At 41.7% G+C, this 143028-nt stretch overlaps 7 protein-coding genes across 14 annotated transcripts in view; 1 reads left to right on the top strand and 6 right to left on the bottom strand.

The window, feature by feature from the left end:
- Positions 1-9368, bottom strand: part of LOC123024502 (complement factor H-related protein 1-like) — a 28829-nt gene extending 19461 nt beyond the window's left edge. The window contains exons 1-5 of the mRNA XM_044432256.1: positions 9272-9368; positions 8994-9176; positions 6634-6807; positions 5205-5381; positions 4016-4192 (exon numbers count right to left, since the gene is read on the bottom strand). Coding sequence (XP_044288191.1) covers positions 4016-4192; positions 5205-5381; positions 6634-6807; positions 8994-9176; positions 9272-9368 — 808 coding nt within the window. The remainder of the gene's footprint in view (positions 1-4015; positions 4193-5204; positions 5382-6633; positions 6808-8993; positions 9177-9271) is intronic.
- Positions 9369-14210: 4842 nt separating this feature from the next.
- Positions 14211-25912, bottom strand: LOC123024588 (complement factor H-related protein 3-like). Of its 3 annotated transcripts, none has more exons than XM_044432506.1 (7): positions 25758-25912; positions 22807-22974; positions 20789-20977; positions 19410-19577; positions 17700-17888; positions 16884-16958; positions 14211-15755 (listed from the first exon to the last, which is right to left on the bottom strand). In XM_044432506.1, exons 1-7 carry the CDS (start codon positions 25819-25821, stop codon positions 15742-15744), a joined length of 867 nt encoding a protein of 288 aa, XP_044288441.1. In that variant the 5' UTR covers positions 25822-25912; the 3' UTR covers positions 14211-15741. The 3 variants fall into 3 exon arrangements, with proteins under 3 accessions (XP_044288441.1, XP_044288440.1, XP_044288442.1); XM_044432505.1 differs by having other exon boundaries at positions 14211-15553; positions 16898-16958; XM_044432507.1 differs by having other exon boundaries at positions 14211-15754; positions 16899-16958.
- Positions 25913-46970: 21058 nt separating this feature from the next.
- LOC123024589 (complement factor H-related protein 2-like) lies at positions 46971-51566 on the bottom strand. Of its 2 annotated transcripts, none has more exons than XM_044432510.1 (5): positions 51477-51566; positions 49749-49811; positions 48949-49131; positions 48384-48584; positions 46971-47669 (listed from the first exon to the last, which is right to left on the bottom strand). In XM_044432510.1, exons 1-4 carry the CDS (start codon positions 51532-51534, stop codon positions 48388-48390), a joined length of 501 nt encoding a protein of 166 aa, XP_044288445.1. In that variant the 5' UTR covers positions 51535-51566; the 3' UTR covers positions 46971-47669; positions 48384-48387. The 2 variants fall into 2 exon arrangements, with proteins under 2 accessions (XP_044288445.1, XP_044288443.1); XM_044432508.1 differs by having other exon boundaries at positions 46971-47538.
- Positions 51567-54787: 3221 nt separating this feature from the next.
- F13B (coagulation factor XIII B chain) lies at positions 54788-67393 on the bottom strand. 2 transcript variants are annotated; one of them, XM_044432503.1, is made up of 11 exons: positions 67305-67393; positions 65704-65904; positions 64433-64618; positions 63111-63287; positions 62791-62967; positions 60563-60742; positions 59781-60032; positions 58093-58296; positions 57647-57829; positions 56586-56796; positions 54788-55631 (listed from the first exon to the last, which is right to left on the bottom strand). In XM_044432503.1, the coding sequence occupies exons 1-11, from the start codon at positions 67366-67368 to the stop codon at positions 55628-55630; spliced, it is 1839 nt and encodes a 612-aa protein (XP_044288438.1). In that variant the 5' UTR covers positions 67369-67393; the 3' UTR covers positions 54788-55627. The 2 variants fall into 2 exon arrangements, with proteins under 2 accessions (XP_044288438.1, XP_044288439.1); XM_044432504.1 differs by lacking the exon at positions 64433-64618.
- Positions 67394-69537: 2144 nt separating this feature from the next.
- ASPM (assembly factor for spindle microtubules) lies at positions 69538-98697 on the bottom strand. Of its 2 annotated transcripts, XM_044432366.1 has the most exons (26): positions 97435-98697; positions 96841-96936; positions 95619-95765; positions 93332-93577; positions 91617-91684; positions 89963-90104; positions 89748-89878; positions 89116-89291; positions 88879-89024; positions 88708-88793; positions 86847-87062; positions 85441-85645; positions 85195-85340; positions 84988-85110; positions 84737-84868; positions 81819-84458; positions 81084-81299; positions 79015-79178; positions 78734-78893; positions 77648-77797; positions 76487-76651; positions 75569-75761; positions 74798-74952; positions 74327-74503; positions 72642-72811; positions 69538-72554 (listed from the first exon to the last, which is right to left on the bottom strand). In XM_044432366.1, exons 1-26 carry the CDS (start codon positions 98621-98623, stop codon positions 72449-72451), a joined length of 7545 nt encoding a protein of 2514 aa, XP_044288301.1. In that variant the 5' UTR covers positions 98624-98697; the 3' UTR covers positions 69538-72448. The 2 variants fall into 2 exon arrangements, with proteins under 2 accessions (XP_044288301.1, XP_044288300.1); XM_044432365.1 differs by lacking the exon at positions 84737-84868 and having other exon boundaries at positions 81084-84458.
- Positions 98698-103569: 4872 nt separating this feature from the next.
- On the bottom strand, positions 103570-125410 carry ZBTB41 (zinc finger and BTB domain containing 41). 3 transcript variants are annotated; one of them, XR_006414941.1, is made up of 12 exons: positions 123515-124972; positions 120104-121320; positions 117278-117485; positions 116412-116481; positions 114330-114477; positions 112884-113013; positions 111452-111547; positions 110831-110937; positions 109870-109975; positions 108223-108311; positions 106576-107396; positions 103570-106404 (listed from the first exon to the last, which is right to left on the bottom strand). XR_006414941.1 is itself a non-coding variant. In XM_044432367.1 (12 exons), the coding sequence occupies exons 3-12, from the start codon at positions 121227-121229 to the stop codon at positions 106741-106743; spliced, it is 2736 nt and encodes a 911-aa protein (XP_044288302.1). In that variant the 5' UTR covers positions 121230-121320; positions 123515-123815; positions 125315-125341; the 3' UTR covers positions 103570-106740. The 3 variants fall into 3 exon arrangements, 2 of the variants coding, with proteins under 2 accessions (XP_044288302.1, XP_044288305.1); XM_044432367.1 differs by adding an exon at positions 125315-125341 and having other exon boundaries at positions 103570-107396; positions 123515-123815; XM_044432370.1 differs by lacking the exon at positions 123515-124972 and adding an exon at positions 125315-125410 and having other exon boundaries at positions 103570-107396.
- A 6671-nt stretch (positions 125411-132081) lies between these two features.
- CRB1 (crumbs cell polarity complex component 1) overlaps positions 132082-143028 on the top strand; it is a 140574-nt gene continuing 129627 nt past the window's right edge. The window contains exon 1 of the mRNA XM_044432255.1: positions 132082-132109. Within this exon, the coding sequence (XP_044288190.1) occupies positions 132082-132109 (28 nt within the window). The remainder of the gene's footprint in view (positions 132110-143028) is intronic.

Raw genomic sequence — 143028 nt, 5'->3', positions numbered from 1 at the left:
GGCTTTGGGCATCGCTTATTGCCTGCTGGCATCTCTTTTGCACATGTTCGTTTGTTTTCCTTGTATCAGCAAGACTTCCCTTTCCTTTTTTCTGACTATAGACCTGGGCACGACTGACAGATTGGCGGTTTCTTGGATTAATGGTTTTTGTTGATTGTGGTTTTGAGCAAGCATTTGGAAGGGAATTCTCTTCTTGACCTTCCCTTGCAACTTCCTTTCTACCAGTTCCTTTATTTTAGAGAGTTCCTTCTTTTTAAGCCAGATGTGCCTGCAGCGGACTTCTTGGAAATTTTCTACTGAAACTTCTATTAAAGTTGCTATTTGTGTGCTGGCTGTTTCCAAATGGTTCAACAGCTCATACTAGACACAGGATGACACCACAGAGGATTAAATCCAGGGCTACCTCTCCTCTGGTCAGTCCATGGCCAATGGTTCAAGGATACAGTCAAGACCACCAAGAAACTTAACCTCTTGAAAAGCATGCATTTCTCCAGTCAATATGGAGACAATTATATTATTATAACACTTCCTTGTGTGGATGCCTCCCTGACTTCATGTTCCATTTGAAGATCACTCTAAAAGTTCTTGTCTGGGTGAAGATGGCACTTTCCTAGAAATAATTTCATTTTGGAGTCTCGTACTGTCCTCCATAGTGCTTCTACAGATGGGAGATAGTCTAGTCTTCTTGAGACTATGCCTGTTTCACCTATTGCAAAGTAAACCTACCTTCTTTAACAGGAAGGAAGAAAAGAAAAGGCCAAAATAAGAAGAGTCTAGTCAAGGTTAGCTCAGTACATTTTACCCAGGTTTATTTTCTGCTTTACACTTTTACTCAGCAACAGGCAAACACATGTTTCACAGCCGACAACAAAAAACATTAGCAACAAATATTCATATGTGTGGATGCACTATACCAAACAAGGAAATCACTTGTATGAGAATATGAAAAAGAAATATTAGCCATTCCATTCTGCATTTGTTAACTTAGAAGCAAGCCTCTCTGTGTTGACTGGGGCTTATCCAGAAGGAAATATGTATGGGTGCAACCTAAGCATTTAAAATATTTTGCAGGTTTTTTAAAAAAATTACTTTCCAATAAAGGAGGATGTAGGGGGGGTCTTCAAATTAAGGGTTATTATAGTTTTAATGAGGATGAACTCTGAATAGGCAAGTAATAATAATAGTGACAATAATAATCCATTTCAATTATATACAATCACTTTCTCATTAAGAGTGCTTTTTCAGAATTCAGAAATACTAAATTTCTAGATTCAGTAATGTATGAGCCAAAGACTTCCATACTTCTTCCCAGAGTATTTCTACAAGGTCACATTTGTAACTTTTAATGTTTTTAACTGAATGATATTAGAAGCGGGCTAGACCTGTGTTTACAATCATGCTACAAGTTTGCCCATGATAAACTTTGCAGGAGTGACTTCCATGAAGTAAGACTTATCACATTAGGTCCATGATCCATTGGCGAATAGTGCACACTAGCGGTGAAAATATATTTTTACAAACTCCAGCTTGATTTGACAATATTAAAAACAGGTGTTCAAGCATTACTGAAGATCATATGTTGCTTAAAAACGTGTGTTTCATGGATCAATCCATGGGTTGCCTGTCAAATGAAAGAGAAGCATGGAAGAAAGAATGTTTGTGTATTCTTGGAACTATCTTTTATGTGACAGATGTATTATATTCCACTGGATCCATACAAAAGTTGTCAGAGAAGACTATTTTGAGAAGGTTCCAATGTCTCCATGTGACAAGCGTAGTTTCTAGAGTAACCTGAAAAGTGCAGATTCTCCTCTTACTGAGGAGCAATCACTACTATTTTGACTTTTCACGGTGTCTTTGTTTCAAGAAAACCTGGGAGAATGAGCATCAAAATAGCAAATGCGGCTCAGTACAAGCAAGCATGAAGCAATGCATGTTGAAGAAAAAATACCAGCATCAAATTTAAGCTGATGGAATCGGAGCTAGTGATGACAGACCAAGGAAAAGATCTAGGGGTTGTGGTGGACAGCTCAGTGAAAATGTGGATCCAATGCATGGCTGCTTTGAAAAAAGTAAACTCTATGTTAGGCATATTTAGTAAAGGGATTGAAAATACAACTACTAAAGAACAAATACAAATGTATGGTCTGACTGCACTTAACATGTTGCATACAGTTCTGAATATTGCACATAAAAAGGATATTATAGAGTCAGAAAAAGTGCAGAAAAGGGAAATTAGAATGATCAAGGGGCTGGAACATCACTCCTGTGAAGAAAGGTTACAATAGCTGTGATTGTTTCACTTAGGAAACAATATAAGTAAAGAGAGATATGGTGTGGCATACAAAATTATGCATTGTGCAGAGAAGGTGGAGGAGGAATCATTTTTCTTCCTGTCCCATAATACTAGGAACTGAGATCATCCTAGGAAGCAAACTGGTGAGTGATTCTGGGCAGATAAAAGCAAGTACTTTTCACGCATCATATATCAGGACAGCTTTAAAAGGGGATTAGATAAATTCATGGGGTGATTGGAAGAATTAACAGGGGCTAACAGTGGTTATTGCTCTTGCTGACTAAGAACTGACTCAGGGATCTGAGACAGCATGCCTTCATGCTCCAGTTGCCAAGACCTTGGGCAGGAGAGTGCTGTGGTACCCGGATCCTGCTTGAGGGAACCTGGGAGCAGCCAGATCGCCGCAGTGAGACCAGAATGTTGCACTGGGTGGATCATTGGTCAGAGCTAGCATGACTTTGCTTATTTTCTTATGTCCTTAGTTAAAAAAGGATGGAGGAAGAGGAAAGCAGAGAGTGCAGGAAGGGGATATGAAGAAAATTGAATGTACATGGAATAAATTTGTCCAGGAGTGCCTTCCTTCAGCTAAGGCAGATTTACCAGCTTTGCCCCTACCTAGACAGAGGGAGGCTGAAAATAGTTACCCAAGCACTGGTAACTTCCAAAATAGATATTGTAATGTGCTCTATGTGGAGCTGCCCTTGAAGACTGTACAGAAATTGCAGCTGGCACAAAATTGGAATGCTCGGTTGGTGACTGGCACTGCTAGAGTGATTCACATAACACCGGTTTTGAAAGAATTGCATTGGTTGGTTGAATTGTGGCCTGGGCCCAATTCAAGGTGTTTGTTTTAACATATAAAGTCCTAAATGGCTTGGGGCCTGGTTATCTGAAGGACCATCTACACCCATATATACCTACCCACCCCTTAAGGTTGGCCCAGGAGTCCCTTCTATAAAAGCCATTCCTCAGAGAAAGAAAGGAGTGGCACATAGGCAAAGGGCCTTTTCTAATGCTGCTCCCCATCTTTGGAACTACCTCCCTAAGGAAATTCGTCTGGTACAAGACCTTGTCATCCTGGTCTTGGCACCAGGTGAAGATGTACCTTTAAAATAACAACAACAACAACTACTACTACTACTACTAATCTGTCTGCACTGGTAAACCTTTTTATATTGATTTGTGTATTGCTTTCTATGCTATTCTTTTAATTGTTTTAATATTTTTAAGATGTGAGCCACCTAGGGAGGCCTTTTTGCCCATTTATTTTGAATACATATGTAAATATATAAATAAATTTGGAAATGGGTCTGAAATAGCAGACTTAGGCTTAAGGGAGATGCCAGGCTGAGAATACTGATGACTGAAACCTATAGCATCACAAAGAGAAACATACCCGTTTTGTGCTCATAAGCTTCTGAAAGTTAATAGAAAAAATCTGCATATTCTTTTCAGGATATGTTTGGCAGCTTGGTGGGGATGCCAGAAAAGGGTTGGGGAGGCAAGCAGGAATCCCAGCACAGATTAAGGGCCCTTTTGATGATGGGGACTTACCGTTTTGGCAGTTCAGTTCATTGGCTGGGGCTTCGATTTGTTTTTAACATTGTTCCCCTGTCTGAATGGTTTTTACAGCTGTGCAAAGGCAACCTCATCTAAGAAAGGGAGCTACATCACAGCATAACCTCCTTTAAGATATTTAAAACTGTGAATGCCAAATACCTCTGCAAATTGGTGCTTCTGTCCATTGCTTGTCCAAACATCTTACTGTAGGATTTCCAGTGAGAAGGTATCCTGGAAAACAAAGATAGTGTACCCATTCCATATGCAGATACTTTTGCTTTCTTTGACCTTTAATCTGCCCATTAGCAATTCCAGGTGGAGGAGGACATGTTGTATCTGAAATAGCAGATAAAACAGAATTTGAAGGACATCCTGAAAATCTGCTCTCCCCACCACCCTGCACAGTATTGGATTGCTCACAGAATTTTTTTTTTTTTCCTTTTTTACCTGCCTCATTGTTATGGATAGCGAGCTTCTCAGGTGAATACATAGCATGCAACTGATTCTTGCTAGTTTTTTAACCTTTATTCAATCCAGTTCAGGACTGCTCCATGCAGGTAGGAAAGGTTTCAACCTTCCCACCCAGCCATCTGAGTTCCTAGGCCAAACTTCAGTGCATCTTTACCAAATCCTCATACTCCCCATTTACTATGGTGGAATTTTTATTTTTAGCAGGCATTTCCAAGTCTATTTCTTCCTTCTAAGAGAATGAAACCTGGTAGTCTGGTGTCCTCTAGATGTGTTGAACTACAATTCCCATCATCCACAGCCTGCTAGCACTGGAGATGATAGGAGTTTTAATACAAGAAATGTGGAGACTATCTGAAGGAAAACACGATTTCATGTTCTGTAATTTCATGGATTTCTTGGGACACCTGCACAATCCATCATCTAGAACTGTGATTCTCAAACAATGTCCTGGGACACATAGGACCCTGCAACAGAAGAGCCATTGCATTGCAGGAAATAAATGCATGTAAGCATTAAAAACTTATGTGTGCCCAAATGCACACACACAGAGAAGAGAGGGATTCTACAGAATGAATTGCTCAGACTTTGCCAGCGACTCAGACAGGAAGGCTGTGGATAGGCCCCTCCCATGGCAGGCAAAGATAGGTAGCAAACACTATTTTAAAAATACAGACTTCTGGATGGAATATCAAAGTGCACCTCCAGTTTTATTTCCAAAATCAAATGTGTGGCTGAGCAATGCTCTGGCCTAGTTGCCTCCCATTCATGCTACTTCTCCCTTTTTCTTTCTTACTTCTCTTCTTTTCTCTCTCCCAGGCTTGCCTTCAGCACTGAGCAAAAGGATCTGGAAGTCAGCTCTGAAATGACAAATCCCTACCTTCACACCTTGGTGGCTCAGACCATGTCTTCCTCTCACATGTTACAGTGGCTGATCCCTTCATTGCAAATCCTTCATAGCACTGATAATGCACTTGGTGCCCAGGTGGATAAGAGTTGGCTGCTCCTTTCACAATATCACCATTGGCAACTGTAGGTGGCTCACGGCAGGTTCTGTCTAGAAGGGGAGAAGACCAAATGAATACTGGCTTTATTCACATTCTGGTTTCCCTACATTTTGCCTGATAAACTATCTCTCAATTGATTTCTTACCTGGGAGAAAGATAACAGTGCCTGAGCTTTTCAGACATTCTGAAGATGACAGAATGATGCCAATGCATGAAAATAACGTAAGTTCTCCACCTGGTTTCCTCAGCTGACCTATGCCCTTCCTCTGATGCATATATTCAAGTCCCCCAGAAGTTCAAAAAAAATACCCCCCATAAAGAATATGGAACAGTCTCAAGGCCAGATGTTAGAGGGTGTCCCTTGCAGCTCCCCCTGAAGGGCTTATCACCATTGGGTTTCATCACCACTGGGGTGTCACCAACCATGCTGGGTGGCTCCAAGTCAGAGTCTTTCACAGTCAGCTGACTCAGGTTGTCAATCAGCCCCGGAAGGTCTGTTTTTCTTTCTTGTGCTGCTCTGCTGCTAATGAACTTTTCCCATAGAAGAAGTAGCTGGAGTGAGCAACATTCCCGGATGGGGCCTCAAGAAGGAAGATAAGGCTCACCCGTTGGTGTACACTAGAGATCTCTTATGCCTTGCATGATAATATACAAATATTCTTCAAGAGGAAAGCAAAATCCCTCACTATGCACTAGAATGTGCCCCATCACTTTGTGCAACAACACAACATTGGAATGGTGGCTTAACTCAACAAAGATTGACTTTCTCAACAAGTATGAATGCAGTACATTATTTCTTTTCACCAAAATGTAAAAGAAATAGGTTATTTGCTTGTCCGCAAATGAAAATAAAGAGGTAAAAAATGTTGATTTCCAATACTTTTTAATGAGTTAAACCTGTGGCATTTTATCACATAGGTTTGAAATTTAACAAAATTATAGGCTTTGACATGTAGATGGTGGATGCTAATTTCAAATGATCAGATCAGTGGGTTTCCCAAAGGAAAAGTTCCCATAGGGCTGAACAGATTCCTTGAAAAGTGTGATGCTGGAGATGGGTGCCAACTGTGTTCCAGGGTGCACTCTTTGCTCACTTGTACCAAACTAGGAGTGGCCAATTCTCTAAACTGAGTAGGTACTATGGGCTATGCCCATTGTAATGGTCTGGGGCAGATGTACTCAGCTTCCTCAGGATTACAATCTGAAAAGTGCTCCCTGAGGCAGGTCCAGGTGATGCAGAATCTCTTTAAATAAGCAAACAAGCATTGGCTTGCCCAACTCTTCCATAATCATGACACTTACTGCCACACTCTGGTGCAGGTGACCATCCATTCCTTGTGCATTCGGCAAAATGCTGCTCTTTGTCTACCCGAGAACTGCTGTCACAGGTGATAAGAATAAAATCCTCATATTGGTACACATTTCTTTGTGGTCTGAAAGTACCAGCAGCCACACTTGGGGAATTACATGTAATTTCTAGAAAGAAAGATGGGTGACAACATCTGCTTAGATTATGGGAAATAATTCAAACATTATTTATGAATAATTTTAGGAAGACTCAGAAAGTATGACACAAATAGAAAAACTGGTGATAAAATCCTCTTGGATGATGGATGTGGCCTTCCTTTTTCATGGAAATTGATTTTAAAAAATGGCACCTATTACACAGCGATGTAAGTGTATGGGGGATTGTATAGCATACCATATACACCAATGCATGCATACACATACAACACACCCTCCAATCTAAATGTCAAATGAAGCAAGAAAGAATGGAAAGGGAAAGGTCACAATGATTCAAGTTGGGAGAAAAATGGGAGAAGAAAAAGCATAACACAGGAAGAAGAAAAGAGAATGCATGCACAGAATCTAGATTGAGCAAGGGGTGTTGATCCATAATGACTCTGACCAAAGCTATGCACATTTAACGAAATGACTAGCTCTACTACACTTTGAGAAGTAAACAAAATTAAGGCTGCATCCTAAGATCTACTTAATATGGAATAAACTGCATTCGACACAATGGAATGGACTCCTGAGTAAACAGGCATAGAATTGTTGTGTAAGAGGACAATTGCAAGGAGATGCCTGCAATTGCAGATATTGGCAAGTAATCAGAAACAGCATGGAGGAGCAACTGCTTTCTTCCCAGGCCAGGCTGAATTGTGAGAATTGGTTGAGAATGGCAACCTTTTTGCAGGGTTGCCCAGTGAAATTGCTCCTAGAAACTAGCTGTAGAAACAGAAGAGGGGCTTTCATATCCTATACCATTAACTAGAGGCACACTTTTGTTCATCCTAGCAACCAGTTTGGTATATGTCTTGGTATCTTTCCAGAGTTTTCAACATTCTAATACAAAATTCAGGACTGGAATGGCATGGTATTCTCCCAGACTAAGGTTCTTAAACATAATGGTGGTATTTTTCTTATACCTCTGCTGTGCCATTGTATTTCCTTTAGATGTATCCCATAGATGTTTTAATAAACATTTAATATACAGGTTTAAGTTCTCACATTATGTTTGTCATGTTTGACATTTCACACTTTCATCTGCCCAGAGAGACTAGTTAGTGTAGTTCTAGTAGTAACACAATTATATATTACCAAAAAAAGAGGTTCCATGCCAAAGGAATGCATCCAAAGACATCTGCATACTAGCAAAACCCACTGCTAACACAGTGGGGAATGAATACTTCTAAAAATAAAACCCAAACAAATAGAAATTCTGCATCTTTGCAGAGTTCCTTTTTGAATAAATTGCGTGGAAGCAAGTGGTATGCTTGGATACTGCTATCCTTTGAGCCACCTTTCTCGACATTGTTGTAATTGCTATTTAACTGCAGAAAAGCATTAGGATGCTCGTGGCATTCCATTGGGAATTCTATTCTGTTAGGACTAGCTCTGTCTCAGATGGTTGGAAATAAAGCGCCATGGCACCTTTGCATTCAGGAAACACAATTGGCTTGCCAACACACTGGATCACAAAGGCAACCTGAGAAGGATTTGTGACAAGGGAGTATCCTGATTTACACGTGAGCTCAACAGAATGACCACGTTGCACATACATATTCTGAAACCCAGTCTCATTTGAATTCAGCTCTATCTTCTGGCCTTCCATTTCAGCCAGTGAGATCCTGCATGGCTCTGTAATGAGAAAATACATAATTGTGTTAGTATCCATAAGTCAGATAGTATCCATGATTAACACTGCTGTATCGGAGAACAGGAAAAAATGTAGTATACAGCAAAATTAGTATTTAGGGTTGTTAGATCCAAAGCTTTAACTTGCTGACAACATAATATTATTTAGCATGTATATAAGAATGTTGAAATAGTGAAAGTATTTCAGTAGATTATGATATCCCATAAATTCTCCAACAGGAAAAGTCAGTATTATTATGCCTTCTGTCTTGCATGGGGGAAAATAGTGGTTAGTTTCATTCCATCAAAAGGTCATGTGTTGGAGGCATATTATGAACTGGAAATTTTCCTTGCCATCTTTCATGTGCTTTTTAATGATGCCAAGAAGAACAGCAAAACAAACTCTGAGACATATCACATAAAGAAGAGAATTGCTGTCAGCAAAATTAACAGTTACAATCAAAGGAAAGCCATTCATTGGTCCAAATCATGTATTCAAATACTGCCATTTTGGGCCTTACCTAAGCAAGCAGGCACTTTGGTCCAGTTCCCATTGTCACAAAAAGACTTGTTATGTCCTTCCATAGCATAATATTTTTGGCATTTGAATTCTACTGAAGAACCAGAGGTGTACTGCTCCTGATACCAAGTAACAATGTCTCCATTTTGAATAGTGGGTGGGTGGCTGCAGTTTTTCCCTCTTTCTGGTACATAAGGAAAGAACAAGGATGACAACTTTGGCCAAATTATTGAACTAAATTTATTTATCAAACGTTGTATATTTGAATGGCATGCTTACCAGAGATACACGATGGCAAATCCATGTGCCCATCAAGACACTTCTGCACTGCAGGGGCTGTAAGCACACGTCCTTCTTCGCACATGAACTGCAGCATTTGATTAGTCTGAACTATTTCAGAATGTCTCTGGCTCCCGGACAAAAACAAGTTTTTTGCCTCTAGCTGTTGTTTTGCAATAGTGCAAGGTGCTAAAATAAATAAGAAAAGCACAAGGCAGGACTCCTCATAGTGACATGTCACATTTCCTACTTTAGGAACATCTTCCATAAATCTGGTTAACTAATTAACAATGACCATAATTAACTCAGCCACCTAGACTATGGGACTTCCATGAATTCAATAGCCCCGTCTGCTTTCTGTATGTGCTTGCTGTAAGTGCTGTTCTGAAAGAAAAGGTTTAGATCAAAGATTTGACAGGCAAAAATCTGTATGAACTATTTCTCCTCTGAAATGCCAATGTTATTTATGAGGGGCAATAAGAAACATTTATTTAATCCTTTATTTATTTAAAGCTTTCTAACAAAATGGGCTTGAAGCAATAAGATATCAAAGTATCAGGTGATAAATTTCCATGAGAATTTTAAAAGGGGCGTATGAAGAGCAGTTCTGGGAAGCCAAAGATGATCCTCCACTTAAGCTTAATCAGAGCCATTGTTTTGCTTTTGAAAAGCAGAAAGTTGCTGCAACATGGGCAAAGTCTATTGTTGACTGGAAGTGACTTCTAAATACTTGGTAAATAAAAACAGCTAACCAGAAAGAACAGGGTAAAAATAGTAGAGATAGAAAGTTAAAAGGTCAGGCTTGTATCTTCTCCTGCAAGGACCACAGGATTGTGGTCTTAGTTTCAAAAGATGTGAATTATTTACTGTATTTTTCGCTCTATAAGATGCACTTTTTTCCCCCTCAAAAGTAAGGGGAAATGTCTGTGCATCTTATAGAGCAAATGTGTGTGTGCCCGATGCCTGGGATGCTGCCGGCCACCTGCACCACGTGGCACCACCTGGTCGGCATGCGCTTGTCGCGCCCTGCTCTGCCCCCCCCCTCCAGCGCAGGTGAGAGCTGTGCCGCTCAGGGGGAGAGGTGCAGAGGAGGAGGAGCCACAGGCTTTAACCCACCAGCCACATGGAGAGACGGACTGCTCACCCCCACCGCCCGGGAACTGCTCACCCCCACCACCTGGGAAGACCTGCCACCGCGCCACCCGGAAGACCACCGCCGGCACGCTGCCGGCTCCACGTGGCACCACCTGGCCAGCATGTGCTCGGCACGCCCTGCTCCACCCCCCTCCTCCGGCACAGGTGAGAGCTGTTAATCACAGGTCGGTGTGTGTTTTCAAATGGCAACCCGTCTTTTAATGAAGCCCTTGGGGAAGTGATGGGGAAAGTGCCTGTGATTATCAGGAAGCTTTCCATGGATCAGTTATCTGTGAGTTGATCAGACACATTTTTTTTAGGATCAGTGGATATTTGAACAGCATTACCTTCGTGTATGAAGTTTATTCTTCAAAGGCTACTTAGTCCACTGTGTGTTTGATTTATCGCACAATATCTCAGTTTTTGTCAGAAGTTTTTTTCTATTATTTACTAGTAGGGCAGCGTGGACATTACTGGCTTTTTTAGATTTGTTATTGAATTGTCTGCAGCAGCTCTTGTATAACTGGTGTAGATTGTGGATTCCTTCAAAAATTCCACTACTGACTAAGAAAGTGATGTCAGTGATTGTGAGCAACAGAGCTTCATAAATTCTGACTCTAGTGATGATGAGTTCTATGGGTTCAACAAAAACTAGAAGAGTACTCGAACTTTAAAGTGTCTCTTTTGTTAATGACAGTGATGATGGTTCTTAAAGCCACTGTTGACTGCTGTTCACTTTACAAGGTTGAAATACGGTATTACTGTATTCTGTTATAGTTTATTAAATAGTTTAGTAAACCATTTGATTCAGAATATTTTTTTTCTTGTTTTCCTCCTCTAAAAACTAGGTGCGTCTTATAGAGCAAAAAATATGGTCGTTTTGCTGTGAGTTCCTCAAGTAATTAAACTAGTAATTCTGCAAATCCATTAATAGCAACACATATAGAGAATAATCTGAGGTCCCATGAGGTCATAGGACACTGCAGACTTCATCTTACAATTTTGGGAGAAGAAAAGTTGAGCAGGAATTCCAACCCCACCCCACAGCTGATCTAGAATCTCCATATAGCTCTCTTCTGAGGTTACACTAGTATTCTAACTGTTTGCAATTGGATACTCGATCAGCAAGGGGTTCTGCACTTGGAGGCCTGCCTCTGCAGAAAGAAGAGCCCACAGGATTGCATTCATTGCAGGTCTGCATGAATGGACCGGTCAACTTCCAATGCAAACAAGGCCATGTTTGTCATTCCACCTTCTGGACAGCATTCAGTGCTATCTCCTGTTAACATTAATGCATTAATAAACTCCATCTGTTAAGTGGCTTGTGGTACATGCAGCTCAAAATTGATCCTCAAAGATTCTGCCACCAACAAATGGGCAGAAAGGAATAATTTGGGGTAATACAGCACTGAACAAATCCCAAATTTCTCATCCTTTTTAATTTATAACAAATACTGCATTTCCTTAGTTCAGCATTCCAGATTCCCTTCATAACTTACCATTTTGGGAAGTGCAACACTGCCACAGCAGAAATGGGATAATCCAGACCAGCCAGCACTTCAGGCAACCGACGGTCATTCTGTGCCACAGACTCTTGTCTTTGACTACCTAAATATTGGTCTCTGGTTCTCTTTCTGATCTGATGTTATTTCCTTATTTTGCTGCGTTCTTAATGTAGGAAAGTGGAAGCAGGAAAAGTTACTGGCATGAAGCACATAAACTTCTCAGCTGAATGGCGAATGTTTGCAAAAGGTTGGCGATTTTTATGTTGCAAACTTGGTGGCAGCAGCTAAAGCAAAAGTTCAGTGTAACATTGACAGCTAGCAACTAGGTGGAAATACCCTGCCTGCTTGGGTTGCTAACTTCCAAGGCAGGCTCTTTAAATGTTTATTTAAGCCAGTATGTTCTGGAGCCATTAGCAGAACTAAATCCAGGGCAGGACTTGTTCCTGAACTGCTCCCCACACAAGTCAACCAGTCTAACCAAGTTACTTTAGCATCTGAGGGGGGAAATAATCCCATAATCACCTTCCCTGCTTCCTGGCAGTAAACATGGCAATTACATGGTTTAAAAATTGTTAATATATGCATGTACATATATTGTACATATGGTCACTGTATTGCATCGTTACGTTTACCATTCTCATCTTCTGCATTCCTGTAAACTGTCTTGGTGGGCTCCAGAAATTTAGGGTAGAAATGCAATCAATCAATCAATGTTGTTTTCACTTTAAAAGACTCAAGAGAGATTCTTATTGAAACAAGCCTGTGAGGCTGACATTCCAGCAGGGGCTTAGGGCTCACAGCCAGCACTGGAAGAACAGTGCCATCTGCCTCTCCATGGCTGGAAACTGACCACAGAGAGGATGCAGAGGGGTGCCTGGGGTCAGGGAGGAGGGAAACAGCCATCCAGGGGACATACAGGGTGCAAGGCACCAGGCAGCAAAGACTAGCCCCACCTTGCCTCCCCCATCTCGCACTTCGCACATCCATGCACACTCAGTCTCTGTGTTCAAAAGTTCTTGAGTATCAAAAGAAAACTGCACCCTAAGTGACTTTGCACCTCAATTAAACTCCTTAAATCTCACAACCATATCCAGGTGCTGAGGACAATCCTCTTCCAACACCAAAACTCTTTTTCTGCTTTTAACTGCTTGCAAAGTGTAGCTGGTTCCAAGACTCTATTCTTTAACTTGCTTCTGGGGAGACCTTTTCACAGGGCAGCCTGATGGACCCCTTCTTCTGATCTTCACCAGCAAAGCATAGTTTCTCATGACACTCAAGCCTCGGCTAGTGATTGTCACACACCTGTCTCCAAGCCAGTTTTTTTTCTGGTAGTCAGGTAACTGCTCCTTTCCTCATGCTGGGCAGAAAACTGAACCCATTAGAATCTGAGATTTCTCAAGGCAGATAAGATGGCTTCACATGGACCAGGACCTATCTATCAATATTAAATACATTTTTTCTCCTTGTAACCTCCTTCCAGAACTTGTCATCAAGCAACTGCCACTAAATAAGCTTCCAACGTATTTGTTTATTTCATTTATATCCCACTATTTTTCCTACTGAGGAACTCAAGGTAGCTTCCATATGTCTCCTCCTCTTCTTAATCTTATCCCCACAACAACAACCCTGTGAGGTATGTTGGGATGAGAGCCTGTGACTGCCCAAAGTCACCCAGTTTGAGCAGGGACTAAAATCCAGATTACCTGAGTCTCACTCCCACACTGTTAACCACAACAGTATAAGAATTATATTTACAAAACAGCAGTTTCAAATGGACCTTTGCCAGCTTCTGCCATGAGATGCATATTTTCATGGGTTAGTCCTATGGACATCTCATGGCACTTCCCTGTGGAATTGGCACTATGCAGCCACTGCATGCTGGCGAAACTGAAATGGCTCTCATGTCACTGCTGCAACGGGCACCAACATGAAACTATGAAGATGGTCTTAGTGGGATCAGGCAAGCTTCTCCATGGTCTCCCAGGAGCATAAGAGACACGATGGAGGTGGCAGCAATTGCACGGCATATCGTTCTGTAAAACAGGGTTCTCGGTCAGTTCTCTCTAAAGGTCTAGTGTGCATTAGAGCACATGAATTTCCATCACAGCTGCATTTCCATTTTCCCCTGAGGAAAAATAGCTCTAATCTTCTTTTCTATATTTGACCGAATGGGGTGGATGCTTCTCACAGTAAGTGGTGCAGTGTTCTAGAGTAAATACTTCCAACATTCAGAACTGTTTCTTCCATTGCATATGTATTCTCAGCAGTAAACTTTGATGAACGACATTACACACATGGAGGACTTGAATGTTTCATTTATTTCAAATGGATGCACTATGCAGATATGAAGATTTTCTTTATAGATATATAAAGGTATCTTATATATGCTATATTATCTCTATCTTCATGTTTTTAGGAAACATTTGTCTGACAGAGAACCACAAAATCCTAGAATTAATGATACTACATTGCTGTTGACCTTAATGTACTTCATGATTTTATTGTGGATAAAAATAGCGAAGATTAAACGAAGGAAAGATATATATTTACATACCCCAATTTAATGTGTTGGCATTGCTTTAATAAAAGCAAATACGTTTTACAAAATTAGAAGCAAATTTCTTCATACTCACTCAGACCATGTTGCAGTATGTTCCCAACTCCTTTTCATCCTCCCCTCTTTCAAAAGCATTTTCATCATATTTCAGGATACTCATGATCAGTATCTTGTGTTCTTTTCTTTCCTTTTTAAAAACCTAATTGAAACAACAGGGCTGAGGGCAAAAACTAAACCAGGACCATGGCCCTGTGGAAGGTGCTTTAGTCCATCCTCACAACCAGTTTTCCTGAAACTCTCTTCCATACTAGTTGGGCTAAGCATAAGATGTATGTGGCCCATTTTTATTCCTCTTCCACCCATGAGCCATACACTCAAGGTGCTGATGGCAGGGGTTTAAAAAAAGGAGTTGGCAGTTTGCTTCCTGAATTCAGTAGCAAACCACGACAGAGGTCAAATGTACCCTGAGCACAAAGCAAATGTATCTGGAGAACATTGGATAGATTTGCTTGGTGGCCTGCACTTCAGTGGTGCAACTGCAAGACAGGTTATTTAGGTGGCAGTGGGGCATACATGTGGCCCACAGGTCACACTCCTTGATCTAGACACTGGCTTCTTCCACAGTAGCAGTCTTCCATTTTGTTTTTCAAATCAGGAAAGTTGCCTCTCAGGAGGAACCAAGAAGGCACTCAGGATCTTTGCCCATGATTCCTGTTCCTCCACCCCAAAGGAAAATCAGTTTACAACTCATTGCCAGCACAAAGCTCTGGCAGCACATCGTAATTCCACTGTAATTATACACAGCCAAAGTTTTATTTCAAGCCTGGATGGGCAAAACACACATCTCCAGAAGTTTCAGATGTCAAATCCCCAGTGTCTGTGCCAGTGCTGTGAGTTGACATCTCGTACATCTAGAGATCTACCTTCTGCCCACCCCTACTTGGGATGCTAGTCCACATTGGTAAGCTCAATGTTTTGAGGCAGAAATGTGAATGCAAAACACTGTTGCACTTTTTCCTTCCTATAACTTTAGGCTTCTAATTGTTTTATATGAATGTTGTTAGAAATTCTCTCTTGCAGCCTTTTGAGAACTTTTCCCATAATGAAGTTTGCAGGTGTGGCTTCGCTAAAGTAGTTTAGGTTGATTATCCATTCCAAACAGCTGCATTCACTGGGGAAAATAGTTGAAGAAGCAGCACCAGCACCAGCTTTTGGCAGTTGTAGGGATGACCGATTAAGGATTTTGCAGACCCTATGTTGTCTAAAAATGCCTGTTAAATATTTCCTGTAAAATAGAAAGTAAACAGTTAGAAGATGAGGTTGAAAACTTGGCCAGTTTGCACAGCATTTTAAATTCCTTGAAATTCTAAGCATGCACTGTGGTTAAAATACTTCTGTGCCTGAACAGATGAATAAGTAAAGCAGAGGTTGTGTGCCTTCTCCTCCCTCATTTCCCCCACAACTCTCCCCCTTGGTCCTCTCAGGGTATACTGGGATACAGCAAGCAGGTTGACTCTGTGTGAGACAGAGAGATCACAAAAGCTGTGATCCAAAGCTATCCCAGTCCTGTTTGGCACATGTGGGAAGTGCTCCTCTAAGGATGCCCGATGGCACCTTGGAAGAGGTTGCCTATGGTTCCTTCCTCCCCTTTGCATGGCACCAACCTGTCCAAGTATGACCAGGGACCATGATACATGGAAAGGGGCAGTTTCCCTTGTATTTCTTGTGCAATCCCCTTTCTTTGGAGAGGTCTGCCACCCCAGGTTTTCCCCAAACAGGTGGGATAGAAACTCCCAACTTTCCCACCAATGTGTTAGCTGGGGCAAAGATTTAACTGGTAGAGTTATCTGGGCAAAAACCCAGGTATTTGGTCCATGTGAAATAAAAACACATTACTCATTATCTCAATGTTATCATTAGTAAATTTAGAATCTGTTCTTTGAAAAAGGAGACTAGTTTTCATTGTTCTTCATTATAATGAAGAAAAGCATTTCCCTGACAGTCATATCAAATGACTAGTGTTTACACTAGTTAAAAGAGTGTAGAAAATTCTCAACTGGATTACTACCACAGAAAGAGAGGCACAATTGATCACAAAATCCTTATCTGTTTCTAAGGGAAAACTGTCTCCCTTTCAAAATCATCTAATGCTACCTTGCAAAAGAAAGAAGCGGGGGGAGGAGTGGGATAACCAGTGGATGCTTTCAGAAATCACAGCCTCTTGCCTTACAATTTCATTTATCATGACAATCCCCAAATTTAAGATTTTGGTACAAGAACAAAGATATTACTACTTGATCTCCACTTGTGGCTCAGTTTGATAAAGCTTATGTGGTTTCAGGTGCTACCTGAATATCAATTTATAAAAATTAGCTTTAAAGACAATACATCCTGCAGACTACATAATATATTTCCACATCCAATTCTATACCTGTTTTCAAATGTTCTGAGATGGAAGTTGGTAAACGGCCAAAGGATTCATAATCTGTTTCTGTAGGGGCAAGAAATCCAGTATGCTTTTATACCAAATCTTAAATAAATTATTAATAACAGCCAAGTGCTTCACATATGCCAAGGCCTTTCTGTTCCTCAATTGCCTGTGCAATGTTTGAGTCACAATTCTAACTTTCTTATCAACTGGCAACAACTTCCAGGACATCTTTTTCCACTAAGCTATAACGGATTTACTTGTAGTGGGATACTGAAAAAGAAGAAGTGCACAGAAGACCAAATATTCATTTTTTATCATTAAGATTCTACCAACCCAGGAAGGTTCTTTTGTGTGACCCCTCAAATACATGTCGAAAAGCACCTAACTGTTATAATGTAACAGTAGAAAACTTATTGTAGCAACCAGGAAGTGCAATTTACCATTCACTATCCTTAGGTTGACGCGAAAACAGAAAATGGTGGATGAAGAATAAGCATGTGTCACCATTTTGGGGCCTTGGAAGAACCCTCAGTTGGTGTTCAACTGGAGAAGGAACATGTGAATTGGGCTATGCTACCGGGTAGCCATCTGCTATAATTTACATATTTTTGGAATTATTCTCTCTGTGTCTTGATACTTCAATTCTACTTTCTTGTATTGTCCCCTACTTTGGGTCTCTTTTTCCAAATAATGAAATGCATATTTTATATTGTTATATTGTCTTTCCAACCTTAGATTGGGATAGTCCCAGGTTCAGAGATTATTTGAAGAGGAATTTGTCAAAATGACAGATTGCTTTACCTTCATAACATTCTGGCAAATCCACATGTCCATCAACACATGTTGCTTTTAAAGGTTTTACTAAACCGTATCCTTGTGCGCACACAAATTCCACTGAAGTGTTGTGCTCAAGCTGTTGTGAATGATCTTGGTGATCAGGAAAAAGTATGTGGTTGGCCTTCAACTGCTCTTGTGTAATGATACAGGGTGCTAAAAAGAGAAAAGCGGGTATTTTATTATACACAATGTGAGCTCTCTTCACCCTGCAAAAGTTGTGGCAGTTGGCCTTTGCTGCACTGGTGGAGGGTGGATGAATAAGACATCAAGGGTCCGAAATCCATTGTATTCATTTGCGGTTCCACCACACAGCTGAGTTCTGAGCCCTGCATGAAGAGTACTTCCTTCCATGCTTTCCACTGTCTTAGAGCCAGTGTGGTACAGAGGTTAAGAGTGATGGGCTTGTAGTGCCCATTAAACTCACCGGCTGACTTTGGGCGAGTCATGGACTCCCAGCCTAAGCTGCATCACAGAGTCGTTTTTGTAGTGAGAAAGAAATGGAGAGAACTTTGTAAGCCACCTTCCTTGCAAGAGGAAGAAAGGTGGCCTATAAATGTAATAATGATGATAGCTTAAATTATTCTGAAAAGTGACTGGAAATAAGGCAAAAGTGGATTGACTCACACCACCTTGCTTCATGGAAAGCGTGGTAAGGGCGGATGGACGGAAGGATGGCTGAAAGGCAGACTACACCAAACTGAGGCTACTGGATGTAACCAGTGCCAGCCACTGACAAAATGTCCAAGTGCGCACATTTTTAAAAGACCAGGCAATTACAGGCAGCTCCTCCGGGGGGGGGGGTCATATTTTCTAAAATATAGCAATGTTTAAAGCGGGGAGCCACAGAGAGGACAAAATGGCTTGCAAAAGGGATGAGGGAAGGATCCATTCCTCATGCAGTGTCCCTGGAATACCCGCCAGAGAAGCAAGGGTCCAGAGGGTGTTGAAAGAAGGCTAATTCTGTGAAGGGTTACGAAGATGAAGCCCTCTCTGAACACAGAGGCACGTAAGTAAGTACTCATCTACCCATTTATTGGTTTCTTTGCATTTTGTTTTCACCTTTTTCTGGAACATTCTAACAATGCTTCCCTTTTTTAAAAAAGGGGTAAATTAAACATGTACCTTTAGCTCCAGACTAAGGCAAGCTCATGTTGATTCAAGCTTCTTAAAACTAGAATATTTGAAATGAGGATAGTGCTTTAGCAGTGCACCCCATGATGGGAGCAGATGTGGGAAATGTCTACAATCATGCTTGTATCACTAAGCATGATTGTACAATCACTAAGCATCCATGTAGCAGCACTTCTCCCCTGTGTCTGGACTTGATTAAGGAAAAGGATGGAAAGCCTGGGACAAGCATTACCCATGAGTCAAGAGAATATGTCCTCTTTTCTTTATGAAGCATCTCCACCTGGCTAGAAGAACCCTCCCATTACATGCACAGCCTTACAAAACCAGGTGCCCTCCAGATGTCTTGGACCACAGCACAGAAAGACCCAGATGCAACACAGAGCAAAAGCTGGCAGACATGAGTTCCAGCTTGAGGAACCTGGTCCCTGGAACCTTTGCATCTCACCAGGTGTTCTCAGATGTGCAGGGAGAAGCAACCTTTTGTGTTACACATCCCCAACATTGTTTAACCTTGTGGCAAGCAAAGAAACTATGCCAACTCACCCAAACACTTTGGTAGAGGCTCCCACTGTTCTGCAGAGCATGTTACTGATTCAGATCCTTCCATGACATATCCAGGGCTGCACTGAAAATGTACAGTTTTACGTCCTGGGACTGCCTCGATTCCTACAATGCTTCCGAAATCAACTTCAGGCATTTCATGGTCACATACTAGAATGTTATTTAGCATCCATATTATGAACAATCCAAAACTACAACTGTTTCAACTTTAATTCAATTTTCAAGTTTACTTTGTTGTTATTTGATAAATTAATTGACATTTACACAGGTTTTGTCCATGGATTGCAGTGACATTTGTGGCTACTTACTCATGTTCTTTATATGGATACTCTTGAAGTTTATTATTATTATTATTATTATTATTATTATTATTATTATTATTATAACATTTCTATGCAAGTTCTGCATTGCTACTTCTGTATGAGGGTCCTCCTCTCTATTTGCAAATTTATTCAGGGTGCAATCCTTTAACCTCCCAACATTGTCTGCAGGACCATAGGTGTATTTGGAATCCCAGTGATGAGCTCCCTCAACTGAGACTCCAAATGTAGGACCATCCCCTGCAGCTGGCATGAAAAGAACCACACTGGCTGCATCTGGGGTTGGACATCAACCTCAGAGAGGACTGGAGGTACACAGTGAGGATGGGAATGCACAGGACAGCTGGGTCTGGCAGCTCATGCCTTAACAAAATGGTACCTGGGCCTCATCCTTTCCCCTCTGCATCACTTCATCTAGACAGTCAGGAATGTTTGTCTAGAAGGAATACGAAGTGCACCAAGTATCACTGCCAAAGCATCTCACCTTCTGCATTAGACTCATGTAAGGCTCCATGTTGGAAGGATTAAATGTACTGAGGATGATGGCACAAGATCGTGCCCTTTACTTGTCAAAAATCTGATCAACTGTTGCACCAGAGGTCACATTAAGTGAATCATCAATTACATTTCCAATAGCCTTTGGCTCAATGGCCAGAATATAGCAGCTAACTAGGACAACTGAGTTATTCAACAAGCAGCAGCAATCATGTGAGTCTCTCCAAATGGAAGCATTCTTCATGCGTTGCATCAAATTGTCATTAAATTTTCATCAAGAACAGGTACTGTTTTATCAATGGGAGAGAAGCTGGCAAAGAACAAGAGGGAACAGTTAATCCATTCCATATGAGGAGGTCTTGCAAGTAGATATGACTTGTTCTTGCTTCAAGAGACTGTTCTGACTCAGATTATATATTTAATGAACAGCTATGTCAGAGAAGTCATCATGAACCAGCTTTAGCAACCCAAAAAGGGACAGACACCATTTCATGGAGTATATAGTTGACCAGAGAAGGTGTTCCCTAGAATGCAACACAGACTAACCTTCAGTACATGATGGCAGTTCTATGTGCCCATCAATACAGGTCCTGGACCAAGGTGACATCCTCTTATTTCTTTCCTTGCATGTAAATTGCACTGTGGTGTTATGTTCAAACACCCGAGAGTGCTCTCCATAGGGATGGAAATTCAGGTGTTTGACTTCAAGCTGTTCTTTTGTGACCGTGCAAGGTGCTAAAGAGGGATAAAAGAGTTTTATTATATGCACATTATACATATATGCATCATACATACACATGTTATATTCTAGTAACCCTGAAATGTGACTAGAGAGTTCTTGTAGTCAATCCTTCAGCAGACCAGCTGGAGAGGAAAAGTCAGATGTTAAGGGGCTTATTGTGGCTGAAGCATCCTTAGAAAAACATGTCCTCTTTATTATCTTCTCCTGAACAGAGTTACTGGGACAATCTTGGCTGCCATATCCCTTAGCAATTTCATCTCAGCCAAGAAATGCATAGATTCCAGGTGCATCCATGGAAAGTCTCAGTTTTATTTGCAAACACATCAGGCAACCTCTCTTTAGTATAGTCGGATGTTCACCATATTGTATAAACCCAATTCTGATGTGCAACCATTGTGGTTGATTGTGGTGGTCAACCATGATAAGACACAATGGTGTGCCGTAGGATTTGTTCCCACCATGATTGACTGTTGTGTCATCCAAAGCAGGGAGAACTGTTTTAGCATTGGTGGGGAAAGTGGGGAAACAAATAGCCACTCAGGTCTGTCACTGATGTCTTCCTAGCCATATACAGTATATGTCACTGCTTGCTTTCACAGGGTCTCTCTTCTTACAAGGCATAATCATCACCTTTATGGTAGACCATGTAGAATCCCAGGGAGTAGGGGAGAAGGGAGAACATAAACAGCATTTGTGATGAGCGATTAGGTTGGCATTGGCTGGGTGAAGAGGAAGTCATGCCACAGTTTTTCCTGGAGGGACCAGGAATGGACATGTGATGGTGGATGCAGAGAACACTTCTCCGTGGTGAAAGTGTCAGTGAGAAAAGTTGCAGGCAGGGAAGTGTGTGGCCACCATACACTGGAAGCAAAGGTATTTTCAACTGGGAACAATGAAAGGGATTTTGGTAGGTTACCAAAAATGAAAACAAGTGTTCAAGATTCTTGCAGGAGGCCAGAGAGGACCCAATCTTGAGCAGGCTACCTACACAGAGAGGGAGGGACTGCACCTGGAATGAATGGCCAGAAGGGGAAGTAGTATTGGGTGAGAACCAAACCAACATAATCACTGGTAACCAGGATCATCTCTTGGGATCCATCACTGTAACTCACCAACAATCATGGTAACTTAACACTGTTGGTTGTGGTGATGGGTGAACATACCCTTTATCTAGCATAAAGCCTTGCAAACATCTCTCTTCTTGTCTTTCTTCTTGAAAGTAGCCTCTTCAGCCTTGCCCAATCCCTTTCCCAGCTAGGGCAGACAGCAGCAAGCTGCCTAACAATGGACGGAGAGAAGAATATCTGTCCTCTGCACATTTGTGTTGTTCCCAGTATAGACACTGATGCAGCACAGATAATGACAAATCTTTCAGACTGATTCAGATCCCTATTTACACAGGAAACTACCACTGGCTATGGAGCAAGGTCAGCAGAAGGCGGGAAACCCATTCTTTTCCAATGATTCAGCACATCAAAGCACTAACCCTGAACTTACATTTTCTATAGTTTGAGTGCCCTACACAGAGAAGCCTGATAGTGATGCATATGTGAGAATTCTCTCCTGCCCTGCATTTTTCAGTAGGTGTAATCTCTACTCCAAGATGTTTGGTTCTGGACTTTTCACATAGGAAAGAGAGCCAAATTGGCTATGGAGGATGGTACATAAAAGGATGGATGGATGGATGGATGGATGGATGGATGGATGGATGGATCCAAACACACTCACATTCTGCAGGGTGAACCAACCTTGTTAAGTCATCCTGCATATTTTCCATTATTGCTTTAAACTTGCAACAAACAAAAAAAATATGTCATCTTACCCAAACACTTTGGTAGAGCTCCCCACACTCCTCCAGTACACGTTACAGAGCTAGATCCTTCCATGATATATCCATGGTTGCACTCAAACGTGGCTTCGCTACGTCCTATTACTCCTGCCATAGATACGGGCTTTCCAAAATTAATTCCTGGTGGTAGCCTGTTACATGCTAGAATATCATTTAGAAATAACATTATGAAAAATTCAGAACTAAAGTAACACTTCTCTCAAATTTAGTTCCATTCTCAAGATTACTTTGCTGTCAGTATTTAATAAATAATGCTTACAGTTTTTGCCCATAAGTAGCATTGACATTTCTGATGAAAAATGTCCCTTTTATTCTTCTTTCTTTGGCTAATTAAGAATCTAAGCTGTGCTGTGCTGGACTGGACCAAGGGTTCATCCAGTCCAGTACTCTCCTCATTCATCTTCCAACCAGACACTGGTGGGAAGTCACCAAGGAGGACAAAAGTTCAAATCCACCTTCTTGTTCCTGTTTTCAAGCAACTGGTATGCAGAGCTACACCATCACTGGTACTGGAGGTAGCAAGCAGCCATCAGGACTAGTGCCTTTTGATAACCTTCTCCTCCATGGATTTGTCTAATCCACTTTAAAGTCATCCAACTGAGAGACCATCAAAACACCCTGTTCAGCAAATGCCACAGTTCAGTTCTTCACACTGTGGGGAAGTCCATCCTTTCTCTATCCTGAAATGCTCTATCCTGAAAGTATAATGTATGGGATAGTCTTGTACCCCAGCTGGCTATCTACCTTCACAACTATTGTTCTTGTTGTTGTTGTTGTTGTTGTTATTATTATTATTATTATTATTATTATTATTATTATTATTATTATTATTATTACATTTTTATACTGCCCATAGCCAAAGCTCTCTAGGCAGTTGACAGCAATAATCATAGAATCATACACTCAAGTCACCCATCCCACTTCTGCCCAGGCCTGACCCTGCTTAGCTTCCAAGATTAGGCAGGATCAGGCACTTCAGGCTACATGGATTTGGGTTACTACAATTGACTTATGAGGAGAAGACCTTCTTGCCCTGTTGCCAAATTTGCACAGGTCCCTAACCTGTGTCAGCTGAATGTCATGGGGCTCCTGACACTCCATGAGCTGGGATCCCTAGCAAGGTTGCTTGCTTTAGAACGACATGTGCCTAGCTTGCTTTAAGTAGCACTTCAGCGAATCATATTGAAGGTTTTATTTAAAAGCAACACAGGAATGCACAGCTCAACTTCTGGTCTGCACCAGCTTCTATTGAGTAGAAATCTGGGTCAGTCGTGTAAGAGATCCCTTGACGTTCCTTTCTGGAATTTCCAAAATACAGAGTGCAAGGTCCTCTGATGCTTTGGTGTCTTCTGGTTCCGATATTTATCTAGCATGAGACTTATGGCTAAGAACAAAGCTGGGGTGCTCTTGAGAACTGAATGTGAAACATGAGTCTCTCCTATGGGATGTGGTCACTCCTCCTCCTCTCATCTCTCTAAATATTTTGCACAGCCTCACATTATGTCCCCAGCCTACCAGCAACATTTTGCCTGAGGCCAAATTGCCCTGTGTGCATGCGGCCCCTGCAAACCCACCAATCTGCTGTTTGGTGGCAGCCCAATTCTGCTAGGAAATGGGTGCGTCCTCACATGCCCATTTCCCTTCAGAATAAGACCCCAGCAGTCCACAAACAGTGGTTTGGGCAGCTGTTTGGAGCAGATTTTGCTTGGAAATAGGGGTGCATTTCCAAGTGGAAAGTGACCAGCACTGTTGCACTGCTTCCATGATCATCCCAAGTTCTCACTCTGGCAAGATTTTTTTCTTTTCTTTTCTTTTCTTTTCTTTTCTTTTCTTTTCTTTTCTTTTTTCTTTTTTCTTTTTGGTCCCCAGTGGCTGGCCTGTTGAGTATGGGACATAACCAGATATAAAGCAAGAACAGTAGTTTTGCTTTTGCTTTTAAATCATATTCTTCAAATTTAACATCAAAGAATCCTTCTCAGTTGTGAGGCGGTTCTGTTTTAAATAGGGATGGGAAACTTCGGGAGCTCCAAGGCCAGTCTGTTCACCCTACGACCATGCTGGGACTGCATACGCCCCCACAGTTGCTGTGCATGGAGCATGCATGCAGACATACTTCCTGCCCCTGTTTGCATGCATGCACGCACGCGCACATCCCAGCAACTTGGAGCATGACCACCAAAAAGACAGCAAGGTTGAAGCCTCTTCTTCCTCCCCGCAATCATGACCCAAGCCACTGAGGCCCCTGGGGGTTCAGTTTAGCCTCCCGCATCCCAGTTACCTGACTGTCAAGCAGAATCCTAGGAAACAGGCTTGCAGGGAGGGTAATCTCCTTTGCATGCAAAATCTCCTCTCGGGTGGTTTGGTGAACTGCTGGGGTCTGAATCTGCACGGAACTGGGCAACAGTGTCCTCCTTGGCCTCCCATTTCCCAGCAGAATCAGGCTCCTGACAACACACCAAATGGCGGATCGGTGGGTTTGCAGTAATTCCATGCTGTTGTCACGCAGAGGATGCCAAGGCTTCCCAGGGGAAAGGTTTGATTGGTGGCCCACTCAGATGCCCTCCGTGGCCTGCATAAAGTCTACAAACTTGTTTCCTTTTCCATTTGCCACAGATTCACATCCCAAGTGGCAAATTTCTGTGTGGCAAGTGGAAGGAGAAACAGTAGCAGGGGAACCTTTTTTTTCTCAATGCAAACTTAGGAGGTCGAGTGTTGCAATGTTTGGAGCCAAAGGGGGACCACCAAGAAAAAGGGGGAGGTGCCCACATACTTAGGTGGACTTCATATGATGCAGAATTACCATGTGGAAGGGAGAATCCCAAATATCCCAATGAGGGATGGACATAGGTGGAAAACAACCAGTCTCAGCAACTAAGAACCATTTCCCCCATTTTAAAAAGAAACAACTTATTTTCATTACTTACCATCATCAGCAGCAGTACAACATGTCCATAGAAGCAAGGGAACCAGGTATTTCAGCCAGATCATCCTGAATTTCAGCTGCTGTGCTGGATGCAGACTTCACTTTCAGCTGCTAACTGCTTTCAGGACACCAAGACCACTAATGCCTTCCTTATCCTCTAGTATCACCCCTAATACTATGCCCTAGTTAATTATTAGCTACTATGTTTGAGGAGCACAATCTTTGATTGGTGTAAAACTCAGTGGGTAGAGAAAATGATTGATAAAATGATAGGGAAAAGGAGCCTTTTCTGTTGCAACCTTCTGTTGGTTTTGTGGCACAATCTTGGCAGCAAAATTTGGTCAGATCAGCAAAATCTTTCATTAAAAATTCTTTTCAACCACTCTGAGCAAAGTTTACCTGATGCCATGGCCACCTTCCCTCCCACTCTCTGATACCTTCCACATAAGTGAGGCAAGAAAGTAGCCTTGCGATTCTATATATGTCAACTTAGAAGCAAGGCACAGTGAGTTGAGTACGACAAACAGCAAGGTAACTATGTTTAGGAATGGAACCTAAACAGAAAAAGAGGGGGGAAAGCATGGCCTGAAATCTCAGAAATAGTAGTGACTCCGTAGACCAAAAGCAACTACCAAAAAAACCCAAACAAACCCAGAAAGCGAAGAAAATTCATAGGCTCATAGAAGAATAGAGTCAGAAGGGACCTCAAGTCCAACACCCTCATCAATGCAGGGTTACTCTTAAAGTAACACTGACAGATGACCATCCAACTACTTCTTGGACGCCATCTGTGCGGGAGAGGCCACAACCTTCCCTGGTCATTGCTTGCATTACCATCCTGCTCTAACTCTGAGGAAACTTTCTGTGATGTCCAGTCAAAATCTGGCTTCCTGTAACTTGAGCCCTTTATTATTCAGTGTGACAGCCTTTCAGGTATTTGAACAGTGCGCTCATAGATCCCATACGTCTCAAGGCTTAATTTCCCCAATTATTTCAGGCTCTCCTCAGAGGGCTTTTTTCCCAGTCCTTGGACCAGCTTGGTTGCCCTCCTCTGAACCATTTCCAGTCTCGCTGCATCTTACTTAATTGTGGAGCCCAGAACTGAGGGGCGAGAGGTGTTATCCCCTCTCTCTGACAAGGAGAGTGATCCCATGGCCCATTGAACTGGCTGCATTCCCAGAACACAATGGCACCAGCCCCCAAAATCCATTAGTGGGTTGTCATGTTGTGTAGACCCAAGATTGGTTTGTTGTGGTGACTTAATTGGGGCTTTTAAGTCACCATGGCTTGTTGCTGAGGTTGTCTGACCTACACGATAGTTACTGTGTCTTCCATTTCTGGATGATAGGACTCATAGGGGGGGAAATCCATCTCCAGATGATCTTCTTGGCAAGAGAAGCAAACCACCCTTGCTACTCCTGTAGGTGGCTGCCATTCTCAGCCATCCCAAAACTGTCCACATGGCACTTGAGGCAGCTGGCAAAGCATGCCCCCTACTCTCAGCTGCAAGTCATTTGGGCTTTCTGTGGCTTTCCTTTTGCCCTTTAAATATTGGCACTTTAAATATTTAAACACTTGAAACAGCTGCACTGTTGCTTTTGGCATGTATACCTGTTGGAAGATGAACTCTGAACAGCACTGTAGCATGTTGCAAAAACCAGTCTGAAGCATGCAAGGAAGAAAGAGAGTCAGTCACTCAGACAGACAGACAGACAGACAGACCACTTGGTGGGGAGCCTAGGAAAGACACTTTGCAGCTTAAGCCTTGGGGAATTCTGGGGGTACACCTGTGTCCCTAGGGTGCCTTCACTTTTCCAGGTGCCAGTAACCCAGGAGCACACGTGCCCTCCCCAAAATCCTGATATCCTGGTTGCTGTTCTGCTCCTCTTTGTCACAACTGCTCCTAAGTAGGTTGCACTGGACTGTCAACAAATCCGAAGTGATACCATGTTTTCCCTGGCTGGGGCAGATAGGGAGCTGTGTCATGAATTGTCACATGCAAAACTAACTTTATGGGAAGATCTGGGTTTAAGAATTGGCAAGAAAATGTCGATTTTACCTTTAAATCAGTTTGCCTGTCATGGTGATAATTTTCTTGCCCCTTTCTGTTCTGTGTACTACATATAAATTGCCAGACTGCATGGAAATGCATGCAATTGTTAGAAGGCAGGCTTGGTTCTGCTGCTTCTACAGCTTTAAAGCTGCCTTTGTAATTGAAAGTACCGACGGAGGCCAAAAGCTATGTCAGCCTACAATTCCTCTCTCTCTCTCACTCTGTCTTTCTCTCTCTCTCAGTCTTTCTCTCTGTGTGTGTGCATGTGCATGTGCATGCATGTGTCCATGAACTGGATGAACAAGGTCCCAACCAAGAGTGAACTACTGAATGGATGCACCCCATTTTTCCTAGGCTTCGTCTGTCTCTCCTCTGTGCTCATATTACACACCAGGATCAACGCTGATGGAAACCTTCCAGTGGTATAATAACCCATATAGCCATTATGCCATGTAAGCATTCCTCAGTTATCTCAGTGACAGCGGTCTGGGAATGTTCATTTGCAATGCCAAAACTTTGATGAGATGGCTCAAAGTCCTCCTTCTTATTGCTTTATGATTTACTAGAAAGGAGAAAAATTATAGCCATCCAACTACTATTCTGAATGGAGCCATCACTAGTTTATCTGAGAAGCAGTTTACATCTGGCATCTGGATAGAATTCAAATGCCAGAGATCCTATGCCATGGAAGGACAGAACAGATCTTTTTGTGGAGAACGGGGACTGGACAAAAGTGCCCATTTGCCTGGGTATGAACCAAGGTAGTAGTTGCACAGTTTGTAGCAGTGTCAAAGTGTTATTTGGGGGCGCGTGCACACACGCATGCACACAAACACACTTGTATTCTTTGAATTATCCTGTAGGGACCCTGAGTCCACACTTTGCAGGCTTTAACTCCCCCCACCCCGCAAAAAGGCCTCCTCTTCCAAATTTCCCAGTGCAATTCCTTCTACTGGCAATCACAAGAGGAAGGGCTGCTGCATTGGCTCTCCGTCGTGTCACCCACACATGATTATGTGAAGGACTTTGGCAGTGTTGCGCCTCTGGCAAGCCAATATTTAAAATGTCAAGGTCAATGCATTCCAAATATGAGGAAATGTCTGTGTACTGGTCTGATATTCTCTGAACCCTGAATTAGCATCTGAAAGGGTGTGCACTCCTGGCATGGATCACATGGGCCACTTTGGACAACTCTTTGTGCAGCTTCTAGAGTTGCCAAAGATACTTGGAGTTGCAATCCTGTGACTGCCTGAAAGGCTGTCAGAAGAGCTGCCTCAGTAATGAAGCTCAAAAATCGGAAATGATCTCGTTTGCTCTATTAAAAGCGGATGCCGCTTTTTAACACATGTCCTATTTTCACTTGATTTCTGTGAATTCTGCCATATAGATTATCTTTAATAGACTGAATCGATAGGCAATATTTTGTATCATTTATGTGGGAAAATATAGGGGCACTGAAGGATATTTAAAGAGGTAAATATTTATGTAAGATAATCCTCCATAGAGATACCAATATTTGGATATATTGTTAATGTTATTGTCAGTAACCATTCTTAAGTTAATTCTTACTTTTAATGTAATTGGTATTTTCAATTTAATTGCACAGGTTTGGTATTAGGCAGAACAGAAAAGTATGAATTTGAAATGCATCCATCCATCCATCCATCCGCTGTTTCCCCTTCTGGTGTATCCTCCAACTCTGGCAACCCAGCGACTTAATTGTGCCTCCTTTCATGCTTTTGGTGTTTTCAATGAATATCAGGACAACCAAGAGGGAGATGTTTGCTATCACTGATCTCCAGAAGTTTTGTACTTTGGTCCCTTAAGCCTTTCACATGGGCCATGCTGTCTAAGACTAGTGGGAGCCACGGTCAAAACATCTGGAGGGCACCAGGTAATCTCCTCTTGCTCTAAGCACTGCTGCAAAAAGTCAGCTAGGCATTTCATTGTGTGCACTGATTCTGACCTGGATGCTGCCATCAATGGATTTCCAGAGCATGGCTGGTCTGTCTCGTGGGATAAATGATGAAGGCTACAGTTTCAAGGTGCAAACAAAGTGTTGGAGAGATCTAACCAACCACTGCTGTTCTTGGGCCTTTTAGCTTCCGACATCAAGCTGCAGTGGACAGAATGGGCAAATCCAAGAGTTTATTATTGATCTCTCATTGAGAGCGACAGCAGTTGGCTTAGTGGTTTAAACTGCTGTGCTGCTGGGCCGGTTGATCAAAAGGTCGCCAGTTCGAATCTGCACAACGGAGTGAGTTCCCGTTGCTCCATCCCAGCTCCTGCCAACCTTGCAGTTCGAAAGCATGCAAATGCAAGTAGATAAACAGGTACCACTTCGGTGGGCAGGTAACAGCATTCCGTGCACTTCGGTGTTTAGTCATACAGGCCACATGACCCCGGAGACCATCTGCGGACAAACGCTGGCTCCCTCAGCTAGGAAGCGGAGATGAGCACCGCCCCCTAGAGTCAGGCATGACTGGACCTAACGTCAAGGGGAAATCTTTACCTTTATTGAGAGAGAAGTCTCACTTCTTTCATAACAGACATTTGTGAAATAATGTCTTAAGAAAGCTGGATACTGTTGAATAAATGGTTGCAGCAGCCAGATTAATCACTGGGACCAGGAGGTCGAAAAATGTAAAACGAGTTCTGGCCTGCCGGTACTGGCTGTCTGTATGCTTCCAGTCCCAATCCAAGGTACTGATCTTAACCTATAAAGCCCTACATGACTTGGAACTAAGACACCTGTTGGAGTGCCTCTCCCCTTCCCAATCTACCCAGGCATTACACTCAACCTCCAGGGCCTTCCTCCGGGTGCCAGGTGTTAACTGCTTGAGAGGCTCGGAGGGTAGCAACTATGGGGAGGGCCTTTTCCTTGGTGGCTCCCCATCTTTAGATTAGTCTCCCTGCTGTGGCCCACCTGGCACCAAATTGGTCATCTTTTTGGTGCCAGGTTAAGCTTTCCTTGCAGAGATCTTTATAGACTTCCCCAGTCATTCAGGAGGCTGAATTAGCTAGGTGCCTTTCTTTTATTCTTGGCCAGATCTTTTTATTGTTTTTATGCTATTTTAAATTAATTTTAATTCTTGTTAATGTTTTTAACTATTATATTTTATCATTTTTATACTTTGTTGTAAACCATCCAGACAGCTTTGGCTACAGGTGGTACAGAAATTAGTAGTAGTAGTAGTAGTAACCTTATTCTTCCAATTAACTTGTACGTATTGCTTTAAAGGTTTTTTTTTTTTACTCAGCTAATAACAGCATACAAATGCCCACCCCACCCCAAATAAACTCCAATCTGAATTAAACATACATTGTTTTTCCTTTCACTGTATCTTTATTCAGAATGGACAGTGTTTTGTCAATGGAAAATAAAGCTAACAAACAATAAGGTAGAAAAGTAATCTGTCCCACTTGAGGTGGTGGCCATGAAAGCAAGGATCTTAGGCAAAGGCATGAGCTTTTATGTGTATTGAGGAACCACTTCTAAAAGGGTACATCTTTATGAGTCACTTAGGCAGGGAAGTAATAGAAGAATGGGCTGTCAAAACTGAGACTTGGATAGTCCATATCCAGTCAGGATTTTGATCACTCAAGAAGAATCTGTCAAGATAAAAATCAGATTAAAACTCAGATTACCCCCAAATATGAGTAGATTGTGACTCAACTGTACTTCCAGGAAGTATGCCTTAGAAGAGGCATGTCAAGGTTTTAGCAAACTGCACAAAAGCCAAGAAACCACCCAAACAACAGTGCTTGGGGGGAAGGATTGTGGTCATGGGAATGGGGCGTGGCAGCAGTGCGGCCCTAGGAGAGCCACATTTCCCGTGGGCCTGAGTTACTGTAATTTATAATTGTACAGTACTGAAAACTGTTGCCATGTGGAGTTGGATGAAGGGAATGGAATAAAAACATCCCCTGAAGACTCCTGATTTTGATCATATATGATCTGTTGTCTCGGGAGGGCAAGTCTGTTGTTGACTTGGCCACTATCTGTTAAAACTTTTGTGCCACCCTCACCGTTGTCTCAAGAGACGAATCAGTGGATATTTTACATGCCGCTAGAATAGTCACAGCTTTCCTCATAGCTACTATATTAGCTAAAATTTCTGCTGGGGGAGCAATTGATCCTTAGCTGTAAATTTGATAAGAGGGGTTTATGAACAATTTGATTCACAGTGTGAATCCACCGAACCACCAGCTTTTCTGAGTGAAATGTTACCAAACTAGGAACAAGGATGAAATATATTACCATGTCTATACAGCAAATTCTCCTCTAAATTCCATCCCATTTGTCTGATAGTGAAATATGTGCTTTCTTTAACAGCAGTATGCTTAACTTCAGAGAGACCTAACACTCTGTGGACACAATTCTACGGTCTCCCAACATCTTCATGGAGGCCTATCAAGTCTGAGGTGGCGGTCCTGCAACCTTGGAGCTTGGATTCTGAAGGCTAATACCCTACCCCACCACCCTCACTGATGGCATGGAAAGACCCCCTCCAAGGTTGCAACAGGGTCTCGGAGAGAGAAAAGGGGTGTGTGGTGGGAGCAGGGAGGGGAGGCGTCTAGGCCTGCAGCATTGCACTGGTTCCAGTCTGCAGTTCAGCTTCCTTCCTTCCCACTAACTGGCCATGAATCTAGATTACTTTCTGAAGAACAAGCTGTGGTACAGCAGAGGCCATCACCATGGCTCATTCTGGGCATCAGATGCAAGTAAGCCTCTGAAACTTACATGTATCTGCCATGGGGTTCCTAGAATTGCACCCTCAGATCACAGCATTACTACCTGCAGACTTCTTTTTTCCTGTCCAAACATACATTGGACCTTAAACAGCACCTTAAGCCTGCTAGACACTGATCAATTATCACATAAGATGATTCAATCCATCTCGAAGGAATGATGTCAGACCACAATTTGAATAAAGCAAAAGGCTATGCACATGCACAAGAGCTCCAGAAGACAAGAGATTGGCTCTTCCCTTGGACTTTTCCTTTACAAAGTGTTGTTTGCACACTGTAAATTAAAGTATCTCTAAAGTATTAATTGCTCTGACCTTACAGTACAGGAGCATTCACTGCCCATCTACCGGCCATGCATCTCCCTCTGATTTCTCTCTAACTGTCCTAACTCCCTGCTCACAAAGAAACACTGGTGCGATAGTATGACATCAGTGGAGATAGTATGAAGTTAAGTCTAAGGGAAGCAACAGATATGTAACATATCTTCCTTAAGGCAGAATGAGATAGATGATTTTTCTCCCCATATAATAGGCTATAAAAACTTACCTGTAGGGAAACACTTCAGCATGGGTGACCAGTCATTTTTTGTGCACATGGCTTTTGGTGGCTGATGTTCAGAATGATATCTCTCATCACAATTAAATGAAATGTTATCACCCTCAATGAAGTTTTCCCTGTGGTTATGAATTACATGACCGTGTGGCAGGAATTTTGGAGGAAAGCATTGTTCTAAAAGCAAGATGTAAAGATGTATAAGGAGAACGAGGGGTTGACATGAAAAAGGAAATGCTCAGAAAATAAACTTGCCTTAGAAAGCCACATGGAGAATATGTTTTGATAAGAACAATGGAGACATGCATTGGATCTCAATCATTGAACATAAAGGAGGGATAGAAGTCAAAGAATATCCGCATTCAGTACACAGAAGTGAACTTCTAAACAAATAGCTGGTGATGGCAGCTTTGCCCATGATGGACACCTGTTTGGAGTGCTAAGGGACCTGAATCCTGGCACCCCTCCATCAACAAGTCATCACTTCTTTCATGGAATGAATGGCAGCTTCTATGCCAGCTCTGTTCCTCATTCATTGTAGCTTTCAGAACATTATAGGGGCTAACCATGGTGCTCCATGATGGTGAACCTGTCTTGGTTGGATTTCAGCACCATGGATAACACCTATGAAGCTACACTTGGTGAGGAACTGAGCTGACTTAAAAGCCACCATCCTCCTCTGCCTATTTGTAAAAGAAGAGGAGAGCATTTGATTTCATGAAAAGAACAATTCCAGGAGTTGAAGAACAAAAAGTCAGCAGATCCAGGAGATTCAGAGGCTACAACAATAATCAGGACCACTGCGCCTTCATTTCAGCAAGTGCTTGTGATAGCAGAGTGGTGGGACAGATGGGTCCTAGAGGTCCCTAGGGGTTTGGGGCTCTAGATGAAAGATTCAGGGGTCTAGCTCTAGTGGGCCCCTCCTTAACACCTCTGCAAAGAAACAGGGCGATTCTGACTGGAGACTCCCACAGAAACTGTGGGAGGCCTGCTTACAGTGGGACACATCCCCATTTCCTGTCCTCTACAGCAAGGAGGAACAGTGTGTCAACCAGTGAGCCCCTGACACTCTACTGGGCACCCAGCAAAGTACCCTACCCATGTCACGTTCTTGAAAAATCAGCATTGTCTCTTACCAGCAACTGTGCAACAGGTTACTGTTGGTGGTAAATGTTATGATTCCAAAGTGTGTGGGGTTGCTGAGCTGAGATCCCACCTCTGCCTGATATTCAGTCTTTGGAGCAGGTTACTTGTCCTTTGCCATGCCTCTCATGGCAGCCATTTTGTGGTGGGCCCTAGGACAGTTTTTTCAAATTGCCATATGTGCCCAGAAATCCAAACAGGATGATAACCTCTGCTCTACAGACAAACGGAAGTATTGACAGTGACCTGGCATCTAGTGCGCTTAAGCCTAATATCCTGTGTAGCTGGATTGCTTGCCAGCCTACATTCCTGTTTGGAATCCTTAATGTTACTGATATTTCTGTGTTTCTTTCAGGGTCTAGGCTGGGGGCTGAACATGCCTGAATGCCAGTGCATAAGAATTTGTCAGATGTGCACAGCTGGTAGAAATCTGTACAGTGGGAGGCTGTTGGGTTTAATGTGTCAAACCAAAACTTTTCCTGCAGTTCTATGCCTGGGCTGAAGATATTGCCATGTAAAACTAGAGAGTGATGGCTCCCACATCAATGGAACCATGTATCCACTCCAGACTGCAGTCTGAACTCCTAAGAAGTATTAATGGGGCTTATGCAATTTGGGGGATGGGGTACAGCTGGTTTAAAGTTCAGACTGACAGCCAGAGTAGATGCACTATAAGGAGCTACGGTTCCTCCCTGTGTACATTCAAAGCTTCAGTCCTTTCTTGCAAAACATTCTTTATTGACCAAAGCATTTTCCAGAAGCTCCCAAATGAATCTCTGAGCATTCACAGGGTGGTTTGCTGAACCCAATCTAGTATTCATCTCCAAGAACTTTCCTTGTGAGCATGCCTGGGCCCCCTCCTTTCAAGAGGCTCTTCTGGAAATAAGCATGCCTCCTCCCTGTATAATGGTCCTTTAACTGGGACACCCTTCCCTGCTGGTGTTGCATTATAGGGTCAAGAGCCATATCCATCTTGTTTGTCTCTGAGAAACTCCCCTGTTCCAAGCCCCCTGCTGCTAACTGCACACCTTGGTTATTCTCAGAGGCTTCCTGCCCAACTGGGGAGCCTGGCCTTGAGATACACACCTCCACTTCTCTCCTCTCAACGACTGGAGTTGGCCTGAGGTCCTCTCCTGCTCTTCCTCCTCCTCCCCTGAAGTCCAACCAGATGATCTAAGAATGTGTGCCAAAAGCAACCGTCTTTCTCACTCCTAACATACACTTCCCAACTGATATGAGAGCTCCTGGACTCCTCTAGCTAGCCAATGCTTGACAGCCTTCTTTAAGATTTTGAAAGGGCTCTCAGCAGCCTTTGTTAAACTTCTGAATCCTCCCTAACACAATAAAAATGGAATTTGTGGGATAATTGGGGAAACATTCACTTACTAAAGCATTCTGGTTCTGGATCCCAGCCAATGCTGGTACATCTAATTTTATCCCAGTGCTGTTTATTTCCTGCCAGAAAGCCATGGTTGCATCTGTAATTAATGGCATCCCCCATTTTTTTGGGAAAATTTACATCACTGTAGTATATATTGGACCAAGAAAGTACTCCATTCTGCACATGGGGATAGTCACATCGCTTTGCTTTGGAAGAAATGCAAAAGTAACAGTTAAACCACAGAGTATTTCAACTTGGTTGTTTTCCTTAACATTAGTGAATCTGTTCGCATGTGTATTTTGCGATGTTAACCTAACCCCCCAGGCCTAACCTCCGTACACCGAAAATATATTCCCCTGCTTTCAACAGAACAAATGTGCTAGTAAATGGCTTTGGAATGTTGACCTCGGGGTTGGATCCAGACTTGCTCCCACTGGTGGAGGCATCCCATGAGTGCAGTTCGGTTTGGCAGAGGAAAAGGAATGCCATCTTTTGCCAATTCCTCCTTTCCCTTCACCTTCTTGCACCCTTGGAAAATGGGCTGCAGGGGAAAGGGAATTCAGCAAAATTCAACTTTTCACTACGCCCTGCCAGCAAAATCACTCTGCTGGATCAAGATTATTCTCCAGATGGAAGGGCCAGGCTGAATCCAAGCCTGCAGCCCCATCACTGAGGTCACCACAATCACTCTTGAATACTGGCACTTGACTTGTTACTCTAGGAAGTTCTTCACCATTTGGGGCCACAATATCTGAGGGATTGCCTCTTCCCATATATTCCTGCTTTGCCCTTAGATTATCATTTAGTGCCTGCACATGCTGATTTTCAAGTGAGTGAGAAAGAAAGACAGGGCCTTTTCCATAGCAGCCTCCTAGAACTGTGGAATGCCTTCTCTAGAATGCCCTTGGTTTGGTACCTATTTGTTAGTGCCCACTGAAGACCTCTTTATTTTCCATGGAATTAAAAAGAAGTAACTGCTGCTGATATGTTCAAAGATGAATTTTCAAATTGCAATACAGAATTGACACTAGTAGATTTTAAGATGTGTGCGCGCACTTAAGTACGTTTTAGGAAAACATCACTTCTGACACAGAGGAGGCAAATCCAGAATATTGCATTTGGAGATCGATCGACCTCATCCTTGGCTTCAACCACAGGTAGTTTCACCCCCTAAAAACACCCCCATGTGGATAATCAGGAGCCCTCTTACATTCTATCTTTTGGTGTCCAGCTCAGTCACCCACCCACGTGACCCGCATTTTATTAATGCAGTGATGGGGCCACTCCTAGTGCTGGACTAGCATCCCACAGCCAGAAGAAGAAATGAAATTGCTTATTTATGAAGTACCCTATGCCAAGATTCTGACAAGAGCAAAACTAAATTTCTGTGAAGGTACCATAGATGTTGGGACACAGCCAGAAGCACCTGCAAATGCTCCTACAGTTGCCAGGCAACTTCTGTTATAGGTAAAAATGGTCTGAGAGGCCCAGGAGGCAGCTGTAAAAGATGGTTTACTCTTATTCTGCCCCCTGTAGAATAGTTTCCAACAAAGGGGAAACTATTTATTTTATTTATTTATTATTTGCATTTATATACCACCCTGGTAGCCCAGAGGTCTGTGAGTAGAGGATGAGAAAGCCATCTGGGGAAGCACGTGACTGTTTCTGGCCTGATCGAGAAAGGCAGGCAGAGACTAAGCCCCAGAGAGCCCCTTGTGGGGGTCTGCCTCTCACTGGAGACCTGATCTAAGGTGCTCTGAGCATTGCCACACCTGCAAATAGGCTCCAATAAACCCAAATCTTGCCCATTGCCATCAGGTCACAAATGGACCTCCTTCCCTGCTCTGACATGATCTCCATCATCAGTTATTTAGACTTTTGACATCGAGTGAAAAAATGCCAGGACATATAAACTACTTACAGATACATTTTGGGTAAGGTAACCAGCCATATTTTGTGCATTTGAAAGTGTTATCGCGGCCCTCAAGCATGTATCCCGGATGGCAAACGACCCGGATGGTCTCATCAAATTCGTACTTGCTCTTATTAGGAAGGAAGTCACCCTTGTCTATTTCGGGGGGAGTACATACAACTTTCACAGACAAAGAGAAAAGGGAAAAGTTACTGCAGTTCATGTCTTCATCAGTCTATCTGCACAGGAACAATATCATCACTTCTGAGGTTTGCAAAACAAAGTGGGTTTTTAAAACTCCAGAATACACGTTAGAGTTCAGCCACTCTTTGCTGGTTTGCACTCTGCACACATTTAAGCCAAAATTTCATAACAGTGGAGATCTGTCACTGGATTATTTTCTGATGTTTTGTTTTTCTTTTATAATAGAATGCAATTGCATGGCAGCAAGATGTGGGGCACTGCTAATTTCACTGAAGCAGCCACTCTGTGGCAGGGAATGCTTAATCCTTTCTCCATTACAGCTTTCCTGAAGCTGACTGGGCTTCTTTTTGTCCAATGGATAAAGAAATACTTTTCCATCCAAAGAACAGATCAGAGCACTACGACACAACCTGCTAGTGCATTGCTGCTCCAGTCAAAGGTGTATCAAACATAACTTTTCAGAGCAGCCAGATGCAAAGGTGGGGATGACTCCTTCACCTGTAACCCTTGTGTGGAAGAGGGAATGTCAGTAGGTATAGCTTGCCCACCCCTGCTGTGGCCAAACCCTAGCAAGAAAGTGCTCAAGTTCTTCACTCAAACTAGCTTGCTGGATTAAAAATAGCATGCAGGATGGATTTCAGTGATGCTTTAACAAGGTTTGATCAGTCAATAACCTAGAAGGATTTTTTATTGTTGTTTCATTAGTGGTTTTTGGTGGTTTTGTTGAGAGCTAAACTTGACCAAAGCGTAACCACTCCTAGTGTACCTACTCATCCTGCTATGTCCAACACTCCTGCAGAGGTGTGGAATCTGCACACCTCTTGGGCCAGTTGACCAGAGGACAAAAGAAATCCGCGTGTCTACAACAGCCACCTTTTTGCCCTTGGCATCACCTCCAACTCCCTTAAGGACACCCTCAAAACTGGTTTGGGTGGCCCTCTGCCCTGGTGTGTAGCACTGACAATCACATCATTCTGGTACCTGGTGTAGAGAAATTCCATGCTAGTGGCAGCAGCCTCCTGGAAATGGTAGCCTGGGTGATGGAAGGTTCTCTGCCAGGCACTGAAATGACACACATTAGATCAGTGTGGCAGGAGAACGTCTAATGCAAAGGCCCTTTCATCACGCAATGTCCATCAGTATCCAATGATACTGGTAGCATCTCAGGTACCTCACATAAAATGCTGAGAGTTTAAATTTTCGGCTCTCTTGGGTCTCTCTAAATATCTGACTCTCATTGTTTGATCGTCAGGAAAAAATTATATTCTGCACTGCTAAAGAGTTAGAGCAGAGTTCTGTTACACCAAATGAGGTGATAAAGCTCATGGGTTGCATTGCTTCTCACTACAGGTGTGGATTTGTACCTTTGACTTCTCCCCAAAGTTTCTTAAATTCAGAAATCAGAATTGGCTTAGATATGCCTTTTGAAGTGCTCATTTATGACACATAGGAAGGTTCTACATGCAGAAGCACTCCAAAAGGTGAATGCTACCTCCAAACTCACCTGCATCCTGAAATGCTACAGTGCAGAATTCTAATCTTTCAGTCCACTCCCTCATCCTATGTAGTATTAGTTTGGTCAGATAAGGTTTGAAAAGTTCACCCACCTTAGATAAATCGTATAGAGCAGCAGTCCTCAAACTTTTTCAATAGGGGGCCAGTGGAAAAGCTGCGGTGACCATCGCAGGCCAGTGAGGTGGGAGCACCGTCGGGCATGCGCAAGGCGGCATTGGGCATGTGCGGCGGCAGTGGCTCACTCGGAGATCTCCCAGCAAATCCAAAATCATCTCTGAGCAAGCGAGCCACCACCTCCCCACCCACGCAGCAAGCATTCATGTGTGTGCGCTGAACAGTGGTGCGGGCCAGATGGATGGCCATGGCGGGCCGGATCCGTCCCACGGGCCGTAGTTTGAGGACCCATGCTATAGAGAATAGCTACTACATAGCTAAAGCAAAATATTGAAAGAATCCTCTGTGACACTTAAATGATTCTTACAATTGACATTATTGGTCTTACCTTTGCAAGATGATGCTTTTGTCCTATTCCTGTTGTCACATCTGTTACATCTTCCTATTGCATAATATTGCTGGCAATTGGATTCAACCCAAGAGTGATATTAAAGTAGAAACGTCTCCACTCCCAACAGATAGCTACAGTTTATTCCTCTTTCTAATACTGAGTATTATACTGCTAATAATGAGTATTAATGTACATCAGCTAACTGAAATGAATTAATAAGACAGCATATTTACCAGAAGGTTGGCAGGTTGGCAGCTCTAAATTCCCATCCACACACGTCCTGACTGAAGGAGATACGATGGTATATCCTTGCCAGCAGACAAATTCCATTTTACCGCCATGTTTGATTATTTCAGAATGCCTTTGCCTCCCATGCAAGAGCAGGTTCTTGGCATCCAGTTGCTCTTTTGTAACACTGCAGGGTGCTGAAAGAAAAGTGGGATGGGGGGAAGACAGGAGTTCACTTTGGGATTATTATTTTTATTCAAGTCATTTACCCTGCTAGCTCTGACTTAACAGTTGTTTATCTTCCACTATTGCCTACAAATAATCATCCCTGATCTTTTCCAATAGTACACAATTTCACCACGCTTTCAGATCCATAGTTATATTACTTTACAAATATAGTCCACTTACCTAAACACTTTGGTGGAGGTATCCAACCATCTTCTTTGCATGTTGTCCAATCAGACCCTTCCATGTCATATCCCGGGTGGCACATGTATTGTATTCTCTCACTTACCAGATAATCGCTTTTTTTATTCTTCACAATCTCTCCAAAATCTATTTCAGGTAGTTTACACACTGAAATTATATTAAACAACACAATGATCCACATTTATATATTGTTTTCTTTTTCAGAGCAGCAGAACAAGCGAGTAAAACTATATTTTCCTTTGTAACAAAACACAACAGCCACAACAGGCATCACTGTCTGCAGGAAATGTGCCATTGAGGGTGCATCTGCCCATAATTCTCCAAGCTTAAGAATTACACACATTATATCAAGCACAGGAGCAGCACAGAGGCGAGGATTACTACAGCACTTCCCCTGCCTTCCAAAATGTTTAGACAGTAGTTTTGGCGAGGAAGGGAGGATGAGGCACCACCAGAATTCCCTTGAGGATAGTGGTGCTTTGGTCTTCCCTCACCCGCACACAGCAGCTCATAGCAGTCTTCAGTCTTTGAAGCCCAGCCAGGATTACACTCATACACTTTTAGTTAAAGGCTTCCTGTTCACAAGCTCAGTTATATTATTGCTTCCTGATGAGGGTGAACAGGGAATCCTCATATTTACTAATAGCTACCTCATTGACAGAATGCCTGTACATTCAGAAGAGGGAAATGCCAGTAGGCCTAGGGAAAATCCAAGCTTTGCAGAATTACTGCACAAATGCATGTGTAGTAATTAGCTCGTGTTAGTACATCCCATCACTTTGGCGCATGAAATGGGAATAAGATTCTCAAGTTATATGCATCTTAACTAGCTGAAGTGGGAAACCTCAACTGTTATGGCTTGAGATATGCTAATGAGGATGGGAAACTTCATAGGCTATGGAATCCAAAGATAGAAAACTGCTTCATTTTGGTTTGCTAATGAAGTAAACAAGTAGTTTCACACTTGCCTAGTCATTGCACCAGTGTAACGGCTAGCCCCTTTCCCACAAGTGGTCTATATAAGCTGGTCATTCTGGTTTACATTTTGCCTGTGCAACCACATCCTTGAGGGGACTTAGCTGACTGTCCCTTCAAAGCCTGCCTGGGGCTGAATGGTTTGATGTAAAGTTGCCAATTCTCTCTTGAATTGAAATTATTAATATGGAAATGAGTACTCACTATGCAGGGAGTAAATCATTTCTGTCATCAGAATCAATTCATTTGTATATTGCCTTTTCTTTTTTAAAAAATGCTCAAGGGCCCTTACAATAGCAATAAGAACAACGAATCACGAAATCAAGATCTATGCGAACAGATTCATAGCAACAAAAAGCAGCAAGATATAGGAAATGCAATATCAGTAAAGTGTCTTTTTTTTTTTTTTACCAGTGGTGATATTCAAAAATGACATAACAAAGCATTTCAGGACTATAAATGAAACATTTTACAAAGAAGAGCCTAAAAAGCCAGCCAGTTCTGCAGTGTAACCTATTGATAAGCCCAATGTCCATCGTTAAGCAACATAATAAAAGTTCATACAAAGCAACCATATCATTATTGGAATAATTCATTTTCTTCAGAACTTTACAGCTTCTATACCAAATGAAGCATCTATTGTGCAGTATCAAGTGCTTGTCTATCATCTTTATAACTTACTATTTTGGGAAGCACAGCTCATCCACAGAAGAAATTGAGTAATACAGACTAGCCACTTCTTCATTCCGCTTAACAAATTATTTGCACAGAGCAGTGTCTCCACTTTCAGTTCCTAATTTTTTCCAAAAAACTGACATGGCAAAGATCTTTCTCTTCCTTTTTTTTTTTTTTGGCACGAATTATTTCTGATGACCCTAACTCTATGTTTGGAAGTGCATCTAAAAAGAGAAAGCATTACTGGATTTAGACACCTGAACCATTAATCTCAACTGCTATGGATTGGGTATTATAAATCTGGAAGTAAGGATTAAAAGCACAGTTTAGTACTTCAAGCAGAATCCTGAAAAATTAGGTTCTATGTGGAACATTTGTCAAAGTATAATGTATTTTAAATGTCTGATGTTAGTTGCCTAGAGATGCCATGGGTGAAATATAGGCAGCATATAAACATTTTAAATAAATTAAATAAAAAAATAAAGTAGTTTGAGGAAAAGGGTCAGTTCAAGATGGCAGGAAAAGAGGCTCTGCATGATCAGGGTCCATCCTTCTAGGATGAAGGGCTATTGCTCGGCAGTAAAGACCATGCTTTGTAAAAGGCCGCCAGATTTAGTTACTGGCACATTCCATGGAGGTTAAACCCTGGGGATCTGCTGACCATCTGTGTAGACCAGACTTTCCCATCATGGCAGTCTCTTTCTTTCCTTTTTTTTTTTACTTCAGCTCCCATCAGCCACAAGCAATGTGGCCAATGGTCAGGAATGGTGTGACTTGTTGTCCAAAACATCTGGAGATCATTAGATTGGGGAAGGCTAGTGCAGACAATACTGACCTAGCTGGACCAGTGGTAGACCTCAGTAGAAGACCATCCATAAATTTGTATCTCAAATGCATCAGACAGGATCAAGGGGTGGTACAGATCACAATTAGTTCTCCAGTTTTAACACAGACCTACCAAAGAGTAAATGCTGCCTGAACACACACACACACACACACACACCAGCTTAGTGTGTGTGTTCAAAATATCCAGGTTAGTTATGAAATACCTGGATATATATGATGTATCCAGGAATTGATGTGGCCAAAGAAGCATTTTGTAGTTTGAGATCTTGACTTCCTGAGACTGATTAGGCCATATTTGCTCTAATATGAACCAAATAAAGCAGAAGAGAAGGCTCACAGATCTTAAACTATCATGGGGGTTGAGGTGTGGTGTCAAGGGCGGACATGATTGGACATCTGCCAAAGTCCACATGCCAGCAGGGGCCACTGACAAGGGCACCTGGACTTGCTGCTCTTCACTGCAATCTGCTTCTCCACCTGCCTCTCTCCTGGCCCTGACAATGGTGGAGCTCAGGAGGAGAACCAGGAGATGCTCTGCCAACTTGCTCCCTGCCTGCCAAGCAAGCAAGTGGTAGAATGATGAGAAAGAGGATGAGGAACAATGGCTTCCTGTGACAATGGTGGTCATAAGGAAGGCTCAGGGAGGAAGGGTACCCTCTGAGTATCTCTTACTCAAGAGCTTCCAGACACCTGGATCTAGCACTGTCAGTGACACTTTCTCAAGGCTGTTTGGCCACGTAATCTCTTTATGACCTCCATTGTGAAGAGAGCTTACATGTTTGTATGCTGAACTATGAAAGAGAAAAGCTAAGCAAAGCCAATGTCAAGGTGGAGAATTTTGAGAGCAACCCACCAATGAAGAGTTTCAAGTGATGTCCCAAAGATGAATAAGCTGAGAACTTTCAGGGGGCGAAATGCAAGACAGAGATGGCCCAAGAGTCATAGGAATGCATCTATGGAAGAGGACAGAACACTCTTTGGTCACGTCATTATGGTGGCTCAGTCTGAGAGCTTTCCATCAGCACAGACACAGCACCAACCTCTGGTGCCTCTGCTGCATTGCAGAAAATGGCCCAGGGCATGATTTCCTCTTAACTGCAAACAAACAAGCAAAATGAGCACCGATTGCACATCCAATGTAGGAGTTTCATACTGACTTAAAATTCTAAAATTAAACATGACTAAAAGAAATTAAAATTATTTTGAAATATCATAAAATTTATACACAGAGAGAAATTTTTAAATGTGGGATGTTTGATATTTTTAATGTGTTTGGGCATTTCTAAATATTTGAATGGGAAACCTTTTGATATTTTCAAAAATATAGAAATAAAGTGCAAAATTTAAAATATATAAAATGGATGAACTGGGTGCAGTGTTGAGGGTCATTTTGCTTGTTTGCTTAGAGCACTCCACTATGCGCAACTCATCACCTGCATAGCCATCGATGCTTACTGGGTCAGTGGTCCTTTGCTTCTATGCTCCGACTTGGTGAATTAGACAGAAGCAGGGAGAACTACAGGGCTGCTTCCAGGCAGAGAGCAATTCATGTAGAAGTGACTCGAGTGAGTTCTGTGGCCACAGACTCAGCAAGATAACAAGAGTTCACTCATAGACTCCCTTCAATAAGTTTTTGCTAACAGTAGCCAACATACAGTTGCCTTCTTCCTATATATCAAAAGACATGGGGAAGCTATTCCATTGTTCCCTCCTTATCAGATGTCCAGCAGTAAACAGATGGAAGAAGTGGAGGGGAAGCACAAGAGGGATACATTGGAGGACAATGATCTCTGGACTGTCCATGGAATTCAAAGAATGTGGCAGGGCAATAAAAGCCTCTTCTGGAGGTTTTGTTGATCTCTTGATGTTCCTACATGACCTACACCTACCTCACTATCTTTGGCTAAGCAAACACAATGATGAGGAAAGAAGATAGTCAAACAGGCCGTGTTTTCCTCCTGGTTGCTAAGTAACCTGGAGGAAGGGAGGGTGGAATCTTCTGGAGGAATCTTCTGCTAAGCAATAGCTTGAGGAAGTAACTGTCAATGATAGCTTAATGAAACAAACCAGAGACTGAGAAAGGGTGTAGCATTGATTGGGTTAGGCAACATGATAATCCATACTCAAGGGTTAAGTATGGCTTCTGTGTGGGTTGTCACTGAACCATAAGTTGTTCTTAAATGTGGCTTGTCATATCATCTGAACACAGATGTGCTAGCAAGTCATAGCACAAACAACCCATTAAGAGAACCCATGATTTGTTCTTGGGTTGTGATCCATGGATCGTTCACCATGGTTATTGGTCTTTTTTGCTTTTCTTTTAAAATCTCAGCTGACAACACAATAACACATGCTTCAATGACAACTCTAATTTAGGAACAATCCTTGAATGAGGGTTATTTTCCTGACCCAGCCAGAGTGTTCCAGGGAGAGGGAAGGGGATGTATAGGATACTGAAGTATAATGTTTTGTCAGCTAGTTGACCAAATGACCCTGGACTCCTAATTTCAGACAGTGTGAGGACAGTCTGAATGGGAGAGGCACTGAAAGACAAATCTGCCAGCTCCAGGATGTAGAATGGAACCAGGGATCAGGAGAGGAATTACTAGAAGTTTCTGAAAATGGCAGCCTTTATATTGGGTCTTGGGAGACTATTGAAATGTTAACATAATGTTGACAAGATTGTTCTGTTTGGAGAATCACTTGAAATAATTGAGATGCTTGATTCACTGTCTTGCTCAATTCATTATCTCTGTTACAAATAAACAATCTGTAATTTTGAGATCATCAACTGTGTGCTCTTCTAAAGAAGCAAAGAAATCTCTACAAAGTTTTAAGCCTTAAAGTTTCTGAGAAAGGCAGGGAAATGTGTCAACTGGAATTTGGATAGTTTAGCAGGTAATGCTGTCACAGTGAGGTTTCTGATACAATGCATTCATGCATACATTTCTATAATTTTGCATTTAATGGATCTACCTGGTTTAGTACTAAATGAAAATTATTCACCTGTACAAGATATATGAGATGGATGCAAATGGGAGGTGCCATTTTGTCATCTCAGGATATACAAAGAAAGCATTTACTTCCATTTCCAATGGCAATATAGCCAGCACGCAACCTGAACAGGTAGTTAAGTGCACAAGCTGAGCACGGCCTCTGTTGCCACATGCTACTGATCAGACCTCTGCACGTTGAGCAGCAAGCTGATTTCTCAGTTTGATCAAGAATCCTGATACTAAAGGATCAGGGACCTCTTGTGCCCCAATTTCTCCAGCCACAGAGTCCTGCTCCTCAACATTCACAACCACTTGGAAGGGCAGGAAAGGGCTTGGGGCCTGAAAGCTGTCCCTTTGTGGAGGTACTTGCTCCTTGGCCATGAGGAGTGAAGGCTGTTAGTATGGTCCTGGATGGAAATCAGGCAGGTGTCTACCATCCCTTGGCCTTGAAGATCCTAAGTAATATCTATTCAGGGCTGGAAGCTGCACGTGAATGTGAACATGAATTTACAAGCATGCACACACATTCTCTCTTTCTCTCCACACACACACACACACACACACACACACACACTTTCCCTCAAAACTCAGAAGTGTGACCTGCAAGTGTCAGTTTCTGCAATGTCCTTGTGGAAGTAGGTTCTCTCCACATTGGATACTGTAGCATCCTTAAAGAAGCAGACCTTGACTGCAGATTCCTAGAGCTGTGGTGACAGAAAATTAGATGGGAATCATTGGAGCTACAATTAACATATGGAGTCATGGATGTGTTCTTGCACTCCTGGTATAAGACTCCAGTTAAAGTTGAGAATTGGTTAGAACAAATAGTTTGCTCTTGGTGATCTGTCCATGGTCCTGTAAGCCATGTCTGTAACCATTCTTTGTGTTTCTCCAAAACTCAGATCTGTATTGTCTTCATGCCTTTGCTCAACATGTGAATGTCTCTAGGTGCACAGGGAACATGGGGACCTTACCCTCCATGTTTTAGGGCTGATGTTAAGATACATGGCTACCACACATTTTTAGATAGATGGAAACATACAGGAAATTTCCTTTATTATTTTTTATTTCTGTGTTCATATTAATACATGTGCCATTTTATCACACGAACAATGAGATGGAATAGAAACAGGAAGAAGAGGGAAGGATAGATGGGCAATGCAAATAAATACCTGAGAGGCATGTGAAGGGGAATTAGAACAGCAAGAGAATTGCAGTAAGCGTGCCTATTTAAAAAGCTGAGGCGAAACTTCCCTCAATATTCTAAGAAATGCTGAGTGCTGGAGCGACGGGTGGAAGTGCAGAAAGACTGGGTGGAAAGTGCTCAAAATCCAGGTGACAGAACAAGGCAATGAACTGCACCAGAAAGAACAGGTGGTTGGTTCCAAAGACAGTGAGAATGAAGCACCAAGCATAAACAGTGTCTCAGGAAAAACTTTATGCACACTACAGAAAGAGGCAAGTGCTGCTTGAAGTTGGAAATAGTTATACAGGAAGCAAATATATGAAAATGGCATCGACAAAAGCTAAGTTTTATCCATTAATTTGGACAAGACCAATTGTCTTCAGTAAGTAAATTTCAGTTGCTTTGTTCTTCAAGTGTTGGTTAAGCAAATCTGTTAAAAAGCAAATTTCATTCAAGTTTCAGCTGCTGGAAAAAACACCAAAAGTTTGAAAGGACCTTTCATCTAACATGCTTTGTAAATGCAAATTCCATCAGCTGACAGGGGATGACAATTAATGGAATCTGAGCAGAAAAAGAGGGAGAAGGAACTAATTGCTCCCTATATGTTCTATTCCTGAGGAAAATCACTGTTCTTCAGCTGCTATTTGCTTTACAAGTACATCCTTCTTCGAATGAGACTTGAAGTATCTTAATCCATAAGGAATACAAAGTTCTGTGTGGAACAGGCTCAAGAAGACCTATCTCCCTGTGGAATTGTGATTTCAAGATCTTTTCAGTTATCTTCAGTAACAGGATTGAAAATATTGTAACTAAAACAGTACATATTGAATGAATATACTTTAGGAATGGACAGAAATTGTCAGATAATGTTCTAAAAAGATATCATTCAATACATATTTCTAACAAATCATCACTGTTTTAAAATTAAAAAGGCATTGACTAGAGAAAAATCACTTTTTAACCATCTAAATATACTTAGAAATACTGTAGATTATGGGAATCCTTTATGACCCTTTTGTGCTAAACCCAATTGATTAATCAAGCAATCTGTTTCCCTGTTCTCTCAGTTCTTCAGGCAGAAGTATTTAAAATATTTTAAAGTAAAGAAGTATTTTCTGAGAGCTATGTGCTAATGAATGGAATGTAAAAGCCTAAATACAAACATGCACTATAAACAAGCTTGAGATATCAGATCTTCACTTGAACTAATATTAATTCTAATGGAGGTGGTGGTTATGATATGCAACCTTTGTGGCTGAACTAGGAATTACTTACTTCTTTAAACACATCTTGGATATATCCATATCCCCCTTACACATTGCTTTCTGAAAGGTGCTGATAATGGGTCTTTGCGAAATCCGGGTTTACAGTCAAACTCCATCCAGTAATCTGATGCTCTCATGGATGTTGACTTAGTTATCCACCTCAGTTGTATATTATTCTGCTCCATTTCAAGTTCATTTGCTCTGCAGGTTTCTGAAGTAAAGAACAAATGATTAACCAGTTATACACAAACCTGATGGTGGAGGATTCTTGCTAAATGTATATGGGCCTGGTAGCAAGAAAGAAAAGTGATGTCTGGCACAGGTGCGATTGTCAACAGCTGCAACTGCACAGAGCAAAGAGCAGGGTTTCCTCTCATGGCCTTCATCCTGCTGGGCCGGTGCATTGACTTTCTCTTGCATAAAAGTAAACAATTGCCATTCACTACAGAAAAGAAAATCCATGTTTTGAAGGACATGGGACAGTAAGGGCAAATCCTGGCTGGGATTCCACAGAAAAAAGCCATCATTGGGGAGCCAAGTACAAGACTGTCCAGAGTCAGAGACTGTGCACTTACGGACACATCTGGGCACACCTCTCCATTGACCGTTGAAACACCTTGCGAGTGGAGTGCCTTCCATTTCAAACAGTCTGTAGCACTGATAGATCACAGATGATCCTGATGAGAATTCTTGCCGTGAGGAGGTGAGGAGCATTGCATTAGCAATGGCAGGTGGAGGACCACACGTTCTTGGGACCTCTACAGTGAAAACACGGAGTAGGATGACATATTAAGGAATGCCCATTAGCTGCCAGTGCCAGGTTGAAGGTACCACAGAACTTATGCCAGGAAAATGAAAGACCTGCAATGGGAAAATCCTCTTGGTTCTGAACATGAATCTACATGGGGGGCAGCTTTTTTCCTATCAAGTTTTGAAAGGTGTAGTATAGTACATACACTACACCACACTGGCTCTCATTAGGAGTAACTCAGTTAGTAGAATCTCATGCAGCAAGTTTAGCAAAGCCCTCTGCTTATGCATGCAAGTAGACATGACGCGGTGAAGTCACCAATATGTTTCCCATCGATATATTTTATTTTACTTTTGCATGGCCAAAAATGGAATACCAGCTTGGGGAAGGGGGAGAATTCAGATTGTGATTTTGGAGGGTTTTCTAGGAAATAGAAAAATTGAGGAGAGCAGCTAATCTGACAATCTGCATTTATGACAGTAGAAAACGCCATCGGAGTTCATATTCCTTTCTTATGCACCTGGACTGACAGCCCAAATGTAGCTAAAGGATCAAGATCAGTGCCCCCTATAGGAGTTTGTGCTGGATGCTTGTGCTTCAGGATGGTGCCATCCTGCATCCTACCTGGCTCAGTCAGAAGGTTCCCCAGGTCCTCATAAGGAACTTGAGCCTGCTGGCTTACTTTGACTGAAAGAGAAAACCAAGGAATGAAAAAGAGAGTAATAAGCCACCCCATCATTTAACTTTCTAGGTGGGGTGAACAGAATGATTTCATAACAATATCAGTAGTCACCTATTCATTTCTGCACTGGCAATCTCTAGTCTTCTTTTTGTCCTATGAAAAGCAAACAGAAATTGTAGCAGGGGCTTCTGAAGGCAGGTAAGGGTTAATGGAGGAATCCATTGGTCCAGGAGTAGTTGATGCACCAGAGCTTATCACAGAGGAAGAGTTCCTGCCGAGGACATTGGGCTGGTATTATTGCTCTGAGTTTTAAAGGGTAAGTTTCTGGCAACCAGGGAGCAGGAGGGAGAGGAGCATCCTGGGATTGGCTGCTAGGCACTGCCCTATCACCAGGGCTAGGGGACTAAAAACCCCAAACCTCAGAGGCCTTTTGTATCCCATGACCCTAATTCTTCCAGAGAAGTCTGTTCCTGGCTAGCTACTGAGACGATCACTTTGAAAACACCCTTGTTAGGTAGAATAGGATCTGCTTTCTTGTTCTATTCAGCTGGTGCACCCAGGTACCTGGGATTGGGAAACCTGAGAGCTTTGGCACTAATGTATTGCTGCTGTTATCCCTTTCCCTCTTCTTTTCAGCATCTGTTCCCCCTCTCCCTTTCCTCCTTGTTTAAAGGAATGTTTAACTTTGATTTGTTGTTCAAGTGAGTTATGGTGCTAAATTTGGTGTCCAGACTACAGAGCTGAGTCTACTAGCAACAGAAGGTCCAAGAGAGATTCTTCTGGGTTTCCATTACAGAAACGATCTTACCTCATGATCCACTGAGATCCACACTTTTCCAAGACAATTGTCCTGCTTTTTCTGATGTGGGTGGGGAATAGGCCACCATCAGTATCTGATTGCAAGTACCCAAGAGGAACAAATTTAACACCAAACTCACTGATGTGACAGTGGTTACTTTCCATTCTCTCGAATTATAAACCTCTTTCAGTTTAGCCCTGCCTTATGAATTCCTAAGACTTTGAAAGTAGATTGACCAGCCTATCATTTACCTATTTACTTTTAATAAATATTTAAATATATCACAGATTGGTATATTTATTTAATATAAACATTTGTAAATACATCCTTTATTTTTAAAGGAAATATGCCAGTTAATGTCTTTACCAATTAAAAAATGCTGGATGTTTTAGACTGGGTTGCTGAGCTCACAACCTTTTGGTGGTGAGCACTGAAAACTGAGGACAAACCATCAGGTCCCACATTCAGACTTGTTCGCATTGTGAAAAAGGAATCTGTCCCATTCCATTAAAACTCCAAACTGGATAGCAACATTCACAATGAGATGCACATCAGCTAAGACTCTTTCTGCATGTCCCAAGGTCCAGGAAGCCAAGAGGTAGCAGCAATATGCCCACAGACCTGCCAAGGGTGGGAACCCCTACCCTTAAGAAACTATCCCAGAAAATATGTTAGACTGCAATAAGGAAAATCCTTCTGCTTTCCAGTGACATGTTTGGTTTTTACAGTACTCCTCCTGAAAGAACAGCTTTGTATCATTTATTTCCAAAAACTTTCCCCTGCCTTTCTGAAATTATACTTTTTAAAAACAGCCCTAAAAATCACATTTTCCTCAACAGAGAGTTGTTTTACTCACACCAGAATAACTTACCATCTTGGAAGGAGCATGTCCATAGAAGGGACAGAAGGATATAACTGAAGCAGTTCATGACTGCAATCTAAGCAGTTGACAATGTTTCTGCGTTGCAACATTTGGTTGTTTAATAAATGCCTTCAAGGGCTGTCCTTGCAAAGGTCTTTCACCTTCTCTAGTTCCACCAAAGTAATTATTTACTCCTGGTCATATGGCAAAGTCCACCATGATCCTTTCATTGCTGCAAACAATATGGATGATAAAGTAGTTTTTGAAGAAAGAACATAGACATTTCAATTCAAGAAGGATGATGCAGACATTCATGTGAAACAGGTGGGAGAACACTTCTGGACACAACAGCAATAGAACTCAATCTGTATAGGAATTTTAGCATCCTGAAATGACACAATATACGTAGGTGCCCAGTGATCCACCTCTTTGGTGTAATGCTGTTAGCAGAGGGGGCATTTGGAGTAAACAACCAGCAGAGAAGAGAATGTTTCTGAATGTTGGACTTCACTCCAAATCCCATCCCTTTTGGAAGGGTAAACAGATGTTCATGACTCATTGTAGGAATAGTACTTGGGGGTTATTTGATTGATACTGAGAGCAGCTATACGTGGGGAAAAGATCAAACAGTTCCAGCTTCTCACCACCATGCTTTCTCCAAACTGCCTTTTCCCCACACTACTTCCTAGCAAGGATGCAAGTTGCTGGATGTTTATTAATACACCTACAATTTTGCCTGTAATATTTATTTAACAGTGCAGTTCTAAGATGATGGGTGTTAATCTCACTAAAACATGAGATTGGAAACACAAAGAGATCACCTATACTCTCCCACCAAAACAAATATCTTGCATCATCCATTAAAAGATGATGGGCCAGAGGTGCCATACACACACAGAGACACAAAAAGTTGTCAAATGCTTCCCTGCAGCATATTCAGTGTAAAAAGGCATGCAACACACATGTGCAACTAACATTCATGTTACACTAGAATTCGACACCTTGGCTTGTATTCTATTATCCTGGTTTGTGTGCTGTTTCTATGTAGCAGATGGCTGATTTCCAAAACTACATTATTACTTGCAATTTAAATGCTGGCCTTCCAACTGTTTACCAATTTCCTGCTCAGCCATTCAAGGGCAGCCCTCCATTTTGACCCTTCACCGTGGCTTTTCCAGCATCCAGTTTTGCAACCAGCAACCACTTATTTTATATTCATTCACAAGGATATTCTGTTATTTTTGCATCAATTGAAAAATTATGTTTCTCAGCAACTGGTCAGGAATAAAATTACCATCTCCAACCACAGAAATGAGAGAATCTCTAGTAGTACCTTTCATCTGTTCCAAGTACCTGTTAAAGAAGTCTTTATACCAGGGGTGCAGAACCTCACACCTGGGGATGACCTCTGTCCATCTCAGACTCCCCAGATGGACGCGTCTATCTTTCCTACCCCCATCATCTTTGCTTGACCACCAGCCATTGGTGGGTCCCTGGCTTTTGTGCAGTTGTTCCCCTTCCAAGGTTGAACTGGCTCCCCTGAGCCTTAGTTACTTGCAGTAAGAGCTGGTACATTCAGAGGTGGTACATCCCCTTTACTCCCCCCACCCCACCTCTAGCATGTAGCCCCCAAGAGCTTCTCCAAAAAGAAATTCAACGCTCCATCTGAAAGAGGCTCAATGCCTCCCCTGCTTTCTCCATATTAACACATGTAAAGAAACACACTTGTGAATTTGCTCCATTGCTAAGAAATTCTGCTCACTCCTTTCAGCCTTGCACATTAAGATATATGACAATGTAACTAAACCAGGGGTTTCAGTCCTTTTTCTGTTTCTCCAGCTGTCCTCTTCTGATGTTTGGTTCTTTGAAGTTGCTTCTGTGCTGGCTGTTACCAAGATAAACACATTTTGCTATTCTTCTAGACTCTTATCTGGTATGAAGGTTTAACTTGGGTAAGATATTGGTGTTGTTCACACTAATCTTCTCACACAGACACAGAAATGTTCCAGACCCACACCACACAGATCTCCTTCAATCAACAGCTGTGAATAATACTTCATAAGCGAAAGATCTATTTGTATAATCCCATTCCCAAGGATTTTCTTTGGATGAAAATTTTCCTTGATATCATGTTGAAGAGGAATATAGCACAAGATGGCTTGCTAAGTGATGTGTGGCTTTTGCATCACAGTCATTCTTTTCAGGCTGCCCCACCCACACTCGTTCCCTTTGTTCCAAGTATTTGCACTAGCATTGCCTATGCGGTCCATGCAGCCACGCTTCTTTGCCTTCTCTTAGCTACCGTTGCAAATCATTCTACAAACACCAAACCTTTCCTAATGCACCATTTCTTTTCTTTTCAGCCACATAATGAAATCTAAATAGTAGAGCAGGAAAATGCCATGAGTCTACTCTATTTGATGGATGCTGCAACGTTGATCTATAGAGTGGAGCCCCAGCTGGGCACTCCTCAATATATCGATTTATTCAGGACAGACAACAGAAACGGTGACTGTGCAAATATTAACTGCATGACAAACACAACAAACTCTAACCTTGTTTGTCTGCATGTGAGTTCATATCGTGTCTAGGTTGAGAGCATAAGCTGGAAGCAAGGAAGCTGCATCAGAATTTATTGTAAGCAAATGATCTCTCTCCTCTCCATCTGTGATATGGAGATAATGGAATCATACCGAGGTGCTGCACAGATTCATGAGAATGTATGTGAACTGTTTTGAAAAACAAATGTTAGATACTGGTGCTGAAATGACTGATGCAGTACAGTACAACTGTTGATTCATGAGTTAGTCTCAATCAAGCACAATAGCCGTCCCAGATTTATCACATCTGCAATTATTCTTTGACCTTGTCTGTTTGTACCATTTTATTCCAATAACTTGCATGAGCAACCGGACTAAACTCCAGTTCACACAAGCAAGTTCATTATTAAGTAAAGACAATATCAAGCAGCAGACAGAATGTATGAATGAATGGTCACACATCAAAAAAGTATGGCTTATTTGTGCCATATGAAACCTCCCAGTGACTCCAATCGACACAGTAAGCAGTTTAAGCTCACTGTATGTTTCTTTAGAAGTGATATGCGTGATATGAAGAGAGGTGTTTAACCCTTCCCACCATCCAGAACATCTCCCCACTGTGGCCCTCTCTTAGATGCTTCTTTCCCAGCCAGGGAAAACTGCCATCTGGGAATGTTTGGTATTTATTCGCTATAAGCTGCAGTGTGTAGTCCAAAATCACTAGAAGTACAGAGTATGTCTTTTTTAAACTAGCTGAGGAGAAGCCTGAGGAGAAATTTTAAGCATCCATTTTAAGATCAAATTTTCAGATCTCCACCTAACCTCATTGAGCGAAGAACTTGTTGCAGTATTGCAACATCCACATCTCACACTCCTGACTCCTAATAGACATGGCAAGACTTGTGTGATAGCCACAATTTTTACGTCCTTTTCCCACATCACACATATATTCCTGAGTGCTATTGCTGGGTGTTGCTAGCTTGAGGATGTGGCAGAGTTATAAATGAAGAGGAGATGTGCTCCGAGAGACAGACCTTTAAAGTTTGCTTGTTTTGTGTCTGCTTTTAGCAGAATTGGCTATGTGCACGTACAAAGGTGAAGACTGAAAAAAAGAACAATGACAGTTCTCCCTGCCCTTTTCCCAGGATATTATAGGGAAGAATGATGTATGCTCCAGTCCTTCAAGCCAGTGAGACCAACACCCCCTTTTCTCCACCCAAATTAAACAAGTTCAGCTCCTTTCTGTGGGGACTTTCCCATCAGTCAGCTCCATGAAAGTCACTGTAATTTACTTGTGAGTAAGGCCATTGAAATATTGTGTTTACTGCTGAGTAAGCATGCATTACAACTAGCTGTTTCTTAAGCAAGAGGACACCACAAACATGATCATGGAGGGGGATTTGCAAGTCTGAGATTAGTCCTGGGTGGTGTGAGGGTGGTAGGAGAGCAACTGAAGGATCTTTGAGTGGTTGCACCAGTTTGACCATCATCGTTATCCCAGGAGACTTGAGTGCCTTGGCTAAAGTGGCTTGAGGCAGTAAATGACTGAGCCAAGCGTCATGTTGGAAACCATCTTGCAATGTAGAAAGAATTCAAGCATCATTTTCCCCTTGTTCCCTTTTACCTAAAAACAAAATAGATGGATTGTTAAAGCTTAGACGAACCGGTCAAGTATAACCAAAACCCCAAGGCATGCTGTTGGGTACAGAAATCAATACAAAGTAGCAGCACTGCTCATATGCCTAAAAGAGAAGGGTTTGTAAACACCAATTCCAATCTTAAGCTGGACACATTCTGGCCCCGCACAAATACTGTTCCAGTTAAGTGCTTGGGAGATCACATGTCTTGAATTCGCTTCCAAATTCAAATGTTCCTACAAAATGAAGAACTAGCAATTTAGTTCCTAGGGTGGCTTAGTTCCTCCCACTATATTATATTTTAAAGATTTAAATATTGTATTTTAGCCTCCTTGAGACTATGGTAGTAGGAGGCACATAAATGAAAGTATAAATAAATAAAGTATAAAATGTCCACATCTCAAATTCTCTTCACATGTGAAAACACAAGAGTCCCTAGATGTGTGTGTGTAGTACAGAGTCAATGGTGAAGGATGGTGCACTTTGTAGGCAAAAACATTTGAAGAGCTTACATGGCCTTTTCCTGGCATAGACCATGCTATGCCACATTATGTCCATGTTGCAGACCTGGGACAGGTCTCAGGTCACACACAGGCTCATTCACATTATTTTTATTATTATTATTATTATTATTATTATTATTATTATTATTATTATTATTACATTTCTATGCCGCCCTTGCCGAAACCTCGGGGCGGCTTACAACATGATAAAATACATTGAAATACAATAGTACATAATAAATTACCATTAAATATAAAAATACAAAAAATACATTGATTTACAAAAATAAAATTAAAATTATCAGTATAAAATAAAAATATAGGAGGAGAAAGAGAAGGAAGAAGGCACCACATGAAACTGGTGGTGCCTCACTAGTACTGCAGTTTGACGTATGCAAGAAGAAAACCTCCCCATTTTGTGATGATAGAGTAGCTTACCCTTGCATATCAATGCAACGTGGATACAACACTGTCCCATTCCGACACTGTACCCTAAAATCAGACTCTGAAGTTGAATATTGTCTGACATGGTATGGTTTGCAGATAAACTCAACAAATTCTCCATGTAGAAAATAAGGACGGTTGTCAAAACTCCATCTCATATCCAAATTATTCTTTGCCATCTCTTCATGGGATAAGATGCATGGCTCTTTAGAAAGCAAAAGCAATATTAATATTTTCTAACGATACCCTGTAGATCAGTTGCATTATGATTTTTACAGAGAATTCTGCCATACCCTATCTGTTTAAAAGCAAAAATTAATAATCAACTACAACAATAGCAAGCTTCCAAGTTGTCAGTCATTTCCATTTTGAAACTCAGTTAGATGATTAACCAGAAAACAACTGGTCATGTATGTGGCAAAAATCTTTATCATGTGGAACACCATTTTACAATAATAGGGTAGTATTTGAAATCCTTTATTAAGCTCTGAAAATTGCATATTCTTGGGGAAAGGATGGGTGTTCCTAAATAATATAATGCATATTTTCAGTGCCAAGTGCCATAATTAAGCAAACTTGCATGTAATTAATTACCTTGTGGCTGCTCATTGGCTTCTCTTTAAAATGGTATAAAAACATGAACAGTTTTCTAGAATGGACTCAGAATTATTTGGATCATGGGAGGCTGTAAGCCAGAGTACTGGCCCATCTGACTTGGAATTGTCTATCCTGCTGGCAACAGCTTCCCAGAGCTTCAGACAGGAGCCGTACCGAGAAATACCAGGTATTGAACCCGGAAGCTTCTGCATGCAAGGTATATGTTTTCCCACTATTTGAAGCTACAGTGGGAGAATGATAGCTGTCCTTGGTGCCATTTTTTAGCAGAAAGGCGATAAATAGATGATACGAGTCCACTTTTTATACTCGAAAAATGTCAAATGCTGTCCTAGATCTTACTGAGCAACACAAGGCTTAGTGAACTGACAATGAATCAAGTAAACTTGGAAAATATCATATTTTTATGATGCTCGAAAATGAGCAAGAATGTGCAATACCTATGCAAATTGGTGGGGTGGTCCATTGACCTCTTGAGCAAGACACTGTTCTGGACCCTTGCAAAAAGTGATATTCATGACAGCTGTACTCTGCGGATGAACCAGGGGCATAGTCTGTTCCCACCAATCTGGTAAGAATTCCATTTCTGATGGAAGGTGGAGGGCCACAGTTTTCACTTGGATCTGCAAAATGAGAAATGCATGCACTGAAAAGAAGTGAGAGAAAGCAATCCTAGATAGGTGTTTGTGACTAACACTGAACAACAATGGGGATGGGTGCATGATGCAAGAAATCCTACATCTTGTTATTTATGTTATTGGGTTTGGCTGACTGTTTCCAAATGATAATTTCAAGAAGTTTTGGATGCCAGTCTATCTACCCACAGTCGATCAATGTACTTCAAACTGAACATGCAGAAACTTCTGCAAGGAGGATCATATTTTACCTCTTAAAATACACTTTGGATATCTCAATTCTCCATTAACACATTGTACTAGCAGCTGAGATTCACTGATAGATGGTGGCAAAACATATCCTGGTTTACACACAAATTCAATAACTTCACCATGTAAAAAATTTAATTCTTCCAGAGTCCATTTCAGTTCTATGTTGTAAATGCCAACAGTTTCTTCATCAATCAAACATGGTTCTGCAAGACAAATATCAGTACTGAAGAGTGCAATCCTATGCATGTTTAGAGGGAAGAATTTCATGGAATTCCCAGGGCCTGGAAAATTAGGTACCCAATAATTTCCCAACCTAGCTGGCTCCAAATGCTTATACTGATTGGCATTTGTGGGGAGGTTATCCTAAGATTTCTGGTTGATTGTGCTTTCTTCTTCTCTCAGAATCCCCTTGTAGGTACACTGAGGCATCCAAGCCTAATGGTGATCAACAGTGTCATGTCCATCAGACTGAAGAACATGGCCTGCAAGGCCAGCACCACAGACATATCTTCAAAATAACTAGTCCATACTTTTGATGGATTGTTCCTATTTCGGCAACTCCATTCATAAAGCAAAAGTTCATTGAGCTTGACTGCTTGCTTATTTCTCGTAAAGCGGTTCTGAAGCTCACACTTGGTATCTAAACACCTTCAATTGTGCATTCAGTTTCAAAATTGTAGGGAAAAGAAAATTCCTGGCAATCAACAGTAGCTATGCTTTCAAAAGGTGTTCATGGCAAGCCATTTTTATAGGATCATAATGCATGGCCTCATTTGAAAACTAAACTTGCTATGTAAGGCACAATGATGGCACATAAGTCCATTTATGAATGGATGCTCAAGTTACCCAACTGAAAAGCATTCAGGGCAAAAACACAAGGTTCTCTGTCTATGCCCCTAGGAATGAATCCCTTCTAAGTGAGACATCTCACCAATTCTTATAGATCCAAGGCTGACACCATCTCGTGCATCTTTCCAGAGTGGCAAATGCAAAGAACTGCATCAACAACATTGAAGACCATGCAGCCAATGGCAAGAACAGCAAAATTATGCTGATTTATTCAGTTACTTGTTTTTCACAATAGAAAACCCACCATTTGCTGCAAACCACCCAGAGAGATTTGGCTACTCGGTGGCATAAAACAGTAATAAATGAATAAAATGAATGGGACCAGAAACCCAAGAATGCACCATGTTTGCAATCCTTGGTGAAAATGGCACTGCTGTAGACTTCAGTCTTTGCAAAGGTGTTTTGATTAAGAGGCACTGACAGAGACTCAAGTCTATTATTATTCCAGATCCCATTGCCCATTCCCTGAATTTCCATGACGAACTGTCACCAAGGTTCCAACAAAGCATTGTTCTGTGGAATGTTAGGACCTAGGTATGATCACCCCTAATTAAATCCAGAATTTCACAAGATACCCAGTACAAGGTGGTAAACATCTAGAGCAAAAGTGTACAACTTGTAACCCTCCAGATGTGCTCAGCTGTACCTCCCATCAGCCTTAGCCAACATAAGTTGAAGGGGGATGTGGGCTATAGGCCTAAATGCCCAGATAGCCACTAGCTGTTCACCTCCAGCCTAGGGGTTCAGGATTTGTGTTCTGGTTCCATCCTCACCAGCTCTATTCTGCCACTTCCATGTTATAATTTGTGCAATTGCTTTGTTCTTCTACAAAACTTACCTGAACAAACGGGTGGCTCTGTCCAACTTCCATGGACACAGGTCACTGCTTTTGGTCCTTTCATAACATGAAAGCTGACACATCTGTATTCCACTAAAGAACCAGTTTTGTAGCTTGTCATCCATGGATTAACTGCACTAGTAATCAAACCATGTTTAACTACAGGAGGAGAACTGCAGTTTCTTTCCATTTCTGGAAGGAGTGGAACTTCCATATTTTTTGACCTGCCGGTGTCTGGGATCAGAGGAAGAACTGACAGAAAGAAAATCTTATTACCAGTGATGATTATGCAATTTGCTAAATAATCATATAATTAACACCTATAATCTCAAGCTTTTATTTTATTTTTTTTCATCTTTACAAGCCACCTTTTCATCTTGCTGAATGAAAGGCTCTATGAGATTCTGGGAGATGGCTTGGAAAATCCAGATTTCACTACAATGAAGGTCTTGGCTGCACATCGTACAAATCTACCTCCTGCTGCTTCCTTAACTGGAAAAAGGATACTTTCTATATTAAGACCATGGAGGGATTTTTGCAAATTTTTACATGAAAGCAGCCAATCCACAACTCTTGAAGTGACATGCAGATCAAAACTTAGGTAACCTCTACGTTTCCTGTTTCCCTGATACAATTCTTGCAGTTTACATGTATCCAAACAGGCATTTGAGCATGTGGTTTGGGAGAAAATGTATTGATATCAAACAGTTCTGATCAAGGATGATCCAACATTTAAAGCTCTTTTAACTTCAGTTTCAAGAGGGGCTTTTGATGCAACTAACCAGTGCATTTGGGAGGCGAAGTCCACTTGCCATTCTCACAGCGGATTTCATCCGATCCTCTGATCTGAAAGGGGGGCTCACACTGCAAATGTAGTGTATCTCCATGATGGAATGTTCTTAAAGGGCTTGGCAATTTGGCATTAGGAGGCTGAGGTGGAGAAGGACACTTATTTCTTCTTTCTGACAAAAAGAGAGGAGAAAGACAGTTGATTTTGGCTGGGGTATTGGTACTGATAGCCAGAAGCCACTGTGATTAGGAGCTAGGCATGAACTATTGCCAGCAACCTACAAGGGCATTAAATATGGCCGCAGATCCTTGATAAGCTTCTGTAAGACACCTGGAGGGCTCAGTGAAGGTATAAGATCACTGCAAATTCTTCACCTCATTCATTACTATTATGATCAGCACATGTCATGCATGAAGCTCTGACAGAAACAGTGACTCACAAGGAGACCTTGCACTTGGCACCCAGTGCCCAAGAGTAGACCCCACAACCCAATGCAGGGACGACTGAGCCAGCTACTGCGTCTGGCCCTGAGCACCAGCCCGTTGAGCAAACACCTGGACCTTTATCAGAGACAGAGAGTCATGAGAAAGAGGGAATTGCAAGTTCTACTCAGAAAGAAGCAGAGCAAACTGTCTCCTCCCCGCCGACGCTGATCTCACTGAGCCAGAAACAGAAGACACAATAGGTGTCATAGATCTCTCAAAAGATGAGAACAGATGTCTTTTACGCAGATTTGAACAACTACAAAGTAGACAGCGTAAGAGGGAAGAAAGGCATGACTTGGGAGAATGATCCCACGTGGGCTCAGAAAGAGACGCCATTATAGGGCTGACATCTGCTTAGCAGGGACCGCTATTAGGGAACTTATCTATAGTATTGTAAATCTTGTAGACAATTAACATTAAATGACTTTAGTTTTATTGCTCTATGGAGAGTGGAATGTTTATATAACGGGTCCTCGACAGCACATAACATTTCTATACAGCCCATAGATGAAGCTCTTTGGGTGGTACACCACATTTAAATCACCCATCCCGATTTCGACCCAGCCCGACCATGCTTAGCTTCCAAGAGTGGGCAGGATCAGGCACTTCAGGCTTATATTTCAAGCTCATTCTTGAAATTAGGATGTTTACATGCCCTCTTGCTAATGTGAATTGGGACACTTCCAATTCACTCCCAATACTGACAGCCTCTGAAACAGAAGGAGAAAACTGTGTAAAATCCATGGCAAGGAGCATTGTTCTTTGGCTTTCTACTTGGAACCAGGAATCTGCAAAGTGTCTGAGCACCTAATGCCCCAGCAGCAATGTCTGCACTTCAGGAAGCCCTGCGACGAAAGCGATATCTGTAAGCATTTCTTTTGTTTCTTTGAGTATTCACATCCATATTCATCATTATGTGTATTCAGTAAGCTGTGCATCACTATCAGTAAACGTTGTCAAAGGTGCTTTCATTTCTTTTAAATTATCTTCAAATCAGAAGAAAGCTTCCTGGATTTTTTAAAAAAAGTTGGATTACACTCATCTTCAGAATAAATTCATTTAGAAAGGTCCACACAACAGTAAATCTGAGCTGTGGACAATGGCTCAGATCCAGAGATACAAGTGGAAAAGTACTTCTGCTTGCAGAAGCCATCCTTGACAAATTCCTCTGATTTTTCCCTTTGTCCTGTCCCATACTATTTCTGAAGGTTTTTCAGGCTCTTAGCAGATGATATTGTAAAAACAATCCTCATCCATAGAAAAAGGTATGTTTGTCATGGAAAAGCTCTCCTCATTCAGGGTAGAACAGTTTATTCATGATTACATTTCATAATAGCTGATTTAATTTGTGCTCATTCCTTTTGCCCTCAAAAAGTCAGACACAGACCTACCTTCCACCCTGTTCTCTGTTGGGGAACAAAATACCGCTCACATAATCCAACAAGCAGAATGTTTAAAACCACTAGCTTTCAGAAGGGAAAAAATAAGCTAAAGAAGAAACTGACATGCTCCCTACAAAAAGTAAGCATCTGATCTCTCTCCAGATGATGTTTTGTTGTCATGTATGCTTCCCATGTTGTTTTAAAACATACACAAAAAAAGGAGACAGCCTACTGCAGTTATGTGGGAACAGACAGCCAACAGAGGAGAGAAATTGATGGGATTTTTGTGGAATTGCTGGAGAGGACAGAGAAATCCCCTAGACCAAATTTCATAAAAACTGTAAAAGAATTACCTTCACATACTGGAGGTTTTGGGTACCAGCCAAAGTTGTAGCACTGAATTAGCTCTGGTCCTTCTAAGGAATAACCTTCCAAACAGAAAAACTGGACCACATCTCCTTCATCATAGCTCCCCTTGCTGGGATAGACTCCTCCATGTTCTATGGGACTGAGTAATGAACATTGCAGCTCTAAGAAGGAAGGCAGTACAAGGATAAAGACAAGCAACTGTCCTATTTTCCAGTTTTGAGAAATGTCAGTGCTATAATCAATGCAAAAGTTGGTCAAAGCAAGACAGAGCAGTTGAAAAGGAAGAGTCTATGACTCAACATACTAGTACACTTTGGAAAAAGGGACCAGCCTTGAGGATGGCATAACGCTTCCTCCATTGTGTTGCCTCCTGCTGTAAGATATCCATCATCACATTCATATTTGAGTTTTTCATTTAGGTTGAACACTCTTTGGACTGTGTGGTAGTGACCATGGGATAGGTCTGGTGCCGAACATGTGTCTTCAAGTGGTGTTCAGAAGAAGGGAGGAAGGGAAGAAAAAGAGCAACAATGGTGAATGCATTTAAAAAGTGATATTTTTGCTTCTTTCCCACCCCATGTCAGCACTCATTGGGCTCATGAATTATCTGGAGGCTAAGCAAAGCAAACCATAGGCCCCTGAGCATGAAGACAAACAAGAGCACCAATATTATGCATTGGATCCATTTGGATGCCACCCAAGCAAAAGCTGCTCTCAGACCAAACAGCCTGCCTTCATTCTGAGGCTTTATAAGGCCACATGAAGCCCTACTGGTTTCTTCTTGTTACCTCAGAGCTGCTGAACAAGAGCACCAGTCTAGAGTTGGCAGAATCCTCTGTCCTATATTCACACTTTCTCAAAGAATGATATGTTCCAGGGAGTGACTATCTCAAAGTTTCATGGGGTGGGGGGACTTATATAGCTGTGACTTAAATGTTGTCAACTGCCCAGAGAACTTGGGATATGGAAGGTATAGACGTTTAATGTCTGTGTGTTGGTGTTTCACCAAGTGGTGGCATAGAAGATTGGCACCTTCTTTGAAAATGAAGCCATGAAGGCCCCACAGAAATGGAAAGTGATGGGGGAGAATCTTATTTGTCAGCCTTTCTAATGGAGTGGACTGAACCCTGAACCCTTTCCTTCCATGAATTTTGCAATTCTACTCTCAGTTCAGAAACTGATTAAAAAACAAGTGCAAATGTGCATGCTTTTAAAAATGCAGGCTAATATAGAAACTGGGCAGAAGAAACTTGTGACTGAACATATGTGAAATACAACACAAACCAAACATAGAGTGATTTGTGCATCGGTGAGCTCAGGCTATGTGTCTGTTTAACATTCTTACCAATGACTTACTTAGGACCAAAGAAGATTGCCTTATGGGCCACTCTTATCTTAGACATACATTTCCTCATGAAAAATACAAGGGTTATGACTCTTCTTGGAAAATGCTGCTTTCAAGTCTTATTTCTAGAATGTCTCTCTCTACCCACCACATGCATGAGTCATAAAAATCATCCCGGTCAAATAATCACCAGATACATCCAAAGCACCCCAGCATAAGTGAGAACATTGCCTTGAACCATTTGAGTAACCTGTTGGGGACAGGTTTGCTCAAAGCCATACCAGATGTCTCCATGCACTGGGCCACAGAAGACCATCCATCTTGAAGACACTGTATTGTTTTGCCGCTGCTGCCCTCGGGTGTCCGATAGCCCGAATCACAACTGTACTGCAAGCTCTCCCATATTTTGAAGGACAGTTTTGTATCAGAGAAAACACCATGATGCAAGGGAGGTCTGGCACATTTTTCTAAACAATGTGGTGCGGGTTGAATAAAAAGATGGGGAAAACATCACATTATGCACATTATGCCTTTGTTAACACAACCACATGCTTACATGACAGTGAATCATATTGATAGAAAGCACACAGAAGAGATGCGGCCCAGGTCTGTGTCTGCACATTCTCATACATATAGCCAATGAACCTGCAGAATCTGGAACAATTTCATGCCACAAAGTTCGTGGATTTGCAAGAAGTACCATGTGGAACAGATGAAGGTAAGAGGCAGTTTAGTAGGATGGATGATTAAGTGTAATGAAACTGTATAGAACAAATACGATCCTTTTTTAATCTTTGCACATAGCTTTTCTTAGACTTCATATTTCACTATTTCTGATATGATTGTCTTATCTTAAAATTTCTGGGTGTCCTTTTTTGTAGTAATTTGTCCTACGATCAGCCTTTCTAATCAAGAGATCTTTTGCAGATGTGGGAGCTCCAGATTTGTCAGGAGTCTTCCCAGCAAAGGTTTCCCTGTTGATTTCGGTGGAAGGAAATCCACTTGTGCTGGAGCAACATCAAATCACAGGCAAAACTCTGCGTATGAGGTTGTGTATACTGGTTGCAGGTGCATGCGGATACAATATTCAGTTTGGAAGTTCACTGAGTTTTGTATTTGTGGCTGATCAATGTAACCTTTCCAGTAGACCATGAATCTGACTTAGGAAATAATAGCATATTTTTGTTTTATAGGTTGCTGGGAAGCTATTTAAAAAAATTGCCAGACCCACCCTGAAATTGACTGCTGATCTGACTAGATCAGTTCTTTCCCTCTTGTTTCAGCTGAAGGTGGCTTGTAAGATGCAAAAGAGTCCGGCTGCTCTTCCCTCTCCTCCATCCTGCTGGAATCACACCAACAGGGCTTTTGGATTTGTCAGAGGCTCTGACATCAGGGCTTTTTGCAAGCCATTAAATTGTTCCGCCCATGTACCCTTCCGGCACACCAAATGGAGAATCCATATGGACAGGTACCCTTTTGCACATCAAATGGAGAACCCATAGTGTTACTATCCGGATTGGCACCTTGAAATGTGCCAGTGGCGTTTACTTACTGTAACATCTGGGGGCTGGGGCCCAGCCTCTTGTTGTGCAGTTTATTCTCGCTCCTTGACTCCCACTTTCTGTTGTGTAACCAGCCAAACAGGAATATGAAAGCTTTGCATTTCTCTTCATTGGAAAATAATAATCTTGAAAACTATAGTAATATGGAGCAATCCTTCCATTTTCTATGTTGGGCAAGCTACAAGTCTTGTCTAGAAGAAATGGATTCATGTTCAGTGGGAAGCATTTATCCAGCATTCAGGCACACTTCAACTTACTCAATAAATTTTCTGCTATGACTTCTCCATAATTTAAGTCCTTGAATCCTTTCCCCTGAGCATTTAAGTAGAATTTTTCCTCATATTTCATCCAATTCCAGGGTGTTGCACTTAAAAGCAGGTGCTGAGATCTGTCTTGACTTTTCTATCAGCACACAAATCATTACATCTTTTAAATGCCAAAAATATCTCCATTTCCTTCAGTTGATCATATCTTAACTGTACATACCAGCACCACATGCAGAAAACATATGCTGCTTATGTGTGAAAAAATACATAGAAGTGTGCACACATGGACACAATTTGTACTTGTTTGATATATTTTAAATAATGAAATGCCACATACCACTACAGTATCTATTTTTAGCATGCACAGTAATTTACCTGCAATAGTATATTTCAGAAAATTTTGTTCAGAGGTAAGTAACCCAGTGCCTTCAAGGTGTTTTGGACTACAGTGTCCATAATCCCTGATCATTGGCCATAGTAGTTGAGGCTGACAGGTGTTGTACTTTAAAACTTCTGAAAGGCACAGTATTGCCCACCCTGTCTGAACACTGGCTTATTTAGTTTGCAGACTGGCTGTTCTTTATGTCTTGTAAATTTACCCTTCACCTACTTCCATGCATGATTTAAAAATAGATCCTCTTAATTTGGAGTTGCATGTGGATTTACAAAAGCTTAAAACCTTTCAAGCTTTCATAAATAAGCTTGCTTTAACAAATGTAGAAACACACATTTTGCTAACTCTTTTTAGTCCTAGAGAAATGTTTATAAAAGATCTCTCTCTCTCTCATCATTTTTCCAGATGTCACTGTCAGCATCTTCTACTAAAGAGATTAACGAGAATAAAAATTACTAATGCACATTTGCAATTTGCAGTCAATCAGTAAGTAGCCTGAACCTCACACCTCCACACACACACCCCCATTAGCAAATATGCCTGCCTGATTACCCAGAAGTGATTTTGTAGGAATTCTAAGTTATAGAATATTTACAAGTCTATATACAGCTCTGCAATGCATTGAACTATGAGACACAGTGAATTGTGCATTTATTAGATATGCTCAAGAAGAGAAAGGATCCAGGGTCTTCCATTTATAAAAGCTACAAATATTAACACCTTGAGGGTCCAGATTGCTTAAGAGTCTTCACAGTACGTGAGGGCACCGGTGTCGGTGCATTGTCTTGTGCATGCTAAGTAATATTAAGGACACGTTAATAATAACATTCATACTTTAGCCAACCTTCACTATATCTGAACTGAAAGCACATTTTATAGAATATACCATTTTTTAAAAGGTAAAAGAACAAAGACAGTTAAATACTTCTACCTTCTGCAAGAAGTTTTTGTGATGCAGCTAATAAAAATGAAAAAATCCATCTTTTATATCCCATCCTGAGTTCTCCCTGGTATATTTGTAGTTTCTCAGTTCTGCTGATTTACTGAAATTCTGAAGGAAATTGAGTTAATCATTTATCTGGCAAGCCCCATATTTGTTTCCACAGTGTTAAAGTTTATTCCTTAAATAGAACCGGGTGCAATTGCATATTTTATTGTAACTAATGAGATTTGAGAATAAGATTCCTGAATATTATTCCTAATTCCTCAAACACAATCAGAATAGTTTTTAACATCAGTCCTCTTTTAGAAATGCCCTAAATGCCTATATATATATATATATATATAAATAAAATCTATGTGAAACCCACCACTGAAGAGGTCAGCAAATCAGTTCAAGTGTATCAATAGAGACTCTGCAATGTTTGACTGATTCATTCATTACAAACGTTGATTTTAATAAGGAACCTTTTAGTATCCATTATCTTTAAGACCAGCGCAAAAATCACAGATGGCAGAAACTATTGCTCCTTAATAACTGCTTACTTTAGTGAACAACTGTCTGTGCAACATTTAATGCTATGCTTTTTGCTTCCTGTTATTTCTTTTGTGAGAGCATCTTTCTCATAAAGTGACAAATATCTTCTGAAGCTTCTCTATATGGAACCATGATAACTACATATGCTCAAGATGCATTTATCAGGCACACATCTGTACTTGAGTCCATACCTTGATGGTCCTTCTGTTACACCAGGGGTAGACAAGCTTTTTGTGCACATACATGCACACAGAACTGCCCCCTGCCTTATTCACAGACCCTCTCTCACTCGTTATGTGCTGTCAAGTTATGGAAAGCCTGTGAATGAAAGCACCTCCCACCACCGACAATGCGCCATCCTTGACTGCCCTACTCAACTCCTGTAAACTCAAGACTGAGGCTTTCTTTATCATGCATCTATCTCAAATTTGGTCTACCCTTTCATTTTCTGCCTTTGACTTTCCCTAGCATATCTTCTCCAAGACTTCTCCAAGTCTTGCCTTCTCTTGATGTGTCATCAGTACAACAGTTTTAGGTTCATCATTTTTGCTTCCAGAGCAAGTTTTGGCTTGATTTGATGTAGACTTTTGTTGGTCCAGAGTTGGTCTTCAGTTGATTATCTTTACTAGTTTTGTTATTGCTGCACTTCCAAGTCTCAGCATTCTCCTAATTTCTTGGCTGATGTCTTCTCTTGAATGGATGTATGCAAATACATATAAGCCAACCTTTGCAAAACCTTTCCTAATTTTGATTTCATCATTGTTGATATTTAAGTTGTATAATTCTTCTGTAGTCACGATTTTTGTTTTCTTAACGTTCAGCCGAAGTCCTGATTTAGACTCCTCCTTTCTCTTATCCAAATCCAGTTTTCCATTCTGTCCTCTCTCACTTCCACCCCAGGATCAGAAGATACCAAAGCATACTGCTATTAAGGTTTTCCGTAAGGAAGGGGAGGGAAATCTTCACATGAATTTTATATGCTGTCTTTTCTAAGACAAGGAATACTTTTATTTCCCTGATCACAGAAGGAACTGATTTAGTTCATCTTACACTATGGTTTCTCTTTCAAGAACAAGATCCTTGAGACATAAGCTCCAGAGCAAACAGCTAGAGCATCTTTCGCTACTTTAAGATAATATGTACATTCATGCTTCATTGTAACATCTTACTCTTGACAATGAAACAGTGGATAATGGAGGGCTAGGTTCACAAAAGATACAGAATCCAGAAAAATGGGACTTTAAAGAGACTGGAAGGCAGAGCTTTTCCTCCTAATGGACACTACTTTTGTTACGTTTATATTCCATCTCTTTTCCTGCAAGAAACCAAGGCACCTTTTATAATCTTCCTCTTCATCTTATCCTCACAACAGCTCTGAGTGGACTGGAACCTCCAAGTCTCAGTCTAACACTAACCATTACAACACACGTCTTGTGATTCTGCAGCAAAAGAATTTCTGGTAGGCTGCCACTAGTCAGGATGCATCTTCTGTTGCAGGATGCTTGGAGACTTTCCAGAATCCTATTGCCAAGGACCTTTGGCTCATTCTCAAGGAGGGGAAAAAGATATTTTGTACATTCCTTCCTAAAGCCCAGAAACACTTAAAAAAGCAGTAGTTTTGTAACTATGCTGTCTTCCATGTGGAAGAGTTCAGTGAAAAACCCCTTTTGAAAACAACAGTCTAATGTCCAAATATAGAAAGGCATTTATTTAACAAAAAGCAAAAAGAAAAGAAACAAGGGCAGACACAAAACCAATCAAGAAATGAGACAATTATACACATACACACAATTCAAAAGGTCAGTGTAACTTATCTAGTGCATTGCCTAGTTGAATACAGTCTTGGGTCCTGGAGAGTATGTCAAGTTCGTTGTAGATAGGATGGTCTGATAGACAAACACATCTGGCTTCCAGTTAGGGTATATACGCAGCTCTAGAATGCAAGTGATCTTTTTAATGGGGAGCTCTGCTCAGTAAAAGCTGCCTCCCCATAGCAAAGGCTGATAGTTGGCCTGTCAAGTAACACAATAGCCTCCATTTCTGATGTCAGTGGTCTAAGCAGCAAGGCAAGAAAATCACTCAGTGTCCAAACCTGCCTTCTTAATGACTATAGCTTGCAATTCAAAAGCCCAAAGTGGCTGAAACCTACTCAAGAATGGGAATTAAGGTTATAGTTGCGTGTTGGAAAGAAAAGAGACAAGGCTAGATAAAACTATTTAAGTTTCCCAGTAGGTTGCCAAGTTTCCAAATGCTCTAAGGCATACTATGAATCTATATCAGAAGTAGAGATTTGTTACAGGGCCAGAAGTGGCTAGGGTACTGCTGGATCTCAGGGATTCCCCCAAAGGCTGTAAGGCAGCTCACAGGTAGTCAAAAACCATAAAGGCCACATAGAAGATAGGGAAGAATTAGTTTGGTGATGGTAGTTCTCTGTATTCCCAGGCTACTCATCTGTCTAGCTTTTTTTTTTTTAGTACAGCTGGCTCAGGAAATAGTACCTTAGCCAATTTAACAGAAGCTCCAAGGTGTAGGGTGGGGGAGAGAAAAAAGTGAAGACTAAGCAGGGCTTAAGCCCAGAAAGGGATTAGTAGAGCAAATGTGTTTATACTTTGTCAAACAAGAACGTGAAGGTTATTCCAAAGAGAGAGGGTTGCAATCTGAAAATACAAGAAAAAGAGCAAAAGAAAGTGGATTTATTACTGAGACACTGAATAAGGGCAAATTCTTGGCAGGATATTACACCTAGGGAGACCCTATGTTCCTATGCTGCAATAAGGCATCCACAGAACAAAAATATAGGGAAAAGGCAGAAAAGCAAATTAACTGGAATTTCAGGAGGGTTAGGCAAAGTCTGCTAATAAGAATGCACCAAAAAGGATATATATTTTAAGAAACAAAAACCAGGCATTTTTCAAGAACCATACCTCAGCACTTTTGTCTAGAACTGATCAAAAGAAATATCTGAACTTGCATGTATACAACAGAAGCTCAAGCAGAATTGTTCAGAAATAGCCTGTGATCTATATACTTGTTATCAATTTAAAGCCATTTGACACAATTCATGAACAGGGGGTCACTTAATAAGGAAAAAATTATGAACCACCTTCGAAAAAGATAATTTAAGATGTAGCGAGACTAACCTCATTTGTAGCTTAAGAGAGCTAAGAAGTTGCAAATCCACATGCTCTAATAGTTCAACTAGTATGCAGCATGTACGGTTTAGGAGTTCAGAGTTCAGAGTCCTGAGCAGCAAGAGGGATTAGGAGAGTCCTGCCTGCTACTGATCTCTGTGCGCTTTGAGTCTACAGAATTTGGATTTTACATATAGGATATTTTTCCACCCCCATTCTTCACACTTGTGTGGCTGCCAAGAGAATGATTGTGTTTTGGATTATCTGGCTACATGGATAAGCTCTGCAGTCAACACAGCTCTGAAGAACAATGAAAAAGACTTTCAGAGATGCAAAAACTTGAGGGGTGGAGCAAAGGTCAGTACTGAGCAATCTCTTCTGAGACTTTTTGCCATAAAACTGCTTCAGTTGAATTTGAATAAGTTGCTTAAGAACAAAGTTGTCCTTTCAATGCGTATGCGAGTTAAAATTACCCGGGGTCCCTTCACCAAAAGAGAGAAGGATGCTGAAGTAGAATAACCAGGATAGGGACTTAGGATGCTATAATAAATCATGGAAACCAACTTCAAAATATAGTTTCAGATTATGCTCTGTTGGCTGAGAACTAAGGTACACCATGATAAAAATGTGGAATAATTTATGGATTATGGAAATCTATAACCAGATAATGAAGGTGCCAGAGTTCTTATCTTCTTATGTTGTTGTTGAACTTTCCTAAGTGCAAACTGAGTAGCTGAAAATACTCCAAGATTTTGGGGGGGAAATCTAAGTGATAAAAAAACAGCAACTTACTTTTCTGTATTACTGCTCATTATTCATAATTTGAAAGGTGGCATGTGTGTCTACACTTGTTAAATGTAACAGCTATTCTAAATTCCCAAATAAACCAAAACAGAATATATAAGACACAATAGCCAACTATTAATTAAGCCTTATTTTTCTGCTTTGTTGTATAAAATGGCAGTCTTACAAAAAACAAAGCTTCTGTACACAATATAGAGCTTGCTAGTTACAAATCACATCCAAGTAATACTGGAGTCTTTATTAATACAAAATATAAACATATTCATCAGCTGAGATTAAAAATTACAATATAGCCTAAATATCACAGCTCAAAGATACTGATAAAATGTTAATAAAGTCAGTCTACATAATGGCCCAGTTTGTATGTCCCAACAACTTTTTTTATCATACATTATTGTTACTGAGCAAGAACGCTGAAAGCAGGAGTGACTAAATATAGGGATATTCCTTCCCTGGATTGTTTGTCATGATATGAAACCAGGAATTATGCCTTGCTTCTGTCCTGACAAGCCAAAGAAATAACCAAGTGATAAAGTAGTATGCACCACTGTTCACACTTTTTGTGATGGGCAAACTGGGCCCAGTATGGAAATTAACATGGAAGTTGCCGTCCCTTTTTTTAAATGGCGTAATTGCAGATAATTTCAGGAATGCTGTTATTCTTCAGTTGCATGAAATTCCAAGTGTATCCAGTACCATTTGAATGGCCTGCAGTGGATCAACGATCTCCTGCATATTATCTTTCCTTAAAACCCATTCTGGTCTTTGCCTGTGGGATGAAAAAAAACCTTTAAAAAGAGAAAGCATGATTTGTGAACATTTTAAAGCCAGAAGTTAACAATTTAGGATTTCTTACGTTGAAACTAGTCTTGTTCTTCGAGGAGTCGAGACACAACTATGCCCATTTTTGTATGCGCCAGACTTTTGTTTTGCAATCATTCTTTGGGCATCCATTTGGTGTTTACGAGCTGTGAGTTTAAACAGGCTTTGAAGACGAGTGACCACTCGAGGATCGCTTCGGATCTCCTAAAATGGGAATCACCATTTCAGTGTTAAAGGTAGCCTAATACTTTGTTGAATGATGCCTGAAAGCATTTCAGTTTTAGAAAATTCGTTGGACTTATTCTTGCTGGACTATATTTATTCACACATTGCTAACAGACCTGGTCTCTACCCATCACAGCACTTCTGTAACCTGTGAATTCTTATTATGAGAAAAGACACACTGAAGATTAAGCTCAAAGGGGTGATGGACATATCCCTCACACACACTCAGCATTTACCCAAGGATCAAACCTAGCTTTTAATTTTAACAAAGACCACTTGTTTTATTGCATCTTTGTTATAAAGAGATAGTACACATGGTTAATACTCCTCACTATCCAATCCATGAAGTGGGGCCATTGCAAAGTATCAGTGATGCCTCCTAGTGACAGCTTCCAGGCCAGCACCCCACCACAATCCCAAACTCCATACCAGCAACATCCACGTCTACTTGGAAGCACAGCATTCTTTTCCACTGGCACCTTTGTTTCCAGAAGCATACAGAACCAGCTAAATCAACACTCAAGTAGTGTCCTTCACAAGGTAAGGCATGATCAATAAGATTCAAGTTTGAAGATCTTTGCGTTACTGATACATTTATTTTGTAGAAAAGTAGGCTGAAAGATCTTTTGCAGCATAATAAACTACCACTATATTGTTTTTTTAATGCACAAAATAGCATCTTTGACAAAGAGATGGTTCACATATAATAACGAACCTTAACTATGACCTGGTCTGGACACACAAGAGTTGGAGGCAGATGGAGATTTGCTGCAGTCAACGCATTGTTGCCCGGCTAACCACTGGGTTACTTTGTCATTAAACAGCTCAGCAGTCCAGGTTCAGACAAGCCATAACCTACAAAACAGTCCTCTGCTGTTCATGCACAAACACCCATTGGTTTAAAAACGAGTGGGCACATAGAACCTATGGGCTGCTGAATCATAGGTCACCATTACAAGTGAATCCAAAACTATGGGGCAACTATGGACTGTTAAACACGAAGAATCCACAAAAAGACTCTGATTTGTTGTTCTGTTCTGAATCCGGAGTTGTTTAAAACATGGGATGTTGTTACATGTTAATTTGTGAGATGTTTATTGGTTTATTTCACCAGACTACAAAGGCAGCAGGCAAGAACAGAGTAACAACAACAAAAACACAAGCGCTCTGTAAGCCATGACTAAAATGCTGCAAAGGATTTGGAGGAAGCAGGCAAACAGGGCGAGAGGCAATCTCAGGAACTGAGCAACAAACAGCAGTTTTGCTTGATCTTGCTTTTCTAGCCAAATCATGAATTAACTCTGGGTAAGGCAATGACCCTGAGGTTAATTAAACTACAGCTGTCATTATAAGTGAACCAGCCCACACTGTCAGCCAGGTTTATATACTAGCAGTTTCTTTTTTAAATCTCTCCTGTTGTTCCTCACAACACTGATAACCTGAAACAGAAAGATGTAGGTCTGGGGAATGCGGGGAGAGAGGATTAAAGCTTACATAAGCTCTGTTTAAATCCTGCGCAAGAAGAGCAAACAGGCAGCATGTCTTGGTAAAAATGCTTCCGCCTTTCTCTGAAGTTTTGTCACCAGCTCTCTCTCTGTACATTTGAAGTAGATCCAATAAAGTTTCTATGGAATTTCCCACTTCATAAACAGCTTGAGTAGTCCTGTCATACTTGAAGAAAACACAATAGTTCATATTAAGCACACCCCAAAGAATCACGTATTTGAGTAAGCCTGTTCCACCGCACTTCAAATAGTTAGAGTGGGCAGATAGACTTGGTTCAGACAAAGGCCTGTCATGAGCACACATGACCTGCTGACCCGTTTTCACTAGACCCAACATTTCAATATATGTCATTTAGCTGAAAGACAAAAATGATGACCTCTTCAGAGAAGCAGAGACATTATCATTAAAATGCAAACCTATAAATGTAGGTTGCTTACAGCAAAACTTAAAAGTAAATACCTTTGACAAATTTAGTAGGACTTGGACTGAATATCTGATAACATCCATGCAAGGGACACTACGGTTGCAACTCCGTATCAAGGTAAAAATAGTGAATACTGCTTCACTCTGGGCCATATTTTCACAACAAACAGGTGATAGTCTAGTTACAACCTCTGGTGGAAAGAAAGAGAAAGAGCGAGACTGAGAATCATACTTCAGAATTGCAATAGCTGGCACAAGTAGACTATGGGAAGGAAAAATAGTTTTAGTAACCAGTTGTACAATCCCTATTCACTTGATTTATTCCAGGATTTCTCAATTTTAGACCATATAGTAATGTGGAGCCACAGTTCTAAATCAGGCCAGGAGGCTCTCTGCTACAGAGCTGCAGTCCCAGTGCATGTAGAGGATTGGGGTCACTGTGAAGTGGGCAAGATCAGTCAGTGCTTCTCCCACTTACCTGATTTTACTCAAATGACCAATAAACTAAGTGAACTAGCCTATGAATGGGGATAAAAAAGTCCACCAAGATATCTGGCTTTGTGTTCCTCGGTCCTTGAACTAAAATGGGATGAGATAGGATGCCATCCTACCTCCTTTGAAATAAATGAAGCAGAATCCAGCCAATCCATCCCGCCCATTTTTCCTCATTTTGAACACTACTGCTCCTAAGATGAAATTAAAACCCTTCACTCATGGCCCTTTTATTTTGACACCTTTGTACATGTAACAAAGTAGTCATTTGTATATTGCTGTATCAAGAAATATTTTATACAAGTAATTACTAACCCAGGTCTTTTAAAGCTGCCAAAATGTAAGAATAGTGTTTATATTTGAGAAGATGATCAATGGCAAGTGAAGTTCTGTTACATAGCTTCTTCTCTTCTTTGCTTTCTTTAGTGGCGATCAACAAGCTATCTCGGAGAGCTTTCGTTTTTGCAGTATCTGTCTTCTTCCTCCATGAATATCCTCGCCACAGTGCCTTATGAGAGAATGAGGGGAGACAAAAGATTTCATATACTGAAGAGCAAAAGCGGAGAAAGAATCTTACCAGAATGCAGGGAAGTACATAACTTTGAACCTCTAGTTTTGCAACTAATTCCAATCTAATTCCTCTAGTTTTGCAACTAATTCCAATCTAATTATCACCAGCACTACCTGGAGATGCTGGGGACTGAACCGATATAGATCCCTTACATTTAAATCGTTACTACTACTGTGCTACAACCGTCATGCACCATGCTCCATTAACATAAGCAGGAAACAAACACAAAACATTATCATTTACAACTCAAAAGAACAGAATGCGTCCATATATGCCCTCCCGCCCCTTGACATCAGCAACAGATGCCCTTCTCCGGAAACCCTCTGTGAATGATATTAGGAGACAGAGTACCCGGAGGAGGGCCTTCTCTGCGGTGGTGCCCCACCTGTGGAATGCGCTCCCCAGAGAGGTCCACCTGGCACCATCGTTATTTGTTTTTCGGCGCCAGGGTAAGACCTTTTTATTTAAAACTTATTTTAAGTGTTAATTTATTATGTAGGATTTAAAAAATTTTTAAGCTGAGATGCACTGGGTTTTAATATTTTTAGTGTATAATTTTTGTATAATTTTGTATGTTTTTGTTGTGAGCCGCCCTGAGGCTTTGTTGCGATGGGGGTGGCATAGAAATGTTTTAAATAAATAAACAAAGGATGTTTCTTTACCTGAAATTTAATTATTCCATTGCTTGGGGTCTTTTGTCCCTGGTGTTCCTGAATGACAGCTGCACTTCTGCAATGCATCCACCTCCTCACCAGTCTTTGCAATTTAATAATTTTTTCACGATACAGCAGGTAATGCCTCCTCTGCAGTTTTGCTCGATACCACCGCTATTTAAACAGATGGGGCAGGGGAGAAAGTCTTTCATTTTGATAAAGACACCTCAAATCTTTTCTAAAGAATTGAACTTATGGTCTAGATCAGGGTACACAGACTGTAGCCATCCTGGAAATTCTATGTTTTTTATTAGAAGCCTGAAATCCACCAAGTGGGGTCTAAAATATACTGTATCTACCTATCTATCTATCTATCTATCTATCATTCTCACACACACACACACACACACACACACACTTAAAATTCAGTAATTATGCAGCCAGGGATTTGTGCTGAGTTCCAGAACTGGATGGGACTCATAACCCTTTCCATTCAAAATTCATCCATGGTTACATTAAGTTTCTTTATTTCAGCAGAACAGTGTGGGGCATGGGGAGGGGGCCACAGGGCCTTAGAAACATTTTAAGCCTATCTACAACAAATAGCCCATAGATCTACCAGTGTATTCACATCTACACATATGCCCGCCCGCCCCTTGAGATCAGCAGAAGAGGGCCTTCTCCGGGAACCCTCCGTGAAGGATATTAGGAGGGTAAGTACTCGGACAAGGGCTTTCTCTGCGGTGGCGCCCAATCTATGGAATGCGCTCCCCAGAGAGGTCCACCTGGCGCCGTCATTATTTGTTTCTCGGCGCCAGGCGAAGACCTTTTTATTTAAGCGTTATTTTAATTGTTAATATTATTTATTTTATTCTTTGGTCAGGTCGACTCAAATTATATTGTTTTTATATTGTGATTACTTATTTATTGTTGTGAGCCGCCCTGAGGCTTCGGCGAATGGGGCGGCATAGAAGCTTCCTAAATATATAAATAAATCTACTTTCTGCCCACCCTGGTCTAGATAAATGTTCTGAACTTCAAGGCTAACTTAAGGAACAAGAACTACCACAAAGACTCAATACTTTTATGAACAAGACTGAAGACACTGAGTACAATGAGACTGAAGACAAGGAACACATAAAATTTGCATCTTTGATCAAAAAATCTAACCTGAATGTATAGAACTGAAGCCAGTTGCAAATCTGCACGTTTCAAGTGAAGATGACTTCTGTAAGCCCTCTGAATTTTAGTAGCGGCAATATGATGATATACAGCAGCTGCTAAAGAAAGCAGACGAGTCTGCTGCCTCTCTTCCAAAACCTAAAGAAAGTGAAAATTAACTGAATTAGTAGTCAAAGCAGAAAGCAGCCAACTTTGGGGTGTCCATTGTTCTGATTCTAATGTACAAAAATCAGCAAGATGTTGATGTACACTGATTTATCTGTTTGCTTTTCTATCAGAAATACCTTCCCGATCTCTACCTTTCAGCTTCACTTAAAGTGCTTGCTATCCGTCTACTCAGAATGATGGAGAGCACCCTGAGCTTTGTGCAAGCTCTTTGCACCAAGGGTACAGAATATGGATGGTGAATGTGTGTGCCTCCAGATGTTGTTGGATTACATCTCTCATCTTTCCACAGTCGTTGGCTACATGCAGTAAGACTGGTGGAAGTCCATGCAATATCTAGAGGACCACGTGTTTCCCACCAATGGTATAGACCATGAACTCTCATTCCATAGAAGCAGAGTCTGAGGAAGGAGGTGTGAAATGAAGCTTAACTGGTTCAGAATTCAACCAGTTAACTCCTAGGATTCTTACTAGTTTACCTGGATGGAGCTATGCTACGCCAATTCTAAAGTTACTTTTATGTCCCAAATTTTTACAATTGTATTCGCTTGGTTTTGCAGCTTTATGTACATTGCCGTAAGATTCTATTTAGCAAGGAGTGGTATTTAATTAAGCCAATACAAATAAAATATCAGAATCTAATCTACAGATCATTATTAAATAAAAAATGGTAACAGTCCACACTTAGTAGGCTACCTGGTGTCACAATTTCCATGTTTTATCCTTCCCAGGGGAATAACAAACATTCCAGTCCTATAAACTACCCTGAAAAGAGCTATACTGAAAGCTGACACATGTATTTAGAAAAAAAGACTAATGTACATCTCAAGTCACATATCTGCTTAGCTGAATTTACGTGTTTGATACCCTTAAATTTTCCCAATAAAAGTCAGTTTTATCACTAGTTACCTTTTTAAACTGTTTTCTAGCACTGTGTCTTCTATATGCAGATTGAATTACTACTACAGCTGCTCTGGTCACCAGGAAATTCTGCAAAGCTATTTTTGCTGCCACTGTTGCTCTCCATTTCCTCTGAATTAGAATTGTAGAAGCTTTCATCTTCAAAAACCTATAGTAAAAACACATTTAAAGATTTAATTCCTACAATCTAAGTTTTTTTATTTATATAATTCCAAAATGTAATGAGAATGATTAGCATTTAAAATTGTTCATGCAGCATATTTTATTACCATATCCTCTGTTTCTTAGCTCTTTGGTAGCTCTGAATTACGCGTGTAGCTTTCTCAATGGCTCTGTATTCTTTCATTGTTCTGCATCTGATGAACCACGCTTCTGGAAACATACTTGGATTCTGTGCTGCTAATTGCCTTACTTTATAGCCCCTAAAAAAAGCCTAATGGAGACATGTATGCATAACATTACTATTGCTTTAAAATTGTACTTACATCTATGCTCTGTTCAACACAAAGAACTCCAGTTATTACAAGGTATCAATAGAGACTCACTTCATAATAAGGGAAGCAAACTGAGGATCGATTTATCCAGAATTTGTGCATCAGGCACTTTCTACAGACTTTTGATTATTCAGCCTTAATCAAGCATTACTACATGACATTCAAATGCTGACACTACAGGTTAATTTGTGGGTTAATCAAGCCACAGATAACATAGGTTATCTGGCTGTTTAACTCACAACTAACCTATAGCTAGAACATCAAGTAGCAACTCGCAACCACAGGCTAAATATATTAAAAGATAAAGAATGAATCTGTTATGCATTGTGGAAATGACATGCCATCATTACTCATGAACAACATTAGTCATAAAAGAAAGGAATCAGTCTTCTCTGTTAGAATGAAATACCCCAACATACACAAACTCTGAAATAAGTCCAGTAGCATGACTGACTGTATATACATCAAGAATGAATGTAGATATCTACCATCAACTCATATAGTTTTAAACCCTAATGCCAACTGTTGTAACATTTAATAAATGATAATTCAAGGTCATGTGATCTGCAATCCTCTGAATCAAAGCTCCTTGAAATTATACTGCAGAAAACAGTAAATCCATACAGAGAGGAAAAGTCAGCACTAGTCTCCTTGTATGCACTTCCCTGAAGTACTGGTCTGTTCAAAATATGTTGTTAATGGCACCATGGCAAAGACTGCTAATCGTAATACATAAGGACAAGTTTTTATTTTTTATTCCATTCACCATATGCCAGTGTAGAGTTTTTCTAGTGCAAACAAAACCAGCCAAACAAACTTGAAAGCCAACATAAAGGGGAAGAAAAATCAGGTTCTACTTAGCCAAAATTCAATAGTTTTGCACCGTTCATCCCATTTTTCAAACAAAGAGCTCTGAGCTCTCATCCAATTGAGCAAGTTGGTGGAAAGATCAATTTAGAAGAAATATGACAAAATAGGAAAGATCAATGAAAGGACTGCTACTTATATTTAATTGTGGAACAGTGATCTAAAGAAAGCACCATAGCACTCCCAACCACTGCTGAAGAACAAATAAAATCACATGATCCTTCCTATATCACCACTGCACCTGATTGTAGGAGTCTTGCTGGGAATCATATTTAGGAATACTGTTTCTTCCTCCAACAGGCCCAGCTTTTGTTGATATATAGAGATGGAACTATGTTTTGTGGCTCAGCGAAAAGGACCTAGATACCAGTAATGGACAGACATCTCACACAATAAGGAATATGATGCATAAAACCCTGATTCATACTTGCCCCACTAAAAGGCTAAAAATGCTGTTTATTTCACCATGACCTTTGGCATTCACTTCCACTTATGAATCAGTAAAAAATGTGCACAAGATCCAGTCAAACCTATTTTTTAAAAAAATGTAATGGATCTTAATGGGAAAGATGTATGTCCTTTGTTTTAGAATACAAAATAGCTTAACCAATCTATCCTTTGTTTCCAATATAGTAAAGAAAACTAGTAATAACCAATATGGCAGCCCACAAAACACTTCCGAAAGGTAGAATTTAAGAGGGAACCATCGCCTAGGCATTCCTCAGTTGGGTGCTCTCCAGATGTGTTGGACTTCGTCTCACACCGGCCCCATTCAACATGGCCAAGGGACTCAGTGGGAGTTATAGTCCAATATAGCTGGCGGTCACCAGGCTGAGAAAGAATGCATTCACATCTTAATTATAGTAGGTGTCTAGTATCATACCCCCAATCACACTTTTAACTCAAGGGTTGTTCTTGGAGATAAATATTTAACAGTAACCTTTAACAATTAATTCTAGGAAAAGTATTTCTAATACCTGAATTTTGATTGCACTTCTTTTCATTTTGCATAGCCTTCGACGTACCATGAAACCTCTCACTAAAGCCTGTATGATGATGATACTCTTTAGAATTTGTAAATAAGCCAGGCTCTGAAGTTTTACAGTCAAATGAGATGGATAACACTTTTGTATTAAAAGTGCAGTTTCCCAGCACTTCCGGGACTGTTCTCTAGTTTCACTTCCATATTGACTCTGTAACACAAGAGTTTCAGTTCTGAGTGGACTAAACATCCTATGATCTGCAGCCACACAAAAAGAGGATTGAATTTTTCTTGCTGCACGTGCTTCCTTCCCTTTTCTGTGTGCTACTGCTCTACGATAGGCAGACTGAATGATCAGCACAGAACAGTGCAACAACTTGTAATGTTTGCGCTGCACATGCATCCGATAAAGAGACTGGATGGCAGTTGCTGAGGCATGCATGGAATTCAGTTCTTGCCTTGTTCTCATGCCCCTGTAAGTTGCCTGAATCAATATAGCAGATCTCCGAAGAGTTAGATAGGCAGTTCGCTGCTGTTTCGCTTTCAGGTAAGATCGGTAGCAATTCTGAATGGTGAGAGCAGCATATCTCAGCCTCTGGTAAGAAAGCCTAGCCCTGTGCATTCTAAATAATGCTTGAATTGCCCTTGCTGCTAAATGCATGCACTCGACTTCCTTCCTTATTTTGAAACCTCTGTAAAAAGACTGGACACTAACAATGGCTGCACGAACCAAAATGTATTCCTGACGCAGCCTTCTTGCCAGAATCAATGCTCTGTACCGTCTCTGAAGGACTACAGCAGCCGCTTTCAAAGCGAGGTAACTTCTGCGTTGTTTCTTCATTTTAAAATTTCGCTGGAGCACAACAGCAGCTTGGTGCCTTTTTAGACAGCGTCTTGCCTTCATCCTGCGAAAAGCCTTCTGAATGCAAACTGCAGCTGTCTTAACAGACGAATACTGCTGGACTGCAATTCTACTTAGCTTATTGGCTCTGACTCTTATCTGGATAACTTGGGCTGCCCACCGCGTCTTTCTGTAGTGACACTGCTGCCTGTGTTTTCGATAGTGGCTTTGTATGATCGTTGCAGCATCGTGGTGCTTCTTCAAAGTATGCCGCGTTTTCATTCCTCTGTAGGCAGCCTGAAGAACCAAAGCAGCACGGTGGTGTTTTAAGTACAGCTCTCGCACACGTTTTGCCTCCCTGTATGCTCTGTAACGCTGCTGGATTGCAACACAAGCAAACTTCATCGCTCGGAACTGAGTGTAAGCGATATGCATTCTGAAGGAGGATTGGATAACTGTACTAGCCCTGTGCATTTGTTTCAGAGATTTTCTGACTCGCTGACCTCTGAAGGTGGACTGCAGCACGACAGCAGCTTTATGGAGGCAGAGATACATTCCCCGCTGCTGTTTCGCAAGCACTGTAGCTCGGTACTTCTGTTGAATTGTCACAGCAGCAGCTCTGAGAGTAAGGAAATGTCGCCTCTGAAGAAAAGTTTTAAAGCTCCTTTGAATGATGGTGGCCGCTGCATGCATCTTTCTCAAATGAAGCCTCGCCCTCATGCCTCGGAATGCAGACTGGATTCGGAGGGCGGAACTCTTCATCTGCCTGTATTTATGCAGCTGAATATTTCTATTTTTGCAACCACAATACCACTGCTGGATCAGTTTTGCTGCTCCAACTAACTTTAAGAAAGATTTGCGTCGCCTGTACATTCGATAAAATGACTGAATAGTAGTTGCAGACTGGCGCAAAGTCTTGAGCTCCTGTCTAACTCTCATGCCTCTGTAAGCAGCCTGAAGGATGAGAGAAGAATTCCTTAGCTCCAGATAATGTTTCCGTTCATTTCTTCCTCTGCAGAGAGCTCGGTATCTTCTCTGAATTAAAATAGCTGCCAATTTCATTGTCTGATATCTAGCGTGCTGCTGTTTTGAGAGTATGGCAGCTCTGTACTTCCACTGGACAGTCACAGCAGCAGCTCTGAGAGTAAGGAAATGTCGCCTCTGAAGAAAAGTTTTAAAGCTCCTTTGAATGATGGTGGCCGCTGCATGCATCTTTCTCAAATGAAGCCTTGCCCTCATGCCTCGGAACGCAGACTGGATTCGGAGGGCGGAACTCTTCATCTGCCTGTATTTATGCAGCTGAATATTTCTATTTTTGCAACCACGATACCACTGCTGGATCAGTTTTGCTGCTCCAACTAATTTTAGGAAAGATTTGCGTTGCCTGTACATTCGATAAAATGATTGAATAGTAGTCGCAGACTGGCGCAAAGTCTTGAGCTCCTGTCTAACTCTCATGCCTCTGTAAGCAGCCTGAAGGATGAGAGAAGAATTCTTCATCTCCAAATAAGATTTCCGTTCCTTTCTTCCTCTGCAAAGAGCTCGGTATCTTCTCTGAATTACACCAGCTGACAGTTTGATCACTGTAAATCTAACTTTATCCTGATGCATCCTAAACATAGCTTGGATACGAATAGCTGCCCAGTGCATATGTTCAAGTTTTTGCCGTGTTTTCACACCTCTGTATATTGCCTGTATTCTAACAGCTGCTTGCTTCAAAGCGAGGTATTCCTGCCTTTTGCTGCTGGCTAGAATAGCAGCACGATACCATCGTTGAATTGTGATAGCAGCTTGCCTGAAACATTTAAGTTCTGCTTGATTGACATGCATCCTGTAATAGGACTGTATGACCACAGCAGCTCTGTGCTGTCTTTGGATTTGCCTCCTTACAACATTCCCTCTCCAAGCTGCTTGGAGTTTTACGATTTGTTTGTAAAGCACAACATACTCCTGCCGTTGTTTTGCACCTGAAACTTTGGCTCTATAATGCTGCTGAAGTGTTAGAGCAGCATTTCTCACCATCCTAAATCTTTGCAGAGCTTTGTACTTCCTAAAGGCAGACTGTATAGTAATTGCAGCAGCATGCTGTTCCTGAGTCCATTTCCGGACTTGCCAGCCACGCCAAGCTGCCTGCAACAAAATCACGGCTGCTTTTGTCTTCAAAAAACTTGCTCTAATTTTGGAACTGGCTTTGGAAGCCCTGTACCATTTCTGAATCACACGAGAAGCTTGAATCAATGCTTGGTATCTCACTCGAACAGTATAAGCCCTAAATACCGCCTGGATCTTAACAGCAGCCATATTTTGACGCTTCAGTGTTTTACGGAGTTTATAGCCCCTGAAGGTGGCTTGTAAACACACAGCTGCCTTTTTTGTTTGCAAGAACTTCTGCCTCTGAGAGGTCTGCTCTCTGTATGCACGATAGAGTATCTGAATAGTAGTAGCAGCTCCACGCATCATTAGAAAATGCCGCCTCTCTCTCTTCATCCTGTACCATGCCTGGAATACAACTGCAGCCTCTTGCCATTTCTAAAATACAAGAAAAAACATGGTTGTCACAGTTATTTCACTTGATGTTTATGTTTCTACAAAGCAATCATTATGTGCCATGTAAATTTATATACGCACAGGCACTCACACTTAAACTTTATAAAAACAGATTCTTTTTTACAGAAGTGTGTGCTAAAAGGCATCCTAACAGTAACATTTATGTTACTTATCCTGAAATATTACAGTGCTGGTCACACCACCTAGCAATTTCAGCTGGCTGGATTTGATGGAGATTTCATATGAAAAATCCATCATACCTGGTTGACTAAGGAAGACATTCTATCTTCCTCATCCTTTGCCCTTTTTAATTTCTTAAGTTCCATCTGAGCCAAATATCTTCTCCAATACTTTTGTATTACAACTGTTGCATTCAATTCTTGCTTTTTAGTCTGATAAAAGAAAAAAAATAAAACAGCAGACTATGTGAATATTAAAAAATGTGTCGTATTTCTGTAAAGTCAATTCTGCTGACAATTTAGAGCAAAATGAAAAGCAATGGGGAAAATACCTGAGCAAGTTTTACTTTAAATCTGTAATTCCTCCAAGTAGATTGAATCAGCCGAGCTGCTCGAATTTCTTTAGAAAGATCAAGAAGTCGTGAACACAGAAATGATACATAAGTGATAACTACCTAAAAAAATAGAACAGAGAACACTGAGCAGCTTAATAAATTCTGATTGGACAAGGCAACTGTGAATCTTAAGGTCATGATTACCTTCTCATCAGGTATCGTATTAGACATGTCTGAATGGTGAATCATAGCTGGAACACCACCAAGATCAGAAACTGCAGCATTAATCAGCTGGAAATTTTTCTTTTCATTGTCAAGGAGCTCTTTATAAAGCACTGAAGTAGTTATAGCTTTAAATAAAGAAGACAAAAAGTGATTGAATTCATTAAATCATATACAATGATAGAAGGCACCTTCCACCTGCCTTCAAGCACCACTTAATGAACTCACTTTGGTCGAAACTTCCATTGAGAATATTTAGAGAAGAATCAGACTCCGAAGATGAATTTAGGGCAATGGAACCACTTTTGGTGCATTCGACTGTTTGAGTAGTGCGTTGGCATACAGCTTCCAAAGGAATATAACAAGGATGATAATGATGGATCAGGAAACATAATACTCTTCCATCTGAAAAGGATACTGTGAAATTTTCCGCCTAGTTAAAGAAAAAAAGAACTGTACAATTATTTGCTGCCAGTGACATCTCATATTAGTGCTTATACCAGCATACCATGTACTAAAAAGGGCAATTCTAAGCTTTTATTCCAAGTAAAATAATTCCGCGAAGTAATTCTGACCTTGGGCTTACTCTTCAATGTATTATCTTACATTAGCATTCCTTGGCCACTGGAATGCTCTAGATGCTTTTGACTTCACTTTCATCTGCCCCAGCCAGCTTGGCCAGTAGCCAGAGATCCAATAGTCAGAGAGTTGTAGTCCAAAGCATCAGGTTGGGGATGGTTTTCCCCCAGTTCATACTTCTACTTCAAGGCCTGGTATGCTACTAGGCCATTATACTTGTTATATTCTGCCACATCTTACCTTAAAACATGTGATTTTAAAACAAAAACAAAACAAAACCTCAAGCTCAAAAGAGGTAGTAATCAGCCACTTAATTCCCAGACACCCTCTCCTATATAAGGAGGCAAACCTAGTTCAATGAAACCTGCTAAGAAAACTGGTAGGACTGTGAAAAACAGCTGATGATGCACCATGACCTCATCATACTGGTTTCATCTCCTAGAACAGTAACACAGCAGAATCAAAACAAATGTGGATGCCTTGGAGCTTCAGGTAATGATTATGACTGGCACTTCCACTGATTAGTGAATGAAACTTTGGTCTTCCAAAAGGATAAGCAATATGCAGCCCATTAATGGCATATGATCCTGCCCCACAAAATTAAAAAAAAAACCTAGAACGGCATTCGTAGGAGTTACGGCCCAAATTGTCAAATGTAGATTCTTTGCAGAGTGAAATATGCCCTTTTGGCACACTGCAGTAGCTCTAGAGTGCCAAGAGGGTTAAATTTAGCATGCCAACATGCTAAATTTACCTATTTGTAGAACTCTGTGGCAATATAGAGCACTTTGCTGCAAAACTTTAGAGCCCAACTGGCAATTTCCGGTCTCTCCCCCCCCCCCCCCACTTTTTGGGGCATGGCAGGGGGAGTATACCACAAAATGTGGCAAGGGAGAGCAATGGCCCTTGGCCCTCTGGTCATTTATCCCTCCCTGGTTGCCCCCCTTTCCCCAAGAAAGACCAAAGAAAGGTCATCATTCAGTCCTAATTAGCTTTTCGGAAAAAAACAAAACATATCCACTTTAGAAGTTGTTGCAGGTGAAAGATTTATGTACCTTGACATTGTAAGATCTACAGACAGCATTCACCCAATCCATCAGCAGCTTTACTTTTTCACTGTAGTTTTCAGATGAATAAAAGCTATTGCTGTCCTTTCTCACTTTGCTAGCAGCAGAAGATGCCAAAGCAGTAGCCTTTGCTTTTTTTTCATACATGTTGTTTAAGAAACCAATTTCTTCTTTTAACTGATCCATATCTAATGACACATTCACCTAAGCAAGAACGCACACAAAACAGTGTTCTTTTTTCTTAGCCTTTATTTCATGCAGTTAAATTGATAACACTGAGAAATTATTTTCAGAAAACATCTAAACTTTGATATTTACAGTTGTTTGAATCAGATTTTTTCTCAAGAACTTGCTAAGAAACTGGCAAAGGGCAAATTCACACAACATAATAAGCCACACTATTCAAAATGTGCTCAACAAATGACTGGGCAGCTCGTGGGTTGGATGTACTTTCCCCCTTCCTCAGTCATCCCATAGGTAGCCCAGAGGAGGACACTACGGAAGATCAAACCATCTACCTGCACCATTACACTCACTGCAGCCTGACTTTCCCTTCAAAGGTTTGCTGGGGCAGATCACAAAACCTGACCATCAAGCCAGCTTTCACGATTCCCATTTCTCTCCAATAAGCCTCAGTGAAACCATGGAGATGTAGCCTATGGTTGCCCCTCAATAATTTGTGCAAATAAGAGGGTTTGATTTTTTTTTAACCAGCCTTGCCAGATGAGAGCATGTCCAGGGATGGAATGTACCCTGGAGGGGTACTGGCGAGGGAAGGTCACCAAATCTGACAGGTATCCACTCTGTACAGTGCCTAGTCCAGACAGCAGGTAAATATTTTTTTTTCCCTTTGCAAGCATCTAACAAGTGTCGGATGCCAAAACTTCAGACGCTTGCACCAGTCTGAGAAATATTTATTTGCAAAAGGGGCACATTTCCCCTTTTTGCAGACAGTTCCTCAGGTTTCTTCTGAAGTGATGAGGTACCCCTACAATCCCCTCAGTTTGGGAGAACGTTAAAACCAGAAGGGGATTGCCACAGACAGGTTTGATCTGTGTAAAGCTCCTTAAGTAAAATGAATTGCAAAACAAAGCATGGCTTGTTCAGGGTAGCTCATAAGAAAAACTTAGACCATTCAGACAAACTCATCCCTTGTTTGGACAACATATTAAACCATTCAGCTTATTATGTCATGCAAATCCTGTAGGTTTTCAGAATAACACTTAAAAGGCACCAGAAAAATGATGTGAAATATCTTTGAAAGCTTTAGTTTTGTTGCTTAGGCCAAGGGGTTACATGGCCGAAAGCAATGCTAAGAGTGTAATCTTAGACATACACGTATCTGCTAAAAAATAAATCGCATTAACTCAATAAGGCTTACTTGCAAGCATGTATAGCGGGGACAGCCAGACACGCTCAACAGAAAAGCCACATAACAGTACATGTCAGATGCATGAGAGCCACAAGTGGGTGCCCGCAGGGCAGCAAGGGGCAAACAGGTGCCCACAGGTGGCAGTGAGCTGCAAAATAAACTCAAAGAGCCACATTACAGCCTCAGGTTGCAATCCTTCACAGCCGTAACTAAATTAAGATTTACTTTTGAGCAGACATGGGTAGGACTGCCATAAACAAAACTATGCTTTCTTTTATGGGAACTACAAGACATAATTGCCAGATTTAACTGCAACGATCACGGTTCAGCAGAAGGGTAATAACTGGATCTACCTAATTTTTCTTTCTGGCAACCTGAAAACATGCTAAGGGTCTGAAGATACAATATTACATATCCTAGAATGTAATACATCCTCAATGTATGTTGTAAGGATTATCCTATTTTTATTATGCATACCTGAAAAGCAAACACTGTTTTCCACAGCAATGCAAATGTTTTCTCTCTGTGCCGATCCACAATATCCTTTGCCTCAATTGCTGCACCTATAAATCAAACTTGTCAAAGATTAACAGAATCCACACACTTGTTTTATAAGGCTTTGTCCTGGCAATGCTTCTGAAAACCTACCATGATCATCTTTTAACTGAATCCCATGGTCTTTCAATACCTGAAGGGCAATTTTGACATTATGCATCTTTTGAAGTCTGCTTATTGCAGGAACTCGTAAGTTTTTGGAAAGACTCCAGTCTGATGACAGAAGCTCTAATGCTCTCCTGAAAATAGAAACATTCCATGTTAAAAGTAAACCACTACTTCACAAGTAAAATCTTTCTGTAGCTTCAAAAACAAAAATTAAAAACTTACACCAGGCGAATACCACATTGCAAATCTACAGCTAGATTTGTTACAGCAAAGTCGAATTCATCAAGTGGCGTCTGCACGTGATTAACTGGAAAGCCTAGGAAGCCAAGGTGGCGAGACAAATCACCTTCTCCACTTAGAAAATCTCGAGAAAATGCTAGTAACAGCTCTTTACTAGACTAGAAAGAAAGAAAGAAAGAAAGAAAGAAAGAAAGAAAGAAAGAAAGAAAGAAATCAATACACACTTACATATAAGCAGGCTACAATTCTGTGCAATTAGTGATACTAATTTTCAAGAAGAGATGTATTTGACTCTGCTATAAGGTAAGCAAAAAAAGTATCTATAACCTCCCCTTCTTTGCCTTAACCCAATCGTGGGCATTAGGCCTGCTAGTTGCCATCAGTGTCTAAAACTTCAATAAAAGCAGACTGATGACTGCCTATTTCTCAACATACAAAGAAAATCAATTTGCATTTCATGCCAAGCACTTGATTTTCTTTTGTGAGTAATAAATAATATTCACAGGAAATGCACAGATCATTTAAAATTCATATGGCAGTTCTTTTTTGTGGCTTTCAGAGAAATCTGCTAATAAGGCACAGAGCTAATGTAACAGAGGCTAAAATGAGAGTACCTTGAACTTGGCATCTTTACAAAAGAGGCACGGGTCATGATCGATAATTCTAGACAATTTGGCACGATCAAGGAAACAAACCAGTAGCAGAAGCTTTTTCAGTGTGAATTTGGATAATGCTTCTTCGTGACCTATAAAAACAACATCAGATTTTATAAAGAGATACATGTTACAGCTATGAATCAAATCATACAAGAGTAAAGAAACACCATTACCATCTCGATAAAGGTGAGGCACAGTTGCATGTCTGTATTCAGCTGCAATATCTGGATTCCACAACAACCGATTGAGTATAAACATTGCCAAGCCCATCACATCACTGTTGCTTTCCAAGGCAATCAGTTCACCATAGACTGCCTGTTAGATAATGACATACAAGTTTAAAAACCCCAACAGCAATACAGTTCAGATCTTCAGAATTTAGCCGTGATACAGAAATATAGCAGTAACAATACAATATTTACAGTTTTTTCTCTGACAAAGCCAATGAAAATGATTCAGGCTCAGGTCGCCAAATAAAACATCAATGGTTAAGCAGCTAGTAAATAATTCAGTCCAATCTCCAAATACAGTAAAGGAGTTTGCCTTTATTGAAAAGCAGCACAAAATTGTTGTAGGGAAGATACTGCTATGTTCTGCTCTATCATTTTGTTTATATTTTTCATAGAGATAAGAGGCCCTTTGAACTACAATTTCTATTCTTCATGGCCTAAGAAAGGCTACAAAGTTCACAAGTTTTAAGATGATTTGCAATCCATACCTAACAAAATTATGTTATGCAATTTATGAAAAAATTCTTGAAAAAAGTTTAAACCAACTGTTAAACCAACCTACAGCATCCTCGCATTTCTCAGAGGATGGGCAGCCAATAGATGGTGGGAGGGCTGTGGAAGTGAGGATTGCCTGAGCACTCTCCTCCCTGCCCCCACCAAAAAGAAAAAAGAAAAAAAAACATTTAAGACAGCCAATTTCTAAATATTTATACCAGCTCGCAAAGAGATGAGCTAGAGGCACCACCAAGATTTCTTGTACGATGGTGATGCCTCACTCCTCCCCTCCTCCCAGAATGTCCACCCAACATTGGCTCTGAGGTTGGTCTTGTGACCTCAGAATGGAAACAGTGACTTTGGCTGTGAGGTTAGAGTTGGGGCTTCAAATTATCCTACTGTCATTTGGAGAGCACCTAACTGCCCCAGGACTGCATCTAAATGGTGTTAATCTAACCTTTGAAAGAAACTTTGAAACTAAACAATTAGTTTAGGCTTGACTGAGCAAATTGGAAATAAGATGAGACAGATAGCAAAACCTGAATAAGCTAAATGAATTTGTTTCTTACTGCTAATTCCACATTAATTTCATTAACTCAATGTCAGGTCCATATCATGCATATCAAGTTTTAACTTGTTTTATTTAAGATTATTTTTACTTGATATTTAAGGGCAACAACTGAGACAATAATGTGGGAGAAAGTGAAGGAATGATGACTGATGTCAAAAGAAGGCGCCAATTCATGTTGCAAGAAACAGATTGCTAAATATTGATTTATAAACAGATTCCTATCTAATATTTCAATTGCCTATGCAACTATTCAGAGTAGCTTGCAAGCGTTTAACACTGCAGTCATAAAAGAAAAGCAGTAGTAATTAAAAAGCTTCTGTCCTCAGGCATAACACTAGGTATATTATGGGATGCATAATGTGAGATTTGACTACTGACAATCACCGTTACCAAGCTTTATGTTCTGCACCAACCAGACTTAGGATCGAAGAAGTCAATGGTCAAGCCAACTTCAAGCCAACTGCACAGGAGAAATGTATTGCTTCAAGTATACTATTGTCAAACACTTTAACCATTTAAACAAACACTTACTTCCAGACCTATGCGCAGCCATAGTGGGTTATAGCATAAAAGCCAGTTGAGGATTTTCTGCCTCTCTCCTGCAATGAAGACATGAGTAAGCGCATAACAAAAGGGAAATATGGCTGGAAAGAATATTACATATCCTTATGTATCCAATATGAAGTTGAAACTGTGTATTGTGGATGATAGAACTAATGGGTATGCAGAGGCTGACCCATTTCACTGTATATACACAATTTGAGACCACACTTCAATTTTCCCGTTTTTGGGCAAGGTGTTGGAATGTGTGGTGGCGGGACAACTCCAGGTACTCTTGGATGAAACTGATTATCTGGACGCATTTCAGTCCAGCTTCAGACCCGGGTACGGTATTGAATCTGCCTTGGTCGCCCTGTATGATGACCTGTGCAGGGAGAGAGACAGGGGGAGTGCATCCCTGTTGATACTCCTGGACTTCTCAGCGGCTTTTGATACCATTGACCATGCTATCCTTCTGGATAGGCTAGCGGGATTGGGAGTTGGGGGCACTGCTTTGCAGTGGTTCCGCTCCTATCTCAATGGCCGATTCCAGAAGGTGGTGCTGGGGGACTATGGCTCTGCGCCATGGCAACTATGCCATGGAGTACCACAGGGTTCCATTTTGTCCGCCTTGCTATTTAATATCTACATGAAACCGTTAAGAGAGGTCATAAGGAGGTTTGGGCTGTGGAATCATCAGTATGCTGATGATACCCAGCTCTACCTCTCTTTTTCAACCGATCCAGGTGAGGCAGCAGCTGTGCTGAACCGGTGCCTGGCCGAGGTAATGGGCTGGATGAGGGCCAATAAACTGAAGCTCAATCCAGATAAGACGGAGGTTCTGTTGGTTGGTGATTCGAGCTCCTGGGTGGGTGACTTGGGTCTTGCCCTGGACGGGGTTGCACTCCCTCTAAAGGACAGGGTCCGCAGCTTGGGAGTGCTCCTCGACCTGAAGCTGTCCTTGGAAGCTCAAGTGACAGCGGTGGCGAGGAGCACTTTCCTTCAGCTTCGGCTAATCTATCGGCTGCGTCCCTACCTGGAGGAGAATTGCTTAGCAACAGTAACACACACAATGGTTACTTTCCAGTTGGACTTCTGTAACGTGCTTTACGTGGGGCTGCCCTTGAAGACAGTCCGGATACTTCAGATGGTTCAAAATAGAGCTGCCAGGATGCTGTCAGGGACTGGGCGTTATTCTCATATAACCCCAGTCCTCTATCAGCTTCATTGGCTTCCCATCGAAGTCCGGGCTCAATTCAGAGTGCTGGTTATTACCTATAAAGCCCTAAATGGCTTGGGACCAGGATACCTTAAGGAATGCCTTTTTCCCTATTTGCCCTCCCAGCCCCTGAGATGGGCAACAGAAGCCTCCTCCGGGAACCATCTGTGAAAGAAGTTAGGAGACAGAGTACCAGGAGAAGGACCTTCTCTGTGGTGGCGCCCCAACTGTGGAGTGCGCTCCCCAGAGAGGTCCGCCTGGCGCCGTCAATATATGTTTTTCGGCACTAGGTTAAGACTTTTTTATTTAATCAATATTTTAATATGTTTTAATATTGAATTTTAATATTGTACTTGCAGCCAGAGTGGGTCATTAATTTATTTATGTTGTTTGCCATCTAGAGATGCTGGTAATTGGATGGCATATAAGTTTCATAAATAAATAAATAAATAAATTTTCTCTACATAAACAAAAATTACATTCTTACCAATGTCCTTCCACAGATGTCTGTCCTTTCGAACTAGCAAGCGTTTTGCTTCAATCTCAACCTCGAGCCTTTTTATTGCTTTAACCATTTCATCAGAGGTAAACAGACGGCAAGCTGAGCGGCGAAGCTTATTTAACTTGCACCGAGCTGTATATGCTCTTAAAGACGCTTCTTCTTTGGTTGGTGCTTTAGGAACACTGCATTTATGGTAAGACTCTGTTCCCAAGATAAGGGATGCAGCATTGACTGAAAAAACAATTGCACATATTGATATATCTTCTCCCACTAGAAAATCTGGTTCAGTCAACTGGAGCAACTTGTTTTGCTAGTATGTTTCTGTGACAGAACTGTAGAAGCCGTATTTTGACTGGGCGAGAAAGCCAAACAATTGGATTCTTGTGCTCTGTAACACAAATTTGGACTAAAAGGTCTAATAACCAATTTCTATCTCTGATTCTGGAATATTAGCAATGTTAATATTGCAACAGTTTAAGGGGTACTTCATGCCGCAAGTTCAAGTAATCAGGATTTATAAAAGCTCCACACAAAAAGGGATAGAACAGGGGTACAACATTTAGGAGTCCAATTATAACAGTTTTAAGTAGACAGTGAACAATTTTTAAAATAAATGAGAACTACAGTACTAATAAGAAGCAATCTAATTACCATGAGAAAATACTGTTTCCCAAAGGTGAAAACAAATACAATATGGACAGCCTTGAATTAAGGCTTTCAAGGAAGCAATGTCCTGAAATACAGACCCACATTTGTTACAATGAAACAATGTTTCTTAATCAAACTTGCCAAATTAAAGCAGCTGTGCACATATGAATCCAAGAGATGATTCAAATCAATAAATATGCCAAAATGCATTATTGTTTATATTATTTTGTGGTTCTATGTTATTTAGCTATGACGGCTCAAGACCCAGTTACCTTGACGAGCACCCACACCTATATATGCCTACCCGGCCTTTGAGATCTATCCTCCTGTGTGAGCCATCCCCTAGGAAAATGAAAGGGGTGGATGCTAGGAAGAGGGCCTTTTCTGCAGCTGCTCCCCATATATGGAATGCTCTCAAGATTTGCCTGGCGCCTTCTTTATACACTTTTTGGCGCCAAACAGAGACCTAACTTTTTTTTTAAAGCATTTTAATAGTTGATGCCACTAAACCTGTTTAGGCATACAAATGCTATGAATGAATGAATGAATGAATGAATGAATAAATACATGTAATTATTTTATTGTTTTTACTAAGTATACAATGATTTTACTGCCTCTGAATTCTGTAAGCTACCTTGTAAGGAATTATTTTAAAAGGCATGGTAACTAATGATGATAATTTATATCCTTCCATTTCAAAAAATAGTCTTTGTTTTGCATTACTCTCTCCTTTCCTATGTTCACACTGTAAATTAAATACTGAACTCAGACAAAATGGGTTTTTAAAGGAAAAAATCCATCATAAAGAGTGCCCCTTTGTTTTGGGTTTAATTCTTTTCTATTATTGAATTAGTAACTCTCTTACAAAGTCTTATAGATCCTTAATCCACCAAAGGAGTTTTTTTCCAACCATTCAAATGCTCAATGGAAAACCAATCCAATCAACCTAGCAGGTTAGGAAAGCATTTGTTTTCCGTTAAACATTTGAATGGTGGAGGAAAACCACCTACAAGTCATGACAGAAGTTCCTACATGTCATCAAACTAGCCAGTAATAATAAATGTTTCTCTTCCCATCTAGCTGCTACTTGCAAAAGAAATTATTCTGGAATTGTTACCTTTGCTGATAACAAACTTTTTGTTTGATACTTTATAACTTAAAATATATAAGATCCCCATTGTGAAATTGTTATTCTTTAAAAGATATTGAAACATTTAAAATATTTTTAAAAATAACAAATAGCTAGAAATCAAACTAAACAAGCATCCCATAAAACAAGTCCCAGATTGCCAACCAGGAGAAATAATGCTCCATCACTTATCAGAAAGTCAATTGCCTGTAAGCTTAGACAGGTGTTCAGATGTCTTCCAGATATCATAAATGGGGAGGCCAGCCGGATCTTCCTGAGCAGACAGTTCCAAACCCTAGGTAAGGCTAGAGGAAAGGCCCTCTCAAGTGTGCTTGCCAACAGCAGGACACACAAAATCATCCCAAATCATAATTGGCAGGGACAGTCATTTAATGGAAAGTTTATAAAAATGCACACTGGACTACTGAAATCAAGAGCAAGTTTGGTTTAAGTGCACCCTTTCTGAAATATTACAGACTATGTAGATAAGTTTACCTTGGGAAGTATCCATTTTCACTGTAAAGTCATCAGGAGTAAGTACAAAATTCAACCACCAAGTAAACCCTCGTTGCTGTTTCTCTATCCAGCGCTCGTCATAAAACATGTTCTTGGCCGCAAAAGGCATTGGATGTCTAGGAACATCTTTTAAAAGAATTAAGTTGTGTTAATTTTCTACATGAAGATCCCAGTCCAGTGACATATACAGCACTGTTCTATTATAGAGAGCAGAAGCTAAGAAACGATGACACAGACATCCCCTAGTACATATATTATCCGAGGGTGCATACTATGGGATAGATTCAGAGCAATGCCTAATGGAGTTTCACTTGTGTTGAAGGCCATCTTTGTTATTCTTCCTTTCCACTGCTACTCCTGAAAAACTGCTCTGGAGGGTTGGAGCAGTTTGAGAAATGACACAAGTGTCTGTAGGTGGAAGATAAAAGATGCTAATTTCAAGCAGCAGGGAACCTCTGCTGGTTCCCGTTGCCTTCTATGCACAGAAGGAACAGCAAACTTGAATCCAACCCAATTTAACTGCACTTACACCTAGCTTTTCTATACATTTTACTATTCAGTATAGCCAAAAAGATGTCCAAGGTGGCTAAAATAAATTCATATTAGAAAGCAAAGTACATCGTAATCTTTTAAAGGAGCATGTTTATATTGAGCTGGGTTTTATTGTGCTTTTTCAGAGATGTAGTAACAATGTATTTACATAACATCAGAATGTGGAACTTGAGATTGCTATAAAATACTTGTGGAGATCAAATTTTCACCTAGCACAATATTTATTTTATCAGATTTATATCCCTCTATTTTCCAACAAACTCAAAGCGGCTTACTTCATTCTCCGGCTGCTGCTCTCAATCTTATCCCCAGAACAACCCTGTGAGGTAGGTTGGGCTGAGTCTCTGTGACTGGCCCAAAGTCACCCAGTTGGCTCCATGGCTGAGCAGGGACTAGGACCCAGATCACCTGAGTTCCAGTCCTGCACTCTTAGCCATTATACCATACTGGTTCTTCACATGTACCTCATAAAAGAGAAAGAAGTGTTCTATATTTATATTAATCTGCAGATATTTTACCATACTTCTTCAAAGATTTGTCACTGTAAATCCATAATCCAGCTAAACCCTATCAAGTGCACAAATAAACTGATAAAAAGGGATTTTTCCCTTTTTCCTGGAAAATACAAAGAATCAAAATTTACTCTCACCTGTTTTCAAAGGCTTCACAAATGTCAGATGAGACTGTGCAACAGGAACAGTATTTTTACTTCTTCTAACAGTCTTTGATTTTTGTGATAAGGTACCTGAAATTTTTTTAAAAACAGGAATATTGTCCAGACCACACTAGACTAGAAAAGGCGAAAAACAAAGAAGCCATGCAAGTGAGCCATAATTTTGTGGCGATCTTTCTCAGCTGAAAAGGTTTATTATTTCAAGATTATATAAACCTCTTCAAGGTATACAAGAAAAATCAGATAGTTACTGCTAGCAGCAACAAGGAAAGAAAAATTTACATGAAATCAGTGTGTGCAGATGAATAGAGCATCAGTGATGGGGGGAATTGCATGTAAGACCTGAGGATCTGGCACAGGCTGGGCACTTCTGCAGTACATGTCATACGAAAGCTATATACTTTGGGGGTACTAAACATCAGTGCCATTTGCACACACAAACACTCACACAGAGACTTCCACTGTGCTGCATTCAGTATGATTTACTGTAGATATAACAAGACAATTCCTACCAACGTGCAATAGCAAATATTTTCTTTAATATAACCATTTTTTAAAAGCATACATTACCCATTCTTTTTTTTGGACTTTGCTTCCCTTTGTTCACAGTTTTTGGAATGGTTCTTTTGAAAGCACTCTGATTTTCATTTTCTACACAAGATACCAGGATTTTTTTTGTTTCAAAATTCTCTATGTATTCTTTACATCCACTAATAGTATCTTCTAAATATCCTCCACACTTTCTTTTACGTTGATATGAAGATGACACCAAACAAGCAGAACCTGTTTTGACTTGGAAACATTTAGCTTCACCTGAGACAGGTTCTATAACTGGAAGTCTTGGCAACAGTTCCGATTTTTCAGTTTCAGGAATATCCACACATTGCTGTATAGCATTAGAAAGACATTTTCTGGAATGTGGTTTCAGCATCTCTAGTCCTTTTCGATCAGAAGAATCTGGCTTACTTTTAGTAACAGTATTGGAAAGAACAGGCCTTTTTTTAAGCTGTTCTTTCTGGAAACAGCACACCTGGTTTTTGTCAGTTTTTCTGTAGCTGCTAATTTTTTGTTCAACTGTCACATATGAAGGTGTTGCCATTTTTCTATCGTGTACATTGTTACGAGATTTCTTTGCAATCTGAGGTTCCACAGAAAAAGTTACAACTTGCATCTTTTCTTTCTGTTTTGGAAAAATTGTCCTTGGCATGCAAGATTCCTCACTTGGAGAAACAGACATAGATTTAGGAACCTGTGAGGTTGGCTGAACAAGTTGATTTTCTTTTAAAAACTGATCAGGTGAAAGAATTGGCACTGCTCTAACAGGTTGTTCAGTAAGTTCATAGGTATTATTTACAAAGGAATCAGGGCTTAAAAGCTTCCTATGGTTCACAGCAACCTGCCATCTTTTTGATTGTTCTGGAGTGCAAGCTGAATTTGTATCAGAACTTTGTAGAGTTCCCAATTTGGTTTCCACAGAGTAGTCACACAGTGGCATAATAGAACTGGTTTCTTTTACATCCTTCAGTAATTCATCATATACTGCTGTGCCAGAAACAGGATATGTAGTTGATCTCCTCATTGAAAGAGGGGTATAAGTGGCATGCTGGTTTTCTTGAAGGATGGGACTAATAGGAGAGAGAGAGCGCTTATTTTCCAGAAGGATTAAAGAATCCTCATTAGGTGAAGGGTGATCTATGTTCACTTCCCAGTTCTCACAGGCCCGAAGAGGGCTTCTACCTCTATCAATTTTTTCAGGCATCTGAAAAGCTGCATCAGCATTTTTAATAGATCGTCTTTTCTTACATCGTGATTGTAGTGCAGGAGTTCTCTTTTTAATAGTATCCCAAAGACACTTCTGAAAATGACACCAATACAGATAAGCACCTATTAATGTGCATATATTAAAATCCCCAAATGCATATATAATCCCTTTATTTCTCCCTGTATACATAATATAGGAGCAACATACATTTGTTGTAATATTTTTGCTACTAATACAGCAAGCTTCAGTATTAATCCAATCTTGCAAAGTAAAAAGCAGTAAAGATAGCAAGTTGTCAATATAACCTGACACATCCAGTATGCTGAACTCAGTGGCTGTTTTCAATTTTGTGGAATTCAAAGCATTTCATGCATCCCAAGGTTGTTAAAAGCAAGTGAACTACCCAAAGATTTTGGCAGGAATGGGGAAGGAGGAGAGCTGTGGAGATTTTTAGGAAGTGGAGACTTTTAGGAAACTTTCATCTATGGAACGTTTGATTAAACCACCCCAGTCTGCTTCCTGCTACTTCAAATACTGGCTGGACACCCTACCTACAGCTACCCAGAAGAAATTTTTGATCTGCTGAAGAAACGATAAACAACTGCATGCAGAAGTTGCAAGCCAAAGCAAAAACCTAGACAGTGCCTAGAATAAGCAAAACAATAGAAACTAGAACAATTGTTTACCTTTTTCTTTAAGGATTGCTCTGCAACACCCAGCAAAACTGCTTGATATTTAACCACATCATTTGCAATAAAGGCAACGAGTTCCCGAACTTTGCCACCTTCCAGTGGTGTCCACGTTATTGAAATGAATATTCTCTCTCCAGGCTGCAAAAGAACAGCACGAAATATCAGAGGGAGCATATTTGAACATATGCAAAAAAAAAAATCTCCATTTTCAAAGACAACAGCCACATAGATCCAGATGCATCTCTTTACATGCTGCAAGCAACATCTAGGCTGCACAGCTCCATCTAAGCATATTTTAGCCATGTCCGTGCTTCATGGAGACAATGCTCCCAAATACAAGTGGGGCATCAAATCAAGCCAGAACTTTCCCAGGAAGCGAAAAACGGCTCAACTGAAGCTGTCATCGTTTGGGCAGATCAGGAGAAATCACGACTCACTGCAGAAGACAATCATGCTAGGGAAAGGCAAAGACAGAAGAGGAGATCGGCTTTGAACGGGATCAGTAAAGGCAGCCACAGCCTTGAGTTTACAAGAACAGAGAGGGCTGGTGAAGGTACGCATTTGGATCGCTACAAGTCGGACGTGACTTGGCAGCGCGTAACCACAGCAGCGCCACGATCAACCACACACTCCGCCCTGAACGTGCCCGGCTCCTGTACGGATCCTCCCCATCCTCACGGAGGCGGCCCTGCCAAAGCACCTGAAGATGGAAGGGGCCCTGCTCCACCGTGAAGCCCTTCGAGGCGGGCGGGGGGCGGCAGACGGCCAGGCACACGGGCTCGGCGTTGGCGTTCTCCACGGCCAGGCGACAGGCGCGCGAGGTGCCCACGCGGACGGCGCCGAAGCTGAGGAAGGGCGGCCGGGCGAAGTGGCTGAGCCTCAGCACGGCGGGGCTGCCGCCCGCCCCGGCGTCGTCGCCATCGCGGCCCTGGCCGGTCGTCCAGCAGCGCCGCCCCCGCGCGAGCGAGCCCAGCGGCCTCCCCGCAGCCATGGCCCCGGGGGCGGAGGGGATCCGCCGCGTCGCCTCTCCCCGAAGCGGCCCAGCGCGTCTGCCCGCGGCGCCGGAGACGCTCCTCGCAGACCCGGACCCCACAACCGCCGCTCCGGGATTCAAACTCCGCGGCGGCTCCAATCAGCGGCGCCGGACGCCTGACCAATCCCCGCGCCGCAGTCTCCTTCCAATCGCCGATAGGGAAAGGCTCAGCCAATCGTTCGAGCCGCCCCTTGCCCCGCCTCCTTTCAGCCGTTTCAAAGTACTCCGGTTGTCAAGTTCCTGCCGCCCACCAATGACGCGAGAGGGTTTATTTGAAAGGGGTGCGTGGGTCACGCGTGTTTGGACGCCGCGGCGGGGCGTGTTTGGGAGGCTGCGTGGCCCAGCTGGTTGCATTCGCGGGGTCTCTTTAAGGGGCGGCCTGATGTCATGATGGCCGACGAATATAGGAAGCTGTGAGGCTTCTCATCTCTGAAGATGCATAGGATCTTACGCAGCAGTAGAGGCGGAATGAGACCCGCGGATTACTGCATAGCCTTACTGGGAGCTGGGTATTTCCCACGGCCAGGGGTCGGCAACCTTTGACACTCAAAGAGGCATTTGGACCCATTTCCCACACACAAGAAAACACTGGGAGCCGCAAAACCCTTTTGACATCTGAAATGAAGATAACACTGCATATATCGTTTTTTACCTTCATGCTGTGCATATCTCATTATGATTTAGCTGCAGCTCTTGTTCAGTCACTAAAAACTGTTATTTTTCATCTTACATCATAAACTAGTAGGACTCCTTTCATATATTTTGAATTCATATATTTTGAACAGCTTCCTGAAGAGTCAAAGTCAGTGCTAAAGGGCTGCATGCATTAAACAGCAAACCCCGTAAGTTCGTCAGCAGTAAAAGCAAATGAATCTACTCACGTATCATTAAACGTTTGGTTTTCTTCAGAAACTTCCTTTCTTCAATTTATCCATGGTTGGCCTACAGCAGGGGGCGGGGGAGAGCTCAGTAAGGAGATATAGGTGTGTTTAGTGACTGATTAGCAGATAAACAGTCAAGTGCTGTGAATTGTGACAGGTCCCAAGCACAGCTTTTAACATTCAGATAAAGGAGATTACATTGGGACAGAGAGAATCTTTTCAGCAGCTTTTCGTGTAACATGAGAGCCTGCAAGAAGCTTGTTTAGCAGAGGAATGTAGCGATTGACTTAACTAGCTAGCACTGCCTTCCTGAGTGGAGCTTCCAGCAGATCAGCGGCTGTGCCGGCGTGTGTTTTGAGCAATGGAGCCGCAGCAGAGGGGTTCAAGAGCCACGTGTGGCTCCGGAGCCACGGGTTGCCGACCCCTGCCCACAGCAAAGGGTCAGATGGTTTAATGTAATATGTGCTTAGGTCCCATGTTCAGTCCTGAATATCTACTGTAAAGCTAGAAAAAACGAAACCCTGGCGAGCCAATGCTGGTCAGCGAATGCAATACAATACAATCTTCTGACCTATCTCTAGAACTAAAGATGACGAACTTTATAAATCGTGCAGCCTAGCTGCTCTCTAAATATTCTTTCACCAATTCCCCTTCCTTGCAGCTGCACTGGTGGATTACAGAAATGATATGCAGCAGCTCAAGTTTTGTTACTTGAAATGTCCCAGAGTTGAATCATGGATCACTGGCAGATAAAGGTTTTCTTATGCAATGGCCCTGCACCAACCAAGGGAATTTTAGGGACTGTCCAGATAATATATTCTAAAAGGATGAAATACCTTTGCTGGGACTTAATTATTTGTTCAAAGGCTTTAGACAAAACCATGATACCATTTTTAGTCCAATTCTTGACTATGGTTGTACCCCCTAGTAGAACTTAGCTTCCTAGAGATTCTCTGAAATAGAATTTGGACAATGAAGTGAAAAAGTTCTGCACCTCTGATTTAAGGAATCTGGTTAGGGAAAAAACAGAAGCTAGAGCAAATGAAAAGACCTCCGCTTATCAGTTTAGGAAACAAATCAGAACTATATGAGTAGCAAGAAGCAACAGTGTCATCCTAGAAGCAGAAGCAATGAAAGAGAAACCTCTTTAGAAACCAGAAACCCATCACTTAATGGGTACAAAATGTCTGGATGTGTTTATCTACGCAATTAATTTATTTGGCATCTTTATGGTTTTTTGAGGGTGCAAAATGCTTCACCTACATCTCCAGTACCATGCAAAGCTCAGGTAAATTCTATACTTTTGCAAAAAGCATCAGTACTCACAAGACTAGGTTCAAAGTTTGGATGTTTCTGAAATATAAGTTTATAAAGTACTTAAAAGTAAGAAAGAAACAAGGAGTTGTACAAATATCTTGCTTGATTTGAAACTCAAATATACAGACAATTATTAGACAAATCCATTGCAGAGTCCAACCTGTTCAAACTCTTCTACAGCAATAATGGCTACAGAAAAAAAAACCCTTTATACTTTCTGTACATATTCAACAAAGTCACACACAAAAACATCTTGAGGGAGGGGGAAGTAACAGGTGCATGTGGCACAGCAAGGAGTAGTGGTATGGAAAAAAGGACAGCAAGTGCTTTGGGGGAGAGAAAAGGGGGTTCTGAGAAAGTTCGGTATGTTGGATAGACATGCAAAGAAAGCGGGAAAGGAGCAGCAGAGGTGAGCAAGTCTTAGGTCAGTACTAACCAGAGTGGCAACCATTTGAAATATGGTCATGAGGTGTTTTCTCTGTGGCAAGCATCTTTTGTCAATTAGACTAGCATCTCACCCCGCTTCTCATTTCTATACTGCTCAGTCAGATCTCGTACTAACAGTATTCCACATTTTAAATGGCTTTATACTTAAAATTTATTTAAAGCTTTTATATGCCATCTGGTACTAGTCCCTGGACAGCTTACTGAAGTATAGTGCCGCTCCTCTTCAGAATATGTTGTTTCGCTCTGTTCTGCTAGCACACATCATGGGTTACTAACCATAAATGCAATTTTTGCTGTCCTCTGGCCTGAGTCTTCAGTTACATGAAAAGTTTACCATGCATTTGCATTTTAAACAAACATCACACCACTATCTGGAGGTATAAGAAGAGATTGCCATGTAAAAAGCAGCTGCTTTGCGGACAAGCAACATTCTTCAATAGCATTTGATCTTCAGGTTAAGGGAGAGATCGGTAAATCATGCTCTGTGAGCTAATTTGGAAACCTTTCATTACACTGGAATGTGAGAAAGATTATGAAAATGTACTGGGAAAGCATTATAGATAGTCAGATAAGTCAACATTAATCGTTTTAATTCCATGATCTCCATATCAAAATATATTTTAAAGGGCAGGGCCAAGCCATTTTTTCACATTTAAAACACACTCTGAATAAATATCAAAAGTGTCAAGTTCATATACACATGTTGTTATGCACAAGTAATTAAAAATAAGCAGCCTCCAGTACATGCAGACCCCTCTACTGAACACAACAACCCTGGAAGAAATAGGGCTATAGAGCTTATTTTCCAGAGTATCAGAATGCCAAAACAGATATAGTACCAGGTTGGATCCAAATTTACTTATACTAAGAGTAGATCTGTTGAAATGAATGGGATTGAGATAGTCACAATTAATTTAATTGAAATCAAGGAGACTACTCTATTTTTTAACCTTGCTACTACTAATACACCTCCAACACACACCCATCCCTTTTAAGAATTAAACCTGAAACTGTCATAAAGCCAGGACTTATTTGCTATCTCTTTGGACCAATCTTTCAATAGATATGTTCAATTTGACATATTCTAATATTTAGTCATAACTGAACAAGCAACTTTGGTGTACTTAGGGAACAATTAAGTTTTTGAAACCACCTTCAGCATTTTTGGATTCTGTCCTAAGTTTGGCTAATGCTAAGAAACCACGTAACAACCACCTGTTTCAAGATAATCTGAACTTAATGCACGGGAGTGTCTAACATCAAGCTAGCTTTTGGTTCCATCATTGTTCAGATTTCAGAATATCACATTTATAAAATAAAATACCAGAATGGGTATCAACTACTATATTTGTAGGTGCTACAACCCATTTGTATCTTTCTGAAATCTCAAATATACTTTAGGCCATTCCCACAGCTATCTAAAGAACATAGTTTTTTCTGCATCTCCAGAGAACACTAGAGAACTAATTATCAACATTTAGGAAATTATCAGACATTTAAAATGCCAATCATCGTCAAGATTTACAACTGAGTGCTCAAATCCAGAACTACAATCACAATCAACTACTCAGAAATCACACTGATTTCAATAGAATTTTAATTCTAAGTAAATTTACCTAGAATTACTCAGTTAAATGTTTCACTTGTATCTTGGATCTACTAGTTGCTGTCTAAGGCATTGTGATAAACTATTTTGTATTATAAGGGAAAGATATTTAGGGAATCTTAACAAGGTGAAAGGGCAGGTTATTACTTTTAGTTTTGCAGTCAATATGACTGGGTGAAGGGGGATGATTTAGTGCTTAATTCATAACTTTGCCTTTGAGTATCAGCCACCTTTCTCCGTCAGCACATATATGAGAACAAGGCAAGGCAAGGCTCTTATTTATGTTTATTCGTTACCAGTTCTTATTAAAAGGTTATTTCTCAAGAAAGGATTTTGTATGGTTATTTCTCAAGAAAGGATTTTGCTCATTAACTGTTTGGCTCATCAGTAATTAACCAAAATTAAACCATTTTCATTCCATCTTGGGCTAAAGGGCTCCTCACCCAGGGGGCTTTCAAAGAAAGCATTTATTGCACCAGTTCCCTGCTTCATTCACAGGATTTATTTAAAACCTTTGATGGGAGGAGAAATCCAGATGATGAGAGCCTCCCTCTATAACGCTACTTACTGTGCTATCCTGTAACTTATTTGGCCTTCCTTCTTATGCAGAAAATCTGTTAAGGAGAGAGAGAACAGTATGCCAGTGCTTTAGGACTGACAGTCTGGCAACAGCAGTCCTCCTAGAAGTGCTCACATACTTACTCCCCTAGGGCAAGAACACCAGTGGGCACCAGGGTCACATGCTGCCTTGTTTTTCTCACCACGCATAGGAATCAGTGTCCATACTAAGGGACCCTACATTCAAGAAAACACTGGAGTTTCTGGCCTGGTGTGAACTTCTCCAGTTCCCTCAGGATATACAGAAGCTTTATGGGAGCCATAAAGCTGTTCTCAATTTTATCATGGAGGTAGGTAAGGGCAGGATTCAAACAAACGCAAGGGTGGGTTGTCATCATGGGTGAGTTATTGTGCCATGCAAACTGGGTCCACTTCACTGATGGGGCTTGTTTTCTTCAAATTGCAGCAAAGGACCCTTCCTGGCAAAAGCTCCCTCATTGCTTTCAATAGGCGCTCAGGCTACTTGGAGGAGCGGCAGTGCCCAGAGGGGCTGCCCACCATCCCTTTGTGAAAGGTAGCCTTTTGTGCACTGCCTAAGCCAAAGGTGGGAGTCCCTTCCCCTGCCACTACCCATGGAAAGCAAGCTCTTGTGCCAGGAAGGAGCTGTTTTTCCACAAACTGAAACCTCTTTTAGGCAAGGTTCTGCTCTTCCACTGTTTTTCCCGTTTTCCATGAGAAAGCAACTCCCGACCTGGGGGCTCAGGAAGGTGCACCCTACCCTCCTGCTTTAAAGGTTCTCAGAGTTTACTGGAAAATGGGGCTGTGCTGAAATTCCAGAGCAAGCTGGAATTGGCTCACAATTACAGCTGTCAGAAAGAGAAGGCTCCTGCAACCCTAGAGAGCCCTCTGAAATGCCACCTGGAAGAACAAGGGGCAGGGTGGGAGCAAAGTATCCACAATGAGCTCAATCATCTTGTCAGGCTCATTGTGGGTACGTCACAAAAACAACCAACCCACAACAAATGATTCCCATGGGGATGATGTTGTGATGTCCAAACAAAGCCACTGTTAAAACATCAATTTTAATCTACATAGATTGATATGCTACCATTGCTAACATTCTAACTAAAGCTAATTTTGTCAAAGACAAAATGTACCCTTTGTCTCCAGTAGTGGAAAGACTTGAATTGGTGGATGGGTAGAAGCATACCTGCAGCATAAAGAGGGGCCCACATGTTTTTCACCTAAAACATATGAAAGGAGAAGTGCATGCATGGAAAATTAGAAACACAAAAAGTAAAGAGTCATCTGCAATTGCTCAGGCATGCCATTAAGATTTCTTGACTTTAGTACCTTTTGAAAGTGTCTAAAAATATCTACACAATTCATTTTTCAAAATCACATGATGAATGTACCTCAAGTGCTAAACCACTGCATTAAAAAACCAACGTGTGTCTTCCTCGTGCTCAACAGCTTTCAAAAGACCGAGGAAGCTGAAGACAGTCGAAGAGGCGGATCAGCCTGCAGCCAGCTACATGAATTAGTAAGATTCATGGAATAGAACGTCCCATTAGATGTGTTCATGGCTGTTCATTACTTGAGATATTCTGTACAGAAGAAGCCGTATCCAAACCAAGCAACGTGCCAAGATAAGACTGTTCTCTAGGATCCAGTATTTGCTCAGGCCTGACGGGGTGTACTATGTTCGCAGGCTGGGGAGTAAGAGTATATTTTTCTAGAAATGCCAAATCTGCTGCTTGTTGATAATCTGTTGGAGGGGCCTGTGGAGGAAGAATGTTATGCGGGGAGGCTGTAACAGGAGGTGAATGCTGTACCAGATCAGACTGCGCTTCACGCGTTCGAACAGGTATCAGCGTTACCGGCACACACGTGTCCGGGGATACATTCTGCAGCATCGGTTTGCTCTCGGCTTGGTAAGGCTTGGTCTGTTCCATGAATGGCTTGGAGTCACTTTGAAAAGCCTTGTCGTCAGGCGTATACTGGGCTGGCAAAGAAATGCTTTTCTCCTCCGACACCGGGCTTAGTGATTCTTCCGTCGACTTTCCTCCATGCACATGGTCAGTGTGATATTTCAGCTTGTCCTTTCGTTTAAATGTTGCATTGCAGTATTGACAGTTAAAAGGGCGAGCGTCTGAATGAATAACCATGTGTTTAGTTAACGTCTTCTTAATTCGGAAGGACTGGTTACAAATTTGACATTTGTATGGCTTCTCACCTGCATTGGAAAGTCAGTATCAAGTAAGTAAACATGTCACAGATTCCCAATAATACAGATTGTTTCATTGTTACATGTAAAATTACTTTGCCAAATAATTTGTATAGAACACAGAGTGTCTGGCAAATATTTGAGCAAGACACACACACACACACACACACACACACACACTTTAACATTTATAATCATTCTTTAAAAAAACATTGTAATATATGTGTAATGCCAGCACTAAGGAAACTCATTTTTGAAGTAAAACAAAAAGCAGAAAAACCCATAGGCAAGCTACCTGCATCATTAGTTTCCCCAAAACTCCAACAAATTGACTTTGAAAATCAATGTTGTTGATAACCCACTTTTTTACATAAACACACAGAGCAACCTTTAAATACATAAACTTTTCTGGTGAAGAATAAAATGTGGAGACATTTCTAATGGCATGGTTCCGTTCTGCAGGACCTGTGCCACTGCAGACCACAGATAAGAGGGATGCATGGCCTGAAGACCATGCATTTTAAAACTACCCTCTCAGAATTAATTTTCTAGAACACACAGTTTTCCTAAGTGCTAGCTTTCCACATGACATATGGAGAAATACCTAAATGTGCGAATACTCCTCTGCAGTCTAAACTACCTTTCCACATGCTACAGTACGGTACGTGACACAAGAATGTGACACTGCACTGATACTGTAGGAAAGTTATAGAGAAACTAGGAAGCAAGTAAAATTTGATCATCTGAAATAGATCTGGGCTCTTTCCTACTACTATTATGGATCAGAATATCAAACACTACAAAGCTGCTTATCTAGTAATTTAAGACTCTTTACCTGAATGTGTCCTAAAATGCATTTCCAAACTTGATTTTCCCTTAAAAACTTTCTTGCAGACTTCACATTGATGAAACGTTGCTTTGTATCTTCAAAGGAAAACAAGAGAACAGACTTGTTTTAGAAAATCCCAACCAAGAATATGTCCAACATTTACATGAACAATGTTTACATGAAATCACAGGTTAAACCATTCAATTCTTCCAGTTTTTATGCTCTGTGGAAATGAACTAGTTCATTGATCAAGTTCATGTAAATAAACTAGATCAAAGTTTATGAACCTTTTCAGTCCCTTCTTCACAAAAGCAGACAAATTTATAGACAGTCAAAAGGTTCAGTTATATTTCCTGTGCAAAAGTATTTTTGTTAAATTACTCAACATGTATTCAGTAGTGTGCCAATGCTAGGATGTCTTCACCCAGCTGCTTTGGGAATGTTCACTGTCACTAAGATGATTATCACCAAACTTACTTATTTTCTGCATTTCATTTCCCTCTTACATCAATGTTTAAAATTCCCTCTCTTCAGCACAAAGTCCAGCTACATGTGTATTTACACCTGCCAATCTAACACTTTCATGCATCTGATTAAGTAGATTCTAATTCACAAAAAATGAATCCATAATATGTCATGTTATGTTAGTCATGAAGTCGTGCCTAACCCATCACGACCCCAAGGACAACATTCTTCCTGGCTCTCGTGTCCTCTACCATCCCCCGGAGTCCACCTAAGCTCACACCGATTGCTTCAGTGACTCCATCTAGCCACCTCATCCTCTGCCGTCCCCTTCTTCTTTTGCCGTCAATTGTTTCCAGCATTAATCCATAATAAAGATTCCACAAAACCTTAGCTTTTCTGATCTAGTGCAATAGCTAACATGGATAGTCAAACCATACAGAAAGGACTTTTGAAAATATCTTTAAAGCATGTTCCCACAGAAGCTTTTAAAGAAATATGCACACAACTCCAGTCCAAATCGCTTTGGAGACATTGGTTCAAATTACCCTGGGATTAGCACAATCAAAAAAGCAGAAGTTAAAGCAACTTTACCCTGTGCACTTGCCTCTGACATCTTGGGGTAAAGCCAATTACTGCTGATTTTTCTTTTTATGTTTTATTGCAAAAGAGTGTGTTACTGTATGCTGTTTCAGGGGCAGCTTTTGGCAAAGAAGTAGCATATACATTTCAGCATAAAACACACAGAGACACAGACAGACAGACAGACAAAATCCAAGATCAGGATCTAGGATGTGTGTGTGTGTGTGTTTTGTTGTAGTTGTTTTCCTTTGTTTTTGTTTTTAAACTAATTTGCAGTCTTTGTGGCTGCTTTGAAGATCAGGAAACTATGCTAAGAGACATTGGCCTTTTCTCCCACATAGTTTGCTGATCTGAAATGCCCCCAACTTAAAGGCCTGAAGGAGGATTCAATTCAGACACATGTGATACTGTGGCTGAGTATCTTTCTCAAAATCTGGTGCGTAAGCGGAGGGGGAAGAAGTATGCTGGCACAGGGCTCCTTTGCAGTCTGATGTCATTTTCTGAATCAGACCAAGGTCGTTTTACTTGAACCAGCCCATATTGTAGGACTAGCATATGCAATCTTTGCTTTCAGTTAAGAGTACATTTTAGAATTAAAACAAAACTTACTTTTGCCACACCTTTTCTCCCAGATGAACACTTTTGTAATGAACAGTGAGGTGGTCCCGTCGGCCAAAACATTTTCCACACTCCTCGCACTGATGGGCCTTTTCACCTAAAGAGAACCAGCACCACAATCTGAATTAGTCCTAATTTAAAACAAAAACAAACAGGAAAACTAAAAGCACCCAAACAAGGAAAATCAAAGGTCTGTCAAAAAATTACAAATAGTCATAGCTACAATTATAGCTAGTTTAAAACCTAGTTTCTGCGCTCCTGCCCAGCCATCCCCAGCATGTGAAAGAGAAGCAGGAACAGAATGAACCCAATGCTCAGTGCAGCTCATGCAACACTACACCTTGGTTCTATATTATGTCTGAATGAGTGTTTATAGCAAGACACATTTAAATATGTTCTGCATTTTTCAAATCACTTATTTTGTAGAAAAGGAGCTGTTCTGTTTTGATCCAAGAGGAAGATTAATTTTCAAGACACCTCTTTTCCTGTTACACTTTTTCTCTTTTGTTGGTACCACTTTTGGTGGTATAGGTCTTTATATCTGTACAATACTATCGCTTAATTTTATGGTTAGAGGTGAAAACAGATTGGAGCATTCTCCTTTCTTTAAGCAGGCCACTATGTTATGTGCTATACATGTTAGGTACATAAAGAAAAACAGCATAACAATGGTTAGAGAAGCGGACAGGATATCTGGGTTCTAGTGCTTACTCAGCTCCCTGGGTGAAACTCCCTGGGTGACTTTGGGACAGTCACTCATTCACAGGCTAACCTACATCACGTGGTTGTTGTGAGGATAAAATGGGGAGGAAGATAATGTAGACCACCTTGAGGAAAAATTATGGCGTATAAATGCAAAACTAAATGACAAACACATATTTGCCTTAACGATGCACAAAATGGCTGTGTTCCTGAACTCTTTGAGAAAGCAACATCAAACACCATTGCCTACCTGAGTGTATCTTTTTGTGCTTTGTCAGATGGTCATGACGAATAAACGTCTTTCCACACTCTTCACATTCATACCTCTTATCATCATGGTGGACTCGCAGGTGAAGCCTGTAATCAATAAGCGCCCAACATTAGTTCTGGGAAAAGTCTGTTAACCTGAAGCCTGAACTCAGTCTGCCATCAGATAGCACGCTCTGTGATTTATCAATAGTTCAGCATGCCATGGGATAAGATGCTAAACTGCTCCCTCACACAAAGACTAAGAATCATTGGGGTCCTACTGATTTGCATATTGTTTTTTAACAGCAGAGCTTAGCTTAATGTTTTCAGTCAGAATACTTTGGAATTTGGGGTGGAGAGAGGAGTAGATCATATGATACAGTTCCAGGCTGCAATCTTACACCCATGGAACTCAGCAATTCATTTCTTGGTAGACATGAATAGTATTGTGTAATTAGTAGCTCATTTTTACTAGCAACTGACAGTAAGGAAGTTCTTAATTTCTTTTAGCAGCATTTTTGATCATTGCTATTAGCTGCCCTGAGCCTTTTTAAATAAAAAGTGTGATATAGATATATGCATAAAATTGGCAACGGCAGCATAACAATGTAGGTCCTGTTACCTGTATGAACTCCCATGACGAAAACTCTGGCCACAAATACTACACAGATGAGGCTTCTCTCCACTATGGATTCGCAAGTGCTCTTTCAAAGTTGTTCTGGAGGACAAAAGTTGAATTATACAGTGACAATGCTTTCTAGTCTTTTTACTGTTCCAGGTTGATTCATACAGCTGAAGTCCCACAAAGACAGGGAATAAAACAGAGGCTGCTCATCAAAAAGATCACTGGAAAGGCAAGTCTCCAGCTGGAATACCACAAGGCTGGAACCTGGCAAGCATAGCCTGTCTTCCTGGGTATCTGAAGAGGTAACGCCTGCATGGCTTCAGTTACAGGGCAGTATAGAAATGAAACATTGTTGTTGTTGTTGTTGTTGTTAATAACAGACTGCTGTGCTCTCCAGCAAACTCAGTCTACCATGCCAGAGTTTTTAAAATGACAACCACCAGAATGCAGTAGCTGCCTTGAGCAATATTTAGTGAAAAGCAGCAAAACAAATTTAACTCCCCCATTACATAATAAAAGTCATTACTTAATTTAATACCACTATCTCAACCCAGTTCAGTCCCCTAGCAATCACTAAGCACTGATTTGGTTCTCTCCACAAATTAGGCTAAGCAGTGTCCTTCACTTAAAGGATGCCCCAGGAGCAGTGCCTTCTCCATAAAACCAATGTAGAGCAACTTGCAACAAAACGCTGCAGCGAGAACTGCCTCTGGTCTTGTGCCTTTTTGGCTATTCAGCACACCTTGGGGTTCTCCTGGTCTTGCTGATATAGCCTCGTTTGTGCATGGATGGTGCCACTTCGGCTACATAAAAGGGGCTCAAAGAATGAGTTCACCGTTAGGATATATAGGACCTCTGCCATTCCGTTATTCAAAGGAGGGCAGCTCAAGGATACCCCTGGGCAAAGGCTGCCTGTTCCCTTCCCTGGTTACAGCTACCGTCCTTTGGGCCTCTCCTCATCTATACAGCCTTATCCTGGGCTTCTTGATTAAAACCTCAGTGTTCTTTCCTTATGCAGACAAAAGAGCACAAGAAGATGGTATCATTAGGTTTGTGGGAGTCCCAAGGATTGCAAGCATACCCCCCGCCCCCCCAAAAAAAGCCTTGTAAGGCAATAAACACAAAAGCAACCCACTTGGGCAAAGAAGGCTGACTGGCTATGCATCCGTGTGCATGCTTACAGGTAGGGAGTTGGGATGGAGTGGAGTATCCTGGAAGAGGGCATGGCTGCCCATCTGGCACCCCCAACAGGACTGTTCCACATTTGTTGCAAGCCCTGTTCATACTAAAATGAGATGGAATTCTGGAAATACCAGACCAACCGTCTTGCATTTATTATATAAGTATTCTTAAGCTATTGCACATACATACAATTAGTCATTTACAGAAAATCCTGCATGTATTCGGTCACATACGTTTTATCACCGACCTTTCTCTAACTGATTTTCCACAAATAAAGCAAGTCCATTTTCTTTTCCCTCCATGAGTGCATTCAATATGGCGCTTCAGATTCCCAGTGTCATTAAACTGACGACCACAAATGTCACATGGAAAAGGTCCTGAGAAGAGTCAGGAATACACATTACAATTTTTTTCTAACTTGAACTGGGTTTGGTCATAACCAAGCACATTATTTTAGAGCACAAGAGTACAAAGCTAAAAACATTCACTTGTTTTAAAGTCTTTTGAAACAGATAGTGCAATTTCTGTATTTGGGTTGGCAAGCACTGCCCTCTGCTGGTCATTGTTTTTCACTTGCTAAATTCCTAGCGGATGAGGCAAAATCTGTTTCCCTGCACAGCACGTGACACAGATGATCCACTATGAGATCTCTTGCTGTTATCTGATGTTTGTAAGACCAACTGCAATGCATGTGTGCATGAGTGAGCACTAATGTGGATGCAGTCCAGTAAGTCCCCAACTTACGGCAACCCTATGAATGAAAGGCCCCCAAAATGCCCCATCCCTGACATTCCTGTTTAGCCATTATAAATTCAAAGTGTCTTCCTTTATGGAATCAATCCATCTCTTATTGATCTTCCTTTTCTTCTTCTGCCCTCAACTTTCCCTAGCATGATTGTCTGCTCCATGATATGCCCAAAGTATGACAGCTTTGGTGTTGTTCTTTCTCTTCCGGGGAAAGTTCTAGCTTTCTGTTCGCACTTTCTTCAGAAGTCATTTCCACTCATTGCGTCCTTCTGCCAGTAATACAGTATCATCTGCATCTCTCAAATTATTGATGTACCTTCTACCAATTTTCACTCCTTCCTTTGATCCTAATCCAGCTTTCCTTATGTTCTTTGTACAGATTGAACAGATGGGGAGATAACATTCAACCTTGTCTGATGCCTTTGCCTTTGGGAAACCATTCCATTTCTCCCCATTCTGTCCCAAGAATAGCTATCCACGTACTATGCTGGGTACTCTATCTGCTCTGGGTGCTTTGCTCCTTCCAAGTGCTTTCAGAGCAGCTTTCAATTTTCAGAAAAAAACACACACACCCAGTAAGCTGTGAGATATAGAAAGCCTAGACTATAACCAGATCAGCTGACGTCTCCAACCACCTGTTTCTCTTACAGCATGTATATAAGTTAGGGGTGTGCATGGCCCTCCAGATGTTTTGGCTTACAACTCCCATCATCCATCACCATAGGCTTTTTGGGACAGAAGTGATGGGGGCCAGAACATCTGGAGGGCCCCAACTTTCCCACACCTGTACTAAAACATTATTGACATTATTAAAATGTCATATTTTCTTGTTCTGAGCCATTTCTTAAACACAATCCTGAAGATGACTTACATGTTGGCAACTCACTGTAGCCAATTTAACAAATATATATAGAAGAAAACAGGTTTACATTTAATATCAACATACCTAGATGGAACTTTTCTTGATGCTTCAGTCTCGCAAAGCGGGATTTAAAGTACTCTTCACAATAGGTACACTTGAAAGGCTTATCCTGGGTGTGAAGGATCATGTGTTCTTCCAGATGAGGCCTCCGTGTGAAAGATTTATTGCAAATCTGAAGTGACAAAACAGCCAGCCAACCATTACCTATAAATTCCCACTGGAATCTGCCAATTGCAGCCTTCAGCTTCTTGGAGGCAGGCAGGATATCAAGAAATAGAGAGTGATTTGGCAATATTAGTACTCAGGTAAGCAGCTTTACAGGTAAGCATGCTCAACCATTAAGATACTACCTTTTAGGGATGTTTGGTCATTTTGCTATAAGAAGCAGAGGTGGCTGCATGGAAGGAAAAGCAGACTGAATGGGGGAGACACTTGACCTCATCTCTGAGAGATGCAAGTAGGCTTCTTGGGTGATTGATATGCAAACAGAAATGGATCTGGCTAAACGGGAGGCCAACAGAGGCACAGAATGAATGGCCCTCTTAAAACAAACATACATACAACATACATTCCACGTAGAGGGAGCTCAAATGGCAACATGCTTTTTAGTAGATGAAAACTGCCTTGTGAAAGTCTCCACATGCCACGAAAAACATTAGATCACCATCCATTCAAGTGCTACAGCATGCACAGAGGAGTTGTAGTGGCAGTAAGGATGAACAACATAACCAAATCTCCAGCCTTTTCCCAATCACACAGTGAATGCCACTCCTGGACTCCATTTCTACTGGAAAAGTGAAATAGGAAAGCCAAGCTACAGGTTCAGTGCAAGAAAGAACAGTTATTAGGACAGGAAATGAAGCAGGAAAAGGAAAACATTAAAGAGACTGTAAGATGGGCCTCTGCCCAGCCAGAACTGAACAGCAGATCAAGGACTCCTGAATAAGGATACTGAAATTTCTTTGTTAAGTCCCATCAATCATGTCCTTCTGCACATGCCATGGATTTCGGTCAGCTACCCTGTGCAGGAAGTCCACACTGTGACTCTGTCCAGCTGGAGTCAGAAATTATTATAATGAATTTGCAGACTGCTAACACACAAGAATGGATAAAAAACCAAATGAAACCTTTTCCATCCTGGGAAAAGTTTGCCAGATCTGTGATTTGTAGAAAATCTAAATCCTTTGGAAACCCCTGAAGCATATTTCATCAGGAAAACAATATGGGGTATCTTGTCCGATACTGTTACTTAAGAGAACAATCAAGTTTAACAACCAGATGGACTAAGTGGGTTATGGGATATTGATCTTCACAACTGGACAGAGTTTTTTGACAAATTTGACAAACTTTTCTCCCACAACACCTCCCCTTTCCTCATTATCTGCCACAGACAGACATGATTAACTATGTGCCTAGCCTCAGTGTTGACTTTAAATGCTTGTTATCTTTAGCCATGTATATACAGTTGTAATTCCCCTGATGTGTGATTTTAATTCATTTCAACTATAATATGGCAAATAGTTGCTTTCAAGGGTCTTACTGTTGGTTCTTTTTCTCACCTTTTGGTTTTCCAAAGCATTCAGAATTCAATGTTCTGCACATGTAAAATATGCATCCTTGGACATTAAAGCATACGTTGTAGGACACGGTATATCCACGAGTACATATAACAGAACACAGGACTACCCTTTTGAGATTCGGTGATACGGTTTGTGTACTTCAGGATCACTTACCCAAAAGGCTGATCAAATTTTCTGAAGACACAATCCAATTTATGCTAAGAACAAGCTTCACATTTGGTTTACACTGCCTTTCAAAGCTGAGAAGGAACCAAGGGCAAAAAGCAAAAGGCTTTCAGCCATGCTCTGAGATTTCCGAAGTTCCTCTCCCATTGCAGCTCCGTGTGCCTCATTATTATGCATTCCAGAAAGTCATGGAACCTTTTGGAGCTGTTTCCAATGTAATATGAGAAGCTGCATTTCAAAAGAAAAATCCAGGCAGCCCCACTGTTTGCAACTCGGTTCCCTCAATCTGAGGCACAGTATTCAAAACATCAAAGAACCAAACTGTTAATATTTTTCCCAGTGAAATCAAAACCATGCTTACATCACATTTCCAGCCTTCACTCTTTTTCTTCTTGATGGAGAGAAATTCCTGCCCATTTTCAGGATGGAATCTAGGAGTGGAGAAGGAGTTTCAGTAAGAAACTATTTATTCAGGAAATAGAAAGTATATAATCAGTTTGAGCTGATTATATAAACACTTCTTGGTTTATATTTTGGTTTCTGTCATTCTTCACATAACATATATTGAAACTGCAGTACACGTGTGTCTTCCAAATTCACAGCAACAATGCAGCTGTCAAATATTGAATACAATTTCCTTCCTTTCCTTAAACCTGGGATGAAGAACATTTGGTTCTCCAAATTTTCCTGAATAACAACTTCCATCAACCTTACCCAGCATAGTCAATGGTGAAGGCTGATGGGAGTTGCAGCCCAAAACACTGGAAGGTCCACCTGGTTCCACACACACCCTTTTTTGAAGTTTTTTTAAAAGCACCTTGTATGTGTGACTTCTTCATGTGTTACCATGTACAAGTGGTGTGAAAGAAGGCACACAACAAGTGAGTGCATCAACTGGCTTGCGGGGTGTTAGCACTCTCAATCCCATGGAAGCACAACAAGTTTTTCACAAGTGGGGGTCCTTCCAGATAGTTATTTATTTATACACATATTTATAGGCTTCCTATAACTTCCGAGGCTTTCCTAGGTGGCTTACAGTACATAAACATATTAAAACAAAATAAAAAGTTGGACCACAGATATGTTGGACCATAACTCCTATCATGCCCAGTGAAGCATTTTATGAATAATCTTCCATCTCAATGCATTCTGTATTGCTTCACACTGAAAAGCAATCACATTTTCACACTTGGTAATCACCGTGGGTCAAGTTCTATTGATACTTGCCTCTTTACATGCTTTATCAAGGTTTTTTTGGCAGCATGCAGCTTGTTACAGAATGGACATTTGTGTTCCTTTTTATGGAATTCAATCTCATTGTTGTGATTCTTTCTATGTACAGTTAAGTTAGATTTGGTCGAATAGTGCTGATGACAGATATCACATTCAAAAGGCTTTTCACCAGTGTGCACACGAGCGTGGCTCTCAAATTTCCCTACAAAAGAAACCGGTTGCATTAAATTCTTCAATAACCAGCTGGCAGACAGTATTGCTAACATCCACTATAACAGTGATGGTAAACCTTTTAGAGACCGAGTGCCCAAAATGCAACCAAAAACCCTCTTATTTAACGCAAAGTGCCAACACTGTAATAAAACCTGAAAACTGAGGTTTTAGTTTAGAACAAACAACTTACAGCCAGGCCAAGCAAAAAATATATATCCTTGGCAGTGCACTGACCAGCCATGTGAAAGCTCGGAGAAGTCACAGCTAAGGAGTCGTGGCTCGTGACATCACCTGGCACCACTACACCTTTCCAAGCATGCACACGACCGCTATGTGAGCTGTTATCCGATGCTTGGCTGCTGGGGTGATGCTGGGGCAACTTGGCTTGCGTGCTGACAGAGAGGGCTCTGTGTGCCCCTGTGGCACGCTTGCCATAGGTTCGCCATCACTGCACTATAAGTTACAATCCTGAGGGCACTCTCAGACATTGAGTTTGTAGCATTTATGCAATGAATTGGAAGCTAGTGGTTATCCTTCAAGGAAAACTTTCCATTTTAAGAGGATTCCTTTCTGCAGCTGGGAAACTGGACTCTCGCTTCCCGCCTGACACCTTCCAGTTCTGTTGGACCACAGCTCCCAACATGGCCAGGCATGATAGATGTAGTCCAACATATGGGAGTAGGTCAGGGAAGAGTGTACAGGTATCCAAGTGATGTTTGCAACTTCACTGCCCTCCCCACTGGATCAGCCTTCCCAGAGGGGACATGCCATGTAAAACATGTAGTAACACACAAATCTTCACCTCTAGCAGCCAATCTTCAATCCTTGCCTTCGAACCAGTTGGACTGGCTGCTGGGGGTGGAATTAGTGAGATGCTTCTCCAGACTGCATACTCATATTACAATCAGTTTCAGCTCCTTGGCTGAGCTTGTCTCAACAGGCTGCTCATTCACACTCTCATGCCCTGGAACATCCTGCATTCAACAGGTAAACTCAGACAGGCTATCTCCGCTACACCATCTAACACAATGCTCTTAAATCCATCCCGACTGTGGCACCCACGTTTTATTTTGTTTTAACCCTTAGTAAAGGCCTGGTTCAGCTGGTTGACATGCAGAGCCACTGATGCAGTCCCATCCTGGGTGGGCCATGGAAAGGACAGGTATTGTGTATTGGAAATGAAGATGTGAACATGAAGCCTTCACAGCGTCAGTGACTGCAGCAGCCCTTTTGGGAGTTGCCGTAATTACATTCAGCATCTAAGTGACTGGCATGCCGCCACATTGCAGTTCATGCAACTGGTACTTTCATGTGATTCCAGCTGAATGGCAGGTTGTCTCCACAGGCAAGCATCTGAATCAGGCCTCAGTCTGACACCCTCTTTCTCACTCTGAAAGATGGTGGTTAATGCCACTAGGAAAGTCAACCTACCAGCATCAGGACTAAAGATTTAGAGAATGCTCAAATACTAACCTATCTGCATTCAAACTTCTAACAGAAACATTCCCATTTTTTCCAAAGATGACATAAGCTCTTCAGAGCCACAACAGCAAGTCCCGGGAAGGCAGCCATGCTTTGGATAATGCAAGCATGCAGACTTGGTCAAATATTATCTTCACATGCCTTTCAAAATGAAGGTCTTCAAGAGACAATATGGTTTAACCCCAAGTTACTGCAAAATACTGCTACTGAAAATTAGGCAACTGTATCAGAACTTCTGTACAACATCTTTTTAGTATACAAGAGCTTGTAAGGTTTTAATTTTAATATGTCTCTGGATGTGACATGCTGCAAGTTGCAGAAGTTTTCTCTGGGTAAGCACAGAAGGGGATTATATCTTACAAGTGTCAGTTACATACTTTGCTTAATACCACTAATAAACCTGTATGTTGAAATATTCATCTCCACACAGGACATGGACATTCTCAAGAAGAGTACAAATGTTTTGTTGAGCCCCCGAAAACAGCCAAGAGGCAAAGTATAACTTTGAGTTTGATTTCCATCTAAACATTTAGATTATGTATTAGCATGTTGTATTTTATGGTTTTAATTGTTGCAAAATTATCATTATGATTATTATTATTTCAACTTATATTCTGCTATACTAATCTGAAGACTCTCTAAGTAGATTACAATATTACATAATAACAATATTACATAACAACAATAATAAAAATACAATAAAACAGAGAACTACGCAGCCAAGGTGAGATATCGATAAGTTAAAACAGATTAAAGCTAAAAACAGTATAAATAACATCCAAATATAAAATCAATTGTTAAAATGTCTGGAGGACTGTTTTTGCTTGACACCGAAAAAATTGTAAAGATGGTGCCAGGCCAACTGCTTCCGGAAGGCCATTCCATAAATGGGGTGCAGCCACTGACAAGGCCCCTCCTCTATTTCCTATTCCCTTTACCTCCTTAAGGAATTGCTTTCTCAGAAGGGCCTCCTCACCAGATCTTAGGGATTGGGTAGGTATAGATGGGAGCAGGAGGTCCCGAGGGAACTTCAGCAATTGAGCATTATAGTCTAAGAAATATAGAAGTCAAATAAGTAAAGACGCGAAGAAACAATGAAGCGAAGAAAAAATTGTTCCCTCTTACCTGCTCGATCAAAGGTTTTATCACATTTAGGACACTGCAAACATTTTTTGTTACTGTTCTGAATAATGACTGGAATATACGTGGAAAGACTGCCTTCGGATATATTTTCTGTCAGGTCACTAGGCTCCTGGCTGTCTTTATCATGCTCTTTTTCACTTTGCTCTTCAGACTCTGTATCTTCGTCCGTGTCCTCCTCCTGCCTCTCTTCATCAGTGTTATAGTCACTCCTGCTGTCTTCAGACTCATTGTTAAACTCACTGTTCTCCTTACTGGGACTGACTTTATCTAAATTGCTATCAGACACATCTCCACTTTCATTGTCACTCTGATCAAACTTAGCTGGGCACCTGCGATTTCGCATTGATCTTCTGGTAGAGATCTCTGGCCTCTCAACCATTTTTAGCCCATGCTCTTTTTCCCAAGAGGATTTGTGTGCTTTGGATAAGTGATTTTCTAAGGATTTCTTGTAACAGAAGTTGCGACTGCACAAAGTGCACTGGTGATTGCTTGCTACTTTAGGAGTTAGTTCACTGCAGGTTTCTACCTGTGATAGGTTCCCAGTTCTGTCTTCTGATTGCAAACTGGAAACATTTTCACTATTTAGCAGTTTAACAGCATCAATAATATCTAAAAACTTGGCTGCCTCTAAGATTAAAGGGATTTCATTTTTATACACAAACAGCTCTGAAGTGTACAGAAACTCAAGCAGATGACAGAAAACTGAATGAGTTACATGATCCAAGGTAACAACATTAGTATTTGGATTTTTGCTCAGGTAAGCATGGAAGTAACTACTCCCAACAGCAACTACGACTTTGTGGGCACTGAATTCTTTTCCATCAACAATTATGAGCAGATCGCAAAACGACGATCGCTTCTGTCGGTCATCATTTAAGTATTTGAGCAGATTTCTGTGGTACTGAAGAGAACTTAAAAGCTTTCTTTGATCTGGTGATGGAGGAAGTTCTTTGAAACAAACAACCTTGTCTGTTGTTGCTGCTCCTACAGAATCAACACTAGTTTTCTGCACAGAGCCCGCTACAGGAAGTTCATCTGGAGATTCCCTTTGATGACCACAATGTGTTTTGTCATTTAGATTTGCAGTCAGCTTTCTCCTTTTCTTCATTGCAATTGCGCCACTTTAAAATCAGGAACTTCATATGTAAGCCAAGGTCTTTCAAATGGACAACTGTTTCAGTAAAACGTGAAGGTAAGACCTGCAAAAACAGTAAATGTTTGTTGTTGTTTTGCTCGAAACCTAATTGCTTGTAATTTATTAACAAGACATGACCTACTTGCCAACAGTGAATGTGGTTTGCACATATTCATATTTATTAACTTACTCAAAACAGGTATTCCTCTATTCTGGAGACTATAGTGTAATGTTGGACTAGGATCCAGGAAATGTGGGTTCTAGTCCCCACTCAGCCACAAAGCTCACTAGGTGACTGGGCCAGTCAGAGACTGTCAGGCTGGCCTACCTCTCAGGACTTGTAAGGATAAAACAGAGGAATAAGAGGATCCTGTAAGTTGCCTTGAGTTCTTTGAAGAAAAAAAGGTGGAATATAAATACAATAAATACATCTAAAAATAGTTATGCATGCAGCATTCACAAAGTTGTTTTTAAGCAATTATTTTTTAACATGAAAGTGTTAGAGTAGAAGAATGTTGTGCAAGTGTATAAATATTTTATATAAAATATTTTATATTTTTAAATACAGTATATTTCAGATACGAACTACAAAGTATGGAAAAATCTGTATGTGCATACAGAGGAAAGCATGTGGAAAGATATAGTTAGAATTGTTATTTAGCAAATAGGACTGAGTTTTCTATATGTGTCGGAGGTTTGGCATCCTTTGCTAGCTCAAATGTAAAAGTAATTTTCATTTTTCTGCCACATACTGAAGCATAACTAGGCAAACACACATATACAGAGTAAAATCCACCTCCATGGTAGCAGAGGTCCTTTCGCATGCTGATACTTTTTCCCTCTCTCTACTATCTGCACACCTTTATACTGGCTGTAAAGCTGCTCCAAAGTGTTTCCTAGCACTCCAGAGGGGACTGTAGGGGGAACTGCTCCCCAACACCACTGGATACAACTCATACCTACAAAATTTTTGCCATGGGTGCACCGTATACAGACAAACACACAATGATCTGCTCTAATTATGCAATCTCAAGGGCAGAATCAAGCAGAGAGAAATAAAATAGGAGCATGTCAAATCAAGCCTAGTAACACAAGCTTTGGCAATCAAGCAGTTAGTGCTGCCCTATGATGGCAATGCTAAACTCATTTACTAAAACCTAAGCTCCACATCTCAGTTTCAAGTCAAGGAATCTAAGTAGGCTACAGCTCCAAGTTAACAGGTTTTACTCCCAAATAAGCATTGTTTGGACTTCAGCCTTAGTTCCAGGTGAACATGTTTATGATCTGGCTACTAAGTCCTTTAGATGCCAGTGAAAACTTTCATCTAAAAGTTAAGCTTGCCCCCAGACTAAACAGATGTGGCTTAATTTTAACATCCTAAGGGAGGTAGGAATAATTTCCTCATCCACTGTCGCATGAGCTCAGTGTCTCATTTAAACCAGGTCAGTGAAGTACCCACCCAAATGACAGGCATCCCTCACTTATGTACCAGAACTGCAACAACAAACAAGACAACATGGTTTTTACAAGACACCAGGTGAGTGCACAAGCAAGCTCTCCTTGCTTCCCAAGCATCCGGCTTAAGAGCTTGGCTACACATGCAAGAGAAGGAGATGAGATTGAAGTAGTCACGTGCAGAGGACCATACCACTGCAGCCAAAGGGTTGAATTTCTCAAGGCTCTCCTAGGTTCTAAATATCCAGCTTGACACAACTTCAGCCACAAAGAGCTAGACTGGGACCGCTCCCCCCAATTTGCCAATGGCATATTTATAGGGAACTTAGTCTACATGAAAAAGCATTTAAAGGTTGTATTTCCATCTGTGCTCTGAAAGGGGTTGTTCCACCTTAGGTTTTCACCATGTCATTAACTACTACATTCTGCTGTACGTGGCATGTTAGAACTCAGGACTAAACAAAACACCTATTGTAAAGGATTGCTTAATACTACTTTTATTTTGAAGGGAAAGCAGCCAATTAGATGAGAGAAGCAATCAAAGGGTAAACAGCAATTGCTTCTCTTCTCCCTGGGAAAGAACAGCAAGGCAGGGTTTCCTCAGTCAGGAAGCTACTCATACCAAGTCCCATTCCCTGTGGCAGCACCTCCTTGGAGCACTGTCATTTCTTGGGATAGACAAATGCCCATGGCTTCTCCCTCCTGTATCCTGTCCATCCTCTCTGGACACCTCAGCAAGGTTGATTAGCCCTATAATTCCACACAGAAAGAGAGGCACCCAGTAGGTACCTCTGCTCACTCACCTGCTCTTTCTAGGCAGTGCAACATCATACTTTTCCTCCATGGTGGGGATTGGGCCCCAACAAGCCCAGTCCTTCACACCACCCAATGAAAGAAGGAGGGTGAGTAAAATAAAGGTGGCAGCAGCTCCTCAAAGGCTTGATCACACTTCTCTTGTTCAAGGTCCCTTCACCACACCACCCAGTGATAAAAAGCAGGCAGACAGGCAAAGGGTGGGTAAGCAGTCCATCACTTCCTTCCACTTTTCTTGGCCACTAAGTCCAATGTTTCCTGTTGTATCACCTAAACAGGCAGCAGATAAAACTGGAGGAGACAGATGAACCACAGGAGAGAGCAGCAGTCATCAGTTCCTTCTGAGAAAAGAAGGCTGAGGAAGCAGCTGCTGAATCCTTTTCCTGGTCCAGCAGGGACAATTTGGTTCACTGGGCAGAATTCCCACCACTGCTGCTGACAAGGAGAATGCAGGTGAGCAGCTCAGGTGGTTTTTCCCTCAAAAACTAACTCTCTGTGCTGCATTACCCAGAGTGAGGGGAAGTAGTGATGAGAGAGGCAGCTGTTCCTGGTCCATCTCTCTTTCAGCAACACCCTGCCACAGTGCCTCAGGGAGCTGAACAAAAGGGAGGAGGAAAGAGCAGGAGCTGCCTGCTGTGGCTTCCCAGCAAGCCCCTGGAAACATGCGACTCCAGAGAAAGAAGATGAAGCTGCAGCAATAACCACCTCCATCAGACTGCTCTACTTTTCTGTCTCCCAGCAGGAAAAGACTGGGAAAGTCACTGCTGCTGCTTTCTCTGATTGTTCACTTGGCAGTTCCCTCTGCCACCTGCTAGCAAATCCTAGCCTTGTAAGGACTGGGATTCATCAGCCAGGCGAAGGGACCCTGAAGCCTGCTCCATGGAAGAGCTGTCACTGTGTCTGCCTGCTCCGTCTCGTGTGGGCTCACTCTCTCACTCTGGGCTGCACGAGAAGCGGGTCCACCTGCCATACTGACACTCAGGGGGACAGCGTAAGGAAACACAGAGTGAGAATACGAGGCGACTGTTCTTCCAGCGACCAGCACTCTCCACTCCCCCATCCCTGAGGCAGGACAGGACCGCAGGCCCAACCCTCCCTGCCACGGCGCCCGGGGGTCAGGTCAGGAAATGTGGCTGCAGCTGCTCTTCCTTGCACGCTTCCCCATCCCAGGACTCAGAGGAGGGGTCAAGGCTGGGGGGATTTCCAGGGGGCTTCCTTGCTAGGGAGCCCCCCTCCCCTCTTGCAGCCTCTGATGCAGGGCAGGGCAAAGCAGGAGCGCTTGCTGATGGCTTCTCGTCACAAGCTTCCCCTCCCGATGCAAAAGCGGCAACATTAAAGAAACCTTTTTTCTCGTCCCACGGATCCTGTGTGAGCAGACCCTTGAGGCTCCAGTGCGTCCAACACGTGGACTAGGCGGCCGCGTTCACACGTGATTAAGGAGGAGACCCTGACAACCCACGCGCGGAGCGAGGCGCCAGCAGTAACCCCCCGAAAGGAAGCGACCGCGAGCGCACCCCGATCCCGCTGTTCCCCGCGCCCCCCATCCCGCCGTGGGCAGGCAAGACCCGGGCCGCGCCCCTCGGAAACCCCCTTGAAAAGCCCAGCCTGGAAAGGGGGAGGAGCCTCTTGTCCTCCCCCCCCCCCCCCCGGGGGGGGGGCAAAACCCGGGCCCCCCCCCCCGGAAACCCCCCTGAAAAGCCCGCGCGGGAAAGGGGGGGGGGCCCCTTCCCCCCCCCCCCCCCCCCGGAGGGGAGCGACTAACGGCTAACTGCACGCGGAGAGACACACACCTCTTTGCCCATTCGCCGCCGCCGTTCTGAGAAGGGCCTCAACCCTCAGCCAGCCCCCCTCCGCGGTCCCCACACCGCCGCCCCCACCCGCCACTCTCCTCCCCACCCCCTCACACACCCCTTTCCTCGCCATCACTTCCGGGTTCCGGCGAAGGCTTCCGGGAGGTCGCGCGACGTGTTTACCCTTCACAGGCACCCGCACGTGCATGGAAAAAGGGGCAGGGCTAAGAGAGCGAAGGAGCAAGCGAGTGGCAGGAGGGCGTGGCGGCGGCGGGAGCCCAGCTCGATGGAGCTAGAGGAACACGTCCGGTTCCCAGTAGACATTGAGGGGCTGTCCACGCAACGAGACGGGCCCTCGCTGTGGAGAGTTTGGGGGGTGGGGCAGCAAGTTCGCTTCAGGTCAAAGGAGCACGCAGCGCGCCGAGCGCTCCACGCAACCGCTGCTTCCGGTTGTGATGCGGCTCTTAGTTTTTCCGAAAGCACTCGGAGCAGATGGAGTTCAAGAGCAGAACTTGGACAGCGATTGTTAGGACAGAATGTGGAGAAACGGAATGGTTTCGCAAAGGCATCAGGCAATAATGTATGTTATTTCCCTGTCTGTTCAATCTGCATGCAGAACATATGCTCAAAAAGTGGGTTAGGATCAGAGGTTTGGCAGATTGGCAGAAATACAGCAGGACCCTCGTATCCACTGACTCAGTTTCTGTGTTTTTAGTTAACCACAGTTGGCCTTACCCCAAAAGAGAAATTGTAAAGTGCCAGAGGGAAGTTGTAAACTGCTTCCTGTAAGCAAAAATTCTTGATTAAATAGGAAAAGAAAAAAAATCGTATGCTGTCATAAGGACAAACAAAACTGAAAAAAGAAACATATATATAATATAGTGTTTGCTATTATTTGTGGTTTCAGGCATCTGTTGAGGGGCTTGGAACCGATCTACATGGATACTGGGTCTTGCTGTAATTTACAATATGCAAATGATTTCATATTACTGGCAGAAAGCAGCAATCAACTGAAATGATCCCTGATAAAAGTGAAAGAAGAAAGCACAACAGCAGGACTGCAGCTGAACATGAAGAAAACAAACCTAATGACTAAAGAAGAATTACACAACTGTAATGTCAACAAAGCAATTGAAATTGAAATACCTCCTTCCCATCCAGGCTGAAGTGGAACATAAAAGCAGCTCATAGATGTCAGGCATATTTGGCAGAGGAAGATCTGTGCACCATATCCTTACCCTTAGCTCTTCTTGCATGATCCCTTTAAACACCTGCTTCTGTCAGATTCCCAATAGAGAATGCCCAGGTATAGAAAAGGCAAGAGGGAAAGGAAAAGAATGGATGGGGTGAGCAGCTTTTCCCAATTTGCATCCAGGTTTCCTTCTAAACTTAATCTTTCTTGTAGCATACTCACAGATGGACCTTTAGCAAGAAAGCACACAAGGATCTGTGTAATTCAACTCTGGGCATTAGAAGAAGCCTTCAGCAGGGCATCTCAGACTTCTTCCTCAAGCTGAGGGTGGAGAAGCTCCTCACATTCAGCACCAGTGTCCTGTGGCGAACTTGGCAGAAGAGGAGGGGACATCCCTTCCTTGGAGGGCATCCAGAAAATGTTGGCAGGGATTTTTACTACCCTGATCCCCTGCAGCTACTAAGAAGCTTTCTCACCTGCACATCTTGCCTCTTTTTATTCGGTGTCTGATTCTGCCAAGGCCACTGCCTGGGAACTGGTCCCTGGCCCATATACTTTGACCTAGTGCTCCATCTCCAAGAGAAGGGCAAGCAGAAACTGTTTCAAGACCCCAAGGACCAGAATCTGATTTTTGTATGTTTTTCTGGCTTCAGCCACAAAGGAAAACGTTAATGAAGTCGGCTGCAAACTTCTCGGGAACGCTCAGCCTCCCTGTAGCAAAAGGACTCCAAGTGCTCCCTGAAAAGCTGGCTCTGAGCATCGTTCCCTGGCAGGTTCTTCTGCACCATTCTTTCCCAGAGCAATCCACAGCTTGCAACCTGGATGGTACGGGAGGCTTTCCTTGCCTCGGGGCCAGACAGTGCTTGCGCTTCTATCTGCCCTCCGTGGGAAAGTTCAGCTTCCAGCAGACTTCAGAGGCCCTCCTCGCTCTGCTGCCAGCTTCTTCCTTCAGGCAAGGGCCGGCTGCATTTGATGAGACCCGAACACATCTTGCAAAGGAGACAAGCCTGCCTGTGTGCGCATAGAAAGGGCTGATTCTTCTGGCTGAGAATGGCAAGTGAAGACCAAGAAGCAGAGGGACATGAGAGACTGTGGTGGAGCGAGCTCTAAGGCACGGGCCCACTGAGTCTTCAACCGGTCCATACCCAGATCAGAGCGCGCAAAATCTCTCGCAGGACACCAAGCTTAGCAATTCCGCTGCCCCCAACACCCCCCCCACTTCAAGCCTGCTCCCCACCCCACGAAACCTGTGCCCGCTTCATGCACACGCATGCACCAAAGAGCAGAGCCTGTTCCTCCTGCAGTCGGACAGCTATTATTTATTATTTAGGGCACCAGTTAAGCTGGGACTTAGGGAATGGAAGGGTTTTATAGCTTCCCGATTCACGGGGCACTTTGGCAGCCAGTTATTGCACCGTGGGACCTGCTGGCTTAGCTAAGAGGAAGCGGGAGTCGCACGTGGGCTGCAGGGAAGCACACCGAGCAATCCTGGGCGACTTTCCCGGAGGGAGGCGGAGGCAGCGGGTGGTGCCCGCCCGCCCTCCTGCTAGAAGCACCACCCGCTCATCCAACGCCGAGATCCGAGATCGCATCTCCACCGAGAAGAAAGAGGCCTCAGGGCGGCCTAAGGCACTCTCTCCAAGCGCAGGGAGAAAGGTGGGGCTAGATGAATGACAAGTTGGAATTAAGATTGCTGGGAGAACTATCAAGAACCTCAGATATACAGACGATACCACTCTAATGGCAGAAAGTGAAGAGGAACTAAGGAGCCTCTTGATGCGGGTGAAGGAGGAGAGCGCAAAGGTTGGCTTGAAACTCAACATTGAGAAAACTAAGATCATGGCATCCGGTCCTCTCACTTCCTGGCAACTAGATGGGGAAGAAATGGAGGTAGTGACAGATTTTATTTTCCTGGGCTCCAAGATCACCGCAGACGGGGACTGCAGCCCAGCAATTAAAAGACACTTGCTCCTGGGGAGGAAAGCTATGGCAAATCTAGACAGCAGAGACATCACCCTGCCAACAAAAGTGCATATAGTCAAGGCTATGGTTTTCCTAGTTGTAATGTATGACTGTGAAAGCTGGACCATAAGGAAGGCTGAGTGCCGAAGAACTGAGGCCTTCGAATTGAGGTGGGTTAGGCTTAGCTAAAGTACGTGACTGTGAGAAACATGGAAGGGTCACTTGGGAGACATGGGTTCCCCCCCAAAAATCCCAGACATCTTGCTGCAAAAGGGGGCTTTGACTTCCCCTTCACAAGCAATAATCTCCCTGGGCTTTTATTTATTTATTTTATTTATTTAAAACATTTCTATGCCACCCCCATTGCAACAAAGCCTCGGGGCGGCTCACAAAGAGTACATAAAACATACATAAATAATAATATAACAATTAAAAGAAGAAGAAAACAACAACAACATTTAAAAAACCCCGGTGCATTCTCGGCTAAAAATTTTAAAATCCTAATTAATACAATAATTTAGCAATTAAAATAAGTTTTAAATAGAAAGGTTTTAGCCTGGCGCCAAAAAACAAATAACGATGGCGCCAGGCGGACCTCTCTGGGGAGCACATTCCATAGATGGGGCGCCACCGCAGAGAAGGCCCTCCTCCGGGTACTCACCCTCCTAATATTCACGGAGGGTTCCCGGAGAAGGGCATTCGTTGCTGATCTCAAGGGACGGGAGGGCATATATGGGCGCAAGCGTTCCTTTTGAAGTTTGATAGCTGCCATTTTTTTTCAATAGGCAGCAGAGGAGACCTTCTTATCTGTACCTTTAGCAGGGCAGAGGACAGGGTGGGTCCTGCTAGCCCTTGTCAGTAGGGATCTCACTGCCCATCAGTTCTCCCACTGCAGCAACTGTGCTTGACTGCTGTTGAACACAGGTGGCCATGCTATTTATTTTTTCCCCCTGCATATATTTAGGGGAAGTTTTAAAAAATACTTAGCCACCATAGGCAGCCACTCCACCTGTTCCTGATCTTTAACAAGGAATTGCCCACTCCAACACACTATATTTTGTATGCCTTAGAAAACTGCAAATACCAAATAGAGAATTTATTGTGAGTTCCTGTGACCCTAACTTCTTCCCAGCTTGGTAGTTCAGGTGATGAATGTGCATGCCAGCAGATCAAGTTCTGGTCCAGTCTTCGGTCCAGCTCCCCGCCCCAATTTCAAACAGGTGATCTGCGCTAAAAGAAAGAGATGTGACATGTGTTGAGGACAAAAACAAGAATCCCTCTTGTTTGTTGTCTGACCGTGAGAGAGACAGGCAGCACTAGCAAGATATATGAGGGTCTTGTTATTTTAGGTGCTCACTAACTATATAGAGTGAGCCCACCTCCAGTTGAAACAGCTGCCTCAGTCCTCAGGCATAGCAAATTTATACATTTAGCTTTTTGCACTGATTCGTAAAAGAAAAAAAATCACAGCAGAAAACATTCTGTTGCTTTTGTACATGGTTATGTTGATGTACACTTCTGGTGTCCAGGCTTATCTTTATATATTCTGAGCTTGACAGAGGTTTATTTATATTTTTGACTCTCTTGTGTCTCTGAGAAGACCCTAAATAACTAACCCTTGTTGTTTGGTCATCAAGAAAAAAATTATACTCTTCACTTGCATGTTCATCCTCTTCTCTCTTCTCTTCTCTTCTCTTCTCTTCTTTCTTTCTTTCTTTCTTTCTTTCTTTCTTTCTTTCTTTCTTTCTTTCTTTCTTTCTTTCTCTTTTGCTTTATTAATAACAAAGACACCTTTTAAAAGGATGCATAAGTGCTTTGGGGCGATGGTTTCTTGTTAGTGTCACAAATGCCAGCCAATCAGATTCATTCATTACTGGAAGCATCCAGAATTGGTTTCCATTCCATCCTTAAAGCTCAACCCTGGAGAGGAAGGGCATTTCTGCATTTAATCAGACATTAAAAATGTCACACCTATCTTAACACCATTTTCCTACTTGTAAAATTAGGGGATTTTGATCACAGAATTTTCTGTAAGTTTCTTTTAAAAAACACACACAGTTATCTAAAGTCTCTGACTAAGCTACTAAATGTTCAAAAACATTTTAGATTCTGGAACAATACAAAATAGTTACAAGCCTCTAAGGAATATCACATCATTGTCAAATATTCATTCAGACAGCATTCATCTTAATTTTGATGCATTTCCTACATGCTACAGCTTGGTACAAAGCTTACTTCTGGAAGATTGTCATGATAAATTATTGTTCATATACAATGCACAGACATTTTATCCATTGATCCAGAATTCTGAACAGTTTGTTCTCTCTGAAGTACACTCAGTCCTAGTCAAAGCTTTTCATAATATTTTAAACTTTCAGGGCTACCAGCCTAATTTCTGCCCCTGGTAAAGTCAGTTAGCACATTCCCCACTTTGCAGTTGAGAAAGTAAGATTACTGTATTCATAGGACAGCCAGATTGCTTGACAGTCTCTCACACTGCACTCCTTTGGAAATGTCCTCAATGAAAAGTAAGTTTGTCCTGGTCCACAAGGAATTATTCTTTTGAATACAATGCTAACTCCAGTTTTGCACTTACTGGGAAGCCCAGCTACACTCAGTCATGCAGGGGGCAGGACAGGAGGGTGAGAGGTTATTGAGTCCCACACACCTAGAGTGGCCAGGGGTTCTCTTTTGCATGGACAATCCTCCATTTGAAGGACTGTCCTGTATTTTTTGAGGTTCTCTATTTGTCCTGTGTGCCTGTCGAAGACGTATTTTTTGAAGAGACTCAAACCCAGCTTCACACCAGCTCTGAGGCTGCTGCTTCCTAGCCCTAATACCAAAACAAAGATCTAAGACCTCTGCAAGGTCCGTCTCCCCCAGCTAACAAGCATGGGGGAAAGACAGCCCTGCATGAGTTGCACCAGATATGGGGCCACAAGCTAGTAATTTCCGACACCACCATTGTTCACTCTTCCACATGGGAAGGAACAAATACAGGCTGTAGCTACCTTTTATACCCCCCAGTTTTGGGCCACAAAGTAACAGTTCCCAATACTACAACAGTTCACTGATTCTCACCAGGTGGACCATTCATGTTGGAAGATCAGCCATTCCACTTGCCCGGTGGAATCTGTTGAATTAAGCTGGGCCCATCTCATTCAAATATCAGTGGCAAATAGCCTCTTGTTCCCTTTGTTCTACTAAATGACCTTTAAATTGCACAAGTGATGGTTTATTCTAGAGTAACAGCATTAGCATTAGCATTTGGGACATAACTGGATACTGCACCTTATTCTCCAACCAGTCCCTGGACAACATGAAAGGAGTCTACTTAGTCAATCCACAAACAAGACTGATTCACATGTACATGTTCATCACTTGATATCACACTGCTTGATCTTGCATCCAGTGACTCACAGCTGTCATGTAAACAGATGTTTAAAACGTCTGTGTGGCAAAGTCAAAGCACTGCCTGAGCACTTCGGGTTCGTGATTGATACTGCACCTAGGGAGATGGTTACCTGCTGATGCAGCCATCCAGCATTACATATGCATGTGTGAAATTAACTTTACCCTTTCCAATTTTGGAAAAGCGCTGCCATTAGCTGTCATGGCGGAAGTGGAGACCTTTTTGAAAGGTAACTGGATTGCATTCCATAGATGGGTGCTAATTAAGGTCCCTCTAGTCTACCTTTTTTTTTTAACATAAAGTAATCAGAAGCAAATTTATAGAATGTAATATCTGCATGCTGAGAACAAGGATCAGAGAGAACAATTCACACTGACCTTGACCACTCAATTCTTGCAAATGTGAAGGCAGACGTGAAAGTTATGATAATGAGAAGAGCTGTTCTTAAAAAAAGAACATTCGTTCCTCTCTCATATAGCAAGATTAGAAATTAATGACACAGAATAAACCTTTGCACCGAATCACATGAATAATCAGCCAGTTGGCAAAGATATCATAGCTAGTTTTCTGAAAATGTCCATCATGACAGTGGAAGTATAGGCTAGTTATCAGGTTACTATGGCAATATGAGGACATTTAACTTATACTACTTTCGGGCACAACCTGACATATTCTATTCTTGACTACTGAAGACCTCCTATCTATTAACCGCATTTGGCCCTGCAGCCATTAGCATCGTGGCAATCAGACTTGGATTTGTGCTTAACCTCTACACCGGAAGCAAAGACTGCGTTCAAAAGAAGCCTGATGCACATCCTCTTTTTTGGACTTCGACCCATTATATAACGCAGCACCTATTTTACAGAAGGCAAAACAGCGAAGCTGACTAGCTGTGGCCAACGTGGGGATTTTGGCTCGATTTTCATTGAGGTGGTAAGCCTGTGTCTAAACCAACCTTCACCAATAGGGTGTTCTTCATATGCCTTGCAGTACAGCTCCCAAAATCCACAGGCCACATTTGTTTGAGCTGATGGGAGCTGAAGTCCAAAGCATCGGAAGACGAAGGCTAGACTTGGTTTTGGCTGATCTTGCTCCTAGCACCCTTTTTGCTGAGCGACCCACCAGCCGGTGCAATGCTGTGGCTTGGTGCTGGGAGGGCCACTCCATGTGTGGCCCACTGGAACATGGCAGGTAGCCTCCTGCCCTCCCTTGGATTGGATTATGGAGGATTTGGGGTTCCCACACTCAAGAACATCCCAACAGGATACTAGGCTAGGGTGAGATGAACACAACACAAGGCCACTCTTCCCATGAAGGGGTCTGAACCCCTCCAAAGCTAGCATGAAGGAGGAGCAAGTTGAGTGTTCTCCTCGCACCCACCAAGAGCACCCACCCCACTGCCCGGTGCTCTAGAGCCAGCTTTTCTCCCACTGTTCCCTCGTCTCCAACATACCAGATAGGAATGACAGGAGTTCCCCTGCAAGCACACACTCTTCTTTTTCTTGGAGTCTGGATGCTCCAAGTGGTGGCCTGCTGCCTCCGGCTTTCTTCATTTCCTAAGAATGTGTCAAAGCCCTATCTGTGGCATTCCCTGGGAAATGAAGATGGCAGCAGCTGCAGGCCTTCGCTTTCCTTCCAAGCAAGCCCAGCTGCCAATAAGAGCACTTGGTAAAGACGAAGAGGTGCAGGGCACCCTGGGAGTTGTGAGGAAATGTTCCTGAGAATGCTCTAGTGCCATATTCAATTGTTGAAGGATATTGTTGAAGGCTGTAAACTTAGCCATACATTTAGCTAGCCCAAATTAAAGCAGGAAAGGAATGACAGTGTCGCAGATCTCTTAATAAAGCGCTGCACCTTTCGATTGCTTGGTAATTGTTACTGGGGAAAGTTTGATTATAAGGAACAGAGGAAGGAAAGAGATTTGGTGGTAAATCTCAAATAGTACTCCATCTCAAGTGACGACTGTTGTGCAAAGATGCAGAGGCTTTAGGAACTGGTCATCTCAATGAAATGTTTTTTTTTTCCTTTTAAACTTGTTAGACTGTTGGATTTTTTTGTTTAAATATCAATAAATTGGTGCCTTTGGTTTTTAAAAATCCAGCTTATACTAATGCTTAAAGGTAAATGGCAGCGTATTTTAAACAAAATGGAGAAAGGGAGGGATTGCTCTTGCATGTAAATGTGTACGTTTGAGTGCCAAGTTATTATTGATTGAATTTTTGAGTCACCTTTCTCAAAAGAACCCAAGGTGACTTACCCTATTTATTGAAACATACAAGGCTCCTGTGAAGGACAGGGGGATTCTGGAGGCCATCTTCTCCACTGTGTACCTCCTGTCTGGCAAGTCAGCTAGATTGTCAGTTTTGGCTGCCAAAATGGGGATTGCAGTAGCCACCTTCATGATCTCAGGCAAAAAAGTTGTTGTTTAAATAAGAAAAAAAATGTGATGTCACAAAAGGGTTTGTGTAGGGGCAGAAATAGGACTTTCCCCTGGGATACTTGCAAGAGGATAGGAGGGATAGAAGAGATCCACAACCCATGATATGCTTGGTCATTTGTGGGGCACATTGTGGGTCCTTGGATGATTAACCCACACTGGGTGGCTTGTGCTGCAGTGAAGGTGAATATGTTGTCTGGACCCATTGTGTCATTGATGCAAGGTCACCGTTTTGGCAAAATGATGAAAGAGTACAAGGAAAGGACAATGGTACTTCTAGAATATTAATAAATATTGCATTTGGGGACCCAACCTTATTATGCACCCAGAGAAAAGGTGACTCTTTTTGGCACAGAATGTGTTCGGCCTGATTGGAATCATAGGTGAGGGGCATGCATAAAGTCCACATTCAACCCTTTTATATATACCATTCAGCTTGGATCAAGTTCATTTGATCAATGTCCTATGACTATAACACATACTTTTTAAACAGACAAATTAGCTTCCATCAGTGTTAATTTTGAAGGTCAAGCCCTTATGCTTAATGTGTGAGTAGATGTTTTGCCTGCCAATGGTTGAAGGTTCTGTTTCTGCATCTCCAGATCAAAGGATCATGTAGGAGGAAGATGCTGAAAATCTACTCCCACAGGGGAGACAATCCTGGTCAATGTGGACTAATGGATTTGCCTGAGATGTTCCCAGATGTGACTTTTATTATGGAAATGCACTGCCTTATTCATAGGATTTTAAGGCATACAGATGGTGTTCTCAAGGGTCATGCTTTTCACCCTAACATCTGAAAGCAGGCCTAAGACAAGAGGTTTCCTTATGACACTGTGATATTTTCAGTGGCCATATTGTATTTTCATTCTGGATCAGTCTGAAAGCAGGCTTCCAATGTATTTAGAATTGTGTTGCATGTAAGTTTACCTTGGCCCAAATGGGAAGGAGCTGTAGTCCCACAATCTCAGTCCCTGTTTTGCATGTGGATAGTCTCAGTCATTCCCTGGAACTATCAGGTTGAGCTGGGAAAAGTTCCTTTCTGGGAACTGTGTCCAGTCAATATTAACAATATGAACCTGGGTGGATCAATGATTTGACTTGGTGTGAAGCATGTGTAACTTCCACCAGCCCTGGGCATACAAGTACAAAAGTTTACCTCCAGCCCTGGAGCTGGAAGGTACATCCCTGGCCACCTGGAAGCAGAGAACACCTTTCTGAGTTGATGGGCACCTTTGACACTTCAATAGTGTGTTGTGAGCACTTTCACAAAACGGCTGTCATGGAAGCTTGTTTATTGGTGGGCATGGCTGGTCTCATAACATTCATTTCCCAGAAGACAAACTGGCAGTCCTGAAGGAAAACTCATTTGCCCAAGAACCAAAATACAAAGCAAAGTTGGGGTCTGAGCTTCAAAATACCAATTCTTCTCTGTTCAACCAAAATAAAGATGGTGCTGAAGGGCAGTGTAGTGTTTTGAAGCATGGCCACCTCCATAAAAATAAATGAAAATTTAAGAAATGAAGTCAAAATGGGAAGGAGGGAAGAGCTGAATAGGTGTGAGGAGAATTGTAGAAGGCACTTGGGTGCCCATTGGCCCCATTGTGGGCATGCTTACTTGTAAACAATCAAAAATTGTGGATGTTGGGTCAAAGGCTCAATCCTCATGCCAGAGTGCCACAAGCATTGATTTCTCTATGCTGTCTCTTGCTTCTACAATTGGGAAGACACATCTTCTTGAATGCCAGATTTTCCCAAGGGCTGCTAGTTGCTGATCCCATCTCTGAAAGGTAAAAAGTTCACAGTCCGCTTAACATGGACAATGCAGGAGACTCCGGCTAAGAATATTACTCCCCGCTTCTGAAAACCTCCTGCAACCTTGGCAACAGGGGAGGATTATCAGTACAGACAGCAACTAAGTGATTAAACAGTTCATTAGTAGGAAGGTGGAGAATACTAATGGCAAGATTTTCATCTGTAGTGACAAGGGCTGACCTAGCATCCATCTCTGACAGCAGAATCACTTCCCGGTGGTATTAACCACACACCACGAAGGGGGAAAACATGTTCTTTGTGCAAGAACACATCAAAGGTAAGGATAACCAAATCACTCATGATATCGAGTTCTGCAGCTCTCGAGGGATTCCTGCAGTACCTTAGCAGAGTCACTTTCTTTTTGCCTGTGATGCATAAAAGAAACCTGAGAGGTGCTTTACATGCTAAAATACAAGCAGTCCCAAGTCCCTTCTGGAATTCAGCAGTTTCTTTTAACTGACCCAATGCAGGTCTTACAAGCGCTGCAGCACGTGTTCATAAAAGAACCTGAAAAAAGGCAGCACTGATGCATGTTGCTATTTCAGCCTAATATGCTGTTTGATGAGGCTCCAGTAATGAAACCATGGAGGACTCTTTGCAGAATAAAGCTGCAAACACAGCTTTAATTAATTTAATTTAATTTAATTTAATTTAATTTAATTTAATTTAATGTAAGCCCCATGGAATATTGCACCCAGGTACGTGAACAGAGGATTACAGTGAAACACATTTTGGGCAGTGAAAAGTCCCACAGTTTTTTTCAGGGGGTGAGGAGTAAGCAGCACAGCATCAAGTACTGGAAACACTTTGGGGATCAAGATGAGATGAAAGGCAATAGAAAGAATAGAAACAGCCCAATAGAATTCTATTTCAATATAAATATTAATTTTCAGTAACTCGCGGATCTGGGTCAAAAGGCAAGCTATAAATCAAAAAGGCTGGTTGGGTTGCTCATCCACTGCAGCTTTCATTTCAGCTGTATAGGAGCTATCCATGGTGTTGAGTTCCATCTCCAGAATAGGTTCACTGCCATGGAGCACCATGGCTGAGGAGTTCCCCACTGACAGAGGAATCACCAGCCTCCCCAAGAGGGGGACACTTTTGCTTCTCAACAAATCTAGAATTGAGCTCTTCCATTTCATACAGTGGGAAGGCATATAGAAATGTCCTGCCATGATGAGCAGGTTGCTAGTTCAAAGTTTCACCATTGCTAACCCACAGAATGTAGGCCTGGTTTTTTGGGTCTGGGTCTTGTTCTGGTTCTGGTTCTGTATGGATCTCAAACTCAGGCAGGAGCTACCCCTCTTGCTTATAAGGCACTGTTGCGTCTGTATCTTTTCCAAAACCCAGCTGGTGTTTTGGGGGCACACACTAGTAGAATGAGTGCACTAAGTACTACTCTTTCAGTCTTCTTGTGTTTTACTCCACTGACCACATACACACCTGTGCAGACACTGATGTTTTAAAATAACTTGCGTGATTATTCACAGGGAAACAGCCAAAAATAGCCATGTTAAAGGAAAAATCACAGAGAAGGAGAAGGACTTAGGGAGAAGGCAGGCAGATGCTGGACAGCGGTGTCAGTGCTGAGGCCTTTTGTTTTTCCCTGCCCACAAATACAGTGAAAATCAGTGTGAGGAAAGAGCAGGGGATGCAAGGAGGGGGTGTGCAAAGACCAAATTTACCACGATGAATTACCACAACTGAGTTTGGACAACATGACAGACCAACAATGGTAAAAACCCATCATGGCTCGTCATGTTGTCTGAATGTGGCCCGAGTGTGCAAGAAGCCCCATCAGCAAGGAACAATCATAATTGTGCAGGTAACACAGAAAACAAACACAATTGGGTACCAGTTATCTTCCATGTCAGAAATATTACCATTTAGCTGTGTCTGGGTCAAAAAATCAGCAATGAAACAAAATCCCTTTCCTCCCACTGCCTCAAAGGGAAGACAGAAATTGAGATAATCAGATATTTCAGAGTTAGAAAATAGCTATTCCATCAGGAAAACGTATTAGATATTTAATAGTAAAATTTCAGGAGCAATTACATGGAGTCTCTGAGTAGGAAGCAGATTCAGGCAATCACTATAAGATGAGTAATCATCAGTCTAAGAGTCCTGAGGCTGCATCTTGCGAAGTGGAGACGTTGACCTGAGGAAGCTGAACACATGAGAAGTGGAACAGGGAGCAAATTGCATGATTTCAAAAGCCTTTCAAAGCCAAATTACATTTAGAGCCTTTATTATCTTCATGCAAATAGTATTGCTTAAGTATTCTCCTAGGGTATCTGCTTTCCTAACATTACAAAATAATAAAACAGCCAAAACAGTATATAGTATTAGTCTGGCTGAGCTTAGTGTATAAATTTCTAAATTCCCAAGAGTTCTTAAGAATGCAGAGAACTATAAGTCAAGAACTTGTTGGATCAGACCGGAGACCTGTCTAGGCCAGCACTGAGTTCCCAGAATGGCCAACTGGTCACATATGGGAATCCTGCAAGCAGCCCATGAGGGCAATAGTCCCTTCCCACTCCTGTTTTCCAACATGTAGAGGCATGTTGTTTCCCGTTGTGGAGGTGGCACAGGGTCCTTTCAACTAGCCATTGTCGGCCTATTTTTGTACCACATTTTTCCACAGATACATTGTGCTCACAGAGATCCACAGAATAAAGGAAACAGCTGTAAAGAAGGAAAATATGCTCTAATATTTTTGTTGTTACTTGCCATCCAGTCATCTCCTACTTACGGTGATGCTATGAATGAGTGCCATCCAAAATGTCCTGCCCATGACAGCCCTGCTCAGCTCTTGTGAACTCCCAACTGTGGCTTCCTTTATGGACTCAATCATCTCGCATTTGGCTTCCCTCTTCTTATGCCTTGAACTTTCCCTGTCTTCTCCAGTGAATCTTGCCTTTTCAACTGTGCCTGAAGTGCAACAGCTTCCGTTTCATCATTTTTGCTTTCAATGCTACAACATCCCATTTCATTGAAAATATATCACAGTTTAGATGTACTTTAGGCATAATAATAGTTGAGTTATGAGCATCCAGTACTGATAATAGCCATCTTATGTCCATATTATGCAGCTCATTTAGCAACTCTTATTAGGAGATCCAACAGTAGGATTGGTCCTGCCATCAAACTAGTAGTAAAAGAGGCAAAGATAAAATTAATGTCATTGAGTTTCCCTTAGTAGCAGCCTCCAATCAAGTTACTATATTATACATAAATACAACCAGTCGATCAAAAACCCCCACTTTGGTCCAGATAATCAATCTTTCATGCACAGACACACAAGGACACTGAGTTCCCAACTCTACTCCCCACAGAAAAGGCATGATAACTACAAGATACTTCAAATAGCCTGAAACCCAAAAATAGTCTGAAACCATTGGTGGCTTTATTCTCCATTAATACATCTGATCCTGTTCTAAGACTCTAAGTTTCATTGCATGACTTGCATTTCCCACCATTCAGTTTCATTGTGTCAATGAGGCAGTGTGTCCACTCTAGAGTGTTATCTGCAAGTTTAAAGAGCTGTCCATGGAGCTGATGTTATTTGAAGGTAGGTTCAGCACCAAGGACACTGAGTGGATAAAAGTCCCAGAGTGGATAAACCATTGAAATGGGAGCGGCCAGGCTCCACTGTCTGGGTTCTGATATTTCAAGAGACAGCAGAAACCCAGAAACCCTTTCATTCATCCTACTTTTCCCCCACACCAGGCATGATTTTATAAACCTCTTTCACATCCCCTACCCCCTCACTTGTCTTTTTTTCTGTCATAAAGTGGTCAAAAACTGTACTTGGGGGCAGTTTGAGATTTTAACCCTGCATATTTGGAAGGCAGCAGGAATAAATTGGGCATGTTTAGGTTAAAGAAAACTGGTTAGGTGGTATTCTCTGCCATCAACTACAGGCCATCTCTGAGTAGCCCAAGAAAGTAAAGAAGAAAGCATAATGTCCAAATATGTGACATACTTAACGTATATGCTGTCCATCAATTACCCATTTATTTACTGAGCCATATCTAGAAAAAGCATCATCATAGTTTGATAAAATTAATTGTTATTAACTCAGCAGTAATTCAGAAAAAAACATGTAATAATCGTTTAAGACCTATTTAGGACAGTGATGTAAAGAGTAGCACCATTTGTACAGAGCAATAATGAAATGATAGTTCCTGCAAGTTTTGGTACATGCAATCCAGGTGCTAAATGGTTCCTAATAACCCTAAATGGTTCCCAATAACCCTAATATACATTTCTGGTGAACCCCAGTAATGGCAAAATAAGGGTTGTTAAATAGCTGAAAAACTCAAGGGATCTTTGGATGCAAAAAGGGGGGTTAGGGAAGAGCTGAACCCCTTTTTGTCAGGATCCTTGTCTCCCCCCCCAGTCCCAATTTGGGTACACATTTTTATTTATTTATTTATTTATTTATTTATTTATTTATTTATTTATTTAAAGCATTTATACCCTGTCTATACCAAAATAAGTTTCAAGGCGGCTCACAACAATAACAGGTCAATTAAAATTCATTGTAAAAATATGTAATAAAATTTCCATCTTAAAGGATTATCAGACCTTAATGCACCTTTCCTTTTCCTTTAGGTGCTCAGCAAAGTACAATTAGGCACCCACCTCCATTTTCCAGGGAAAATTTAGTCTTGACAGCCATTGTAGCTTGTTGTAAAATGGGTTCCAAGTGGGAAAAGGGGGTTTGGTGACTGGGACATACACAGCAGTATGTCCCAGTCAAAACCACCTATTTACTAGTCAAAAGTGCTTTTTAAAAGGATCCACAGTGGTTTAAACTGCTGTGCTGCTGGGCTGGTTGATTGAAAGGTCGTCGGTTGAATCTGCACAATGGGGTGAGTTCCCATTGCTCCATCCCAGCTCCTGCCAACCTTGCAGTTCAAAAGCATGCAAATGCAAGTAGATGAAAAGGTACCACTTCGGTGGGCAGGTAACAGCGTTCCGTGCACCTCAGTGTTTAGTCATGCCGGCCACATGACCATGGAGACTGTCTGCGGACAAATGCTGGCTCCCTCGGCCAGGAAACGGAGATGAGCACCACCCCCTAGAGTCAGCCATGACTGGACTTAACGTCAAGGGGAAACCTTTACCTTAACCTTTTAAAGCTTTGACAGTTAGCTGTCAAAAAATTAAAAATCCTCTTTTTTTCAAAAAAGTGCGGGATACACATTTACCATTTCCAGCACACCTGGATGCTCAGGATCTCATGCAAAATGTGTCCCCAGACAGGGACTGGAGGAGCCATTGAGGATCTTAATGTGAAGGGCATTTAAATCCCCAAGCGTTCCCTTTTCATGTCCATATAAGAGGATCTCTCCTTTTATTTCATGACTGCTAAATGTGCTTGAAGACCAAAAGCTTCTAGAACGTCCAGGTCTGCCAAATTACCTTTTTCCTCTGTGTGGTGTTAAATACTCCTTTTGGGAACAAGTTGAGTATGTCATGGTAAGGCAACTCAGGGAATTTCTGCATGAAAGTGATTAATCTGATGTTTTTCACTCAGCTGTTTGCCTTCGCTTTGGAATCAAAAGTCCCATGGATTGCTTTTTCAAACCTGATGTTACACAGTCCAAAGGTGGAAAGGATGATCTAAGGGACATATTGCATATTTGTGTTATGAGATTAGCAATTATGTAGCTGAGTTCTTAAAAATCAAATCTCTCGGCTAGATACCTCCTGGACGGGGTGATCTGTCATTTTTTAATTGTTAATCAGACCTCAGACTTCATCTCTTGCTGACACTATTTCTCTTGGTTCTTTAGATCACAACCCTGCAGCCCTTAGTCATTACATGAAGCATCCTAGGACACTGGGGATTTTCAGAGGGTGTACAAGAGTTACATCCCTGGAGGTGAAAACCCTCTCTGGGTTCATCACACCTGACCTCCACCAGCCACCAAAGAATGTTCCACAAGCATCAAGAGGTATCTACCCTGCCCTGATAAGTAAGGTAACTTCCAGAACCCTGCAAAAGCAGACTGAAATGACATACCCAGAGACTTGCACTAATGATTTTAACAAAGTGCCTTCCAAACATATCCCAAGCATGCAAAATAGGAGCAAGTATCAAAAAGCTTGGAGTTTTTGAAGTAGGAATAGTTAGAGTATATATCATAATCCTATCTTTCTATTGCTCATTCTGGGGGTGTTGATGGATATGTAGGCAAAATGCGCCCCCTACACATACAAACACAGGTAAGGAGGTATCAGCAGGCTTGGTGGAGCCTGAAGGTATGTAGAAATACCAAAAGCAGGAGTGGGGAATCCTCTGAGGCTGTGGAAACAGCTCAATGAAAGCTGAGCATGGCTTCCTTCCATGGCCAGGGGATGAATGGTTATTAGTCACTGGAGTGCAGAGTGTAGGGGAGGAGGAAACAGAAATCTTGAAGGGAGAAGGAAGGTGCCATGGCTGATGGACTGGAAGAATGAACAAGAACACTTCGTGTTGCAACATTTTGTTACAGCCCTGACTTGTACAATTACAAATGCATGGATGTAAAAGATGGGTTTTCACTGAAGCCAAGCTTGCTCAGCCTTTCAGGCCCCTCTCTCTATGGTGGGATGCAACACCCCATCCATTTAAAATGTTCAAAGCAATTCAAAGAACTAGCTTTCGCATTTTCTCCAGTAAAAATAGCAACAGCTCTGTTTGCCTAGTCCATTTTGTACAGGCTATTGCTCAGATATATGCAAAATCTTATTATCAAAGGTGTTTTGGTATAACACTGGGGGCAGGAGATGGAGCTGTAAGGGGGTTTTGCAGTGGAGAAGGAAAGGAAAGCCTTGGGGAAAACTATCCCAGGGTGCAGTTTGAGAATCCTGTCTCTCTCCGGTAGCAGAACTCTTCATAAACC

This window comes from Varanus komodoensis, unplaced genomic scaffold (genome assembly GCF_004798865.1).
Source record: "Varanus komodoensis strain SLA01 unplaced genomic scaffold, ASM479886v1 scaffold24, whole genome shotgun sequence".
In the NCBI taxonomy this organism is placed as follows: Eukaryota; Metazoa; Chordata; class Lepidosauria; order Squamata; family Varanidae; genus Varanus; species Varanus komodoensis.
The sequence above is the reverse complement of the archived record's forward strand: the minus strand, read 5'-3'. Positions and strand labels throughout refer to the sequence as shown.

Bases quoted from the DNA above. Each gene is read 5' to 3' on its own strand.
- F13B (XM_044432503.1), bottom strand. From the start codon at position 67,368: ATGGGATATAAAAGATGGATTTTTTCATTTTTATTAGCTGCATCACAA. The intron at 63,288-64,432 runs GTATGGCTTTGA...CACCACTTGAAG, and splicing joins CCAGTGCATGGAGACATCTG to ACACATGTTCGGCACCAGAC. The intron at 60,033-60,562 runs GTTAGTTGCATC...TCTTTCTGTCAG, and splicing joins TTCGCCTCCCAAATGCACTG to TTCTTCCTCTGATCCCAGAC.
- ASPM (XM_044432365.1), bottom strand. From the start codon at position 98,623: ATGCCTGAAAAAATTGATAGAGGTAGAAGCCCTCTTCGGGCCTGTGAG. The intron at 93,578-95,618 runs GTAAACTTATCT...TTGTTTTTTCAG, and splicing joins GAAAATGGATACTTCCCAAG to TCAATGCTGCATCCCTTATC. The intron at 79,179-81,083 runs GTATTAGAAATA...TGTCTCCATTAG, and splicing joins GAAGTGCAATCAAAATTCAG to GCTTTTTTTAGGGGCTATAA.
- ZBTB41 (XM_044432370.1), bottom strand. From the start codon at position 121,229: ATGAAGAAAAGGAGAAAGCTGACTGCAAATCTAAATGACAAAACACAT. The intron at 110,938-111,451 runs GTAACAGGACCT...TATTGATTACAG, and splicing joins CGTCATGGGAGTTCATACAG to GCTTCACCTGCGAGTCCACC. The intron at 107,397-108,222 runs GTAAAGAGTCTT...TTTCCAATGCAG, and splicing joins GCATTTTAGGACACATTCAG to GTGAGAAGCCATACAAATGT.
- LOC123024588 (XM_044432505.1), bottom strand. From the start codon at position 25,821: ATGATCTGGCTGAAATACCTGGTTCCCTTGCTTCTATGGACATGTTGT. The intron at 20,978-22,806 runs GTAAGATGACAT...ATCCCTCTTTAG, and splicing joins AGCTCTACCAAAGTGTTTGG to CACCTTGCACGGTCACAAAA. The intron at 17,889-19,409 runs GTGAGTTGGCAT...TTCTCTTTTTAG, and splicing joins GCCTCTACCAAAGTGTTTGG to CACCCTGTATCATTACACAA.
- LOC123024589 (XM_044432510.1), bottom strand. From the start codon at position 51,534: ATGAACTGCTTCAGTTATATCCTTCTGTCCCTTCTATGGACATGCTCC. The intron at 49,132-49,748 runs GTAGGATGCAGG...TTTTCACTGTAG, and splicing joins GAACCTTCTGACTGAGCCAG to AGGTCCCAAGAACGTGTGGT. The intron at 48,585-48,948 runs GTAAGTGCACAG...TCTTTACTTCAG, and splicing joins AGGTGTGCCCAGATGTGTCC to AAACCTGCAGAGCAAATGAA.